Source organism: Neovison vison, chromosome 12 (assembly GCF_020171115.1).
Source record: "Neovison vison isolate M4711 chromosome 12, ASM_NN_V1, whole genome shotgun sequence".
NCBI lineage: Eukaryota > Metazoa > Chordata > Mammalia > Carnivora > Mustelidae > Neogale > Neogale vison.
The window spans coordinates 18,267,672-18,411,850 of NC_058102.1; the positions used below are offsets into that span (position 1 = coordinate 18,267,672).

Consider the following 144,179-nt stretch of genomic DNA (forward strand, 5'->3'; position numbering starts at 1 on the left):
GCTTGTTCGTGGCCATCTTTATCACCATGAACATCATGGTACCCTAGGCTACTCACATTGCTGGCCGTGCAGCTCTTCTTCAGCTGAAACCAAGTATGTACAGGTCTGCTGGGCTGCTGGGGTTGAAATCATGAAGTGATCCTTTACTCAAACCCATTACCTCTTACAGACCCATGTGGTTCTGACATTCAGAGGTCTCCACTGTCCTTGTATATTTGGTGCTCCTATTTGGTGAAGACTGGCATTCTCTCAGATTGTTAAAAAAAGTTTCTTTCTCAAATAAACTTTAACTTGTGAGTCAAAGAGCTAATGCATGTGGATGCCTGGCACATGTAGATGTAGGTGTTTGATAAATGATTGCTTTGCTTTTGTTATTAGTCATTGGAGGTCACAGAGCTAGAAAGGAAGGAAGAGACAAATGAAACATGTCAGGCTCCAGAGCCCATGTTTTACCCGCCTCACATACGACTCAGCCTCTCCTGTGAAAAGAAAAGCCAAGTTCACTCTTTCGATATGAGAGATTGGTATCTCTCAAATTTTGTTCCAGTTTATCTGATAAACACCACAGAGTGTGTTTGTATCACAATTATATTTATTTGGTTATTACTGTATAGTTGAGGTAAAATAATCTCAGTGTTTAATTGAAAGGCTGTTAATAAAAAAGGGCTTGGTGTTCAATGCATTTCTCATTTTGATTTTGAAATATGACATTTTGCTTGTGCTCATTCAAAGGTTAAAAATTTGGACCTAGTTAAAATGTTAGTGAACAGAAAGAGTTCCAGAACATGTGATTTATAAGGCTGGGGTATCAGATGGTGTTTGCTGCCTTGGTAACAAGTCCAGTTGTGGCACCTGTGTTTATGTGTCATCTTACTTAATTATGCTCTACAAACTCAGAGCACCCTAGTTAGTTGTGAGGGCTCATTGACCTGATCACTCAACCCATTATCAGGAGAAATAATACTGGGCTCTGTTATGACCTATATTTATACGAGTAGGAGTAGTGGATGGAATTCAAATGATCAGGTTTTTTTTTAATGATTTTATTTATTCATTTATTTGAGGGGAAGGGAAGAAGGGGGAGGAAGAGAAAAAAACAGACTCCCCACTGAGCATGGAGCCTGACTTGGGGCTTGACCCCACGACCCATGAGATCATGACCAAGAACCGATGCTTAACTAACTGAGCCACCCAGGTGCCCCTCAAACAATCAGTTTTTTCTCTCCCTCCCCTTATCTTTATCACTTTCTAATTGTCCATATTGTAAATTTACTTTCTGTAATTTTATTTTTGGATAATTTCTGTATTTTATAGTACCTGATGATACTATCAAATGGAAAAAAGAATAGAGGGTTCTCTAAAGAATATATTGCTATAGTTTTGTGTAATCATGATCTTTTTTTTTTAATCTTTTATTTTATTTAATTTTTTTTTAAGATTTTATTTGTTTATTTGACAGAGATCACAAGTAGACAGAGAGGCAGGCAGAGAGAGAGAAAGAGGGAAGCAGGCTCCCTGCTGAGCAGAGAGCCCGATGCGGGACTCGATCCCAGGACCCTGAGATCACGACCCGAGCCGAAGGCAGCGGCTTAACCCACTGAGCCACCCAGGCGCCCCCAGTTTTGTGTAATAAAATTGACAGTAAGTCCTCCTTGATCATTCCTTCTTTTAAAATGTTTGCTTATTGAGAAAGATTAATAGGGTTAAACATATATCCCTCTTAGAAGAGTGTTATTGCTATAAAAGAGTGATGATTTTTTACGTACACAGAGAGTTAATTAGTTGCATACGAGCTTGTATCATGGATAAGACTGGTAAATGAATCTGCCAGTGTTCAATCGAATGTTCAATAGAAGGACAAGAGAGGTTGGGAACCACAGCATGGTCTTTTGTTGTACTTCCATCTCGAAAGGAATTAAGATATTAGTGAAAGCTCCTGGGGGTATATTTAGAGGTATTTTGAGGAGAGATTTTAGTGCAAATCCCCCTTATTTAGTAGCTGAGTATCCTTGGGACAGTCAGCCAATCTCTCAGTCAGTACTCTCATCTGAAGAGAGAGCATAATACCTACTCTGCAGGGTTGTTGAGATGTACTCAGTAAGTGCTGATCCCTCTTTTTCCTTAACCGAGTGCTTAACTTCTAAGACAGTGAATAGATGTGAGTTTAGAGAGTCTTCTACTTTTAACCAGATTTGCCAGACAAAGGTTACTCTGATCCCTAAGGTGAGATCCTCTCTGGAAGTAATTGTCAGTGGTGCCAGTCTCCCAGCTGTACTTGCTGGACAATGTTACAGCCCAAATGTTGTTCTTGCAGCTCTTCTCTGGGCATTACCTAGAATGAAGATGGTAAATAGGGGCATACATTCCTCATCCACATGGGACTTGGCTGTGCTGTTGAGAATCACGCAATCAGTCATGGTGCTCTTTCTCTAGAAACCTGGAAAAACTCAGTGTCCTGATAACATTCCAGGCAGCCAATACCAATTGATCTGAGTTGATGTTCAAGTTGGAGGGGATTCACTCTTCTGACCAAACAGCTCTACAGGAAAAAATTTATAGCACACACATTTGAACACAATGATGGACACTCAGCAATAGGCACAAAAATATTTCTGCCTTTTATTTACACAAGTACAGAGAAATTAAATGAGTTACTTGAAATCCCAAGTTGGCTACAGAACCAGGATTAAAACTGGGGGCTCTTGATCTCAAAATTAAGGCTCCTTTTGTCTAAGTTTTCACTCTGTGCTTATGAAAGGGTTGCCTCCCTGCAAATACTACATGCTGGATGACAAGATGGCAGTAGTACTGGGGGAGTCAGATGTCAGCGAGGATGTTGGATTAAATGGTTTTGAGGATGTCTTCTGGGCTCCAGATTCTAATATTCTCCCAACACTGTCACTGAGGAATGCAATTTCCTAAACAGGAAAAGTCTCAGGAAGTAAGTTCCATGTCCGGAGCTCATTTGTAATTACATATGCAAGACGCTAAATAAAATTTTGGTTAATTAGCTTTTCTCTGGTTTCATGAAGCACAGCTAGTACTTCTGACCGTGTCAGTGTGTTTGCTCATTGAAAGGTTGTGAAAATGATGAAATTTGGAAAGTAAGGATTGCTATATAAATACTTTTACTCTTTTAAAATCAAGGAGCTCCTAAATGCATGAGAGAGATCATTTTCTTCTTGGTAGTGGAGAAATCTTATTCCTCTAAATATCATTTTTAGATAGGCTCTGTAAGAAAGTTGGCAATTGAAGATAATTCATGACATCAGAAGTGCACATCTGTCCGTTTCTGACCACAATGAATATTAAGTAGATTTTCAAGTTTTTTATTATGGGTAACACAGTGATGTTCTTATTGAACCTTAAAAGCCATAGTGAGCCTCTCTTGTCTCCCATCTTCCCCTTGCAGCGCTGTAAATCCAACTTCTGCCTGTCCTATTGTTCAGAAAAAAGCAGCCATATTGTGCTGATTGGTATTAAATTAAAGCAGAAAGAGAGAGGCACAAATGTGGAAGCCCATCTTACCAGCAGGGATACCGCTATCTTTTATTTTGCATTTTGGGAGGGTCAGAAAGTCATGACAGGCATCTGACCTCTGATAACCTCTTTGGTGCTTCTGTGCGCAGTTTTTGGGGGAAGAACTTAATTAAATACAATTGAATTTCCCTGCTAACATTGCCACTGAAAAGACTCCTTTTAAATGGCTTGGTGTTTGCTGGTGAGGAACAAACAAAGATGCTTCTTTTGTTCCTCAAAGAAAAGTTAGCATATGTTAGTTAAGGATTTGTGATTTCTTTGACTAGACTGGCGGGTTCCTAAAAATTCAATGAGTCTTCTGAAATGAGACCCACAATAAAAGATAAAGCATACAACTAGCTAAAACTCTAACTCTTCTTATGCTTGATAATTATGGTGGAAGTTAGTGTTTTTAAGACTTCACTATGTTTTTTTGGTACTCAAATAAAAATGAAGACCTTAGATTTATGATGAAGTTGCTAATATTTAGCCACAAAAAATATAACTGGTCTGTCTCTTGGATTCTCCAGCTACCTGAAGAAGAGAAGAACTGCCGGCAGTTGTATATCTAGTACTTTCTGTTAGGAAACCATTAACAAGAGGTGTTGACAGAAAGAATATGCAGTTTTTGGTTATGAACAATTTGTCATGCATATTAATTGCTGACAGGAAGCTCATCTACAAGTTACACTTTAATAAAAAGCAATAACCATATAAATATGTGGGTTAAAAATCCATTTTCCCATTTTGATAATGGGAAAGTCCATTTTGATAATTACTAGATAGTTATTTGTTATTCTTAGGGTTCTGAAATCAGAGGAACTGAAGAATCAATTTTATAATCAAGACCTAGAGAAAGAGTGGGTTATTTTGTTCAAGTTTGAGTCTTAGTGCTCATTTTGAGAGGAATCAGGTTTGTGTCTTAGATGCAAAGAATCTTTTAATCCCACATGATTTTGTTTTCCATGAAGAGAGGATTAGAATGAGAAACTGATGCTTTTGAATTTAAAGTTGACTATTGTGTGCCCTAAGCCTACTTCCTTGATTCACACCCCCTTCCACTATTTGAGCTTTCTCAGGTCTCTCTAATTATTTAGAGGGTGGGGGGAAGTCAACACTTGACCCTGATGACCTGTCTGGCTTCTGTCTCATCTCTTGTTTAATACTCATGGTTGAACTGCTAAAAGTAGTGTGTGCTACACCCACAGCTTTTCTTTCCATGTCACTATCTCTCTGGAGTCTAGTCTCTAGGTTCACCCATGTGGGGTACTATGTACCCCAGCTGAAGCCTCCAGCTTTGGGGCCACCATGTTAGGTTGGAAGCATGTACCCTTAGCAAGGGCTCTAAGCCAAGAGGGTAAGTGGAGGCTGAAATCCAGGTACATTTGCAGCTCCATCAAACCCTGTCATGGGGATGTATCAGTGAAGAGAGGGCAACATTTTGTGTTTTGTAAATTGCCTGAAGGCTCCACATTTCTATTTCCCTATTTCTATAAAGAAATGCACACACCCCATCATGGCAAATGTATTTTTTTTTTTTTTTCTAGTAGCAGTTAAATGACCTAAGTGAGGATTTTCAGAGTTCTCTCTTGGTTTCCATTTTCTCTTCCAATCTCAAGGAAAAGCAAGTATTTGCTTTTAGCATAGTTGATCCCTGAGCACTTTGCAAATGTTTCCACAAAGCCAGCTGCCCTTTATAGATCCCCCTGGGAACCTTTCTTTTGGTTACTAACACTTAAGCACCCACAAACCCTATTTGCGAAGATATTTGTCATATGGGAAGGGTCCATGAATCTTCAGATTTTCAGAGGAAAATGCTTAACTTCCAGTTTGGAAAGCTCTGTCCTTTGGCCAGGACCTTTGGGCTTGTCTGAAGACTAGCTTCTCCAGCCAAGGGAAGACAAAAATATGCAAAAAAACCCAAACAATACCTCTGTAGTGTATCTTGGCTCACTCTGGTAGGCTGGAAAACTCTTGAGAAAATTCATCTTGAAAGGTTTCTTGGATTTTTTAATATTTTTGGAGCAAAGTTTCTGGTTATGAGTATTGTAGCCACATGGAATCTCAAGTTCACTTCATTTGCTTCGTCATAGTTCAGTACTGATTCTTCCCTGGGGCTTTCTTTCATCACACCTCATTCTGCTCTTTCCCCTGGATGCGTTTAATGACTGACCTTTAATGCCAAGTGTTAAATTGAATAAAGGACTATAGTCAAATACTAGGGGGAATCAAATTGCAAAATTGTCAGTGGCAGAGCCTCCGTAACTCCTGAGATGCAGTGCTGTCCAAAAACCTGATTGCGGATTCAGGTTTTACTCTTCACACATCTAAGAGGTAGTTCAAATATGTTGACTGTGTGTGTGTGTGTGTGTGCACACGCACACGGATGTATGTTCATGCCTGTGTGCACAAACAGAAAACTTGAAGTCTCCAGCCCATACCACCTGTTTTCACATCATTGTTGTCACAAAAAGGTTTTCTTTCTTTCTTTCTTTTAATTAGCTGAGCTGTCCTATTTTTCAGTAACTTGCCTCTTCCCTAACATACAGGCTGTAACCGTATTTCTTTTCATTAGACCTGGGCCTCGTTTGTCATTTATACCATACTTTTGCCTTTCTCTTTCATTTTGAAAGAAAGAGAGGTTTTCCTATTATTTTAGAGCAAAGCACCTCTGGTTTATGTGGCGACTCTTGTGGCTTTCTAAATGCACTTGATTTAGCTTTCAATGTGTAATTACTGCCAAACAAGTTAATTGCTTTATAAGTGTCCAAAATTCCCTGGTTTAATTTTGCTTTCATTTACCAACCTTCATTATACATCCACTGTTCAACATAAACACAAATGATTGTTAATGAATGCCTAATGCCATATTCATTAGAAAATCAGGTTAATGACTGGCAATGAATATCCCAGCTCCTTTATTCTTCCAAGACATTTTTTTTTTGCTTGTTGATTACAATAGTTTTTTTTGTTTTTGTTTTTGTTTACAAAGAAATTCTACCTGCAGTATAGGCTTGCTTTAAAGTTCAAGATAAAGCTTTTCTAAGAAATCAGAAAACCCCAACCCCTGATTCTTTCTGCTTACCTATGTCTTTACCCTTCAGAAAGAATCTCCTATAAAATGGAATAGTCAGAATAAACATGATTCCCTTGGACTATTGGCTATCATAAAGCCTTATTGTTTGGACAGCAAAAGTCTCAGGATTTTTGTATACAGGTGTTCAGGTGGTGCACTGAACAACTTGAGGAGGTATTGTTTGCTTTGCACTCTGAATGATGTGGGATGTGTTATCCACAACCTGAATAACTCAGGCAGTAGCACTGAGAAATCTGCGTTGAAATATGTCACAGCAGTGTCACTTGGGAAAGCATTCAGTGCGTGGTGCTAATTGCCCTAGACAAGAATTACTTTCCAGAAGACAATCAGATATGTGAAGATACATAGTTGGAGTGCATGGCAGAAGGTCCATTGAGGAAGAGAACTGAGGTCCACATCATGGAGACGGGCCGATTCTTGTTTAGTAAGTGAGACCCCTTCCCTTTCTCACAGATGTGGAGTTGCTTTCCAAATCAAACTTGACAGCTGGGTTTTGAGGGCCGTTTGTGTGCTGACAACAGAACAGAGGATTATGTATGGGCTTGAGCACAGAACCCAGGTGCTAAAATTTGGTCACTGGCTGGTTGCTACATGCTGGTGTGGACTGAGCAGTATCTAATAGGAATGTTGGTGATGTAGTATTCCTTCCAGTTCTTATGCTCTGTGACTCTTTTTTGGTATCATGAGTCAGTCCACCTGCATTCTTTAAAACTATTGATTGGATGCTTACCATGTGCTTGGCATGGATTTGATGTCAGGGATATTGTATTGAACACACATTTCCTGGTGTTGTGGGAAGAAAACAAGGGTGACTCAATGCCCCAATGCACTTGTCAGGTAGCACCCGTGTGGTATACTTACAGTCAGCACTCTGAAATCTTGTTATGCTGCCCACTCTTCTTTGGATCTTTTTTCTTTATTCTTCCATCTGGAAACTTCTACTTCTCTTGCCACAGTCCTTTTGTTTTGGTATTTTGATCTCAGAGACACCCCTGTCTCTCCCAGTTTTGTCTCTTTTGGAGGTTCTGTTTCCATCAGCTGAGTCTGCATCATCTATAGTCCTTGGCTGCACCTATGTCTGTACTCCATGTGTCTGTCCCTCATAACATTTAGGGTCACTGAACTTTGGCCTTGATTTGTATGGTTCTCTGAGAACTAATTCTGCCTTAGACTCTAACTTCCTCAGGGAAATCATGTAGTAAACTAATTGTTTTCCTGGTGTCTGGACATACGCTTGTAGCCTGGTCATAGATCTGTTAGGATATTGTCTTTATGACAACAGGCTTTGCAGGTCAATGAAAGGCTGAGGCATGATTTTAGCAAATATTAAACAATAAAATTTCAAGGACCTGAAGGTTGTGACTAAATAAACAAATAGAAAGTATCAAATTGAAAAGCAGAAGTATGAAAATAAATCCTGATATTATCTTACTGAGGTTTGATATTTTAGTATCAAAGTTCCAGGATTCCATACCATTGGCACATCCTCAGGGTGACCCCCAAATGGACCTATTGTAGGTATTGTATATTTGTATCAGTCAGGTTTCTGCTATGATAATTCCACACAGCAAACAACTCCAAAATCAGTGGTTTTCAACAAGCAGCATTTGTTTCTTATTTATGTTCTCTGATCTGCTTGTTGGCCATGGCTCTGCTATGCTCAGCAGGGACTGGCTTAAGGCCATGGGTCTAGTCTATTAGATTTGTCTCCTTGTTCTGGGACCAGTGACTACTTGGGGCATGTTTTTGTTTGTTTGTTTGTTTGTTTTCTCCTAGCTAAGATGGAAACATAAGAGACCAAGGCAAATCCTGTGTGTACATTTAAAGCTTCTGCTCCTGTCGTGTGTGAACATGTCACTGGCTAAAGCAAGTCATGGGGCCTAGCTCAACATCAATGGGACAAGGAAACACTTCATTTATTCAGGTGGGGAGGACTTCAAAGCCACATGGCAAAGGATATAAATGTTTAAATCTATTTCATCCTACTATATTACAAGGTTCTCAAAATACTTCATTTCTCTCATTCATAACATTTGTTCCAGTTGAGATTTTGCATTTCTTGGTATGATTCTTTAGCTACTGCCTGTGTTTTCTTCTGGACCTTGAAGGTAGGAATCGTGTCTGTCAGGGCTCACTGTTGTTCCCCCAACACCTAGCAGAGTGTTCTGGATGATATCAGGTACTCAATGAATGAAGGGCCATTGTTCAAGTGAATTAGCTTCTAGTCTCCCTAAAAATTATCACAGGAATGGAAATATATTTTTGTGAGAATTACTGGTGTGATACTAAGGCCTTGTTTCAAACCTTTCAGAAATCCTCTCACTACATTTCCATTGTGAGACCTGCAACCCTATGGGAGAGGAACATATCCCATGCAAATGTGAGTAAGTAGAGTGGTGCTCTGCAGAATGGTGTCCATAGTGGAATTGTTTTGGTTTCAGTTGCTGGGTGCATAAGAAAATTTGTATTTTGCTTTTACCTTATAACTGGGAAAGATTTTCTTTTAAATTTCAAAATAAGGGGAACATTAAAAGACATATCCTATGGAATTTTGGATCTCTGTCTGAGATTTATAGTACATTTTTATCTTTTCTACACAGATTATATAACTGAGAAAATAACTTATTCATTGGATAAGCAATAGTAGAAGTCACCGCACATTAGGTGTGTGTGCAGTGCTTGTGTGTGGCACAATGTACAGAAACTGGGACAATAATGCCATCTAATATAATCAATAACAATAAACAACTGAGTTCATCAAGTGAAAGACTGACATGTTAGTCATGTTCTCCCCCATCCCATATTCTACCCACTGGTTGCTAATGATGTCCTGTTGGTGAGAGCCACAGTGAGTGTTTGTTGCTACAGTATGCAAATGCATGTCTAGAAATGACTGCAATGTGCACATGGAGATGGTCACCATGGCTGGCCTGTCCAGTTGTCATGGAGCTGTGGGAACTTCCCAGGTTCCCTCCTACCAGAGCTCTGTGGACAAAAGTAGGATCTGGAAAGGAAAAAACCTTTCGGCCAACACTTAAATTTACATCCAAAGGGCTCTAATTGCCTTCATTTCCTTACTATTTACCACACCAGAATGGCAAAGCCCTTTGGAGAGGGCCACACAGCTCACTGACACTGAGGAAATCACAAAGTCCCAAGCATGTGTGGAGAGGGCCATGCTAATTATGTCTTCCAGAGTTTCTGCTTTCCAAAATTTGGGAGCAGGATTGCTCCAAATTACTACTTGTGGAGAAGTAGCATATGATAACTGCAAATATTCAAGAGAAGAAATCAAGAGACGTGAAAAATCATATTCTAAGAGTAAAGAAGAAGGCCAACTGTGGGAAGAGGAGAAACATGACCTAGTTGAAAAATGTGACCTGGTTTTCTAACTGTTCTTATATACCACTAAAGCACAGAATGTATCTAAATAAGGTGTCTGAAATATGCTCTTCTACCAGTCATTTTTCCATTTGGGCTTCAAGAATCTTTTAAGAATTAACCAGAGGATTCCATGACTTTCCGCATGGACTGTGTTCAGGAGGAAACAGACCCCAGTGAAGTCCCTATATTTCACCACTAGTATTTTAAGGCTCTAAGAAGGCAAAGCTTCGTGGAAGGGGATCACAGGCCCATTCACTTGACAAGGAGTGACACACGTCATAGGGAGGATTGGAGATTGCTAATTAGCTTATACTATAGAGATAGAACACTTCTCAAGCTTATAGATGGTGCCACCTGGGTGCCTAGCGCTCTCTTCCTCCGACAGCTTAAGTGAGCACCAGGAAGCAAGTGCAGGCCTACATGAGATCAGGAGGTTGACATAGCTGGATCCTCTTTCAAATTGTTTTGTCCCCTTTTTTCTTTCTCTGTTTTATTTTCCTTCCCCTTCTCTTTCTGCATTTGTGTGACTTTGGAGGAATTATAGAAGAGGACTAAGAGATTTTGAGATGTGTATCTTCTAAAGACTTCTGTGTTATTTGTCATTGTTTTATTATACTTACTACTATACACTTTATTGCATATTATATAGTATAAGTTGTATATTATATCTTGTACATCATATAATACATATAACATATCTCATATAGCATTAGATATCATATCTAATATATTGCCATATATTATATATTGAATGATCTCTATTTGTATGTGTATATATTCTAATTCCATACATTATATATTAGATTTACTGCCCACCTATGTTGGTCAGAAGGCTCTTCTGAAAGCAGCAGTAAAGAAAAACTCTTTGCCTTCCAGGAGCCTCTTATATAATGAGGAATGTAAATAATGAATAATTTAAAAACAAAATAAAACAGTAATTGCAGGTAGTGAAAACTGCAATGCTGTGAAGAAGATAAATAGGAGTAATCAGGTCAAAGATGATGTGGATGGCAGGAGTATATGGCCTTAGTTAGGGTACAGTGGTCTGGGGAATCCTCTGTAAAGAGGTGATATTTGAATCTAGTCCAGAGCTGTGAGAAGGAGATACCCAGGTAACATTCTGGTTCACAGAAATTTCTTGGAGGCAAACTATTCCAAGCAGAAAGGACAGACTGAGACAGATTGGGTTTAGAACACTGAAGAGTGGACAGAATGTGACTGCACTGAAGTGGAGACTGAAGGAGTGGATGGAGCAGTGGCAGGGGCCAGAGCACAGAGGGCTTCCTGGCCAATGAAAGGACTTTGTCTTCTACATGCAAGGCAGAACCTGTAATGAGAGTTTATTTTATAGCAGGAGATAAAATGATCTGATTTATTCTTGAATAGGTTCAGTAGGTACTGTATGCAGGATGAATTTTTGGGAAATAAGAGACCTTGAGTCCCATTAAGAAATTCTTGGATTGTATCAGAGAGGGGAGACAGTGGCTAGGACTAGGTCTGCAGCAGCTGAATGAGTTGGAGGAGGTAGTCAGACTTCAGAAATATTTTGGAGATGGAGCTGATAGGCTATCATAATGAATTGAATATGGGGTGTGAAGAAAAATCAAGGAAGAGTTTTGGACTTTTGGCCTAAAAACTGGGATGGATAGTGGTGGAGGTGGTGGGAATATTGAGAATAGGTTTTTGAGGGAGACCATCAGTGGTTGCATTTGAAGAATGCTAAGCTTGAGATGCTTAGTACTTAGTATCTTGGTAGTTAGAACTTAGTCTCATGGTCAGACCTTGCTGTAAGAGGGACAGGGAAATGTCCACTTACTGGGCACATCATAACCTCAAACTGGGGTTCCAACATAGAGGATGAGAGGAGAATGGATGTGGGAGTAGGTGCCTAACAGTATCTGCTATAGAAATAATAAAAATATGACCCAAAATATGGTTTCTAAAAATAATTACTCTGGAATGATTCATGAGCCAAAGAAGAAATAATGATGAAAAGTAGAATACTCAGAATGGAAATGATAATAATTTTAAAAGTGAGAGATGCAGCTAAAGTGGTTCTTAGAGGTAGACTTATACTTTAAAAGTTATCATAGAGAAAAGCGAAGGTTGAACAATAGAGTGAGGCATTCAATTTAAGGAGGAGTTACTCAAACAACAAAATGAATTCAAAGGAAGCAGGAAATAATCAAAGTAAGAGGAAAAGGCACCAAAATAGAAACCAAAAAATACAGTTAGAGATAATTAACAAAATCAAAAACTTGCTATTGGAAGGAGTGGATAAAATAGATAAACCAGGGGCGCCTGGGTGGCTCAGTGGGTTAAAGCCTCTGCCTTCAGCTCGGGTCATGATCCCAGGGTCCTGGGATCGACCCCCACATCAGGCTCTCTGCTCAGCAGGGAGCCTGCTTCCTCCTTTCTCTCTGCCTGCCTCTCTGCCTACTTGTAATCTCTGTCTGTCAAATAAAAAACAAAAAACAAAAACAAAACTATTAAAAAAAATAGATAAACCAACCAAGACGGATCAAGGAAAAAAGGAGAAACAATATTATGGATGAAAAGAGAAACATAAGTACCGATACAAGGGAAACTTATAAAACCTGGAGTCAATACTATAAATAACTTAAGTGAACAATTAAAAACACACTATTGAATCAATATCCAGAAATTTCCATTTTCTCAAATTTTCTCAAAAATAGCAGGCCAAGAGTTTTGAGGCTGAGTTATTAAAATTTCAAATGTCAGGTAATCCTTATATAGAGGAAAAGGAAAGCCTCTTCTAAGTTATTATTTTTTTGAAGTTGGCAAAACTTTTAAAATAAAATGGGATACTATGGATTAATCTCGTTTATGAAGACTATTATATTAAATACTAGCAAAATCAAATTCAGTAATGTATACAATAAAATATATCTAAATCAAGTAGAATTTATTCTAGGGATACAAGAAGAGTTTCTTATAAAAAAATCAATTCATGAGATATATAGCAAGAGACTTATAGAGTAGAATCATATAACCATCCCAGTGGATATGTCAACATTAATTCATGGGAAAAAAACCCTCTTTTACGAAAGTAGGAATAGAAGGGAACTTCCTTAACTTGAAAAAAATCTATAAAAATCTACAGAAAAAATAATTAGACTTAATAGGGAGCCTTCAGAAGCATTTCTATTAAAGTAAGGGAAAATAAGAATGTTTACTATTATTGCTTCTATTAAAAAATGTCCTGGGGACCAAAGCAATGAAATATAAGAAAAAAAATATAAAAAAATTTTTTGGGGGAAAAAATATTGATTATATACCTTCAAAATCTAAAATTATTTCATAATATTAAAACTTATAAATTATTAAAACCAAAATTATAATTTACTTTGGAATAGGTATAACAAAATATTTGTAAAGCATATATGGATAAAAGTATAAAGCATTACTTAAGTGTATGTAAAGGAGGGTCTGAATAAAGGAAGAGATGCTATGTTAATGAGTGAGAAGATTATCATGGAATTTTCCTGAAGTTAGAGTGGGTCATACAAATTGCATGAAAGATAAAAGACTATGAGTAAGTGACAGAGTTATGAAGAATAAAATGTGGAAACTTTCTGACCAGATATCGAAATTTTTATAAAGCCATAATAAGACAGTGAGCTCAAGCAAAGGCTGATGGGGGCACCTGGGTTGTTCAGTGGGTTAAGCATCCAGCTCTTGGTTTTGGCTGAGGTCATGATCTCGAGATCATAGATGGAGCCCTGTGATGGGCTCTGCACTCAGTATGGAGTCTGCTTGACATTCTTTCTCCATTCCTCTCCTTCCTCCTCTGCTCCTTTGCCTGCTTGTGCTCTCTCTCTCTCTCAAATAAATAAAATCTTTAAGAAAAAAAAAGAATAGGCTGATAGAACATAGTAGAATACATACTGCTTTCTGGAAAGGATGGCTTTAAGTGATTCCCATTTTAATCATGGAGTCATATCAATGATTGTACACTAAACACATATTTTAAAGTCATGAGCTATTCAAGGCTTGTATATAAGCTGTCGTGGATTCGAGTGGAGAAAGATGCAGTAGAGGTAGTCATAAAACAAGTTAGTAACCTTGCAATGGATCATTTCCACAGCAAGTGGTAAAACAGACATTTGAAGGAATGAACCAGGAGGTCGCTAGTCATGGGTGAGCTGAGGACTGTGGAAAGTAAGGTAAATGTAGGGCGGGTCATGAGAGTTATGACCTAGAAAAGAGCATCAGTTCCTCAGCAGGTGTGTGTGAGTTAGATTTGCACAGGGAAGGCATTTTTAGATCTTCCATGAATGAGTTATTTGAGAAGTGGTGTGTCTTCATCTCAACATGCCTCGGTAGCAAGCTGATTCTCCATCTCCTCTATGATTTCAGCAGGAAATGAATCCAGCTGTGGCTCAGATGATCTGGGGACACATTTTATGTTTGACTAAAGTGCTTCGGCAGACTTTTAAGTGTGGCCTCTAAGTAATTTTAGAAATGTTTGCCTTTTCCAATATCCACTATGAATATCTGAGAGAAAAGGAGAGGAATGCCCATTCACTTTGACCCCAAACTGAAAAAATACTGGCCCAGAGGATAACTGGAGAGTCAGTGTCCTACAGAAATGACACAAAGGTGGCATATCTGCATCCCTGGGGGAGGTCCTCTTAGAGACTCTGCTGGTGCCCAGGAATGTGCTCTGCCCAGAATCAGAGGGCACAGAGATGGAAAGGGTTGCATTGCAGAGGAGGAACCATAGGCACAGAACTACGAATGAATACCTCATGCTTTCCCTTTTAACAGACCTGGGTTGTTGTCAGCGTAAAATGAGTTAATTAGGGTTAGGTGTTTCATTCATTCAAAAAACTATATTAAGTGCAATATATACCAGGCACAGTTTTAGGCTTCTGGCAGTGAACAGAATAAATGACCTTGACTTCATGGAGATTCCATTCTAGTGTGAGAGTCAGACAATACACTGAGAGGTCAGATACTGGTAAGTACTGTAGAGAAAAGGTAGGATCACAGAATGGGGGCATGTGCCATTGTTGAGTGTACCAAAAAGGATTGTTATTTGCACTCAACAGAAGCTGACTCTGGTTGATTCGTCAGAGAAAGGATTGAGCAAAATAAAATTGGGTGGTTCACAGGATCTGTGGGAGGGCCACGGAACCAGATCTGGGGGTAGGCTTCCCGGAAGAGTGACTCAAAGAACATGGTACAGCTGATGGATACCGGTGGCCACCTCCATCACCTCCACCACTGAAAATGAGATGCCACAGTTTGCACTGCTTTCATTTCTGTAGGACGCTGGAACTTGCAGCAGAAAGAGACAAAACTTCCTGCCCTTCCCTCCCATGTTACTAATTCATGAGTCTGGCTGCTGATGTCAGTGCCTGGACCTTGACGGTGTTCCTTTCTCAGATTTATTTTAAGATTCAACAAGTTAGGGATAATAAACAACTTCAGCAAAGCTTCAGGAGGCAAAATCAACATGCAAAAACCAGTTGTGTTTCTGAATGCTAGCAAAGAAGAGTGGAAAAGGAAATTAAAACAGTTCTATTTACATATTTATTCCATTTATGTATCTAGGAATAAATTTGACCAAAGAAGATTAGGATTTATATGTTGGATATTATAATAAATGCTGAAAGAAATTAAAGACCACCCAATCAGGGGGGCAGGCATCTGCATTCATAGATTAGAAGGTTTGGCATTACTAATATGATAACATCGTCCAAAGTGATCTATCTACAAATTTAATGCAATCTGATCAATATCCCAACTTTTCCTTTTAAGAAACAGAAAAATTCATCCTAAAATCTATGGAATCTCAAGGGACCCCAAATAGCCAAAGCAATGTTGAAAAAATACAAATTTGTAGAGCTCATACTTCTTGATTTCAAAACATATTACAAAGCTATAGTAATCTAAACTGTGTGGTACACTCATAAGGTTAAACAAATAGACCAATGGAATAGAACTGACAGCCCAGAAATAAACCCTCACACATACGGTCAATTGATTTTTGACAAGCATGTTAATACCATTCAACGGGGAAAAGGACAGTCTTTTCAAGAAACTGCACTAGGAGAGCTGGATATTCACATGAAAAAAAAATGCAACTGAACCTTACACAAGATATGCAAATTAACTTAGAGTGGATCAAAGACCTAAATAAGAGTTAAAATGGTTAAAATCCTAGAAGAAAACAGGGAAAAATTCTCATTCATTGCCATTAGTATAGCAATGATTTCTTAAAGATGATACCAAAGCACAGGCAACAAAAGAAAAAATGAGCTGGATTTTAACAGAATTAAACACCTTTGTACATCAAAGGGCACTATTAGGAGAATGAAAAGACAACCCACAGAATGGGAGAACATATTTACAAATTATATCTGATAAGGGGTTAATATGCAGAATAAATAAAGAGCTCTTACAACTCAACAACAAAAAACAAATAATATGATTTAAAAATCGCCAAAGGGCTTGAATAGACATTTCTGTGAAGAACATATATAAATGGCTAATAAACATATGAAAGGATACTCAACACCATTAGTCATCAGGGAAATACAAAACAAAACCACAGTAAGAAACTACTTTACACCCACTAGATGACCATTATTAGAAAAACAGAAACTACCAAATGTTGGTAAGAATATGGAAAAATTGGGGGTGCCTGGGTGGCTCAGTCATTAGGCATCTGCCTTCAGCTCGGGTCATGATCCCAGGACCCCGGGATCAAACCCCGCCGTGGACTCCCTGCTCCATGGTGGGCCTGCTTCTCCCTCTCTCACTCCTCGTGCTTGTTCCTCTCTCGCTGTCTCTCTCTCTCTCTGTCAAATAAATAAATAAAATATTAAAAATAAAAAGAATATGGAAAAATTGGAGCCCCCTGTGCATTGCTGGTAAGAATGTAAAATGGTGTAGCCACTATGGATATATACCCAAATGAATTAAAAAAAGACTCAAACAGATATGAGTATGCCAATGTTCGTAGCAGCTCTCTTTACCATAGCCAAAAGTTAGAAACAACCCAGCGTCCTCAGTAGGTGAAAGAATAAATAGACTGTGGTATATACATTCAATGGACTGAACCATAAAAAGGAATGAAGTTTTGATACATGCTACAATGTGGACAAACCTTGGAAACATTACGCTAAGGGAAAATTATTGTATGATTATACTTATATGCAGTCTGTGGCTCCAGCGTCGGAAACTAATCAGATGGCTTGCTGAATGAATACGCAAACATCGGGTAGAAAGAAGAGGGGAACTCAAGGGAAGTTCTGTATTTTTCATTCATTGAAATAGAAAGGATGGTGATAAACAGGTCCTTGGACCATCAAGTTAAGAAAGTCATGACACATAGAGGAAGTATATTCCAGGTAGAATGAACGGCAAGTGCAAATGTCCTGAGACAATAAGGTAGGATAGGATATTGAGGGAATAGCAAAGTCACGAGTGGAGAGTACTAGATGAAATGAGAGATAAGAGGACTTCCTTGTTGCCTGGACAGTCCAGGTATATACCTGTCATTTCAGGATAATTGTCAGTAAGCTCCCTTTTTATGTTAAAAAAGTACTGAATTGGGGCACCTGGGTGGCTCAGTGGGTTAAAGCCTCTGCCTTCAGCTCGGGTCATGATCTCAGGGTCCTGGGATCGAGCCCCGCATTGGGTTCTCTGCTCTGCGGAGAGCCTGCTTCTCCCTTTCTCTCTGCCTGCCTCCCTGCCTACTTGTGATCTCTGTCTGTCAAATAAATAAAAACAAACAAACAAACAAAAACCACATACTGAATTGGCCAATACCATTGTGTAGATGCCAGATCCTGTTCAGCCTGTCTGTCTGTCTGTATCTATGCGGGTTCCAGTCCTGTTGGGTTCAGGAAGAAACCAATGGGGATTGTACTCGGAATAAGATGAGGAGCCCCTGGAGGGCTGTGAGTGGCAGGATGTGACTTTGGTTTAACAGGACTGTTCAGCGGGCTTCTTGGAGGTTGCAGACACGTTTGCAGGCGTGCATTTCTCTCAGGAGATGGGGCTCCTGCAGGAAGAGTGCCCAGGCAGCTGGCCCGATTCTCAAGGTCTCCTCCCAGGTCTAACACCTGGAGCCTTGGGCACAACTTCAGGGTACCTGAGGGTGTTCAACCCACTTCGAAGCTGCCTTGCTTCCGGAGAGAGGGAGGGCGACTACAGTCTGCTCGGTGTCTTGTAAGCAATCCCACACTGCAGGACCGGTTGCTAGAACTCGAATCACGTTAACTTCCTTCTGTGATGCACACTTTGTGCCTGAGCATCAAGGCCCGACATTAATAACAATTTCAGGAAGACTGTGAGTGGCCGAGGACTCTGAGCGCTTAGACAGCCTCCTTCACTCACGGTAGAGGTGACGTCGTTCAATGAGATTCAGGGCTTTAGAGTGTTGAGAAAGGATGAAAGAAGCCAGAGAAAACCTGAGGGGCAGGACAGGATGGATTTCCAAAACACTGGTTCAGTTCCAGAGTCGAGTTTGGAATTACCATCGAGCCCTTGACTATACTCCAGGTTCCTTAGCAATGTGATGTTGAGGGTGCTGGCACCTGCTTCCAGGTGGCTATTGCTTGAATGGGTGGCAGGTGGAATGCATGGTGAAAGATGGATGTGGTACAAGCAAACCCTGGGGTCCGATGGCCTGAGTTCAATTCTGGCTTTGCTGCTTTCCACCCTGTGAGATGCCCTAACTTCCTCATCTTCCCAGGCCTGTCTTCCCCTGCTTTCGCCTCCTCATCTGTAAGATGGGATAATGATAGCACCTACCTCATAAGGCTGTTGTGGATTTAACGTACATTGCCTAGAGCAGTGCTGGCACCTGTGGAAATTCTGCCACACACGTTAGCTTTTGCTACTATTCCTTCTGATTAAGGCACTGTTTATGTCTCTCTTTCTCATGAGACCACTCCATTTTTGTTTGTTTGTTTGTTTGTTTTTGACTTTTGGAAGTTAACTGGTATTGAATCTTATAGACTAAGACGTTGAAGGTCTTTTGAGGCTGGCCCATTTTGATTGCAGTGATTGAGAATGCTGCCCTCTGTTTTGGGAAGTAGGTGGATTATTTCCTGTGGAGGCCTCTGTACATCCATCAGCCAATGTTACTGGTTTTAAGCAAAGTCAAGCTTAGCTTTTACCTCAGAATTTCACTTTCCTTTCATATATGAGAAAAATCAAACTAAACTTCTGAAATTTCAAGGGAAAACTTTTTTTTTGGTTTATTTAAATCTGACTAGACCGGTAAAATTTAGAATCCTGGTGAACAGAAATGATGAAATTGATTATCCTCAGAAAAAATAAGGCAAGGATTCACTCATGTAGAAGGTGACATCATTACAATTCATTATAATCATTTAAAAACTTTATTGAGGGGCGCCTGGGTGGCTCAGTGGGTTAAGCCTCTGCCTTCAGCTTGGGTCATGATCTCAGAGTCCTGGGATCGAGCCCCACATCCAGCTCTCTGCTCAGCGGGGAGCCTGCTTCCTCCTCTCTTTGCCTGCCTCTCTGCCTACTTGTGATCTCTCTCTCTCTGTGTCAAATAAATAAATAAAATCTTAAAAAACACTTTATTGAGTATTATCTGGATATAGTTATGAATCTGTTTTACCTGAGTAGTTTTCATATTCTGTTAATGGGTTACTTATATAACACAAGAACGAGTATATCTCAAGGAAAGATATATTTGGATTCATTACTCATCATAAGTATAATTATTGTTTAATAATATGATGAAGGGCTGATGATGAGATGCAGGTGTTTAAACATGCGGTGCCCATAGATTTGACGTGGTATTCAGTTCTAGGCATATACATTTTTAAAGACTTCTATTCACCAAGGGGACAATAAAACTCTACACAATGGTAAGTGTGTTTGCTAAAAACATGACGTGACTGGTTAATTTTTAGTCTTTAGATTTTAAAATGGATTTTTTGGTGTGTGTGTGTTGACACTTGTTTCTTAACTTGCTGGTCTATACTTTAAACTAGCGTAAAAAATAAAACAGAGCTATATCGATAAAACCCACCTCTCTGGGCCCTTACAATTATCTCTGGTAGGTGATGGGAGGGTGGAAGACACATGTGCCTTTCGACTTCAGACTATGCAAATAAACTTCAGAGTGGTAGTCTGAAGTTTTGACACGTATTTTCCACCTAGAATTATTGGTACCTTGGGAAGGATGGAGCTCAAACTTCTCACTTTCGAAGTGAGAAAACGGAGGCTGGAGAAGGTCATGATTTACCCAAGGAAAAATTGCTGGTAGACCACACTCTTCGTACACTCAAACTTGAACCTCTTAATTGTTGTTACAGAACTTTCCCTAACATGCTGTGTTGCCTCCTGTCAAATGTGAAACTCTAGCTATTTGAATTCTTGATTAATATATCCAGTCGATAGACACTTTTGAGTATCGACCATGTGCCTGTTCTAGGCTCTAGGATCTCTAACTTCTTAAACTTGGTTTTGATGTCACTATTCTGCTCTTTATTCTTCTATGGGCTAAGGTTTCCTTCATTAAGTTCTGTGAGTGTGTTAATATGTTTGTGGCTTATCTTAAATTTTTAGGCCTTAATTGGGAAGGAGCTAAACTGGGAAAGAAAATTTCCAGTTTTAAATTAGGAAGAAACCAACATTTACTGAACACTGCTATGCACTTTATAGGTGCCTTTATGAAAAGCTTACGAGCTGGCATTGCACCCTAAAAAAAGAAAAGCTAAATTATTTGATGAGGTTTAAATATCTTTTAAGTGAGAGAGCAGGGAATTTGTTCACCCACAGTTAAGATAGTGTCTGGCATCCAAACCACTTAAATTTTGTTGAATGAGTGAATGCATGTGTGATTGCTGGGCTCTAAACTCAGGTCTATATGGCTCTAAAGATCTTTCCACTATATTCATTTACCTTTTTTGTATCCCCTAGGGTTAGAAACATACTGGCTTTAAATACCACCTAGCGTATAAGCAATGTTTTCATAAAAACTTTTGCTTATAATGTCATATAAATTCCCTAAGACTTAGAATGCTCACATAGCTGTCATTATATAAATCTTTGAAGAATAAGAAACTAGATAACTAAAAAATTAATTTTTAAAATTATCATCAGAAGATCGAAGGAGATTATAATGAGCATAATAGAGCTGTGAATACTCTTCGAAATCCTGGAGGCATGAATATGCCCTCTTGATTTGAGGCAGCTCTGTTTGCATTGTAACTTCCAAGCACTTCTGGTGATTTTCCCAATCCATGAAAGGGTCACAGCACCCAGACCTCACTTAATTAAATGATTTACATGGATGTATGATTTTAGTTCAAAATAGCTTACATTTCCCCGGGCTAAGTAACTTTTTGATGTTACCTTATTGTATCTTTCAACGGTTTTTAAAAATATGTTCCCATTTTTTAGGTGGGGAAAGTTGAATTCAAGAATGGCTAAGTAGAGGGGTACCTAAGCAGGTCAGTCTGTTAAGTGTCAGTTTCTTGGTCTGAGCTCAGGTCATGATCTCAGGGTCCCGGGATCCAGCCCCACATTGGGCCCCCCACTTACTGGGAAGTCTGCGTGTCTCCCTTTCCTTCTGCCCCTCCACCTGCTCATGTTTGTGCCTGTGCCCTCTCTCTCTTTCAAAAAAAAAAGTTAAGTAGAAATTAAATCCCATAGCACAAGTCCAACTACTACATTACCTTGGATGTGGTTTATTTTCACACTCCCAGTAATTTGCCACCTTATTCATTTAAAGAATGAATTTAAAGAACATGCATTACTTATTATTATATTATGTGAAGCTGAGCCAGAGAAACACAAGTCAAATGGTGGCATCTACATTTTCTCACGTATAAAGAAATATGAGAACCAAGTTTATTCATTGCAGCATTCGCCAAAACTCAGAAAATATTTATCAACAGGGACTGGTTAAATGCATTCTTAACACTATATAATACTATAGCCTTTAAAAGAATGAGGCAGGATGCTATGTGCTGATGAGAAGACATGCCCTTGATGAATCAATAAGTAGAAGAAGAAAATTGTAGGCAGTTAAGTATCATATTGTGAGAAGGGTGACAAAGACAAGGTGCATATGTACATTCAAAATCCTTGATCTTCTTGTTTTATGGATTCTTCTCCTACCCACTTAAGCCCCCATGTTGTATCACCACTCCCTCATATCAGGGAGATCATATGATAGGGAGGGAGACAAACCATAAGTGGCTCTTAATCTCACGAAACAAACTGTGGGTTGCTGGGGGGAGGGGGGTTGGAAGAAAGGGGGGTAGGGTTATGGACATTGGGGAGGGTATGTGCTTTTGGGTAAATTGGAAGGGGAGATGAACCATGAGAGACTATGGACTCTGAAAAACAATCTGAGGGGTTTGAAGTGGCGGGGGGGTGGGAGGTTGGGGTACCAGGTGGTGGGTATTGTGGAGGGCACGGCTTGCATGGAGCACTGGGTGTGGTGAAAGAATAATGAATACTGTTTTCTGAAAATAAATAAATTGGAAAAAAAAATCCTTGACCTTCCTTTGATGCTGAATATATCAGAAAACAAAACAAACGAAAAAGCCAGACAAATGTTTATCCTGAGGTCTAAGGGATCAATAAATAAAACCCCTCTCTTCTCTGAGTGAATTTTGAACCAGTGAGATGACAGAGAAGGTGGCTGATAGATGTTGAAATACCATATAGGTTAGGAATGTGATTTAGGTGTTTGGGCAAAATGGCAGCCTTGCCTGAACTACCATGGTAGAACTTGGAAAAGGAAGAACTCCCCAAGGGTGTTTGGAAACAACAGACTCTTCCTGATAGGCTTATCTCATGACTAAAAACAGACTGGAATCTGAGGGGTTTGAAGTGGTGGGGGGGTGGGAGGTTGGGGTACCAGGTGGTGGGTATTATAGAGGGCACAGCTTGCATGGAGCACTGGGTGTGGTGAAAAAATAATGAATACTGTTTTTCTGAAAATAAATAAATTGGAAAAAAATAGGAAAAAAAAAAAAAAAACCAGACTGGAATCACCTGCTTTTTGTAGACCCCAAAGACAAAGGAGAGTGCATTGAGTTAAGCATGCTCAGTTCTTTTCTCCAAATTCCCTAATTAAGTAAAAATCTCCAGGAATTGATGAAAAGGCAGGAGTGATTTGCAGGCAGGGTCTTCTCTCCAGGACAAAACTGGAACACATGTTTTTCTAAAAAAAGTGAGAGGTTTTAATGGAGGGAGGACCTACACTCCTCATGTGGGAATTTGTTCCTTAGAATGAAGCCTTCTCATTCTGGTGTTCAGAGTTGCCCCAGCCAGCTCACCCACCCAGAAGTGAAGCCAGTCAGTTCACATGCCTTGACCACCTCTACCAAGCTCATGGTCATGGGAATAAGCCTTGAATTCTCCAATAAGAGAAGCACATCTGCACAAACAGCAAGGAAACTCATCAACTAGGCTTTTATTCATAATATAGGCATACCTTGTAGATATTGTGGATTTGGTCCTAGACCATTGAAATAAAGTGAAAACCACAATAGAGTCAGTCAAATAAATTTGTATTGTTTTTTGTTGCTTATAAAAGTTGTTTATACTATACTGTATTCTATTAAGTGTGCAATAACATCATGTCTTAAAAACCCAACACATATATACATTAATTAAACCATACTTCATTGTTAAAAAATGCTAACCATCATCTGAGCTTTTAGCAAGTTGTATTCATCAATCACAGATCACCATAACAAATATAAGAATAATGAAAAAGTTTTAAATATTGTAAGAATTACCAAAATCTGACACAGATGCACCAAGTAAGCAAATGCTGTTGGGAAAAAGGTGCTGATAGATTTGCTCTATGCAGGGTCGCCAGGAATTTTCAATTTGTAAAAAATGCAATATCTGTGAAGCACAATAAAGAAAATGCTATAAAAAGAGGTATGCCTGTACCAAGGATCGTCAATATTTAAGGGAAACCAATTGCACAAAAATAACCAAGAAGGCCCAACAGGGAAATTGGCATTGGAAAAAACAGATATAATTCAGAAGCCAAAGGATGATATCTAATTAGTGCCTTATGGGGAATTCTGAGAGAATCCATGAAATAAGAAGAGCTGTGTCCTTGAAAAAGAAGCCCTCAACAAACAGAAACTGTTCATGGACTCAAATATATGCTTGTTAAAAGTAAATAGTTTAACAGAATACTGCAAGAAGAAGTTGAGGAACATATTCCAGAATGTAAGGCAAGAATAAAACATAAGAAAAATGCAAGAGGAAAGTTAAGGCATGGGGAATCAGTCAAAAAGTCATCAAAGCAAATGTAGAAGATAGAGAAGCACAGGATAGACTTGGCCTGAAGCACCAGCTCCTCCTCACTGGTGTATCAGTGAAGCTGCAAGCAGGAGTGTGTAGGGCTGCCATACCTAGGCTCTGATCCTCATCTTCTTCCATCAAGTTCTGTGTCACCCTTTCTCCTACTTCTGCTGTTCCCATTTGACCTCTCTCTCTCTCTCTTTAATGTTCAATTAGCCAACATATAGTACATCATTTGTTTTTGATGTAGTGTTCAATAATTCGTTAGTTGCGTTTGGCATCTGTTGAACTGAGAGCTTGGCAATGTACCCAAAGTTGGAGAGCTCATTGTTAGTGCCTGAGACAGCAGTGGAGCTATGCTGACCAGTCTTTTTTTTTTAATTAATTAATTTATTTGACAGACAGAGATCACAGGTAGGCAGAAGCAGGCAGAGAGAGAGAGAGGAAGGGAAGCAGGCTCCCCGCTGAGCAGAGAGCCCGATGTGGGGCTTGATCCCAGGACACTGAGACCATGATCTAAGCTGAAGGCAGAGGCTTAACCCACTGAGCCACCCAGGCGCCCCTATGTTGACCAGTCTTAATGAACCTTTTGCTTCAGGATGATGTCAGAGTAAGCACTGTTGTAATACAAGTAGCCTGAGTATAGACTTCATAGAATAAATTCTGGACATGCCAGGGGAAAATGATTTGAGCTAAAGATTAGAAGTTTGAGATCTAAAACCAAATCAAGTTATGAAGATGAATAAAATTGATAATCTTACATATATTTAAGTTTGGGGTAGAGAGAGCCATTTGGACAGTTATTTGAATTTCTGTGTGACTCATTTTCCTCCTCTGTAAAATGGGGAGAGGAAAGTACTGATTTTATTGGGTTGTGATGAATTCACAGGTCTGAAGTGTTTATAACAATGCCTGGTCTATACAAAGTACTCAAGGGTTTGTTGTTACTGCTATATGATGAATAGCAGATTAATAATAAAAGTTATTCCTAAAAGAATAAAAAATCTAGAGTTAAGGACAATCATGCCATCTTTCCCTTCTAAAAGCAGGTGCTTCTCTATGTTTTTTTGGGAGGATCTCAACACTCTTATTTTAGAAATATCACAACTTCAGTTTCTTTTCATCCTTCTAATTAGATCTGCTATTATATATCAAACTTCTAACCCCTAGTTCAAAATAACTTTTCCCCTCTGAATTCCCAAAATTTATTCTGCATGATATATACTCAAGTTGCTTGTTTGCATTAGTACAGCAGTGCTCACTCTGACACCATTATCTTTGCCAAGAAGTGCTTTTCAATCTTCAGATTTTCGATAATGTTTGGTGGGAAGCATTGCATTTATTTTCAACAGCACAGGATTAAGAAATAATACTTTATGAAAGAAAAAATACCTCATTGTAGAAGCTTAGCATCTGTTTTTGCAATGGCCTCAATAGGTAACTCTGAATCCCCTTTGGTAAATTTCCTATTAGAATTCTGGCTGGTCTACTTCTTATTTGTTAGAAATAACTTTCACCAGAGGAAATTGGGCAGAAAACCTTGCCAGCATATTTAACTTCTTGTCCCTTAAGAAATTATACTTTGATTTTAGAGGTTTGACTTTGCTAGATAATGAAATTATCATGGTGGAACAAGCCATAGAAATAATAAATACAGTAATTCTTCTTTGCCTATTGTGTGTCTTTGCTATTCATAAATTTTTGGGCCTTAGATATTAGATACACTTACGTAAGGCCTCACGAACGGTAATTATCTTTTGGCCAAAGAAAAAGCCCAAACGAATGCTAAGCTGCATTATCGCTTGGCTTCTGACATGAGCTGATAATCAGATTTTCTTGCTTAAATCCATGGTGCTCGAACAATGCTACCCACTGTCTGTGCTTCCCGATATTACCCTTAATTAGAAAGAACAGAAACACAAATCTGAATTATTTCAAAATCTGGTTTCCATGGTCAGTGGTTTGAAGGGCTTAACTTTATTATAAATAAACCTGGCTTTATTGGCTAATGAAATCTGAAATGTGAAGCCTGGGATAGAGGGAGTGTAATACTCTGATGTTTACACATCAAAATATCCAGTGTGGGCAAAGTGTTTTGTAATAAATCTTTGGATAATTGAATTATGATTCCTTTGTCCAAGTACAATCTGAACCTCAACACTAAGGAGAACCTGAAAGGAACTTCAGTTTATGTTTTCTTTAGAAGTAACACCTTTACATTTAGTAATATATGTACCCACATCTGTCAAGGAGGTGTTGACCTTTATATTTATTCTCTTTCACTTTAGTAATTTTTTTTCTTTTTACAAATTTGGTCCATAGTTATAAGTGTGTGATGGTCTGGATGTATTAATTTTAAATATTCACATTGGGCTCTCTTTGCTACATAGAATTGTGCGTGGACTAGCTCCTGAGCAAAACAGATGATAAAATAAGACATCAGCTGTACTTTTGCTTATGCACTTGTTAAAAGAAGGCTAACAGTAGGCAAGGATGCCTGACCCCATTTGAAGGGCTAATTAGTAACTAAGTGGAGATGATAACTTTGTTCTTTTCCTGGAAAACAACTTCAAGAAGCTAATTCCTAGAACTGCTTGTAATGTACATTGCATGTAAGGACCTCAGATGCTATTGACAAATGTATGTATACACATGTATACATCACACAAGTCTATTTATACTTATGTCCTATATTATAAATAGTATATCTTTATATGTATGTTGCTTCTATGCAGATGGTGGGGGCCTAAGTATCGGTGTGTTTGTAAACTGCGGCCCTAATTCCTTTTATTCTTGTTTAATGGTATTTTTTTATAAGGCCCTATCTTTTCTTCTTTGTGAATATTATCTTTTTCCTTTCAACCCTCATTAATATTTTCTCTGTGCTAGGCACTTTGCAACTGCTTTCTCACTTAAACATTCAGGGCAACGGGAATTACTCTTTAATCTGTTTTCCAGATGAGGATATTGAAACTTAGAGAGCTAGAATAATTTTCCTAGGATCACGTATCTAGTAAGGGGTGGAGGTAGGCTTTCAGTGCAGGTATTATCAATTCCAAATCCCACGATCTTGAGTACTGGTTGGACTGTCCCATCAAAATGTATGTTAGCTTCTTTTAGTTTATTTCCTTTGTCTTCTTTGCAGTTCTGTCTCATTGGCTGGGATAGGTGGGCCTCTTTCTCCAGTGTTCAGGGACCTAGTTGAATGTGTCTAGAGTTCAGGTTCCTGTACTTAAGAGTCATCATGGATCTAGGTACTTGTGGAGATATTGGGGTCTTTACTACTTCCAGGGATAGTAATCATAGAGAAGCCTTTAGAGCCTCTGGTGTTCCTGGTAAGAAGTATCAGAAAGATACCATTTAGGGGCCCCTGGGTGGCTCAGTGGGTTAAAGCCTCTGCCTTCAGCTCACGTCATGATCCCAGAGTCCTGGGATCGAGCCCCACATTGGGCTCTCTGCTGAGCGGGGAGCCTGCTTCCCTTCCTCTCTCTCTCTGCCTGCTTCTGCCTACCTGTGATCTCTGTCTGTCAAATAAATAAATAAAATTTAAAAAAAGAAAGAAAGAAAGATACCATTTAGATCGGCTGGAAGGATACTCTGGGACCAAGAAATGGATGACCACAGAGGGTAAAACATCATCTAACCTAGACAATATAGAAGAGTGAGCAGTGAGTGGTGGCTGGTTAAACATGGTAGACTGATGACATCTGTTTCTCTCTTCTCCCTTTCCCCAGACCCTTCAGATTCAACAACAGAACAAAGCCTCCCAAATGGTATGTTGCAAATAGGTCACAGGTAGGCTGAGATATTAATCGATTTAGTCCTCTCAGTAGTGTTGTGAAGGGTAGGATAGCAGGTAAAGTCAGACCGGTTGGCCTTGGCCTTGAATAGTCTTATCCATTTACCCCATTGCTCCCTACAAATGTTATATATTTTTTGTCTCATGTGATTTTGAAAATAATTGGGAAGCACTGCTTTAAAACAAAATGCATTCACCCACAAGGTAAAAAAAAAAAAATGAGAGGAGATAATATTGAGTGAGAAATTTCAACAGTTCTTTTGAAAGCTGTCAAATTGGTTAAAATGTGGTCACTGACCTAACAGAATGGAGTGATTCCCAACACAGGTCTACACAGGGATGCTACAAGGAGAAGTGAATCAATTCATTCTACTCCCAAGAAACCTGGAACTTGAAGGTTTTTCATAACTTCTATAGCAAGAAACAGGCACAGGGCCTAAAATAAAGGGCCAGCGATAGTTTGGTTCCAGAACTCCATTTTTCCTTGGCTCACCCTGTAGAGTCAAGACAAGGATTTATTGTCTAGCAAAATTAAACTAGAGAGGTTCTCAACACAGGGACACTGGACTCAGAGATGATGTGGAATCTCCAAACAGGGGTTTCTTGAAATTTTAGGTGGTAGTCTTGTGGGAACTTCAGACCCTTTTCCCTGTTCTATTCCCAGAATTTTATCAGCCAGATAAATATTTCCTGGGCTGGTATTTGGAACATTCTTCTGTAGAGAAGGCAGAGAAAAGCCCTTCACATTCTGACATTGAGGGATCTGTCATGGGAAAGGCAGGCTCACTGCCTGATGCTACAGTGAAGCCCAGTAGTCAGCAAGCCTTGTTCTAGGGAACCCAGTTTGCAGGCTGCATTTTAGTGCCTTACTATTAAATATCAATGGATAGCCAAGATTGCAAATAATTTTTTTATGATTTTTAATTTTCAGAAGAATCTTTCTGCTGATGCAAATGTTTCTCAAGCTGTTAAGAGTATTTTTATAGACAGTGACAACATTGGGATACATTTACGATAAATTATTTTGAAATGTAAATTTTAGTACATCTAGAGTTGAAGATTTTTGCAGGCAATATTTTAAAAAATATTTAACTCTTCATACACATTTGTTTTGTGTAAATCTGAATTTAATTTTGAACTTAAATTTATACAACAGTATTTCCATGTTTCCTCTGACATTTCTGTCACTCGTGGAGGTCTTACAAGAAACCGAAGGTGGCTTAATGATTTTCATATAATTCAAAACATTTGTTATGCAATTTCAGGAAGATCATCCTAACTTAGTGCAAATAGGGAGGCTGATTTTAGCTCCTTACTCTGTGGCTTACTACATATGTTAACAAAAGCGAAATACCTCTTTCTTTTAGTTGTGTTTGTAGCAAGTATCATATTTTTCATTTTGAGGATAAGGAAAGTACCTAGGATTTTCAGACTCAGCTAATTGGAGAATGATGCCAACTAAGGCAAAGTGGGCATCATCTTTTCCAGTATCAGTACCATCTTTATCAGAATTAATCAGTTTAACCCAGAGTGAAAGAAACCATTCCATGACTGCAGATTGCATTTTAAATCCTCATGTCACTAATACATGTCCCCGGGCACCAGTCAGAGCAGGAAGAGGGTTTAGCTCACCCAACTCAAGCCATTTTATCCAAAAAGCAATTCAAAGCCAACTTGTGCTTGCCACATTGGTAAGGTGCCACGTCGGTGAGGTGACTGTGGCAACCCCAGACTCTGTACTCTCACCGTCAAACCTTGAACCTGGACGTCTCAACAAAAATCTTATGATACTGGTTCTGAATCTCAATCCTTGTAGCCAACAGAATGTAATGCACTGTTGTGCTCAGATGTGGGCATTTGCTTTATCCCTGAAGTCTGGGGGGAGACACACATGTAAACCAAATGCATCATGATTTGGAGTCACATGGATGTCTAAATACTTGGTCCTGGAAGTAGAATCAAAGAATGTAGGGGCTGAAAAGGCACACATACCTTCCCCAGTGGTGGTGGTCATAGAGGCTGTAACCCTTTTTTTGGAGGAGACATCTGCTTTGGGTTAGAGAAAGGACTGAAGCTTTCCACATAGACCATTTTTGTCCCTGCACTCATTTGCCACCTGCACTGGACGGTCACCATGCCTGGCTGCATTTCTTTTCACACTAATGTTCAGTGGGAAGAGATTAAGAGCAAAGATCAAGATCACACAGGGCATGATCCTACTTCACCAAATGGTGGGTAATGCTTCATGTAGAAGAAATGATCGTTTTATTCCATATTTATGTTCAGACCCTGGGGGTGATACTCTAAGTGGCTGCCTTCAATCACAATTTGAATTTCCTGTTGCTGAAATCCCACCCTTATTTCTTGTTGTGGGTCTTCAGGGTCGGTTAAAGAATGATTCTGGATTTCCCCAAGTCAAATTGAAGAACTCTCTGTCAAGGAATAAGTTTCGTGAGGAAATCCAAGCCGTTCTTTCTGGACTGCAGAGGTGATCTATTTTCATTATCCTATGGGGACTGTGTTCAGTCAGAGAAGCTCCAATTTCTGTCCTTCTCTCCTTATGTCCTCTCATTACAATTGCTGCTAGGTATCCTGAAGCCGGTGCTTCCCCTGCAGATTGCCAAGAGAGAAAGAAAATACACCATCATTGGCTACTGTACTTAGAATGGTTCCTGAACCCAAGCAAGAAAACCACGGTGATGTTGGCAAGCAAACAATTGAAACGTACAGGTGCTGGCAGTATGCACAGCCCTAAAATCAACATGACTTAGGAGGAGAGGGGGTTGGAGAACAAAGAAAGGTGCTTTTCATTCAGAGAAATTTATTTCTTTTAAATATTTGCAATCTGCAGCCGATCGCATAGGAGGCCACTTAGCATTATTTCCCCACAAAAGGGAGGGCTGGGTGGTTATGAGCAGATGCTTGAGTGGCCTGTGGCGTGAGGTGCGCCATCCGTCAAGAAGATCAATATTGACTGTTCTTGTATCTTTGTGACGAAAGTTTGCTCTTCTTAAACAAAACAAAACAAAAAAATGGTGGGGGTTGTGCTTTAATATATAGAGCGTGGATTTGACTTCAGGCAGTTAATCAACTGCGAACAGTGAGGACTGCACAGACAGGACGAAGTCCCCCCCTCCCCTGCCCAATGATAACATGTTCAGTGTTTTAAGGAGTAAAATATATCCTTAAAAAAATGTAAGGAGTAAAATATAAAATATAAGGAGTAAAATATATGACACTGACCATCTTTTCTCCATCCATTCTTTTTCACTTCAGTTAAATCATACCTTGATGAAGATACCGTATGAATGTCATGCTGTACCAAATGTGTTTTAAAATACACACTGAAGTGGTTCACTTTGACTCCGCCTATATCAACAAAGCAGCGTGTCTTATGTAGCAGAGAGTGTGCTAGGCCCTGGGGAGACCAAGATGAAGAAGACAGTTGCTTTTTTGTGCCTCAGTTTCCCCAGTTTGTCAAGCTTAGATCACAGCAAGAATTCTGGTCATGACCAGCCTCCTATACCATGGAAAATGATTTGATATTTTATTCTTTAGATCAAAGTGTCATCTACATCTTTGACATGCATTCAAATCAGCTGAGAACTCTGTTAAAATTTAGATTCTGATTGAGTAGGACTAAAGCCAGGCCACAGAATCTCCATTTCTAACCAACTCCCCAATGGTAGTCTATGGATTTACTTTGATTAAGAAACATCTACATATTACTTTTATCACTCACGTGTATGATGCTTATGAACTATGCACATTCCTGGGCCTCCCTCTCAAATTTTTGAGTCAAAAATCTGCATTTTAACATGTTCCCCAGGTGATTTCTATGCACAATAAAGTTTGAGAACCATCAATTAGTCAATGGGAAACCATTGAACAGTTAAGAAGGTGAATGTTATTGTCTATTATTGTATTTACTCTATTGGATTTTAGGAAGAGAAGGTGAAAAGGGAATTCCACTGAGGTGAATCGTGGGAACTGTAGCAGGGGGATGGGTCTGAAGGACATTGAGATGGGGGGGATGGCAGGATTTGGTTATGAGTGGATCTGGGGGTGAAGAAGGTAGGAGGAGGCCAGGGTGACTTTCCAGGTTCTGGTTTGGATGTCTGGATTGCTGGTTGTGCCAATGATATGGGGAAGCAGGATGGTGTGTGGTTAAGAACACAGAGTCGGGAGTGGGGAAGAGTAGATTTGAGACCCATCTTCAGCGCTGACTTATTTACATAGCCTTGGTATGTTAATTTTCTGTCAACAAAACATGGTTGATGGTTTTTATGAGGTAATATTAGCCCCATTTTGCAGAGGTAGAAACTGAGGAGTAAAGGGTAAATTGTCCAGCTCCTATGTGTGGAGAGGAGTGGGGGTGTGTTTTCCACATACAGCCTTCCTTGTTGGATAGTCCCTGCTCTGAACCATTAGCTCCAAGGTTTCTCCAAGGACAGATGGCCTGGGGTAGTTAGCGGCACTCACTTAGCCACTCAAAGTTTTCTCTCACTTCACGTTCTCTCAAGATCTCTTACTGTCACCTCTGAGCCACCTCCTCCCTTTAAAGTGTAGCAAGCCCCTCCCTTTCACTTCTCTTCGCTCATCTGAGATGATTTTCAAAAAGAGTTTACTTAAGATGGAACAAATACTTCTAGAGATAAAGCAAAGGCTGGCAGCAGTGGAGACTTAACAAGTACAGGTGTCTGACCTTGACTCAGTTTATCTCCCACACCCTGTTGCTGGTGCAGCTGGCCTGGGGCACTGGGTTCCTGGCTCTCAATCCACCTTTTAACATATTATGTGTCCTCTTAAGTTTCATCCCAGTAGGTCTGTCCTGCCTCTTTGGTCTGTAGTCATGGCCAAGGAAGAGTTCCTCCTCTGTTCCGTCTTAAGACCCTCCCTCTCCGCTCCAAGTTTCTGGCTTGAGAAACAAGCCTTTTCCACAGGGAATGGCTGGGGCTGGGGGAGTATGGCTGTGGGATGAAAACCTCAGCCTTCAGGAAAGATCCCATTCCTCATGCGAGGGTTGTTTGGTCTTATAGACCCAGAGAACTAACACCACCTTAAACATATATTGATCCAAACAGTAATATCCAATCATATCCAAACAATCAGCATTACGCACAAATGCTAGTGGGCAGTTGGTGCTGATTACATGTTTGCTGAATTGTTTAATTTCAAATTGAATCAGGCCATCCTAATTTATGACCTTGCTCCTATTAATTATCCAATATCTTTGCATCTTTCTTCTCTTCATTTTCCCCTTTTATTTTTTATTTATTATTTCAAGGAGACAAAGCTCAACTTCAAAGCTTCCCCTGCTTCAATCTTCTGTCATCCTTCTCTATGCCCTGTGTCTCCAGTGACTGTACTCAGAATTACCCTCATCAGGACATCACATGGCTATGACATCTCTGCTTTCAAATCTTTGCTTTAAAGTTACCCAGTCCAAGAAGGCATCTCTTATTTATGTATATAAATTGGTACATTATCCTCAACATTTTCCATTCCCCTTATCTTGTCTTATTTTTCTTTTTAGCAGTAAAAAAAAAATTGTCACCTGATATATTATAGATGTATTTATTTTTATGTCACCTTCAGTTAGCATGTGAATTTCATGAGGACAGAGACTTCATCTGTTATATCCCCAGTTTCTGGAACAACATCCAGCATATAGTGTAACTCAGTAAAAATTTGTTGAATGAACAGATAAATAAGTTAATTAGCCCCTTTAATGAAATATATGGGAAGGATGTGCATATATAGGTACCTGGAGTCAATTGCAGTTACTATCAGGATTATCTTATTTAAAAAATAAAGAAGATTTTAAAATAATATTTCATTTATGGAAGTAAGGTGGCATGGATTATTTTCGGAACCATAGACCTAATTTTATTTTGTGTATTTTTCCCTTTACCTTATAGCCCAGCCCTCCTCATGAAAGAGCTGCCTTACCTTGCTCCAGATTCACTGGTCACATGAAGAATTTCTCTGAATCTCTTAAACTTAGAAGTTTATGTTTTCTACATTTTCCAGGTAAATTCAGAAATAATGTCAAGAAAGACCAGAGTTTCTAAAGAAGCTCTAAAATATGTACAGGTAAAAGCATAAAGACTTTATTGAAGAACACTTGAAATATGTTACAAAGTAGCAACAGTAAAGATTTCATTGGCTTGTGAAGTTGGTAAATCCATGGGACAGACTGGCTCAGAATATGGCTGGATCCACTGTTCACTGATATTATCAGGATTTTCTTTTTCTTTTTAAAAAAATGTCCATATTGATATAATTCTCATTTTGAGAATGCTAATGGATAGCAGTAATGGGTCTTATCAGCTACAGGTTTATATGATTCTTAGAACTTGTCAGTTCAAAAATAGAGAAATCCTCTTTTGCTCGGCATCTTTAACAGTCCCCACCTCCTATCCATTGACTCTGCTTGGTCAGATCTGAGTCTCATGTTCATTCCTGGAACAATCAGGGCATGTGGGAGAATAGAGCACAGCAGTCAACTTTTGCTACCCCAGCATTTAACTCTGACAGCTGCATTTAAATTACACAAAATCGTGTGTGTGTGTGTGTGTGTGTGTGTGTGTGTGTGAGGGGTAGGGGGAAGGAGAATGGGAAGCATAGTTTCCCAAAATAAATTGATACAGGACAAGCAAAAAGTATTATTTTGGTTTGACCCAAAATAATACTTTTGTTGTATTATTTTGGGTCAAACCAAAATAATAAGTGGTTGCATTAATTACATTCTATACAGTGCTGTCACAATAAACTATTATGACAATTTTGGACCATTTCACTAACTTGAAAAGATAAATGAATTTATATGTCTTACCTAAGAGAAAAAAAGTTTTTAAGGTGATTGATAAAGCTGATAACTGCTACACTCTCATTTGGACAATGTCTTATTTTAGAATGTATTTATTTATTTACTTATATTTATATAGCAATCAAATTTGTTGCATATATATAGATAGCAGGACTGTTTGAAAGGTTTTGTTGATTTTATATTTCCAAAGTTCTAGAGTAATGTGGTTTTAATGGGATCCTGTCACCCTGTGATCTCCACATAAACTCTTCTTCTTTTTCTTCTTCTTCATCTTTTTTTTTTTTTAACAGAAGTTAGGAAACCATGTGTGTGTTGGTGGTGGTGGAATTCATTCATATGGCTCAAAACCCAAAATTTAAAGAGGTTTATAGTGCAAAGTCTTGTTCCCACCCTTGCTCCAATCTGCCTCATTCCCCCTCCCCCATAGGAAGCTGCTTTTTCTGGTTTCTTGGCAATCCATCCACATTTTCTCTAAGCAAATAAAAGTGTGTCTGTGAGCAAATAGAAGTGTGTGGATTAGTAGCAACATTCTGGACTTTGCTGTCTTACTGAACACGTTAACTTGGGGCTCTATACACAGTGGTACACTGAGAGTTTCCTCTTCCATTTTTCTTGCAACTTCAGAGAACATATTTTATGAATATACTTTAGCTGGTTTTCTTTGATAGACCCTCCTGATTCTCCGTCCCCTGCCAAAAACCTCAATGAAATAATTAGGATTTCTCAGCTTTGATGGCTTGTATTAAACATTACTGAAAATTTTGACCCAGTCCACTTTTGTTAGTTTTACAGAGAAAGAGTAATTTAGGATTCGTTTCAGCCAGCTAATGTAATTCAATGCCAACCCCTTAATTCTTTTTGAAATACAATGGAAGAATGGAAAGTAATTACCACTATCAGTATCACAAAAATGTGTGGCTTCAAGAGTCAGTATTCTAGGATCTGATGGTTGAGAGAATGGGTATAACTTTGAGAAGTGTCATGGTTAAAACAACTACATGGCTTGCTCTGATAGCTCTAAATTCCTTGCCGTGCTGATACTCATCTTAAATTTGGGGACATGAAGTCTTTAAGCATGCTAGAATTGAGGGGGAACTAAGGAATGGGGATATGAAGAGAGCAGAGACTTTTCCAGAGATGAGGGTCTCACCTGGCCATAGGCAGGACAGATGAGCAGCAGTATCTTGGCTGTGGGAGCCATATCTTGACAAGGGCAGAACCCTATAAATAGTAAGGAGAGCAGTTAGGGTTAGACACCTAGGAGCAGAGGAGCGTCGAGCGAGTTTGGTTTGGTTGCTTGGCAATGGAGAATGATTACTTATTTACTTATTTATTTTTAAGCAAGGAAGTCATGTAATTTGATTTTACCTAGATTTGTGTATTTACCAAGATTTGTATATTTCATGTGTTCAGAAAAGGAAAAAAAAAGAGATCAGTTTGACTAGAATATAGTTAATAAACAAGAGAGCTATATAAATTGAGATTGGACACAAACAAGGTCCATATTGTAAAGAGCATTTTAGGTGACAATCAGGAGTTTTGGAATTTATTCTAAATACAGTGTGAGGCCATAGAAGATTTTAAGTGGAGATATATCATCCTCTGGTACATTTTTTAAAATGATCCCAATGTGGTTGTTTGGACAATAATTATAAAGAGGACAAGTGAGGAACCAGGGAGACCAATTAGGGGACCACAGTAAAAGTCCCAAGTGAAAGATGAAGGGGAGGCAGATAGCCATCATGGCAGTGAGGATGAGATAATTGTATCTTTAGACAGATACAATTTATCTGTCTAAATTGTAGACAGATAAAACGAGTAAGACTGTGGATGGTTAGGAAATGGGAATAAGGGACAGGTAGGAATCCAGAACGATTCTCATTTCTTTGGCTTGAACCAACTCGACAATGGTACTGTCACTTACTGGGTTGGAGAATTACTGAGTGAGGACCTGTTTTAGGGAGAAAAGTAAGAAGTAGAATAAGACCTTAATTCTATCATACTCAGTCACAAAGTTTGGGAGATTTTGGAGATTGCTGTCTTAATCAGTCTAGAGCAATCACTTTCACCCTTGAAATGGCTTCTCTATGCTGTCTCTCAACCTACTGCTTCTTGAATAACCCCAGTGATCTCACATGCCTGGGATTTTTCAAGTTTCTCTTCTTATGACATGACTAAGGAAAATTCACAAAATTACAAGAGGACCACAGTAATTCATTTCACCCCCAAATGTCTCTTTGAAATGTGTTTTTTTCAATTCTCCAATGAAGAGGTAGAATTCATTTCTCTACTCTTTGAATCTGTAGTTGATTATGTGACTTGTTTTGGCCAATGGGACCTTAAAAAAATATGGCATGAATAGAAAATTGGAAAGTGTTTGTATATATTTTTTTAAGATTTTATTTATTAATTTGACAGAGATCACAAGTAGGCAGAGAGGCAGGCAGAGACAGAGGGGGAAGCAGGCTCCCTGCTGAGCAGAGAGCCCGATGCAGGACTCGATCCCAGGACCCTGAGATCATGACCTGAGCCGAAGGCAGCGGCTTAACCCACTGAGCCACCCAGGCGCCCGGAAAGTGTTTGTATATTGAGGCTTGCCTCTCTCACTGCAGGAAACTCTTCCATCATTCCATGAATGAGTTCAGACTATCTTACTGGATGATGAGAAACTTGAGGTTGTCACCCCACTTAACATTATGAGTGGAGCTTTAATTTTCCTCTCCTAGGTGTGATCATGAGGTCAGGTCCAGACCCAGGATGATGGCAATGGCCAAAGAAGGATCTTTTGGAGTCCTGATTGGCCTGAGAAACTGGAACCTTCCTTCAGCGACAGGTGGACCACACTGAGGACCACAGGGGAAGGGAGGGAAAGCTGGATGGGAAGATATCAGAGAGGGAGACAAACCATGAGAGACTCTGGACTCCAGGAAACAAATTGAGGGTTACAGAAGTGAGGGTGATGGGGTAACCAGGTGATGGATATTAAGAAGGACATGTGCTGGGATGAGCACTGGTGTTATATGCAACTAATGAATCATTAAACACTAAAAAAAAATAATAAATAAAAAAATAATAAAAAATAATAAAAAAATAAAAGCAACAAACACATTACTTAAATAACAAGAAGGAAGTAAGAGTGCTTGTTTTGCTTTACATGAAACAAATCCAAGTGGTGTGAAGAGAAGAGAAAAAAGAAGCTAAACCCATTTTCTTATCAGCAGAGCAGAAGTGAGCAAAGGCTATAGTTCTGTCTAATGGACCTGAACAGACACAGACATTCAAATGGGTTTATTTATAGATGTTTCCTTTGTGACTTAGAATAAAGCTCTGAACTGGGGGAAATGTTCTTTTCAGAACTGAGAGTTAAGCACTTCCCATGTCCCTAGGTGTGCTTTGGGAAGGTTTCTTGTGATTACTACCCCATCCTACCCTTCTGTTTGTGTTACTATCAGCCTCAACACAATGCATTGTCTGGAAAAGTCTCACCAAGATTGGAGATTTCTGTATTACAGACCACAAGGGTTTCCTGGAGAAGACTCATTTCTCCTCTTCCCAGGTAGAATATGAAGAGAGGAAATGGCCTCAAAATGTCTTAGTTTTTTCAAACATATCTCCTGCCAGTTTGCAGAATCACATCATAGCAGACCCCAGGTGGATGAAACTGACTGGGTCTTGCAGAGACAGCTTCCTCTTTGTTTTCCTGAAACTCTCTTGCTCTTTCTTTGCCATAGCCAAAGGCTCTCATTCTTCTTCTACTAAAACTTGTGAGAAAACTCTTGGATTCTGAAAGGACTCTTTCACTTACCCTGGTGAAGAAATGCTGGCTCACTGGAACCTTAAATGCTCTGTACCTTTCTCACCACTTTCTTGCAAGAGCTCAGAGTGGGATTTGCCATCCCCCCATTCCTTGCTGAAAACACTTTCCATGGGTTACAGAAATCTGCATTTGGGGCAATTTCCAGTTGTTTGGCTTTTGAGGGGAAATAGTGCAAATATAAACCCAAGGCTTTTCTTGGGAAATTTATGAAGCATCTTGTAGAAAGGGAGAGGAAGAAGGACATTTATCAAAGTGCCTGTGCTGCTGGTCCTCATATAAATGCTCTTTATCCTTTGTTCCTACCAGACTCAAGAATACGACTCAAGCACAAAGCAAAGGAGGCACTGGCAAGTGAATGCAATGGTGTTTTCTAACCTGTGTGGATCAAAACCACATAAATTTTGATTCTGTAAAAAGTCTTCCTTAGCATGCTGGATTAATCATGGATTAATAAAACACAATTGCCTCCCCTCACTGGTGCCTCCTAGCTTTTGTACTTGCCTTCCCCCAACCCCCTTCATTTTTAAATTCTATGGAACTCTCAGGGGAAAAAAGCATTTTCTGCGAGTATCCTGGCCATTGGTTCATTGGTTGAACCCGCCTGGGAGGATGGCTCTTTGAATTTTTCAGTGTGCAGACCTCTTCTCTGAGCCTGTATAGCAACCTCTGTGTTTTGGGGAGAACTCAGGGTGTCTTTTGAACCCCACACTTTGCAGAGTTTGTTGTGAGTGAAAATCGCACACTGCAATTATTTACATGTAAACACAAGCAAAGACTACATTAAAGGTGTTTAGTACTTGGTGGAGGATATTAGTTAAGGGCTTGGTATATATATGTTGGTCTCAACTCTATTCAGACTGTTTAGCTTCCATGAACCTAAGCCTCCCTGTCTTCTGGGATAAGATCAGCCAACCTATGTCTAATTCAACAGCAGCTAAACTTGACGAATGTGATTACAGTGCCAGGCATCATTTTACCACTTCATATTCACTTAATCCTTACAGAGACCTTAGGAGACATCATACTATCATTTCTATTTTCTGAAACTGGGACCAGAGATGTCCGCTGTCTGACTCGAGGTTATACCACTGCTAAGGGGTAGAACTGAGATAAGGCAGATCCGGCATTCTCCCAAGTTGTGATCCTAACCATTATACTTCCTTGCCTAAAGCCAGTTCCTTTCAACCTAGGTCAATGATGTCTTCATCCAGTAGATAGATTTCTAGGCTATGTTTGAACATTTCTTCATGAACTTTGCCTTTTTCAAAATGATAACATGACAGACAACTTTCTATTTCAGCCTCCAGCTCACAGTTATCATTCATTAGGGGGAAAACCCTGATGAAACCTCATAGGGAAAAGCAACAGAGAGAAAAATGGATGGAGAATAGGGAGCAGATAGTAATGTGAGAAAAAGCAATGTCTTGGAATGGGTTGGCATGGATTTGGCACCTTGTGCTTATGCTTGAGTGCCATTATGATGTGGTCCAGGAGCTTGGTTTTACTCTTCAGGGTCTATCTCCTGTACAGCCCCCTCTTCCCTCACCTTTCCTCAGAGGGAGAATACTTTCTATTTCTTCAGTCCACTTGGTCTCTTCTTCAAATTTATCAGCAAAGAAGAATTCTGCCCTCATCAATTAGCTCCTTGGCTTTTAATATCAGACCAGGCTAATGGTGAGTAAAGAAGCAGGAAAGTAGCAAGGACAAGAGAAGAAGAAAAATGATAGTGTGAAGGGGAGGCAAGAGGAAAGGACAGGGAACCTGTGGTGCCAGCTGGTGTGACGGGGGGGACGTTGGGGTTTTGGGAGTGGGGAAGCATGGTGGGGGATATTTGTACAGGAGAGAGAATGAGGGGAGAAGAAGGGCAAGGAAGGAACAGAATGAGAGGGGGAGAGGGAGAAAATAAGGAAGAATGGAGGAAAGAGGCTTTCAAGGAATTTGTTGTGCCTTATGCATCTAGACCTTTTTCAGTATCTCTGAACTAGACTGAAATTAAGATGGAAATTGATTTTCAAAAATCTTTAGACACCCGTTAAATTTATTTTATCTAGGCACATCTAGGCAAAAAGGGGCCACATATGGGATCCCCTCCTTAGGGTTTACCCATCTTAAAATCTCCAGGTTGTGGGCACATGCATCATCTTTTTTTTTTTTTTTTTTTGTCTAACTTGAGCTTCACTAGAATATGTGAGCCATGACAGTTGTTTCTCTTTGCACATACACAGTGTAGCTATTTTATATCTTCACTTTTGATTCAAAATAGTATTTTCTGAGTGCCTGCTCTGTGCAAATCAGTACCAAACAAGACGTGGTTCTTGGCATTTAGAACTGGCTTTTAGGAGAAGATGCAGAAAATAAGCCACTAAAATATATAAACAACATAATTACAGATTGTGCAAAAAAAAAAAAACATAGTAGAAGTAAACTTGGAGCAATTCCCTGTAAAAGTGACAGTTAAATCTGGATCTGAAAAATAAGAAGGACCTAGTTACATGAAGAGCTCTGGGAAAAAAAGTACGCTATGAATTTTTAGGGAATATGTCTTGGAAATATATTTTTAATTAGATTTCTTCACATCTCTATTTTTTTAAAAATCAGAATCTTGAGGAAGATCAATAGAATTTACCAATATGAACAAAAGAAAGAAAAGAATATTCTAGTGGACATGTGGGACAATGACCAAATTGCTAACATTTTTATTGTTGGAGGCCCAGAAGGTGAGGAGGAAGAGTGAGAATGAAGAAGTATTTGGAGGAATAAAGGCTGGAAACATCCTAAATTTGGTGAAAAACATAAACCCACACATATAAGAAACTGAGAGAATCCCAAATGGATTTAAAAAAAAAAATCCACATTAAGATGTATCCAAATTAAACTTCTGAAAACTGAACATAAAATGAGTATATTCTCTTACCCTTAAATCCCTGGTATACATTTTTAAAAAGTGAAGATTTAATGTTTTAGGGGCAGGGAAAAAGTGATAATTGGTTGTATCAGCAGGACACAGCAAGAAATATTTGACACAGTTGAAAGGGTTTCACAGAAAGTAAGTTAAAGGGACCATATGCAGAGAGGAGTCTTGCCTATCTCGAAAGGAATGACATATTTATCTTTTCTTCTGAGGGAAGATTTTAATCTCTGTGTACCTTTTCCTCCCACTGTAACAAGCAGATAATAATATGGTCTTATTTTAGGAGCTACCTTTAATATTTTATAAAATACTATCCCATCTGTAGATCTGTGATGAAAAATTTATACAAAAAGTGTATTTTGACTTTTCCTTCATACATAAGGAATTTAGCAAACCATGCTTACTCCCAGTACCTCTTAACTTCCTGGTCTTCAGTTATAGAACGTAGAATACTATTTTTAGTAAATCTTTGATTTAATTAATTATGAATACATTGATTTTAATTCAATTATATATCCTCTTATATCTGAATCATATTATTTACCACAATTCTTTAAAACCAGTCTATAGGGGTGCCTGGGTGGCTCAGTGGGTTAAAGCCTCTGCCTTCGGCTCAGGTCATGATCCCAGGGTCCTGGGATCGAGCCCCGCATCAGGCTCTCTGCTCATCGGGGAGCCTGCTTCCTCCTCTCTCTCTGCCTGTCTCTCTGCCTACTTTTGATCTCTGTCAAATAAATAAATAAAAATCTTAAAAAAATAAAACAAAATAAAACCAGTTTATATGCTTACATTTTTTTTTTCTATATTCACCCTCAGCTTTCTGCTCTTTCATTTTTAATTCTTACTCTTGATTAATTTTTCAGCTTATTAGGGACATTTTCAAGTATAATTATATTATATTTTATTTTTTAAAAGGATTTCATTTATTTGACTGAGAGCGAGAGAGGACATACAAACAGGGGGACTGGGAGAGAGAAGCAAGCTTCACACTGAGCAGGGAACCTGATGCCAGGCTTGATATGAGGACCCTAGGATCATGACCTGAGCTGATGGCAGATGACCTGAGCTACAGGCAAGTGCTTAATGACTGAGCCTCCCAGGCGCCCCTGAAGGAAAATTTTGAAGGAGCATGTTTACTTGGTTTGCTCTTTTTTATTTCAGAAAGGGTGAGCTTCTCGTTTGTCCTGCACATCAGTATTTTTAAATCTAACCAGCAAAAAGGCTGCCAAGGCTAGTGTGAGGGGGCCCTAATCTTGAATTAGTCCCCCCATGCTAGTAAGACAGCCTCACCTTCCAGAAGAAAAGCAGTCTTCCTGTGTGTGGACATCTTCATTAGCAAACTCTTCTCAGAAGCCCCCAGAAGACTTGCCTATAGGTCTCATTATGATTAACTAAGTCATGTGTCTTCCACTTGACCAATTACACTGGATGGAATGAGATTTCCATTAATAGGGATTTTCCCCTGAGCTGGGAAGAGGGCTACTTCTTGGAGGTGTGGATACCTGAATGAAAGGTGACCTCTCTTTGTAGAGAATATGGTTTCTACTGCACCAATAGTGTCTGCTGCGTCTTCCTTACTCATGATTTGTTTTTTTTACGTAATGTTGGTTACTCCATTTAGTCATCCAAAGAAGATCTCAATTTTTCTATCAGACGTTTAATTTATTTGGAATTGTTCCTCATCTTACCCTGCTCTGTCTTCTCTCTGCTTACTGGTTTTTGCCGGTCATCCTGTTGTTTTCATCTCATCCATTCTTTTGCTGGTTTCTGTTCCTGTTCTTTAAGGCTATATCTTCTTTCTGTTAAGGATACCAAGCTCTGTTTGGTTTGTTTGCTTGTTCCTTACGCAAAAATCATTTCATCCTTCTCCATCAGCCACTTTTACTTTCCTTCTAAGCTCCTCAAAAATCTCTTCTACTGTCCAGAGCAAGGGTGCCTCCCTTCCTATTCATTCCCTACCCAGACCATCTAAGCATCTTGGCATCTGGATCTACCATCTTGTATTTCATCATAGAAGTGGATAAAATACATGAGTCTTCTAGCCAGCTCTGAAAGTCTGCTTCTGTGCAGCTGTCCTTACATTCTTCTGAAACCCTTCACATCATCTATCTCTCTCTTACTCAAGATCTTTCAGTGGCTTCTGATCACACATTCCTGTTCTTAAAAGGATGGACTGGTTGGAGGACTCTGCCTCTTGCTGGTCAGGAAAACCAATCTGTGTCTATGCTGCCCAGCTCTGTTTTTGAAAATTCCCAAAGTGATTGATTGCAGGAGGGTTTTTTTTGTAAGCCATTGGGATGATGCATTCTCTCCTTCATTTTGCTGTATATAACTGCATTTCCATTTGATGCAGCATTATATGAATTCATATTTTTTTCATCTTTGAGTGAACAGGAGTCTTTCTGGTCCTTGGTGCTTTCTAGAAGACATGATGTACAAGTATCATTTGCTTCTGTTCATTATCCACTCGGAAGTTGTTAGAATCTTTTTCAGGCCTATTGCTGAACAGTAAGGTGTTGGTACAGACCTATTCCCAGGTTTAGCTTCCATTACAACCCTAAACCCACCTCCACCTAGCAGTGCTTTCCCTTGAGAAGCTGGGACCTCCCACCCACTACCTGATTCTTCTTCTTCTTCTTCTTTTTAAAAGATTTTATTTATTTATTTGACAGACAGAGGTCACAAGTAGGCAGAGAGGCAGGCAGAGAGAGAGAGAGGAGGAAGCAGGCTTTCTGTGGAGCAGACAGCCCGATGTGGGGCTCGATCCCAGGACACTGGGATCCTGACCTGAGCCGAAGGCAGAGGCCTTAACCCACTGAGCCACCCAGGCGCCCGCACTACCTGATTCTCTGATACTCATGGATTATAAGAGGAATGACAACTCTAGGAAACACTGTTACCATGAAGCTCTTCTCCGACCTAACACTTGACATGTAAGGTCTACATCTTTTGGCCACTGTTCTCTATCTCTCATACATCCAAGCACAAAGCTAGGGCAGGGACTGGAAAAATACATAGCCTACCTCTAAAATCACTGGGCACAATACATAGAGGTGACTATGTTTCTATGTTTTATTGTTGTTTTCTTTTTATCTTGGCCACAGACCCTGGGCTGTGTTGGGGAAGTGGACAACTGGATGGAGGCAAAGCATCTCCCTCCTATTTTCCCATCAGCTGGGGCTATTTTGTTAACCTTCTAAAGTATGGATATTGCATTGGAAGTTCTCTTTCTATGTCATTCTTCATAAAAATGCCCCTCAGAATCCATCATGGAGTGTCTTACAGGCTTATAATTAGTAAAATGTGAGGAGGGGCTGCACCTGGGAATGATGGCTGAAAGTTCACACAATTCTTCCAATAATGGATTTTTACCTGGTCGTGTGGGGATCATAGAATTTTTGTCATGTAATCTCATTTACATTTCATAGCATCCATACAAGTGGCAATTCCAAGAGATGGAATAGTCCGTGGCGCTGTGATATCAGCTCTGGGATGGGCTGACAACAGCTTTTCTCATACTTCTAATCACTTGGTACATCACTTCATTTTTTAACACTGAGTTTATCGCCCCTTTCTCTCCCCATTAATGTTAAAGAATAAGACTACACAGATAAGCAAGAATGAATTTTTGATATGTTATTTGAAACTTGTATTCACTCATAAATAACTTGTGAACTAGTCTTTGCTTCTACCTGTGACTTCGTCAAGGTGTTATCAGACCGGATAAAGAAATTCCCAGGACCAATGTCATAGAGATCTGGATACAAGAGACCTATATAGTGAAACCATGTTAGTTGCTAAGGACTTCTGCCCAGGATGGCCCCACCACTGGAAACAGATTCATTTGTGTAGGACTGCCTCCTGAAATCCACTCTTTCTAAGTCACTTCTTTGCTAACTACATCGGGTAGAGGCTCATTTGATTTCAACATTCTCTAGCATGGTGTAGAGATGATTTATGAAAAGAAAGTTCTGTTAAACAGTTGACCTTGAACAACACAGTTTTAAACCACATTGGTCTACTCCTATGCAATTAAAAAAAATGTAGTATAGTACTGTAAATGTATTTTCTCTTCCTTATGGTTTCCTTCATAACATTTTCTTTATGCTAGCTTATTTTATTATAAAAATACAGTATATAATACATATAACATACAAAATATGTGCTAATTGACTGTCTATGGCATTGGCAAGTCTTCCGGTCAAAAGTAGGCTATTACTAGTCAAGTTTTGGGGGAGTCATAAGTTACACACAGATTTTTGACTGGACAAGGATTGGTGCTCTTAGTCCCCATGCTGTTCAGCAGCCAACTGTATACAGTTAAGTGCTAGTGTTTATAATGTTTATCCACTCATGCACCACAGTTATATGCTGTAATGAATTAAGGTAGGTTAACCCATAGTTATACCAGCAATAACATATTATTTATTTAAAGATTTAAACGTTGAAAATTTTTTGATGTTTAAACATCAATTTTATTTATTTTTATTTTTATTTAATTTTTTAACTGAAATTCAATTAGCCAATGCATAATACATATTTAGTTTTTGATAAAATTTCCAGTGATTCATTAGTTGCATATAGCACCCAGAGCTCATCACACCATGTGACCTCCTTATTGCCCATTATTGAGCTACCTTTGACAAAAATTTTGATAGATTTTAATTTAATATTTGATGGAGTATGATTAAGGAAAGTGATTACTATCAAAACTGTGGAGGATTATCCTATGCTTCTTCTGTATTTGAAAACAACAGGATTTATTTTCAATGACTTTGTCACTTAACATTGGAGGAATCTAATTAATAGTGTACAATGCAAGTATTTCTACTATGAAAAATTCATCGCAGAAAGTGTGTCAAAGGAGTGAGAATTCTCAGATCCTCCTAACTTGACAAAACGTATCATTGTTTCAAAGATTTATTTAGACTGCCCCATATGCATAGATTTTATCATAGGGTTTCAATCATGGAAAATGTATGACTGTATATTCTGCTTTAACTTACCATCATATCATTTTTCTATAATGCCTCATAGTTCAGTTCAACAAACATTTTTACAATTTCTTTCAGTGGCTCAACAATTTACCCAGTTGACCTATTATCACTGAATTAGTATTATCATTAACATTATAATATTATCATTTCTCCCTTATGGGACATACAGGTTGCTTTTACCCATTTTTTTTTCCTTTCATGAATAACTTTGAAATTCTTGCCTTGATAGAACTCAAGAACCACGTTAACATCAACTATTATTAGGAGTGTCAGTTAGAATAGCCCCAATGAAGCATCCAAGATTTAGGAAGTTCTGAACAGAGGCAAATATAATTCCATCATTTGCTGATTGATTAGCTTAATCTGCAAATGTGGTGACATTAAAAACACTATTGGGTTCGGCAAGGGGCTGGGATTATAATAATAATAGCGGTAGTAATCATAGGAATGAGAACAATATCAACAATGATGGTAGTGATAAGAATGGCATCTACAGGGGCGCCTGAGTGGCTCAGTGGGTTCAAGCCTCTGCCTTCGGCTCGGGTCATGATCCCAGGGTCCTAGGATTGAGTCCCACATCGGGCTCTCTGCTCTGCAGAGAGCCTGCTTTCTCCTCTCTCTCTCTCTCTGCCTGCCTCTCTGCCTTTGTGATCTCTGTCTGTCAAATACATAAATAATGGCATCTATAATTTATGGGGCACTTTACGCTGAGTGTTCTTCTAAATGCTTTAAGTATATAAACTCATTTGACTTTCACAACAACCTTATGAGTAAGATGCCATTATAATTTTTATTTTATGGAAGAAGGGACATACACAGAGAGGTTAAAAATTCCTTGTTATTGTAGTGCTGATTAAGATTTCTGTGGTGGGTCTCTTGCTCTCAGAAGGAGATATGGGCAACAAAGCAGGGGTCGGCATCTTTATTGTTGACTGAAACCAGATAGGCAAAACCCAGAGCTTTCCTGGTAGAGGGAAGAGACTATGTGGTCTTTGCCACCTACTGGTGCTTTCATTGATCAGCCCACGGAGTTCTCGGATATGGTTCTTCATGGAAGACTTCAGTGTCCATTGGCTACACTCTGGCATCATCATGAACAGTGGCCTCTGTGCCCTGAGAACACAGCTTGGGAAAGTTTGAATTAGATTAATTTTCATCTTTGTAGATGAGGTCAGGAGAGTTTATTTTGATCCAAGACCCAGCTGCCCCATCTTCCCTCTTTATTTGTATCACAAGGATGAAAATGGCTGAAAATAACTTAATTTTATACAAATGCAGGAGGGGCCTCAGATACACGGCCTTGCCCTGTTTTGATCACATCAGCTGACAACTGGTAACATGCCTGAGCCGAGCTACTACTCCTTGTCCAGATTTAAAGATGAAAGAGATAAAAATCTTTCCTTCTGGATATGTACATTCAGGGAGCATGGCTACACTAATTGGTAGTGATTATTATGGTGCCAGTTCAATGAATTTGTACCATTAATGCTAGCGGCCCTGGAGAAAAATGTTGAACTTTCTCCCTATGATTCTATTCAAGCATTACTAAAATTCTGGCTTCTGAAATGTCATAAAAAACCATGTCAGGAAGCATTCCTTAGCTGGCCTAATTGATTCTCTTAAGATTGTTCAACTACATAATGACTTTTATAAATATTCTTTTTGAAATGGATAACTTTGTCCATAGCCTCATTTGAGAAAAATCTTTGATTTCAGCATGTTTCCCTTTTTAAAGCAATGTTTTAATTTTGCTGCACTGAGTTGCTTCCCCCCCTCAGGGTAAAAAGAAGTCAAATTGAATTGATTTTTGTGTTTCAAATGCCTACATAGAAACATATTGAAAGACGATATTAAATACCTCCATTTTTTATGACAAGGCAGTTGGGGAAATCATTTTGTGTGTGCTGGGGTATAGAAGAGTTTTGCTTTCATTCATGAACATTAGAATTTCACTTCATTAAATCACATTGGCCACAAACATTGGTATTTTGGAAGTGGATCACTCCATTTGGATTTGTACTAAAATTTAATAGCCTATTTTCCTTTTATTGTTTTCAATGTTACAACATCTCTACTGGGATTTTAAAACTCTCTGCTCACTGGATATGGAGTATCAGTTGTAAACAGGGGAGTGGGCAAAGTGTTTTCAAACACTGTTCCTGAATCTGTCCCTGGTACTTGTCTGGTTTTTTTCTTTCTGGCGTCTGGAAGGGTGGCAGAGACCTGGTGACAGGACAATGAGGTTTTCCTATCAATGCTGACCCTCAGAAACAGACGTCATCTCTGTAATGTAATTCAGTCCAGCTGTCTCTGCATTCTGGAGCTTCCATCATGGAGTTTTATTCAAGAGTAGGCTTGTTTTTATAGAAAGAGGAAAATGCATATTTAATCTTTGAATTTGCCTTTGTATTTTTTTTAACCTAAAAGAGTTAAGATGTTTTCTAATTTGCAAGCTTTCTGATTAACTCTGCTTAAGCTTCTTCAGGAGTATGTATTATGAGGTAATAATACAATATAACTCAGGCAGATTTGAAGACTAGAGTTTGTGTATATAGAACACCTAGTACAATGCTCAACACAAGGGGTTCTCAATACATATTCATTATTCTCCATCACCTCTCTTTATTTGAACATCATTTGTAATGGGATCCAATAAGACATCATTCCTTGTCTAGATCTCAGAATAAAATAACATATCCCAGACTAAATGGGATGAGAGAGGAAGTCTGATTCTGACACTTGATATCTTTATAACATTTTCAGTCTTAAAAAGTTGGTTCTTCTGTTAAAAGGTTGAGAAGGCCCATGAATCTTTTGAGTATCTGCTGAATGTTGAGGTTCCTCATATGCCTCATGTATCTAACCCCGTACCTGTCCACCTGGGAGATCCATAGAAATGCATACATGCCGGTGAATTGATCAGCTTGATGTAGACATTTTATCCATCAATCTCATCCATTCTCCATCCATCCATCCATTCATCCATCCATCTATCTTTATCTACCTTGCTTTTTCTTCTTTTTCCTTCTCCTCTTCTTCTTTACTTTATCATAATCATCATTACCATTCACCTACTTATACATTTGAAATACTGATTATGCTACATATCTAATAGGTGCATGGTAGGTAGAGGCTATCCTAGAACAGGAGGAAACTGAGGGATGATGGGCCTGTAACACCAAAGTGTATTCCCTCCAGTTTCCCTTAACTTTCTCTCTTTCTCTCTTTCTTTTTAAAATGTAAATGGACTTGGGGCACCTGGGTGGCTCAGTGGGTTAATCCGCTGCCTCAGCTCAGGTCATGATCTCAGAGTCCTGGAATTGAGCCCCACATCGGGCCCTCTGCTCAGCAGGGAGCCTGCTTCCTCCTCTCTCTCTGCCTGCCTCTCTGCCTGCTTGTGATCTCTCTCTGTCAAATAAATAAATAAAAAATAAAATCTTTAAAAAAATGTAAATGGACTTAAGTTAGGTGACCTTTTAATCAGGGCCTAATTGGCATAAAATAAATGGCACATATTTAAGGTACACAAATGTAATGAATTTTGACATACATAGACACCTCTGAAACCTTCAACACGTTCATGACCGTGAACATACCCATCATGCCCCCAAAGCTTACTCCTTTACCTTATAATCCCTTCTTCTGGTCCTTCCATGCCTCCCTTCCCTGGGCCATCCACTCACTGACTGGTCTGCTTTCTGTTACTATAAGGTATTTTGCATTTTCTAGAATTTTATGAAGGTGACATCAGGCAGTATGTCCTCTTTTTGGCAGGGAGAGAGGAGGCCTGTCTTCTGTCCCTGTAATTATTTTGAGATTCACCCACGTTATTGCATATACCCGTATATGCAATACTGGTATTTATCACTGTTCAGTAGTGTTGCATTGTAAGGTGTAGTGCAATTTGTATATTCATTCACCTGTTGAGAGGCATTGGATTGTTTCCAGTTTAGAGCTATGACAAAGTTAGTGCAAACGTTTGTGTATAAGACTTCATTCGGACATATGTTTTCATTTCTCTTGGGTAAATACCTAGGAGGGAAGTGGTTGGATCATCGGGTAGTTGAACTTTTTTCTTCCCTGTTGGTCTGGGCAAAGTCACATCAGCAGTGTTGGGAGTTCCTGTTGCTTCACAATCTCTCCAACAGTACACTGGTTTTGATTTTCATTCAAACAGGTGTGCAATGGCTTTCATGAGCATATTAATGATATTAATTGATAGAATCTTGTCACAGGCTCATTGTTATTCACATATCTTCTTGGGTGAATTGGCTATTCGAATTTTTTGCCAAGGTTTCCCTGTCCTTTGGCACAGCTCAGGGATTCTTTGAAGTTGGTGAACTGGACAGTTTCAGTGATTACCTCAGTTTCTGCCTCCCCTCCAGAGTCCTTGTGCTTTCTGATTTATGTTAATTTTTTTCTAACAGCTTTTTATTAAGTCTTTCCAGCTTTCCAAGACATACTGTTAAAGGCATTTTATAATGTGACAATAGTTTACTTTATTGAAATTCTGATTGAATAATATGAGTGCAGATGATCCTTTGAATATCACTTGAAGTTCTGAAATAAATGTCCTTGCTAGAATAGCACACAGATGAAATATAAATTCAAATGTGTATTTGAATTTACTCAATAAAATATGTATCTCAATATGTCACCGTGCCTTAGAGACCCAAAATGCAAATAATATTTATGTCTTAAATTGTTCTTATTGTGGAAGTTAAGAAAAGTCCTCTAAATGTAATCTGTTTGTAGTTTAAAAAATCAGTAAAATGATGAAACATGGACATATTTATGCTTAATGTGAATGAATATTCCAGATTGCTTTTACAAAAATGTGCTTTTCTATGAATCCTTTTTTCCCCCTTATTATGTCACGTTAGTCACCATATAGTACATCATTAGTTTTTGAATCTTTACCACAAAAGAAAGATGAGCTCGTGCACTGAGGCTGGGTGGCTATGTCTTAAGGGGATTGGATTCAGCTAAAGATTTGATAAAAGTGCTGGAATCAGTCAAAATGTTTCCTGTCATCTTCCTCTTCTCCTGCTCCCGCTCCTGTTGCACTGTTTCCCATTCTAACTCTTTCTGCAAATGTATGCATCACCAGCCTTCGTGAACTGAGACTCAACCAGAGAATCCACCTCTGTTATTAGATGTGCTTCAGGGACCCAAGAACTATAGGCAACAAAGTAAGTCCGTGGCCTGAAAACTGAAAGGGGTAAAGTGTTGGGAAACAAATAGAAACACTTTAGGAAGTTCTTACCTTGAGAAAGGGCTTTATAAAGAAATACAATGTGGAAGGTGAAGATTGTAATGATAAATGCAGCAGAGCAATTCCAGATGACCAGGAAACACTTCTTCAGTCCTTGTTAGAAGAACTTGCTGTGCAGAAGTCAGATGCTACTCTGAACTTTGCCAGGATGACATCAGTTTCAAGTGCATAAGTATAGGAGTAAAACACAGAATCTGAAATTTGGGTTCCAGGAGTTGGTGAGAGAGTTGTTATAGATGTTCAAAAGGAACCTGGAAATGTGGGTCTGTTTCTTGTCCTACTAGAAAGTTTTGGTTGTCCTCTGCAGAGAGGAGATAGGGCCAGCAAGCAGAGAGGGTAAAGTTTCTAAGGATGTACAGAAGATGAGACAGAATTCCATGGTTGTGCTGCTTAATATACTAACCACTAGCCACATCTAGCAATTTAAATGTAACTTAATTAAAATAAAATAAAATGAATATTGAGTTCTTCCGTTGTGCTAGCCACAATTCTTATATTTGTTAGCCAGATCTGGCTAGTGGCTACTGTATTGGACTGCATAGATATAGAACACTTTCATCTTTGTGGAAAGTTTTTGTACAATGCTGCTTTAGGGGAAGCTTACATTTTAGACAGCTGGATGGTTAGACAGAGATGGAAGGAAAACCAGTAGGCAGAAAATGATAAAATCAGAAATGTAAAGGGAAAAGCAGAGAGGACAATGTGTAAAGAGACTGGGGAAGTTATGGATGTAAGGAGCACACAAAATAGCAAAATGCTGCAAACAAATTTAGTGAAATGCTGCTTAGTGGACAAGAAGGAAGAGGACATAGAAGCTGGGTGGGGTCTCTGGGTGCAGTGATGACTGTCTGGAGAGCAGTTTCAGTAGTGGAGGCAGAATTCAAATAGGATTAAGGAATAAAGAGTGAGAAAATGGAGGCATTCAGAGTGGGCCCCTTTCCCAAAAAAATTGGTTGTACAAGAAAAGAGTAAGTTAAGATAGCTAAATATCAGTTTTCAGAGCTAAATCATCTCAGTTGTTTACAGGTACAGAAGAAGAGATGGAAATTTCCAACAGAAACAGGGACAGTCAGCACAATGTGAGGCAAGAAGGGGCAGAGGATGAAAGGAGGAGGCCAGGTAGAGGTTTACCTGTGTCCCGAGGAAGGAAAGAGGATGAAGAGTAGATGCGAGGGGACAGACAGGAAGTCCATGAAGGGGTTCCTGGTAGAAGGCTTCATCTTCTCAATGGTATTAGGGTCAACATGAGGTTCTGGGGTTGAGGAGCACAAAGGAGGTTTGTATGGCCACCATGGCAAGGCCACAGAGATGAAGTCATGAATGCAAAGGAACTCATGCAGTATCTTCCAAATTAAATGTTAGTTTTCTGGGGGGTGTGAGTGGCTCAGTTGGTTAGGCATCTGCCTTCAGCTTGAGTCATGATCCCAGAATCCTGGGATTGAGTTCTGCCTTAGGCTCCCTGCCTAGCAGGGAGTCTGCTTCTCCTTCTCCTTTTGTCCCTGCTCCTATGCTCTCTCTTTCTCTCTCTCTTACCTGCTCACTCTGTCTCTCAAATACTTAAATAAAACCTTAAAAAAATTAAATTTTGGCTTTCTAATGGAGACTTCTAGAGGCAGTATCTTTTTTTTTTTTAAAGATTTTATTTATTTGACAGAGAGAGATTACAAGTAGGCAGAGAGGCAGGCAGAGAGAGAGAGAGGAGGAAGCAGGCTCCCTGCAGAGCAGAGAGCCCGATGCGGGAACCGATCCCAGGACCCTGAGATCATGACCTGAGCCGAAGGCAGCGGCTTAACCCACTGAGCCACCCAGGCGCCCTAGAGGCAGTATCTTAACCCCAGATCATGACTCCCTGTAAAGAAAAAGAATTTAAGGGTAACCTAATAAGCCCAAGTAGACATACATTGGGCAAGGCAAGGAGACTTGATAGCACACGTCAGCTGGACTCATGCGAGTAGGGGCCTGCTCCACCCTCCCTAGAATTAACCCTGACTGTCACCTCCTATTTACCCAACCAGCTCATTTGAAGCTGAGCAGTTTTTTTGCAGGGGACTATTCAGAGAATCATTTTTACAAAGCAGCCATTTAACCATTGATTAGGGAGGTTTAGTAGCACCATTTAACCATTGATTAGGAAGGTTAGGAAAAGGAGAGTATGGGCTTGGACAGGTGGCAGAGTGCCATGGTGCATGTGGCTTGCTCTAGGAGACCAGCTAGAGGGACACAGTCCATGTAAGAAGCCATATCCTGTATTAAAATTCCCTGTCCCTCCAGGTTTCCAGTCTGCTGCTCCTCACGGCACCAGACCCTTGTCCCAGACCTACATCAGGGACTTCTAAGCTGCTGAATATGAGCAAACTTTTCAGCTGTGCACAAAGGGAAAGGTAACACTGTAGCAGACTAATGCGGCAGGCAGTTCCTTCCTCGGTGATGCGGGACTTGACACTTTTTGCTTTGGCTTCTCCTTGGATATCTTTCTGGGCCATAGACCAATCAGAACAACTCTGCTTTCATGTCTCCAACTTAACTGTAACTTTCCATTAAAATATTTTTGATTATGCAACAGAAGTACTTCCTTTAAGAGCAGGTTCCTTGGTGAAGCATCCCCAACCTTCCCTCAAGGGGCTAAACTTTGAACTAGATTTGATGTCCACTGACAGGATGAAAGTAGGATGCCAGAGACTTGAGAATGGTTTGTTGGACCAAGTTATTGCTAATTCTCCTTAGGATAGAAGCAGAAGGGGGCCTGTTTCTAGTGCCCTATATGATCCATGAAGAAAGTCACTTTAAGTTGTTTTATTTTTTCTCCCCCAGTGATGCATTGTTAGGGTTTTATGAGTTGATACGTATGGGGAAAAAAAAGGCTTGCTTCAAAGTAAGAGAGTAGACCCATAAGAAACTCCACTCACGTTCCAAGTTAGCACTTGTTAATGGTTCCTTCAAATCAGAAACCTTGGGATTAAGCAGGTTTGATGTTTTGAGAATAAATTCATTGATTGTGAACTCAAAAATAGCCAAGCTTTGACATCTGCTTGGTGTTCCACACCATCTGAGGGAGTTTGCATGACTTATTTTTTAATCCACGAAATACCACAATGGAAGTATTTTATTCCTTTCCTAGTACATTTTATCAACAGAAAGGAAACAAACTTGGAGGAATCAAGAGAGAGGTACTAATGGCAAAGTGTGGAGGGAAGTATGACATAGATGACTTTCAAACTATGCTGTTGTTCCTATATTTTCTGGCTAAAGGTATATGGAAAACACTTTGTCAGCTGCTCTTTGACCCAAAATAGAGCGTGTTTTCCCTACACTTCAGATTTTAGAGCAGAAATACATAAAAACTAAAATTTTTTAAGTTCCTTAAAATTTTAAAATATTTGTGTAATTATTTATTTATGAGTAAAATTAGAGGCCAGTGGTAGTCAGAGGGACAATGCCATTAAATGGATATAATGTCTAATATCCACTTACAGTGCCCTCTGGCAGAGATTCTCCAGCTGTGATCTAGAAAATACTCATGGTTTCTAGACTGGTCTTGCACCATATTCAAGTTTATTTATAGTATTGAAACTATTCACTCAATAATTGCTTATTGAAAATTTATCCATTATAGTCCCAAGCATCTACCAAGAATATAGCAGTGAGCAAAAAGAAGCAGTTCATGTCTTCAATGAGTTTAATAATCTAGAAGGTGATGCCGGTGTTATTCTAACTGATCACGAATGTAAAGAGAAAATGACAGTCGTCATTCATAGTTTCTGGCCCCAATTCACATTTTGCTTGTGAGATTCCTCTCAACTGTCTCATTAAATCAGCACCCCTCTGGTGATTTATTCCAACAAAGCATTTCTTTTTTACCCGCAAATAAGAGGGAGGATCTTCAGGAACTTCTGACATGGTACGATGGTCTGCAAACTGAAGATATTTGAGAACCACTGACCTATAGCCAGACTCTGAGAATTACATTAGAGAACATGACAATTGCCTGTCTCTTTTTCTCAGGCTTTGTATGTTTGCATGCAGCATTTGCACGAAGGCCAAGGTCAAAAAGCAGTCAGCTTCAAAAAAAAAAAAAAATCTAAAAAACTTATCATGAGTAAATCAGTGTTGCCTCGCCCTAGAAAATACAAAGATGGGTACAAACTTAGGTACTTTTGTCTTGCAGCATGTATACTAAATGCATGTTTATTTTCTGACTGCACGAAGATCTTTTTCTCTTGAGAGAAAATTGTCTATTAAGGCATTTACTCTTGGGATAGTGAACTTGAAATCTTAGCTGGGTTCCTAAATCATGCTGAGAACATCAAGTGCATTTTCTGTTGGAGCAAGGAGGTGAGTGTTTAACAGTTAAAGAGGCCCAAAAGTGCATCATCCTGCTTGAGACAGTAGTAATGGCATTCAACATAAATTTATGACTACCTCTTATGCATCAAGGGCAAAAAAGCATCCTTGTGCTTGACTTTGACATCCCAATCTTTATGTGGACTGAATTCATCGTTTTGAAAAAAAAAAAAAAGAAGAAGAAGAAGAAGAAGATTGAAGTCATTTTATTAAAAGAAAGATATTTGATTGTAAAATCTGGTCATCGCTCATTGGGTTGTAGCCTCTCATGAAAAAAACAAAACAAAACAAAACAAAACAAAAAACCCCCACAAAATTACAGTTTGCTTCTAAATGCTATGGACTCCAGACTGTCACCTATTTGAAAGGAAGCAAAAGCAAATGGGACAGAGCTTGAAGCTGGAAAAGAAAACACACGCACACGCACACACACACACACACACACACAACTTTTGTTAATGTATAGGCATTCAACTCCCACTGTTCATTAACACACATATTGCTAATGCTTGGCAATGAAGCGGACATTTTTCTTGAGTGGGGTCGAAAAACTAATTATTCGCCATATGGTGGTTGGCTCAGCAACAATTGCTGAAGCCGTGGAAGCAAAGGGAAGTTGGCCGAGCGATTTCTTTGGGCAGTTTGCACAGCTCTGACTCTCTTGACATATGCCATTCATGTGGCCTCTGGAGAACAGATGGGCCAGGGCTGGGAACGGAGGGGAAATCATGGCTGGGATCTGGTGGCAGCCCCTGTCTCTTTATCCTTCAGAATGACTTGGAGTCACATGGCATGTGAAAATAACAAGTAGGGGATTGTACTCGGAGAACTTCCCGGCCTTCTTTTTATAAAGCCACAGCGTAATTTTGACTGCCTTTTCGTATTTTGTTTATTAAAGGGATCAGGATTTTAGATGAAAGAGATTCCTTGGTTGTGGGTAGGGTCTGGCCTATGCCAATGACACTTGCTCATTGTCAGCAGGAAAAATGCTGGCAGTTTGATAAGGGATAAGAAAATAGAGGGTTTTTTAAATTAAAATTTAAATTACTCTTTATTTGTTCTCTTCCCATTTGTAAATCTCACACAGGCAAGTTAAGATAAGAGCTGGTTTAGATTCGGGATACTCAGACCTCCTGAAATGAGTTAGTGTGGGCTTTTTTATTTTTTTCCTCTCCTGAGGATCCAATGCAGGAAAGCCGAGAGTAATGGGCACGTTGTGCAGGCACAACTTGGGTGCTTTCTGGATTTTACATTGTCCTAAAGAAACAAAAGAGGAGAAAGAGAAGATATTGCCAATTAGAGATTAACTGGGCATTTATATGCATAAAAACGGCTTAAGCTAAAATTGTTCACTCAGCAACTTAAATTTTAATTAAGAAGCCCTTGCAGTTAGAGTACCAAAGTTATAGTCCTGGGAAGGTATTTGTGCTCCTGTTCTTACTTTTTCAATTATAGCCCTGGTACTCCTACTAAATATGAGACATTGTTCTTGGTCTTAATTCTGGAGATTGACTTCCCAAGCCGACTCCTCACAGAGAGGCATTCTGAATGCCAACTGCAGTCTTCACATTTTGTGAGCTTCTAAAAGCTAAATCACTTGGTGATTTGAAATTGAAGAATTATAGGTCTTTTTTTTTTTCTTTTGATTTTTTACATTTCAAATTTCTATCTTTCAAACTTTGGTGCTAATACAAGATGGTATTGAAAGAGGCAGTGGAGTTTTTTAGCTCATGTGGGAAGTTGATGTTTTGAGTTTTTATAGCCAGAGCACGGTTGCCCTACTAGAGCTGAAAAAGGAAAAATGGGTTTTGTTCTTCTTTATGTTTCTTTCTTGTTTCTGAAATTTATTTTGAACTTTTTTTTAAGGACATATTTATTTGACTTGGGATATTGGGAGAGAGAAAGATGGAGAGAGCGAGAGAAGGGCAGGGGCAGAGGCAGAAGGAAAGAAGGAATCCCAAGCAGACTCCCTGTTGAGCGAGGAGCCCTACCCAGGGCTGGATCTCAGGACCCTGAAATCACAACCTGAGCCAAATCCAAGAGACGGTCCCTTAACCAAATGAGCCACCCAGGTGCACCTGAAATTTATTTTTAACTTTGGCTAAGTTTTAGGCAGAAGGCCGTGACTCTGTTCTCAGATTTGTGTAGTTTTCCTTTGTGGCCCTATGAGGCAAGCATGATCAGCCTTTTATATTTTCATTTCTTGCCATCTGAAATTCCTCTCTTTGTGTATCATGTCTTCAGATCACAAGTTACACAGTTTGGAGTGACTTCCTAAATATTTGTTTGATTCTCAAAACAGAGACACAGACTGGTTAATTCAGGGTCAGCAAAGTTTTTCTGTAAAGGTCAGGGTAGTAAGTAGTTTAGGATTTACAAGGCATTGGTGGGCCATATTTGGTCCCTGGGCCATAGACTGTGGGTTTACACAGTGTTGCTGTGCAAGTGTTGTAGTTTGCTCAAGTATTAACATCTCTCCAGCCAGGTCATTTTTCATTTCAGCTTCTCTTGGTCCTCCTGAAACCATCCTTCAGAGTCCCTTAAAAACTAATGTTCTCTAGCTCTGCCCCCATGGCTCAAAGTGCGGTCTGAGGACCAGCCTTATGGGCATCACCGCTCAGGAGCTTGTTGGGGATGCAGGCTTTTCCCCAGACCTCCTGAAACAGAGTCTGCTTTTTAAAGAGGGAGCACTGGGCAGACAGCAGAGCCCACTCAAAGAAACCCAACAATTCTCCAAGGCCACGCCTCTAATAAGAAACCAAGCCCAGATTTTTCTTAAGCCCGTCTCATTAAATGCCTTATTCTTAATCATTTGGGTATAGTGTCTATGTAGATCTAGAACTCTGGAATTTGAGGATCCACAACCAGAATATTCCCAAACTGGAGGGAATCCTTTCAAGAATGACTTTTCAGCAGCAAGATGGAAACTGAGACCGGGTCCTTCCTAACAAGTCCTGTTAGTGCTTCCCATGCATCTGCTTCCTGTTCTTTCCATCTATTCCTGCATGGAACTCTCCCTCTTTCCAACTTGTGTCTCTATACAGTTCATTCATTCAGAGGATATTTTTCAAGTGCTGTATGAGTTTCCTGGGGTTGCCTAAGAAATAGCTCAAAGCAAGTAGCTTCCCCCACACAAGTTCATTCCCTCACAGCTCTGGAGGCTGGAAGCTTGAAATCGAGGTGTCACACGGCGATGCTCTCAGCAGGCTCTAGGGGAGGGTTCGCAGGCCACTTCTTAGCTTCTGGTGCTTGCCAGCAGCTCTTGGTGTTTCTCCACTTACAGCTATGTGGTTCTAACCTCTGCTTCCATTACCAACTGACCTTCTCTCTGTGTGTCTCTGGGCCTCTTCTCCCTGTCTTAGAAGGACACTAGTCATTGTAAATTAAGAGCCCTCCTTACTCCAGTATGAGCTCATCTTAACTTACGTATTAATTTCACCTCTAAAGAATCTTCAAATAAGGTCACATTTGCAGGTGCCAACAGTTAGGACTTTAGCACTTGCTTTCTGGGGACATAATTTAGTCCCCAACAGGCATTCCTGAGGTTACAGTGGCAGACCAGCTACACAGTCTTGCCTTTAAGGAGCCTTTATGGAATAGAAAGAAAAGCACATAAAATATTTTCAGATAGGGATGAGTGCTGTTTAGAAATCAAACAAGGTACCAATATAAAAACTCAAGTAGCTTTTTTCGCTGGGGAAATTGTTGAAGGCCTCCTTGGTTTCCTCCAGATTTATTGAGCTATGATTGACAAAAATTGTATCTATTTAAGGTGTCTAAGATAGTATTTTGAAATATTGTGAAATGATTACCAAAATCAAGCTAATTAACACATCGATTATTTCACATAGTTACTCTGTGTGTATCTCTGCACCCTTAAAACTTAATCTTGTAGGAAATTTCAAGGATACAATGTAATGTTATTAATTGTAGTCACCATGCTGTACATGAGGTCTCCAGAACTGAAAGTTGATACCCTTGGACCAAGGTTTCCCCATTTCCCACACCACTCAGCCCCTGGTAACCACTTTTCTATTCTCTGTTTCTATGAGTTCAGCTTTTGAGATTCTACATATAAATGAGATCATTGGTATTTGCCTTTCCATGTCTGGCTTATTTCACCCAGCACAATGTTCTCCACAACTCCAGCTTCATCCATGTTGTTGCAAATGATACATTTCCTTTTTTCTTAAGGCAGAATTATATTCTATTATCCATAGATACCACATGTTCATTATCCATTCATCTGCTGATGAACACTCTAGGTTTTTTCCATATCTTAGCTACAGTGAACAATGCTGTGATGTGTGTGGGAATGCAGGTATCTTTCTGAGACATCTTCATCTCATCTTCATTTTCTTTGGAAATATACCAGAAGTGGGAATGCTGGATCACACAGTATCTTATTTTTAAGTTTTTTTTTTTTTTTTTTAAGATTTTGTTTGTTTATTTGAGAGAGAGTGAGAAAGAGAGAGAATACCAGAGGGAAGAGGTCAGAGGGAGAAGGAGACTCTCCACTCAGCAGGGAGCCCGATGTGGGACTCGATTCTGGGACTCTAGGATCATGACCAGAGCTGAAGACTGTCTAACCCATTGAGCCACCCAGGTGCCCCCTTACTTTTAAGTTTTTAGAGAACCTCTATATTGTTTTCCATAGTAAGTGTACCAATTTATATTCCCACCAACAGTGTATAAGGGTTCCCTCATCTTTATATCCTTGCCAACATTTGTTATCATATAACTTTTTGATAATAGACATCCTAACAGGTGTGAGATGATATCTCACTGTGGTTTTAATTTGCGTTTCCCTGGTGATTGATAATACTGAACACCTTTTTGTATACCTATTGGTTATTCATATGTCTTCCTTGGAAAAGTGTTTATTCAGGTCCTGTGCTCATTTTTTAATCAGTTTGGTTTTGTGGTATTGAGTTATATGGACTCCCGTATATACTTTAATTATTAACTCCTTATCAGATACATGGTTTGCAAATATTATCTATCATTCCATAGGTTGCATTTTGATTTAGTTGATTGTTTTCTTTTTTGTGCAGGAAATTTTAGTTTGATGTAGTCCCGTTTGTTTATTTTTGCTCTTGTTTCTTGTGTCTTCTGATCTTTTTAGTTTGCTAGTACTTTGTTGATGGTCTTGCATCTATTTTGGTCAGGGATATTGACCTGTGATTTCATTTTCTTATTGTATCCTTATCTTGTTTTAATATTGGGGTATGTTGGACTTATAAAAAGATTTTTGAAGTATTCCTCCTCTTCGATTTTTTTTGAAAAATTTGAGAAGGATTGGTATTAATTCTTCTTTAAATGTTTGAAAGAGTTCACCAGTAAAGCTATCTGGTCCTGGGCTTTTTGTTGTTGTTGTTGTTGGGAGATTTTTGATAGTTAAGGACTCTTAAATGTGAGCCATCTTACTGTGCTGTCCTTAGTTTCACATTTTGAATCACCTTGCACTTCGTTGCTTAAGGAATTTGCCCAAAACACTGATTTCACTACTCTGACTTATTTCTTCTGTAGTAAATTTTAGGTTTGGTGAATGAACCAGATAAGTCATCACTTACTTTATGACCTTTAACAAAGCAACTTTCGAAGAAAGCTTTAGTACTGTGTTTAGTGAAATGCCATTATTATGAAAATTAAATGAACCAGTTTACACACAGTGTCAAGGCCAGGGCCCGGCACTCAGATCCTTGCTCCACGGTGTGTGATTTTTCATTTCCTTCTTTTACCTCTCCTTTATACCTCTTTTTGCACAAATTGCTTTTATTGTTGCTCTCCTAATTTCTTTATCTCTAGATCTCTCCTAGAATTCCTTCCTCCCAATTTCTATTAATTGAAATCCTCTCCATTTTCCAGAGTCCATCTGGAATGCCGAACATCTTTTCCCATACTTCCCACTGTGGAGTGTGGAGAGGTTAGAACCCTTCCCTATTCTGAGTCTCCATAGGACTTTATGCCTCATAGCCTGTACTGCTATACTGCATCCTAACCTACCACCCCTTGTGGGCAAGAACTATGTCTACATTCACCTCATTTATTTAACTCTACCTTTCTAAGCTAGTGATACATTTGATGTAGCCCTGCTCACTTCCCCAGCATCCTTGTTCTTCGTGGTGAATTCCGATGCTGGACTTCTCTCACTATCCTGCTTTTCCAATCCTACCATATCTCTCCCATCATTCACAATGCAGTTCTCTCTGTATGAGACTGCTTCTATCCCTTTACGTCAGTGAACTGGGCCACACGCTCTTCCTATGTTCCCCTTTAGCTCCTTGAGTTTACCTTATCATCATATTTTCTACATTGTCTGAAAATTGCAGTATTTGGACCAGACATAAATGAGAAATAGCCTTGTAGAGTCCCCTTCCACGTAACAATCCCTCAAATGTTTTATGAAGAAATGAGTGGACTCTTCCTTGCAGTTGGAAGTATTTAGTGCTTTCATCAGGGTTAACCATGAACTATTATATCTTTTATGTTTGTTTTATTAAGAAAGATATACCAGTTAGCAGATATGAGTCTTCTCTATCATTCTAGGTACTTAATGTTTTTAAGATAAATGTATTATTTATTTGGTAATAGACTTGAACTTCATGAACTTCATCAGGGATTTTCTGAGGGTTAGAACTGCAGTTGAAGAACTATTGGATATATTAGACTGGTTCTCTTTCTGTAAGAAATGTACAGTTGATGGCAGTTGTTCTGTAGGCCCAATCTAGGTATTAGATATTCTTGGTGTTCCTTGTAAAGATAGAAAAGAAAGAAAGAAAGAAAGTAAGGAGGGAAGGTAGGAAAGAAAGAAAGAGAGAGAGAAAAAAAGAAAAGAAACAACACTAGGTGGGTATTGAGGATTTTTAGTTTTTGTTTGCAGAACAAGTAACTGACTTGTTTCTTTTTGTGTTATTTGCTTGGCCCATAGATATTTGAATTTGTAACTCCTTGTCTTTAGGTAGGAACAAGATATTTGAACAAGAAGCAATATGTAAGAACAAAAGCAAAGCATTCCATGGTTTACCAGAAACTTTCTAACACATTGAATTTGCTTCTCACATCAAGTTCCTGAGATAGATGGCAATAGTTATCTTTGTATTATGGGTGATATTACTGAGGTTCAGAGAATTTTATTTCAGTTCTCCTGTCATGAATGAGCTAGTATTCATCTCCACGTTTTCTCTGTGTTTATTTGCACCCTTACAGTCATTAAAAGAGATAGTGCATTGTTGTTCAAAACATTTGCTGCCCTGACTTGTGGGTAGTTGATGCTTCTCTGCCTCATTGACATAGGGCTGGCTATGTGATTGTTCAGGCCAGTGAAGGACAACAGAAGTGTGTCACTTCTTGGCTTCCTTTTCCCCTGCTATGATACGAGCAGTAACCCACATAGAGACCGCTCCTTCTACATGAGGCTCAGAATGAAGCTGACATTGAGCAGAGCTGAAGCTAACTTGCTAATAAACATGAATTGTGAATTATTGAGAACAATTCTTTTTTTCTGTTAACCACTGAGACTTGTTCATTATTGTGGCATAACCTGACTTGAAATCAGATGCTAGGTGATTTCCTATCAGCAGTAGGGTCTAGAAGAGTGGTTTAGAGAACAATAATATCTACATGGGCTAGAGCAATCTGGTGTAAACCTAAGGCAATAATGGATGTCTTCCTTAAACATTTTAGCTTCCCTTCCCTTCTAAGATAGATGAGGTCCTATGATTCCACAGCCGTGCCATGCTGTAGTGCAAATGCAATGGACCAGAGATTTCTCTAGCTCTGTCTAACTATCTTGTGCCATTTAACCTTGGGGAACTTAGTGTTTCTGGGCCTCAGTTATCTCGTCTGTAAAATGGGAAAATTAATGTTTGCTGACTCTATATTCCAGAACTACTCCAAGAGGTTCCTATCCCATTGGTGTAGGGTTCCATGACAGTCTTTATCACACTATGTGGTGATTATTTAGTTGTCTTACTGTCTCTAGACTGGAGCATTTAGGGGGTAGAGATTGGGTTTCATTAATTTATTGCTCTATGACCAATGTTTAGCACAATGCCTTGCATGTAGTAGATGGTAACAATGACTTGTTAGATGAACTTTGAAAATTGTAAGTCCTCTTTGAGAGAGAATGATGCATGGAGAAAAGGCCTTTCTAGGAAGTGGTGTGCGTGTCTGGGACAGGCAGCTGATTGCACTTTCACTGAAGCACACCAAGCCATGTGCACGTCCAAAGAATGAGAGTGATGGAGGTTTGGAGGGAGGCAGTCACTAATACTTCACCATCCAATTGACAGTAAACACAAGGAGGCAGAATAGCATCAATGCCTCAATGAATGGCAAAGCTGGGTGGGAGAATGTGGCAGTTTTCCTGGTGTGCTTACAGAATGGGCAATGGAGGCATCAAGTGAACCTGCCCTGAATAAGATCAGGCTTATAAGAAAATAGCCATGTGACAGAAGGCATAGATTCTTTTTCCCACTTTGGGGTACAGTGATCCTGGAGCTGATAATCTGTCTAGTTCTGGCCTGAGGAAGGGAGTAAGGTGAGGGGTAAGAGGGAGGAATGGTGAAACCTTGACATTGAGTTCCTCCTAAGCTTAAATTTAGATGCATGGACACAAAATAGGTGCGGAAGACATAAATAGTCCTTGCAAACAGAGGAGTCAGGTAAGGACACAGATGACTGTAATTCAAAATGACACAGATGGTGAGATAAAGCCCTCAGGGGAGTTAGAGCAGGAAAAGATAAGGAAATGTCATACAACTGGGAAGCAGAAGGTGAGGATTTAGGAATAGCAGTGACAGTGGACAAATGGCCTTCATCCTTTCCCACAGAGTCATGCTTGTCTTGGCCAACCATCCACAATAAACTCAGATCCAAATGGTGCTTCTGTGTTGTGGGCCTGAGCAGCCAACCACATCAGTTTAAAGTTAATAGTCACAGATTATCCAGACTTTGACACCAAGGGATTTATTGAGACTAATGGGTCTAATCCTATTAGAACTCCCTGAGCACTCCTGGGAGCAATTCCTTTACTTCCAATGGAACTACCTCATTTTTGAATTTACAAAATAAGATAAGATAATCTGAAAATCATTATTGGTATTTAACACAGATGCATGCCTGTGAAGTCAAGAGCCACACCCTTTATATATAAGTCCATCTAGAATAAGATTGACTCATTAAATTCTTTTCAGTGGGGTATGAAAAATAACTGAGATTCCTCCCAACCCACCACTATAAATGTAATAAAAATGCTTTGATGCTGGTCCAAACAGGAAGGAAGATATTATAAAATCACATGAGAGTTATTTGTTAATTCTAACGCTTCTATACTTGGAGAAAGGTAAATGAGCAAAGGCAGTCCAACAACATTTTTATTTTAAAGTAAGCTCTATGCTCAGAGTGCCCAAAGCAGGGCTTGAACTCACAACCTTAGGATCAAGACATGAGCGGAGATCAAGAGTCTGATGCTTAACCGATTGAGCTACCCAGGTACCCCAAGAAAGTGCAAACAACATTTTTATCTCCCTTAAAGCTTATGGCACTTCAATTTTCTTAAATTTTTGGAATTGTAAATCTCATCTGTTTCGAAGTTTGATGTCTTGACCTGCCAAGATGAGTCATTTCACTTGGCCATTTCTTTTTATTGCCTCTGTCAAAAAACTGTCCAGAAGGAATGGTGATGTTATCACACAGCCATATTATAGAGTCATAAAAAAGTCTTGAAGGGATATTGGCATGGCAAATGTCTAATGACAGAGGGTTAAGTTAAAAATAAAATATAAAATCATCTATATTACTATAGGTGTCATATATATCTTCATGGATATACATATACTTTATACATTTTATATATACCAGATCAATACATGTATATTATAATAATCCATTTTTAGACAGAGAAAGGAGGAAGACTGGATAAAAATAATATAAAAGTGCTGAGAGTAGTTATGTATTTTTTCCTTGTTTCCATGTCTTTTCTTTATTTGCCAAATTTTGTACAATATGTATGCTTTTATCAGCAAATGAAAAGCCTTTATGTTTTATAAAAAGTAATGGCTCCTCATTTTTTCTCTTTTGGACTATCTTACTAACCATTGAAACAGCAAGGTGACAAACTGAAAGATGTTAGAAATCCTTACACACAAACATACAGCTCTTACACTTGAAAAGCATAGAGATAAGAGCCCTCCATGTGTCCCCATTGTGTTAAGTACCACCTCCTGTGTTGTCATAGCCCTGAATGCCTATCTGCCTTGCTACCCTCATCATGTCATTTTATAATCTCCTCTGCACTTCTTTCTTTCTCCTTCACTAAGTCTGGATATTCCAAAGTGCACTAACCATGCTTTAGTTATCTTTGTATTCCTAGTTTTGGAGGCACAGTCCTTGGAACATACTAGGTGCTCAATAATTGATTTCAATTCAGAAACATCCAAGAAATACAAAGGTGGTCCATCTCACTCTCTCCTTCTGAGGTACTGAATTTACTAGTGTTGGAGCACTCTGTGGAATTGATCCACCCCACCTAGAAAAGTCTGCCCCTTCAGAATTCATTCCATTTTTTCAACCCCATAACTTGCATGAAAACCACTACTCGAGAGGCAATCTTTTCCACCATTGCCTATATATATATTTATATATATAAGAAAACTTGTATTTATAAAGAATTAAGATGTGTTCTGTTCAAGAAATGTTTTCACTCCAACAGTATGAAGTTTCCTCAAAAAAATTGAACACAGAGCTACCTTACAACCCAGCAATTGCACTACTGGGTATTTACTCCAAAGATACAAGTGTAGTGATCTGAAGGGGCATGTGCACCCCAATATTTATAGCAGGAATATCCACAATAGCCAACCAAGGAAAGAGCCTAGAAGTTCATCAACAGATGAATGGATAAAGAAGATGCGAATAATGCACAAACATACACACAATGGAATACTATGCAGCCGTCAAAACCTGTGAAATCTTGCCATTTGCAACAATGTGGATGGAACTAGAGGGTATTAGGCCAAGCAAAATAAGTCAATGAAAGAATGACAATTATCATGTGCTCACACTGATATGAGGAATTTGAGAAATAAGATGGAAGATCATAGGGGAAGGGAGGGAAAAATGAAACAAGACAAAATCGGAGAGGGAGATAAAACAACAGATTCTTAATCTCAGGAAACAAACAGAGGGTTGCTGGAAGGGAGAGAGGTGGGAGGAATGGAGTTGCTGGGGGATGGACATTGGGGAGGGTATGTGCTATGGTGAACACTGTGAATTGTGTAAGACTGGTGAATCATAGACCTGTACCCCTACAACAAATAGTACATTATATGTTAATTAAAAAAAAAGTTTTCACTCAGTTGAATCTAACAGTGGGCAAGGGGTAGAGTTTTGGGAAGCTGGGGAGATGTGTCTTCCTAGTGTGAAGGAAAGACTTGTTGAAATTGTGGAGGCATAGCTGGAGGAGGATGACTGAAATAAAAGTATGTTAGCTTGAGCGATACTATTAATATCAATGCATAGACTGAATTTGGAATATAGGACTTTCTGGTATTTTTATCTGCTCAGCATCCAATGTCTCTTTTTTCTAGTAACATCACCCTCCTCCCCAATTCTCAGTCTCTGTAACTTAGGTGGGGCTGACCCTACTCCTAGTTTCATGAGCATATATGACCAAATGAGTCTCACCAGAGCATCTGATTCTCTTGGGCATTGTAATATTGATTTGAGTGTTGGTATCTGACCCAAAGCAGGCCATAAGATGCTGTCCTTGCAGTTTTGCTGAAACTATTGAGAAAAAGAATTCTTTTATCTTAAAGAGACTGCTAACCTGTTAAGATGTTGGCCTGGAACACAGGTGATCATTTTGTCACCATGAAATGAATCCAGTGCATGGAAAAATAGTGGTGAAACTTGGATCCGAATCTTGATGACATCATTTCTTCATATCTGAATTCAGTCATTCCTGAATCAAGATCCTCCGGGATTTTTCAGTGTAAAATAATAAACTCTTTTTTTTTTTTTTTTGCTTAAGCCCATTTGTGTTGGATTTGGTTACTTTCTATGAATGGAGTCCCATTTAATACAGAGAAGGTCTGTCTGTTCTCACTCCATCTGTGGAACTGAATTCCCAGTTTTGGACCCGTCTTTGGAATTGATCCACCCTCACCCAGAATAGACTCCTTTCATCAACATTCAGTTCTTCCCACAGTGTGACTTGCATCCTCCTGGAGGACCCCTGCTGTTGGACAGCAACCCTTACCACCATTCCCCTCCTATACTGATTGAAAAGATGGTGTCAACGTCTGGTCTTAGTTCTGTCCTCTAGAGTCACAGAAACTAGAGGTCTTTTCTCTTCATATATTTGAGGGTTTCTGTGAATCATGTCTCTTTCTCAATCAAACTGATTTTCTCCAGACTGAATATCATCTCTCCCCATAATATAGGGTTTTTCTTTGAGTGGGATCCACAGTGTTTTCAGAAAGACTACAGAATGTTTTTTAATATAACCATGTCCCATACAATATAATGTTTCTTTGAAATTCAGGCTTACATCTATAGGTTATTTGCTTAATCTGACAACCTTCTCCACACATCGTTTGAGTTAGAGTCACCTAGGAGCTCCCCACTTTAGAGGTCCTGACACTAAAGGTACATAGTTATTCACTGGAGTTTGAGAACCACTTCTTTAACTGTTTCATACACTCCTATATGTCCTACTTTGGGCATACTTTGGTTGGTTAGTGTTCCAACTTTTTTGAAACTTCTGCAGTTAAACAACATTTAGGCTCTGGGATATTTCATAAAATGAATTGATTGTTTTTTTTTTTTAATATGGCAGACATTGGTCTAGGCAATAAACATTAAGAGTTCTGCCTTATGGAATATACATTCTGGTGGGGCAGCCAGACTGTAAACAAGTAAACAAACAAATATGTCATAACATAATTTCAAGCACTGGTGAGTCCTATGAGGAAATATAAATCAGGGTAAGGAGAGACCAATGAGATTAAGAGATGTCTTTTTAAAGAAGGTGACCCAGGAAGGCCTCACAAAGGAAGGGGGATTTGCACAGATCCTGGAGAAGGCAAGAGAAATAATATTCTAAAGTAGAGGTACCAGGAACGGCATGGAGCCTGGGTGGGAACAAGCTTGGAGTGGTCAAGAAGCTGGAGTACAGTTAAAAAGATGGAGGGTTGGAAGGTATGTAGGCAGAGAGGTTAAGAGGGGCCCAGATTGTGGAAGGCCTTGTGACCATGATAAGACATTTTTATTTTTTTGTAAGTGCAATTGGGAAGTGGTCGGAAGGGTTTGAGTGAGGAAATTAACAGGATCTGATTTCACTTCTACGGGGATCCTTTTGGTGGCTCTATTGAGAATGAACACCAGACCCTAGTTGTGAGACCAGTAAAGATGTTTTGGTTCTTGCCTTTGACAACCTGTTCTTGTCTTGGTGATCTTTTCCCAGTGTTCTCAAGAGCACCACATCATGACAGTGAAAGAACATGGGCTCTGTAGCCAAACGGCCTTGGGTTTGAATCCCAGTTCTGTCAATTACGTATCTATGGAGTGCTGCCCCAAATTCTTAACTACGCTGGGCCTTGTTTTCTTAATTTGAATAAGATGAGGGTCATAATTATACCTACCTCATCAAGCTGTTGTGGGGAATTAAATCAGTTTATATAAGTAAAATGTTTTGAACGGTTCCTGGCCCATCACGAGCGTCCAGTAAATGTTAGATTCTATTATTATTGAGCACAACATCCTCTTTCTTGCTTAGGACACTGCTGTCCATTTTCCTCTTCCTTCAGGCTAATGTCTGCTCATCCTTCCTGCTTTGAACTGTCCCAGGAAGCCTTTCTTATCACTTTCCTCACATCCTCTTAGGCAAAACAAGTCACAAGACAAGCCCAGATTAAGGGATGGGGAAACACACTCTATCTTGAGATGGGGCAAAGTCACACTCCAGGGAGAAAGTGTGGAGAATTAAGGCCATTTCTGCGACCTACAACCAGAGAAACCAAGAGAACTATTGGTGAATGTTGCCATAACACACTCTTTCAGTCATCTCAGTACCCAGAGGACCCTGTCTCAAGACAGTTTCGGCATCCTGTTGAGACCTTCTACCTTGGTGTTGCGAGACTCCACTCTCCTGTTGTCCAGAATGCTGGCTCTTCTCTTGGCCACATTCACTGGCTTCTAAATGGAAACATTGCCAACAGCGGTCTGCGTGCACAAGAGTGGGATGGGGGATGGGAGGGAGAACCTATGTTCCAGCAGCCATGAGCTCCTCCGGCTGTGTACTGAGTCCTCAGTGGAGAACACTGGGGTTTGATGCCAGATCTGAACGGCTCGGGACCACAGGCCTTGAGGTCTGTAAACATCAGATGCGTTTAATGCTGCCTTTCTTGCTTTGCCACGGGAGCAGTTGCTCAAAGAGGGAGTCCCTCCCTCTGCCCGTGAATGAGGTCTGCCTGCCAACACCAATTCCAGCTGTGAACATGTAATCAGCTCTTCTATGGACCCAAAAGGGGAGTCCCAGAGGCCTAAATTTAATTTTCATGCATATTTGTCTTCTCCCTCCACTTTATGCAAACACTATTTTGTCGCCAACACAGGCGCCAACTGTTTTGTTTGGATAATTGCTCGAAGTCAACCCCAAACTACAGGGAGCTCCTTTTTTCAGAAAGCACATTTTGGTTAATTTTCGGTGAACCAAATGATATCTTCCTTCAGCTCTTCCTTCAGGGTTTCAGCAATGATTTCTGTAAACATTTTATTCATTCTGAAGCAGTTCGACAACAGCGTCAGGTTTATTCTCCTCCATCCTGGGTCGGTTGGAATGAGCAAAGAAAACAGGAGCTCGGCAGCCCCGCGGATCATCTGCTACTGCTGTTTTTCTTTCAAATAATTCGCTATTCATCTTGCCACAATCAGCTGGTCCTAGAGTGGCTGTAATAACCCAAGTAGGGGTTTGTGGCCATAATGGGGAGGAAGGGAGAGAGAAAAATGAACTCTTGTAAAACAAAGATCTTATTTTTATGGAAATGAATAGAAACTCAGAAGTAAGGATGAGACATATGGAAAAGCATAAAATATGAACAGAACGTTTTAAAATAGAAGGTCCTCAGAAATGCTCCATATGGCCCAGCCGTATTTAAGGTAACAGAAAACAGTTCACGTCGCAGCTGCAAGTGTTCATTCCTGGGGTTCAGGACTCAGTTCACAAAACTGTACTCTCCAATTTGTCTTGAAGAATGCTTTCTTTGTCCAGCTCCTGGGGCTAATTCTCTTAGGGTTTGGGGGGAGAGTTAAATGAGTAAGTTATTAATTAAGACCGACAATTTTAATTAATTGTATTTCATTCTTAATGAAGGGATAAATTACTCATAAATGATCTCTCCTCCTCCCTTACTTAATAATCAATAGTTATGAAAGAGTTATGAAAACTTCATGGAGTTTTAGAGCCTCTTTAGAGCTTAGGAGATCTACATATTAGAGCATAGTAACAACACAGTGCTCATAATGGAAACATTATTCTAAAAACAAAACGACCCTGGACATTCAAAGGACATCTCCTAAAAGCACAGCTCAATAATTAAGGCTAGCCCACAGTTACTATCTAAAGAGCCAACCAACAAAAATCACACATTTTACCAAGGATTTTCTGATTTTTGCCATGGTATTAAAAATGACTTGGGAAAATCAGTGTGAACATCAAATAAGTTTTGTTATTTAGAATTCTCCATAGATAATATGCGTCTCAGTATTCTTTCTGCCCTGCAGAGAATGAAAGGAAGATTTAATTCACCAAATATGAAACTAAGTCATGCTGAATGCTTGCATCATAATACGTCCTATGCCGGCCTTACCGCAGGAAAGCATTCTTTTTTAATATCCTGTGCTAGGGTGTAACTCAAATATTTGGATACTGGCTTTGTTTTTTCATGATTTCCATCTGAAATTTGAATGCAGAAAATGAGATAGAAGGAAATGGGAACATAATAACAAAATGAAGGAATCTTTTTTTTTTTTTTTTTCGGTGTGACCTTTTTATTTTTCTGACAACAGAAGTCTCATTCTTACTTCTCTTTCCTCTTTAAGTTTGTAAATTCTGCCAGAACGTTTACCATGCCATTGTAGTGTCATTCGATTCTCATTTTACTTTGTCTGTACAGTCCTGGTCAACTAATTTCATTTTTCCTGCTTCTAAACTGTTGGTTTTTTTTTTTTTTTTTTTTTGGGCTGAATTGACTGGATGTTTGGCTTTGTGTAGACACAGCCTCACTGTAAGTTGGCCCCCTAATTCAATAATTCACCATGAAGACTGGTTTTCATCCTCAGTGTGTTGAACAGGCATCTAATCAACCATTAATTTCCTTTTTGTTGGATGAACATAGTAACTATTTCTTTCCTTCTGATGAGAAACAGAGGCAGAGAGGATTAGGGGTTGCTCTATTGCAGAATTTAGCCTCAGGAACCCGTACAGTAAGAGTGAAGTGGTAGAGAAAGGCCAGAATTTCTGGGAAAAAAGACATGGAGAAGAACTAATAGGTAGGTGCACAAATACAGCTAGACGTGGCTCTCAGCACTTTAAGTCAAGCCTAGAAGGTTCTTTTCTCAAAGAGTTGGATGACCTTGGACAAGTCTCTTAGATTCTCTAAACCTATTTTTTTATCATCCCAGAGTGAAACCGATTGAGTGGAACTGAGCAATATTTTATCTTTTTATAATGCATAATTGTAATATTTCCAATGACAAATGTAAAATTATGCATATTGTTATTTGGTGTCTTGTCATTTTCATACTTGTCTTTTGAATTTATTAAGAGATACTAATAAATTTTACCATATTTATGATGAAAAGTCTTCACTACTTATCTAAGTAACTTTGTTATAAGCACTCCACTTATTTAAGAGAAATATCAGATAAGCCTAATAGCAGTTTAATGAATTTAGACACTTGTGGTGGAGACCAATTCAAACTTTAAAAAAAGTGCAGTTACAGTTAACATAATACAATACTCTTGACTAATTTGGGGGGACCTGGGTGGTTCAGTCTGTTAAGTGTCTGCCTTTGGCTCAGAGGTCCCTCAAGTCCTGGGGTCCTGGGATTGAACCTTGTGTCCGGCTCCCTGCTCAGCGGGGAGTCTATTTCTCCCTCTCCCTCTGACCCTCCCCTTGCTCCATCTCTCTCTTTCCCTTTCAAATAAATAAACAAAATCTTTAAAAAAAATTGACTAGTTTTATTAAAGCTGACATCATGGATATCAGTCTGAATTATAGTGATCTTATTTATCTAAAGTAAATGCAATTTGGGCTGAAGCCTCAAGGATGATCTGAACCAGGACTTATGAGAGCTTCTAGGACCTTCCATCTCATGCTTCTCATTCTTCCTGCATGTCACCTTTTTCTTCAGAGCAGCATCTTCAATGAGGACAGAAAACATGGTCTCTGATAACTCACAGCTCATATTCCAGAGCATCTCTTTCTGGAAAGGAATAGGCATGTGGTCGCATGGGTTCTAAGAATGAAAATATATTGAAAGAATCTGGTTGTTCAAGCTTGAGTCAGTTGTACAAAACTGTGTAAGGGAGTGTGGTATCATCTTAAATGATTTTCCCATTGTAACTGAAAGGAAGAATATAATAATATAATAATACGGAAACTCCCCTTTAAACCACTTTGAGTCATGGGATCTTTGTCCCAAAGAAATAATGTGTGTGTGTGAGCAGACAGAATAAAACATGATTACTAAAGTTTAATAAAGCATTGACAAAAGAAATTCTTTTTTTAGAATTTGCTTAAAATATTAGAATGGTTACTTTTGTTTGTTAATGAATTTACTTAGAAAACATTGCCTCAGTTCTCTGAGTGCTAGGCCTTGGGCTGGATTCAGAAAAGTATAAAAATGTAGATTCTTTCCTCGATTAATTTACAACTTGTTTTGTTAAAAAATAAAAAGGACATACCTAAGACTTTAAAATTTTTTAAAATTATTTATTTAGTATTTTTGAGAGGGAGAGGTAGGGGAGGAGCAGAGGGAGAGAGAGAATCTTAAGCAGGCTCCATACCTAGTGTGGGGCCTGACCTAGGGCTTGATCTTATAACCCAGAGATCATGATCTGAGCTGAAATCAAAAGTCAAATGCTTAACTAACAGAGCCAACCAGATGCTCTATCACCCAAGACTTTGAATAATAATGAGGTTAGTGTCTAGTGAGAATACAGGAAGAATTAGAACCACTTACCCTGAGTGTTGGGAAAGCACTGTGAACATAGGCAGCAGGGGAAGGCTTCATAAAAAGAGTGGTACTTACCCTGGGCCTTGAAGACTAATAGGAGGCAGACAGGTAGACAGCGTTCCTTTGGAGGATATTCTAAGTGGATTCAATGTACAGCGTTGGAACGAAGACTCAGAGCCAAGGCAAGCAGCTGAGTGTTTCGAAACACTTTCCTGAGATATTATGTACGTAATTATTTTGCCTAGAAAATGCCTTTTTCAAAGATAGTTCAAAATTTGGCTTCCTTTTATCCCTTATTTGGTTATACCTTGTTCTGAAATAATAGAATATGAATTTGTGAGGCTGTATTATGGTTAGTTAATACCTTGTCTATAGTACAAAAAAAGTTAATTGTTCCAATGCTAAATGCCTCCTTAATGTGCATAAGAATTTCTTTCATTTAACAGAAACTTATTATAGGTCAAGAGGTGATAAATTAAGACTTTGATCCTGTTTTATTATTGAAAGTTACTATTTATATACAAAAATTTATGGAGTACCTACAAAGATGAAATTGACATATCCTGTCTCTGTCTTCCTGGAGCTTGGAACAATTTTGAAGGCAGGATAATTTGATAAGCAATTTCAAGTGTTAATTGTTATGATAAAGCAAGTCCAAGGAACGATGAGAACATGCAGCAGAATGAGAGAAGCCATTCAGAAGTTAAGGAAAAGAACAAGAAAAGGAGAGGAATAGAAATTGGTCAGAGGAGCAGGGTCTGTGAAAGAGATGCCACAAAGAAAGAAAATGTCTGAATGTTAGGATATAGTATTGAAAGTATGATGTATCCAAGGAACTAAAAAGAACTCTCTTCTTTCTCTTTCCATTTCCTGTCTCTCCCTCCTGACCCACACCATGACTATGACTGAGGTCAGAGTGACCTAGCTGAGAGATACATGCATATTCACTACTCTTTCTCTGGCTTATTTTCTTTTCAGATTTCTTAAGTTGAAATAAATTCCAACTCTTTTTCAAGATGGTGCTTAACAACCAGAACTCCATAGTTCTAATATCGAACATAGACCTGTTCCGACCAAGATTGTCAAATAGGGAAGCTTGCTCTCTGCTCTTGGGTTTAGTAATAAATGCATGTGACACAATTGGTTCAATTCTGCCATCAAACTTCACTTTGGATAGCCTTTACCCAAGACTCAGTGTTGTCAACAGACCCAGATCTCGAGTTCTTTAGTACCAACTGTATTAGATCTCACTGATAGAAATTTCATGGGCTTGTTTATCTTTACTATTAAGAAGACCATTCAAGATTCTGAGATGTTAAAATAAGTAATTTCTCTTTTCAGTGTGGAAAGCTATTCCTGTCAAGAGGAGATGCCATTTGGTCTAATGATTACATGTTATTAAATTAATAATTTAATTGGATTGCCTGGTTATTCTAACCCCCTATGGCCTTGAGGTATATTCCTTCAAGATGATCTCTTACCATAATGTCTGCTGCTGATTCAGAGTAGTGAAAGGATATTTCTTAAAAGAGGAGCTCATCACTCAAGATCATTTGCCTCGTTGGTGTCAGCCATCAGGCTAATACATTTATTTGGACAACAGTAGGTTCTGACAGAACTTAGAAAGTTCTCTTTCTCGGTTGTGAAATATGATGGATGTGCCATACTGGTGACCTTTACACAAGGCCACATGTTAATATTCAGGACCTCCCTTTTGTTGGCCTCAAACAATGGCTGTCATTAAGAAAGCTTGGTTTGCCAATATGCCCTCTGTTAGAATGCTGGACCACTCCTGATTGGTCACCAGGAAGTATCATGTGCCTTTGATGGAAATGACATGGAAGATGTATGGTCAAAGTGCTGTGCTCAGCACCACTGCTGTGCAGGGGAGAAAACCACTATGACCCAAATAGCCCTGTGCTCAAACAATGTCGCACCAACCAAAGACAACATATTGGGAAGAAAAATGCTTGTAAACCGCGTGTGTTGGAAGATGTATTGGCCAGACGGCCATAGGGCAATCTTTGAACTATAGAAATCTTTAGAAATATTGTTTGGTTCTGAAACAATACTTACAAACCTAATTAATCAAGCATAGATGGTTTATTTTCAGGCTTTCCATAGTGTGTTTCTTTAATGCAAGAAAGGGTCTGTCGGGTTCTTTTTGCTGTTTCACAGAGGCACGTAGAAACTCAGCATGGGCATTCATGTTCATACAAGTTGAAGCTCTAAATTTCAAAATAATATCTACATAGATCTCTGGTGATCCCTTCAACAAAGGCTGAGATTGGGGGTAGCCTGGATTCCTTTTTCAATTGTTCCTGATTCTATGTGTGATTTTTCTTTCCACTCTTCTTCATTTTATTTGTCAGAATCAGAATCACTTATTCACAGAATCATTGAAGAAAGAGCCTTATTTCTGTTGCATAATCTAGCTTGAGGAGAAAACACTTTTTCTTTTCTTTTTTTTCTTTAACAGAATACCTATCATGAAGAGTTACTTTCCTGAACATGTACTACTGAATGGTGTGATTTAAATTGTTTTCCAGTCTTAGTATCATATTTTAAAAGGGTCATTGGGAAACTGCACATCCTCCAGGGGAAGGGTGAGAGATATGAACAACATTTCATGCAAGAAATCTAAGGTGCCATCTGGAGTGATACCATAGGCAGGTAGCACAAGCCTTTGTGTCTCAAGTAAGCCGTGGCTGAAATAAGCTAATCACTCAAATAAAAGAATTGTCCAAGTCCTTAGTTTCATGCAAAACAGTGCTGGGCCACAGTTTCAGCAAGACATGAAATATTATACTGGGTCATGCCAGTTGAATGGTATGAGTACAATCCCCGAGGGTCAACTCCTGGTTATTTATTTAGAAGCAGGTTATCAACTGGGTGGATTATTCAAGCTCCCCACGGTGTCCTCCAGGGCTAATGTCACTATTCACCAGCTGGTTAGACTATGAAGAGCAGGAGAAGGAAAGGGGTTAAAATTCAACACATGCTTATAAACTTGGTAAGCAATTCAGATGAAAGATTTGGTGGGAAGAGAGATACTCAGGCTCATTAATTTCAGGAAGATACGCAGATTAAAAACGCAGTAGCAGTACTCTTTTATGCTTGCCCAAATGGTGAAGATTGGAAAACATAGTCAGGTAATAATAGCAAGTGTTGGCAAGGTTGTGGGACAGTAAGAAGCCTTGTACACAGCTGGCAGGAAAGTAATTTGCTAAAAAAACACTCTGGAAAACAGTGGGCTCTGTACAATAAGGTGAAAGATTTGCGTATTCTGTGGCTTAGCTATTCCACTTCTAGAGAGACTAGTATACATGAAGCAGGAGTTGTGTGCAAAAATGTTCACAGCAGCCTTGTCTGTAATATTAAAAAACTGGACTTCACCCACACACCCATCAATAAGAAAATGGATGACTAGGTAGTGGATATTTATATAATGAAGTTGGGTTGGTCTGTGGATTTTTTTTTTAACTCTGCATCTATGTCTTGCATAATCTTGTAGACATGTTAAGTTGCAAAATATGAAATTGCCTATATTTGACCATTTTTGTCCTACAAAATAGCAATTTCATATGTTGACACAATGTTCTAAAAATAAAGAAAAAACATGTTCAGTGTAGTTAAGAAATATTCAGAGACTCACAGGATTGGAGGCCTGGAGAATAAGGCTGGAGAATAATTAATAGATCATGTTATTTCATCTATAGATGAGGAAACCAGGGTCTGGAAACTTTCATTCAGTGAATCCATGAGAAACTGAGTATGTTGGTTCCCAAATTATGCCCTGTGTTTGAAAGAATCTGTAGCCTATCCAATCCACTTCTATGTCCCTACGCTGGAAAGTTTTTGTGATTCTGTGAACTTAAAACTGAGAAAGGTTGATGTATCATGGGGAACAGGTGGTGTCATGGGAGGACGGCGAGGTATGTTTGAATGCTCTTCTGATGTTCTGATGTTCTGATGTGTAGTGAGAGGCTGACTCTGTGTGTGTCCTTTTACTAGAGTGATATCAGAAGAAGAAACATCCCTCTTGCAAAAGGCAGGGACAGACATGGTCACACTTAGCAGAATACCTGAGCTATGACAGATACCTGCCCCACCAGTGGCTACTTCATTCTCCCACACCCATGGCATACATTAGCAACTTCCCCATGAACAAAGACACAGCCGCGGCACTCTCTAAAAATCCGTTCCACCTCCAATTTGGGCTTCTGGTGTTTGAGATGAAACTTGTTTGCCCTTTTTTATAAGGGACAATGCACTAGAGCTTGGATTGTGGTTGTGATGAACTGAGCAATGTGGACTAATCCCAAAGGAGAGAGAAGGGAAGTCATTACTCTCAGACAAGTCTGCAGAAGGGGAGGATGGAGGTTGATGAGCACAGTGGAGAAGAGTAAGGTTGTAACACTGAAGAGCATCCATCAGAGGGGTGAGAGTTTCATTCAATTGTTTTTTCCAAGAGAAGTTTCTGAGTATGAACTTCCTGCCTAGTGTTTTGAGAAACTGTGGAGAATGATTCAGAGATGGTACTTGCCCTCATAGAGCTTACATTCTAGCCAGGAAGATTGGCATAAACTTGTAAATGATTACTTATATAAAATATTATTGTAATATATTGAATAAAAATAAAGCAGAGTACAGAAGCATGATGGGGTCAGGAGGCCATTTGGAAATGAAATGGAAGAGTAAGCTTCTTTGAGAAGCAGTTACCTTTTAGCTTAAAATAAAAAAAAATTAAAGATTTTACTTATTCCTCTTGGAGTTCTTTTCTTTATGTAGATCTGAATTTGTGACTTCTATTATTTTACTTCTCCTTGAGAAGTTGTTTTAACACTTCTTGTAAATCGGTCTGTAAACAATAAATTTTCTTCACTTAAAAAAAATATATTTTATTTATTTATTTGAGAGAGAAAGAGAGAGAATGAGTGGTGGGAGGGGAGAAGCAGGGAGAAGCAGACTCCTCACTGAGCAGGGAGCTCAACTCTGGGCTTGATTCCAGGACCCTTGGATCATGACCTGAGGTGCAGGCAGATGCTTAATTGACTGAGCTACCCAGGTGCCCCTCTCCATTTTTTTATTATTATTTGAGGAAGTATTTCTTCTTAAGTGTTGAAATATATTTTTGCTGGATATAGAACTCTAGGTTGGTGTTTTTGTTTTTTTTCTTCTGGTACTTTGTAAATATGTCATTCCACTCTCCTCTTGTTTGCAGTTTTGAATAAGAAAACCACTTTAATTCTTATACTTACTCTTCTAAAAGGGGCTCCCTGCCTTTCCCCACCCCTGATTCTTTCAAGATCTTTTCTTTGTGTTTGGATTTCTGCAATTTGAACATGATATGCCTAGTGTAATTTTTTTTTTCTTTTTGGTGTTCATCTTACTTAATGTTCTTTGAGCAGCCTGGATCTATTTTTTGTGTCTGTCATTAATTTTGGAAAGTTCTCAACCATCATTACTTCAAATATTTCTTCTGCCTCATTCTCTTTTCTTCTTCCAAGAAGGATGTGTATGTTGTAGCTTATAAAATTGTCCCACAGCACTTGTATGTTCTGCTCTGTTTTTTAAATTTTTTAATTTCAATTTTAGCCCATTCTTTTCTCTTTGCATTTTAGTTCAGAAGTCCTTACTGACCTATCTTCATGCTCACTGATTCTTTCCTTGACCATGTTCAGTATACTGATGAGCCCATTGAAGACTATTCATTTCTGTTTCAGTATATTGTATTTATAGCATTTCTTTTTTGTTGTATTTTTATTGTCTTTAATTTTTAAATAAAAGCTGTATATATTTATTTTTTTTCCAATTTATTTATTTTCAGAAAAACAGTATTCATTATTTTTTCACCACACCCAGTGCTCCATGCAAGCTGTGCCCTCTACAATACCCACCACCTGGTACCCCAACCTCCCATCCCCCCGTCACTTCAAACCCCTCAGATAAAGCTGTATATATTTAAAGTGTACAATATGATGATTTGATATACACACACATATATAGTGAAATGATTACTACTATAAAGCTAATTAAAATGTCATCTCCTCACATAGTTACCATTTTTTTGTGTGTGTGATGAGAGCGCCAGAAATCTACTCTTTTAGCAGATTTCCAGGATTTGGTACAGTATTATTAACTATAGTTACTATGCTGCACATTAGATCTCTAGATTTTTTTTTATTTTTATTTTTTAAGATTTTTTATTTATTTATTTGAGAGAGAGAGACAGTGAGAGAGAGCATGAGCGAGGAGAAGGTCAGAGAGCGAAGCAGACTCCCCATGGAGCTGGGAGCCTGATGTGGGACTCGATCCCGGGACTCCAGGATCACGCCCTGAGCCGAAGGCAGTCGTCCAACCAACTGAGCCACCCAGGCGTCCCTAGATCTCTAGATTTATTCGTCCTATATAACCACAAGTTTGTGCACTTTGACTAGTCTCCCATTTCCCCCACCTCTCTGCCCCTGGTAACTTGTGTTCTGCTCTCTGCCCTATGTGTTCAACTTTGTTGGATTCCACAGATAAGTGAAATCAAGTAGCATTTCTTTTTGTTTCTTTTAGTTTCCATCTCTCTGCTTACCTTACTTATGTACTCTTTCTTATGTACCTTCTCTATAGAGCCCTTAACATATTAATCATAGTTATTTTAAATTCCCTTTCTGATAATTACAACATCAGTGTCAGATCTGAGTCTGATTCTTAGGCTTTGCTTTGTCTCTTCAACTGTGTTTCTTCTTGCCTTTTGGTATGTCTCATATTATTTTGTTGAAGGCCAAGCTGGATATATGAAAATATAGGAACTGAGATAAAGAGATCCTTGGTGGTAGGGGGTATTGATATGAATCTGGCTAGGTATTGGGTTGTGTTTAATGTTTGTTGTAGCTGTCGGTGTCCGAAGCTTCATATTTCCTGCATGTTCCCTCACTATTCTTCCTCAGAGTGAGTCTTTGTCTTCAGCTCTTTCAGCTATAATATACTAGAGACCTGGTGGTATGATGATAAGGTGTGGGTGGGGAGAAGCATTTTATGATCTTATTATTAAACCTCAGTCTTTTAGGAAGTCTGTGTTTCTGGGCTGTGACATTCACACATATTTCTTGTATTTTACTTCCCTTATGTAAGACAAGATGGCTAAATGGGGCTGTAGTGGGATAAATGCCCTTCCCTGGGCTGAGATAAGTCTCTGGTATGTCATTGCTATGGAGAATGCTCTGGGCATATTTTGCAATGACTATTCTTCCCTTTTATGTATCATAATTGTAAAAGAATCTTTCTCAGGTCCTCAGCTTGAGGTGGTTCTTCTGGGGTGGGGTGCTGTGAGTGGGATTCTTCTAAGGCAAAACCCACTGAACTATAGAGACCCCCTAAAACTGCACCATCAGGAGGTTCTCATTCTCAAGCTACTCTACACTTAGCCTCCAACAATTCATCAAAATTACCATTTAAATGATCCTACCAGTTTATGGCTTCAGAAGCTTCTACTCTAGGTAAACACACCTGTCTCCAGATTGTTGGGTGCCAGTTTGTCCTGTGAACTCAGTTCTCAGAAGGGTCCATCTTAGCTTGTTTAGCTCCATCTTGTTGCAAGGATAGGAATGTCAATATCCAAGCTGTTTCCATGTTGGAGCTGCAACTGGAAGTCCATTTCTTATATTTTCCCCCATTTTTGTTACCATTATCCCCATTTTACAGATGAGACAGATCCAACACAGACTCTCTAGCTCATAACTGCTATATAAAACTACCAGGCACATCCAAATTACATTACCACTCACTTGTCTGACTGCCAACTGCCTTCTGACTGACTTCTATTCTTGTCCCCTTCTGCCCACTTTTCCTTAGAGAGTTTTACAAAGGTATGTGCTACTGTCATCACTCATCTATGTGAAACCTTCAGTAGCTTTCCATTGCACCTTGTGTGGTCCCCCAACCCCTCCTGTCCCTTTGCTTCAGCTCACTTGCGTTCAGCCACTGAGGCTAGCACTCTTGGGAACACAACTCAGTACTTGTCGTGCTGAAATGCTCTTTTCTCTACTCCTGAACAACAAAGTCCTTTTCAGTCTTTGGGTCAGTCTCAGAGTCAATGTTACTTTCATGGGTCTCTACCTATGTTTCTCTGTCTCAGCCCCTTGAATTTTCCCCGACTTCACTCACCACAGTTTGTAACTGCTTAGTTGTGACCTGTTTTTGGCATCTTCCCCAGGAGCTTGCAAGCTCCATGAAGGCAGGGGTCACATTTGACTTAGTCTATTGGCCCCCAGAGCTAAATGCAGGGCAAAACACATTAGTAGGCATTCGAGAAATATTTTTGAATAAATAAAACAAGGCAAACCCCAGATGGATGGAAAAGATATTATTTTCCACTTGAGTCCTTATTGCTGAAAGAGGTCATTCAGGAGCTATGGAGGGAGACTGAAAGGAACATTTTCTTTTCTTTTTTAAAAGATTTTTACTTATTTGACAGAGAGGGAAACAATGAGAGAGGGAAAAGAAGCAGGGGGACTGGGAGAGGGAGAAGCAGGCTTCCTGCAAGGAGCAGGGAGCCTGATGTGGGCTCCATCCCAGGACCCTGGGATCATGACCTGAGCTGAAGGCAGATGCTTAACAATTGAGCCACCCAGGCACCCCAGAAGGAACATTTTCAATAATAACAACAACAATAGTAGCAGTGAAGCCTTGCTGAGTACTTCCTGTGTGCCAGGCACTGCTTTGAGCCCTTGTTTATTAACTTACTCTGCATTTGAACCTCATCCTGTAGGTATTATGATTATTGCCACTTTATGAATGAGAAAACTAAGACAGAGAGCAGTTGAATGACTTGGTCCTAGTAACACAGCCAGGAAGGGGTAAGAGAAATTTGGTCCAAGGAGTCTGGGTGCAGAACTTGTACACTTGGTCTTAAAGCTCTACCACTGCTCAAGGCTTGATGCATCACAGCCTCCTCTGTAAACTCAACCCCATTTGCTTTCAGATGACTCTCACTCCACAGCTAGGAGAAATGGTGTGAAGGGGCAGATTCCATTTAACTCCACGGTGTGGTTTAAGAATCTTTTTAAAGAGTATATTGTTGGAGTTTTCATCATTAATTAAAGACCTATTTAAGGGTTGTATTTTATTTTCTTTGAAGGACATGACATCAATTAGTTTTAGTTCCTATTTGTGCCAACAGTCAAGGACAAAATGAGCTTTGGGAAATTAATCATCTCTGGATTTTATTCCCCTTCTAGGATAGTTGCCTGTGGTCCTCCCATAACATGAACATGCTAGCTAGAAGCCCAAGAAGGCAAAGAGAGGATGGGGAGACACACACATAGAAGTTATATGTTAAGGAAAGTTGCTGGGCATGGATGCAAAGGCCTGTGGCGCCGTGCCTGCTGATATTGTAGAGAGGCTGAAAGTGCAGGAGCTAAACGACTAGAAAATGAATAAAATGAATAAATCAGAATCTGTCATGACTTATCATGAACTATTTTGCTGCTCAAGAGAAAGATAAATTGCTTCTGTGGAAGACATTCAGTGCTGAGGCTTATTTTATTGTACCTTGAAATCTCCTGTCTGCCACAATATTACTTCTAATGAAATTAGCAGCAGATGGAAGACCTGAGTGGCGAGATGACAGGCGGAGTTGCCTACACATGAAAAGAACTTGCAAAACTGGGATAATGGGAAGAATTTTTTAGCAAACAACACACCACAAAACAAGGGCCTCAACTAGTGAGAAAAGTTGGAGGGGTGGCTGGGGAAGCCTTGACAATGTGGGCTTTCATGGGAGTGAATTCCAGTTATGGGGCCATAGGCAGGTGCCCTTTCTTCTTTGGCACATCAGAAGCCCAGCTATGGCCCAAAGCATGGACCCTAAGACAATGTCAGATCTGTGATAGGGGCCACTGCTTGTTAGTTGTTATTGTGTACACTTCTGTCCCACTCTTCATCAAACCCAGTGCCTATAGTTTGCTCTGGCAATGCTGGGATTGATTGCGCAGTAGAAAAACAAAACCCCCTCAGAATAAGATGTATGTCCCCACCCCAGCTTCTTTGATGCTTGGTGAGTGGGGTGGAGAAGGTGCTTACTTGCTGACTTCAGTTTTCTCCTCAGAAAAATGAGGATGCCAAAGGACTATTGTCAGTCTCAAGGGAGATTACTGATGGGAAAAGAAATAAGATGTAAAGGAGTGTACAAGCTGTAAAGTGATACATAATGCCATTTTCCAAAATGAAGACTTGCCCACAGAGGGATAATACTCTGAGGAGAAAGACACCTTTGACTTCATGCTTCAGCATATTCATGATTGCTTAGACTTACTCATAGTTATAACAGTACCTGAAATTTCTAGTGAGTGAATTAGACACATGAAAGTTTCCCTGCTCACTAATTATAATCCCCATGGGGCTTACAAAGCACAGGTCTTGGGGTTCTGGGACCACATATCTGTATTTTTCAAAGCATGCCGGTTACTGACTAATGCACAGACAGGATTGAAAAATACTGCATTAGATTCAAGGGATGGCTAACCTGACAGAGTACTTGACTTGAAATCATGAGCAGTGGATTTTGGCTCAAGTTCTGTTACTATTTTGGTGGGGAAATTTGAAAACTAAAAAAAAAAAAAAAAAAGACTGGAAAACAATGGAGATTGCAAAATGTCCTTCCATTTGCCACAGTCTTTTGTTTGTTTGTTTGTTTAATGTTAAAACAACTGGTTGTTCTATTCAATTCAGGCAACCTGGAAATTATATCAGAGAGGAAACTTGAAATTCACTCTGGTATCCACGAGAGGCTCTGCATTGCTACGCTGAAGTCCATTTTGCTATCAATCAGCTGGTCAATTTAGTCTCAAAATGATCCATTCTGTTGACCTGAGTACCCTTTTGTCACTAGAGTAGTACCTAGTATCTGATAGAAGCTCAGTAAATACTGGTTGAATAATTAAATAAGTATAGTCACCACGTGTCCCAACACCATACAAGGAGGCTTTAATAATTATTTCTCATATATAGTATTACATATATCCAAGTGTATAATATGTTTATTATATTGTAAATACAATGTTACTTATTTGCTCTCCTAATAAGCAAGGAAATCTCTGTTGCAGAAGTAGTGAGATTCAGGTTCCTAGAGGCATTTTTAAAATAAAAGATATTATTTATTTGAAAGAAAGAGAGAGAATATGAATAGAAAGAGGGGCAGTGGAAGAGGGAGAAGCAGACTCCCTGCAGAGCAGGAATCCGGATGCAGGACTCAGTCCCAGGACCCCAGGATCATGACCTGAGCTGAAAGTAGACATTAAACTGACTGAGCCACCCAAGCACCCCATAGATTCCTAGAGGTATCTAAGCAGAGGTGGATAGTGAGGGTGGTGGGGTACAGCCTCAGGTGATCTATAAGATCTCTTTCAACTCCTAACTTTTAGGATGTGAAGGTGTGTAAAGTGTCTTTGAAACTTCCATCCTGTTCTTGACGTTTGACAATAAAACAAGGGCAGATCAAATGCCGCTGGTTCTAGTGCTATAAAATTTCCTGTGGGAGTAAGAGTCCCAGAGTGACTGTTTTGAAAGATTCCAGATATTGCTTTGCATTTAGGAAAGCCTGATGTATTTGTGTACCATTTGAATTCTGGGCTTAAAGATGAAATGAGGCAATCAATTAAATATAAATAAAAGTTCAGTCTTCCTAAAGTGTTGAAGGTGACAAGACTTCTGGAACTCTAAAATTTGCTTATGCACAAAGCTTGCACATGCATCCCCATGGTGCCCAGCTGAATATTTATAAAATCAGATTCTGAGATGAAGATGGTATGAAGGGAAGCAAATGACTTTTACAGGGCTGGCCATAGGCCAAAGATGCAAATTGATGGCCTGTGGTGATTCAGAGAGCAGATGTGTTTTGCGGAGCCCACGCTGTGTTTTTTAAAAAATTGAATGAGTTACCAGCATTGAAAAATTATAAGTTTTTACATATATAAAAAATATATTTCTGTTTCTCCAGAAAAGCCAGAAAAATCTGTCTACACTGGGACAACCTGCCCTCATGGCAGCATAAGGCATGGTCTGAGAAGTGGCTGGCCCCAGTTAACAAGACATATACTCCCAGGGTACCCCTCCTTGGCCTTTTCTCTCATTTCTGCTATCTGCAACCGCCCCTCCCCTGAGGTATTTGCTTTGATTCCTCCTTTTGTAAACAAGGCTGTGGTTTAGGAAGAATGTGTCCTGGTACCCAACATGGCCAGCATCCTCTTTGCCCCATGCCCACAACTTGCTAAGACTTGTGCCCTGGCACCATTTCTGCCACACAGTAGAACTCATGCAATAGACTCCCTTCCCCTTCCCATTCCACACTTCCCACCTCTTGGTTTTTCCTTTTTTCTACTTTCTACTCCCCAAATCCGAACATCTTTTTTTTTAATTTTTTCCTCCCAGTATGAAAAGGGCTGCTGTTAATAACTGCTCTGGGACAATTGGAACTATTGTGGATACCTGTTTCCTAGCACTGCTGTAATAAAGATTCACAAATGGGATGGCTTAAAACCAAATTGTTTTCTCCCAGTTCTGGCAGCCAGAAGTCAGAAATCCAGGTGTCAGCAAGATTGGCGCCTTCTGGAGGTTCTGATGGAGAGTTCCTTTCATGCCCTTTTTTGAGCTGCTGGTTATTGCTGTAATCCTTGGCATAGCTTGGCTTGGAAATCCCACACTGCCATCCCTGCTTCCTTCATCACGTGGTGTTCTTCCTTTCTTCCTGTGCACCCCTGTTTGTTTCTCCTTCTGATAAGGACGCTCATCATATTGGATTATGGCCTCACTCTAACAACCTCAACTTGATTACACCTGCAAAGACCCTATTTCCAAATAAGGTCACATTCCCAGATGCAGAGGGTTGGGACTTCAACATATCTTCTTGGGGGACACAATTCAACCCATTAGCTTCAAACCAGCTTTCTGACCTATGAAATGGACTTAATGATAGCATCTGTTAGTTATAGTTTATGTGAGGACTGATTGACCAACCTGTCTAGTCCTTCATACAGTGCTTCCAACAGAAGCATGTTCAGCCTCTTACCTCACTTACCATGTCTTTACCCTCTCACCTTCTCCCACTTTGGCACCCAGGTTCTTGGCTTGTCATTTCTGTTTTCTCAGTGTAGAAATATGAAACAAATAACCCATATATTGCCTGATTTCATTCTTCTTACCATTAGTTTCGAAGGTAATATAGAAGTACATTCTTTTAAACTAATACGTTTGCCTTTTTTCCGTGTCTCCAGGAAAGATTCGGACTCCAGGAGCATGTAAAAGCCTGCTTTGTGCCCACCCGCACACCATCCCAAGGTCTCCAGTTTTGAGCGCAGCTTCTTTGGAAGAAGAGAGCCATGCAGAAGCCAGTTCCTTCCAGACACCATCCAGTGAATGTGATGAGGCCCTACTGAGCTTCACTGTCAGAGGAGAAATTAAGAGAGCCAGAGCAGCACCTAAAGAGGCCTGGAAGAGTCCAGTTTTGGCAAAGAACATGACAAAAAAGCCTATTAGATCCCACTCAGTCACTCCTTTGAACCTGGAGGCTGCAGGCACGCACATCAGTAGGCATGCGAGACTTCAGAACCGGCCCTCCTACAATTCTAGGGGAGATTCTGCCCCACTGGGTAAGGATTACTTTGTGGTTTTTGCTTTTTTTTTTTTTTTTTAATTAATTAGCTTATTTCAGAGAGACAGACAGAAATAGCACAAGTGGGAGGAGCAGAGAGAGAGAGAGAATCTCAAGTAGACTCCACACTGAGTGCAGAGCCTGATGTGACTTTGAGATCATGACCTGAGCTGAAACCATGAGTCAGATGCTTGGGCGCCTGGGTGGCTCGGTGGGTTGGGCCGCTGCCTTCAGCTCAGGTCATGATCTCAGGGTCCTGGGATCGAGTCCCGCTTCGGGCTCTCTGCTCAGCGGGGAGCCTGCTTCTTCCTGTCTCTCTCTCTGCCTGCCTCTCTGCCTACTTGTGATCTCTCTCTGTCAAATAAATAAATAAAATATTTTTTTTTAAAAAAAAGAGATGCTTAACCAACTACCACCCAGGTGCCCTGACTTTGTGGTTCTTAATTCTTTGTTTCTCTCTTCAGTTGGTCACACTTTGTTTTTAGCTTCATGTAAACAGTAAAATTACTGGCTCAATGGCAGATCCTGTTCTAGAAAGTTCTATAAGAGCTGTATCAGTCTTCTCAAATGGAAGTCTACTTGTTGCCAGGTTACTTTATTGGAGGAGAGAACAAGTGTGATTTGATGACAAGTAATGTGATGATTCAGGTATTGCACCAGAAAATAATGATAATGACAGTTATTGCTCACATATCAGTCCAGCCCTCATTTAATTAGCTCTCACTATGGGCCATACACTGTGCTGAGCATTTCACATTATTTCCTGAAACCCTCCCATAACACCTTTAGGCAGATCATGTCATGATCTCCATTTTACAGGTAAGAAAACTGTGAATTCATAGCACAGGATAACATATACGATGACAGTGTCTCAAAATTGCTCAAAGGAAGAATGAGTAAAAATAAGGAAATGTACCAGAAGGAATGAGCTTTGAAACCAAGGACACCTAGGCTCAAATCTACCTTCTCCCGTTTCTGTTCTGTAGCCATGATCAGTCCTATACACTTTCTTTGAGCTCAATACTTTCATCTGCAAACTAACAACAATTACTGCTTTTAACGGATGTGGTAATTAGAGGATGTAAATGAACTTCATTGAACACAGCAGGGACCAAACAGGAATGGGGTGATGGTGGTGGTGTTTATGGTGCTCTTGTTCAGACTGGAGGTAAGAAAATGTGAGGGAACAGTTGATATTCCAGATGCTCTAGAACTGTCATGTAGAAGGATGAGATTAATTTTACATAACTTTTTTATTGGAAACTTTTTTGGGTAGATTTCACTTTATAGGTTTATGAAGTTTGTTGGAATGGACCAACAGAAGAAAGATACAGATTTTTACTCAATACAAAGGAGAATTTTCTTTGAACTAGAGGATAATGTCCTGTTTGGACTAGAAGTGGCAAAGGAGGGTCCGGTAGACACTCATTCAGAAAGATGCTCATGCAGAGATCACTTCATTCTAGGAAGCTGGGCTTGAGGATGGGATGCTGAGAGTGCTGGATCATCAACTTTTGTTTTGTTTTGTTTTGTTTTACTATGTGTATTGCAATGCGCTAAAATCTGGACATACATCTTCAGTTTTGATCCATATGGCCATCCTCTGAGACAGGAACTGCTATTTTCTCATGCTTTAGATGCAGAATCTGAAGGTCAGGGAGATTCTGTAACTTTAGGGCTGGAGCCAGGATTCAAGCCCTCTATTTTGACTCCAGGTCAGAGTATACCGATATTGATTTCAAACATGACAATAACAGCTCTTGGGTATTGAGCACTTACTATTTACTAGATGCTCTACTTTTAGCATGGTCCTCTCTCAGACACTTAACTAGTTTGCTTTTTCACTTCCTTCAAATCTTTAATGAAATCGTTTCCTTTGTGTACATTATTTTTCTACTTTGGATTTATTACCAGATGACACTCACTCCGTTCTTCATTTGCTTCTTTAGTCATCTACTTTCCCATCCCCAACACCTTTCCCCAAAACAAGAATGTAAGCTCTTGTAAGTGCAAAGATATTGCCTGTTTTATGCTGCTCTAGATTTCCAGTGTCTAGAATACTGGCAGACATATAACAGACAAATTCTAATGAATGAATAAATGAATGAACAAACTTAATCCTATTAGTGACCTTGTGAAGTAGGTAATACAATCCTCATGGTTCAGGTAAGGACAAAGAGGCTTAGGCCAGGTGATGTGCCAGGATGTGAATCTACGATGGTCTGACACCAAAGCCTTGTTGATTCCATTACATCACACTCCTTAAGAGAGTTACAAAATGCATCATTACCGAATTGCATTCAAGGAAGGAATTCCTATTCTTTGTTTATGATGGAAACCTGACCTGTCTTAACCTGTCTAGGTTTTATTCTGTTGCTCCAAATTCCAGAACAACATCCATGTTTTCCTGTGGAATTCCCTTGCACTGATTATTGATAGCAATGAACTGGTCATCTGCCATGGCTGCAAATCCAAATCAGCAAATATCTATCAAGCCTCTAGTTTTCAGAAAGTAGTGTGTCTGCCATTCTAAAAGCTCTCACTTACATGGAGATATTGAAATGCCATTCCACTTTTATTTCCAGGAAATAATTCTTATACTGAAAAATCAAAGTCACTGAAAGTTTTCCAGTGTTTGATTTGGGTATGATGAGTGTGTAGTGAGAGATGCCTACTACATATCAGGCACAGTAGGTAATGAGCTAATTGAATTGCCTAGATATAGACTGGCTGTTTGACACAGGTACCATGCATTTTTAATTTCATGCATATTTTTTTTAAAGGTGAGTGCTCCTGTAGGTTGCTCCAAATATCCTATATATTTACATGCTATTCAAAGCCCTTTAAAACTTGTGCAAAGTGATTTAAAGCACATACATTGTCTTAATTTACTACTGAAGAATTAGACTTTATGTATGTCAATGGGTAGAATTTCTCGGGGAAAATCTATGCAAAAGCAAATTATATATATATGTATATATACATATATATGTACACACACAGGTACTATATATATATATTCTTTAACAGTATTGACTGTATTGTAAAAATCCTCAGCTTTTACATAAAAATTATTTGACTGGGCAATTAAAGAAAAACATCAAATTGATTATTAGTATTAATGTGTATGGGTGTGTTGTATAGGTCTGGACCATATTAACTCCCTGACTGTTTTAATTTACAGCTGGTTGAAACTTCTAATAAAACTTACAAAATATTGCCTCTTGGGTGTTTAAATTATCAGTTGGAAGTCTACCTGGGCTGTGGATCTGTTTGCTTTGCCTGCTCTCTAATTCCACTTAATTTTCCACTCAAACTTTTCCCTGATTTAGAATTTGTGGTCCTATGTTTGTCACCAATTCTGTTTCCCTCCTCTCTTGAGCTGTTCTGAACAGCTTTCCTTGAAATAAAAAGTGTTATGAGGAGTCTGTAAAAATTAATTTTTTTTTTTTTTTTTTTGGACAGGGTGCTTTTAAACAACAGGAAAGGAATAGATATCATTTTATTTGCTGAAGGCAATGCGGGGGAAGCATGCAAAGAGAATGTTCGGGGCCTCTCTCTTTCTCTCAGCACGTTGCAAATGTTGATTTCTCCAACATCAGTTATCAGCAGAGATTTTCTGAAAGTCGCGGCAGGGCGGCAAGGCCGGTGAATTCCGCACACTTCAGGGCCACTCCTCCCTTGTCTGTCTTCCAGGTCCCGCTGCGAGGCCTTCCACCGCCATCGGCCTCTGCAGGAAAAGCCAGACCCCTTCGGCTTCGTCGGGTGTCCGGAGTTCCTCCGAGCTGGAGCTGGAGGACAGGAAGGCAGCCCCAGTAGGAGCTCAGGCGGACCCCCATCGCCAAAGCCGGCCCCGGGGCGCGGCCCTAAGTCCGGCTGGAGGAGGCGCAGTTGCCATGGCACCAGAGATGCTCCCCAAGCATCCTCATCCCCCGGAGAAAAGGGGGCCCAGGGCGGACGCCTCTCTTCACGGCAATCTGGCAGGAGCTCCCCTTCCTCTGCGGGCCGGTGCTCTCACCCATCTCCCCTCAAAGAAGTTAATCAAGGTTCGCTCTTCTCCCTCTGCCCGCCCACCCCAGCGTTTCCATACGGTTTGTTCACAGACCCCTCCTAGGCCGGGGTTGGGGGTGGGGGGGGCGGTGAATGCTCACTTACATTGACTGCTGCGAGGGAATTGTCCGCGGGTGCTGCCCATCTTCAAATCAATGCCTGCCTAGAACAACAGAAAAGGCCTCAGATGTACTGGTTTCCACAGAACCATTGTTAGGCTTTTGTGAAGCAGTTTTGAACCTAATAAATAATGTCAAAAGTCTCTATCGCAGCCAAAAATGTTCCTTTTGAAGCATTTCTAATAGTATTTTTGTTCTGCGGTGTCTCCCAGTGTCACAAAGAATTTGTGCCTCACAATGGGGATGGGGTACATCGCGTGCCACTTTGCAATGTGCCCGCAGGGATTGGACCCCTCTTTGTTTTGCTCTCACAGGTAAACGGTTTCATTTGCCAACTTGAGCTTTGGTTTAAGGATGTTTTCTAAGGGCCTTTTGAGTCTCTAAACAGAGGTTTGGAAAACATAATTGAATGTCTGTAATTTAATAGTTAACATGAAATTTGATTACTCCTGATGTGCCTAGGGGAATTCTTCAGACTGTATTAGAGTTTTTATGTCAGAAACCTGAAGCTGGATCCTCCTTTGAGGCCCTAAACACTTGGAACTCAGTATAATGCAAAAAGAGATACTGAGTTTTCTTATATTGGAATAAAACAACAACAACAACAACAACAAAAACACACCACTGGAGAGCCTTAGGCACCATTCTATCAAATTGGTCATTTTGGGCAATATTTTTTACTTCAGTAAACATAGTTTCAACGGCAGCTTTTTCCATGACTTAATGCAGAGACTAACTTTATCACATGAGTTTATGTTTTTTTAATGTAGTATTCTTTTTTTCAGCATTGAAAGAGAAGCACAAATTAATGAGACCAATACATCCATGTGTAGTTTTACACTCAAGTTCCTTGCATTTTTCCCCCCAGGCTTGAATTCAGAGAGTCTCACAAGTGGAGTTTATAATTCCTACTGCATTTTCCGCTGTTCAGTTCAAATTAATGTATAGAGTATGCCCATATTCAGGACTTATCAAGTCTACAAGTCCAAATTTAAGTCTCAAAGTTTTAATAGGAATTAAATGTTATAGCTAGTAACTGCTTAATATTTAGAAGTCTGTTTAGTCCTTTGAGGATGATTTGATTTGTTAGCATTCTCTAGGGGGTAATGTATTAAAAAAAAAAAAAAAAAGATACCGAAGCTTTAGAGCATTCCTTCTTCCAGACAATGATTTACAATAAATATGTTATTTTTATTAGTTATTTATTAATGTGATTTTATTGTAAGAGAGCAAACAGGTTATCAGTGAGAGTTGCTATAGTTCCTTGAGGGGATAGTGGCATCTGCTCGCTGGAATGCAGATGACAATCCTAAATTCAACTTCATGCCATTTGGTTGGAAAGAAATATGTGGGTTGGGGCACCTGGGTGGCTCAGTGGGTTAAAGCCTCTGCCTTCAGCTCAGGTCATGGTCCCAGAGTCCTGGGATCAAACCCCGCATCAGGCTCTCTGCTCAGCAGGGAGCCTGCTTCCCCCCCTTCTCTCTGCCTGCCTCTCTGCCTCTTGTGATCTCTGTCTGTCAAATAAATAAATAAATAAAATCTTTAAAAAAATTAAAAAATAAAAAGAAATGTGTGGGAAAACTCATGGCTTTATGTAAAATTTTAATTCTGGGATATCTTAATTTGTTATATAATTATGAGTTTAGGACAACTGATATTTTTTCAGATAAAGAAACTATTGCTTTTTTTTTTTTTTTTTTTTTTTTTATTGCTTTGCTTGAAGTGATTCTAAAACAACTAACCAGAAGTCTGTAATGGTCAATTGTAGCAGTAGGAAGCGTTTTAATACAGTAAATATATTCTTTCATCTGTGGAAGTACAAAATAGTGAATTTACTAAAAATACGATAGAGTAGAAACAATTCTATTCATAATTGAGAAAGGGGATACAAGCAAAAGATGTGAAATATGTGATATACCATATTTTATCTTTTTAAAAATTCATTTTTTGGTAAGAGAGAGCAGGGTTGAGGGGTGGACAGGGACAGAGGGATAGAGAATCTTAAGCAGGATCCAGCACAGTGTGGAGCCCAACGTGGGCCTTGAGATCATGACCTGAGCTGAAATCAAGAGTCAGATGCTTAACCCACACAGGCACCCTGATATACCGTATTTTAAAGGAGTTTCCCAAAGTGTGTTCCATGTCTATCTATCTATCATCTATCTATATTAAAAAATAGCACCTGTCAATATCTTGTAATACTAGTGTCCTGTGGAACACTTAGAGAAAACTTTGCTTCAACTCTGTTTTAAATATACCAGAATTCATATAAACAGGTAGGGTTCAAAGTAAGGATTTCTTTTCAAAGGTAGTGAAGAAAGAATCAGAGCTAAAGAAAGCAACCCTTATTAAATACCTCCAGGGCCCCATTATTCTTTGGAGCAATGTAACTAGCTGTTATGGTTATTTTTTTCTCATTTTGGGTGCACATGATTGGGAGAAGGTTAGTCAATCCTGCCATGATCATGTTTTGATAGTGATAGATGAGGAGCATTTCCATTGTGACTGTTAGAATCATGGGCTATGAGCATTCAAGTTTTTCTGAATGACAACTACTTTTGTATTAGAATTTATACACAAGCACACCAATATAAATGTAGTTAATCTTTTCCAATGCAATTATTTCTGAAAACAATGTTGAATTAAATAGCATAATTGAGGATGAATCAATTTTAGGATACAAATTATATGTATTTACTTATAGTACTGTCACTGAGGAATAGAATAAGGTCCTATGGTATAAAATAATTGTTACTAAGATTCTGATTTATAGCTTGCCTGTATTTCTTCAGGGGTGTCTGATTTGACTTACGGTACATTTATTACACATATTGTCAGTGTCTTCTAAAGAAGATAATATACCAGTTTGCAAAAAAATGTTTTTCTGAAAGTCTCATAGGAAAATAGATATTGATCAATTTTTTAAAATTGGTGTGTTAAAGAAGCTAAGTGTTTAACACACTCTAGAAAGTGATATTTACAAATGAGGAATCCTTTTATAATATATAAAATAAATAATTATAATGACAGATAACATTTATTGAGTGTATATTATGTATTAGGGACTGTTCTAAGTATTTAGTAAATACGAATTCATTTAGTGACATGGTGGCTTTTTTTTTAGTACTATTACTAATGTCTATTTCACTGATTGAGGAAGCTTTACTTCAGCAGTTATAAGACACATATGTATGTGTGTATGTATATAGACACAAATACATAAACCTTTAAAACTTTATTATTATATGTCCTACAATTTTATTTCATATATAAAGCTATCTTATTACATACTGTATTATTAAAGCTGACATGTGTACATATATCTATGTGTGTGTATTCCACTTATACAGATAGCATCTATACATCTATAATATATAACATGCTATTGGTCCCTAAGTGAGGGAGCTATAGAAACTCTATTTATATCCCTTTCCTCCTGACAGCAAGGTGCAGAGTGGGAGTTGCTAACTGTGGGTTGACGTCACTTAATATGTTGAAACTCTTTGAAGAGCTAAGTTGGGTCAGAGACTTATCAAATAGTTTTGTCTGACCCATCATCTCTGTGAACAAAGGTTCAGAAAATAAGGGAAGAGTGGATGGGTTTGAGGTCCATTAAAGATGATATCACTTTCTGAAGGCAGCGCTGGAGTTCACTGAAATCAGACTTTGTGGAAGGGATGGGATGTCAGAAAGTGGGGAGCTAAGGAAGGTGTTAGGGTCCATCTAGATACAAAGAACCAAGAATTCATTCTACTAAGTGTGACCTGAACATAGTGTCCCTCCATCATTTGGCTGGAGTTTCATCACTGTGAAATTGCGATGACATGTTTTGTTCACTGCAAAGGTGAATTTGGGAATTAAAGCATTTTGAAAAGAGAACATGCAAATGCAAGTCATTCTTGTGTGACTAATATCAACAATAACTGCCATAAACATTATCCTTGGTTATGCAGGGCTTCTTTAAGGACTTACCAACGGCTGCTCACACTGACATAAGTATTCCTTCTGGTGACCATGCAATCTATCACGTCCCTCTCTGAGAAGCTTTTATATGTTAGTTCTTTACCTTCATCACAGCACTGTGGGGTAAGTCGTGGTATACCATTTACAGGTGAGGAAACCGAAACACAGAAACAAAGCAATTTGTTTCAATGATGTTTGGCTCCAGCACAGATGCTTGCAGACATTCCATATTTAAAAAACAATGTACACTGGGGCGCTTGGGTGGCTCAGTGGGTTAAAGCCTCTGCCTTTGGCTCAGGGTCCTGGGATCCAGGCCCGCATCGGGCTCTCTGCTCAGCAGGGAGCCTGCTTTCATTCATCTCTCTCAGCCTGCCTCTCATTCATCTCTCTCAGCCTGCCTCTCTGCCTACTTCTGATCTCTGTCTGTCAAATAAATAAATAAAATCTTAAAGAAAAATGTACGTAGCTGAGAAATTAACAAATCATTCCATTTAGAATCTCCAATTTGGAGAAGTTCAGTTGAGAGCACAGAATGCCAGTCAGCATTCTCTATCATCACATGCTATCTTTTGGTCCAACTTTCTATAAAGGTCTCAAACTACCCAGATAAGATGTGGAATAAGGCAAAGTTTTTATGAACTAGAGATGAGATGTTAAGGATTTAAAAGTCAAACAGTCAAACAGGGACTCAGGAAAGAGCTGGTTGTTTGGAAAGACTTGACATTAGGAAAGATTCTCCAGTGTCCAGAAGGTGGGTGGCATCCCTCCCCCACAGGCCAAGGTCATTATGAAATGCAAGCCCCTACATCAGGACTTCAGTACAAGCCTGTCCCTATGTCTGGGCTTTTTCTCCTACCACTTCCTCCATACTCATCACCCTGTGTTTTCCTACTTCTACGGGAATCAATCTGATTTTTAAGTCAGTGATATTGGGGTGAGTAATTGTAAAGTGTTTATGGGTACTTACTGTCCTATTTGAGAAGTGTGACTTCACTCAGCTGCATTTATTGGGCAGGCACTGGCCTTGGTGTTGGGGATATTGACTAAAAAGTACAGAATTCTTTTCCTTGACAAGTTCTACCTGGTCTAAGACTCAGTTCTTTCATTCATTCATTCTATCTAATTTATTGAATACTCATGATATTCTTTATAACATAGTGGTGAAAGCCATTTTGGTGAAGTAAAACCCAAGGAGTGAGACATGAAATAATGACACGATGATGTTAAGGTCTATAGTCCTTTAATAGTTGTTCAGAAATCCCAAATCTCAGAAGACTGAAAATTCTTTTATAACTCATTTGGCATCAGCTATGACCCAGACTGGAGAAAGGCAGTTTATAGCTTTGTCTCACTTAGTGTGAACCGTCATGTATTTTGATAAAGATACATTAATATATTTAATTATGGGATGTTACCTTGGACCCTAATGGATAGTGTTACATGAAACATAATTTGTGCACCATTACATAATACATAATTTATGCACTATCATATACAAAAACATTTAAATTCTCAAACTCAACCTGGGGGGTTTTGGAAAAAGGCTTTTGAAGTTCTCTAACAGATAAATACAGTGGGAGCTTATAGAAGGGAGAAGTCAATCCAAGTTGGAGCTGGCACAGGCTCCCTGTGGCAGGATTTGGACTTGATTTTGAAGGATGGAGGAGTTGAAAGAACAAGGTAGTGAATGTGATGGAAAGTAATGATGGCAATGATGGAAATGACTGGAAGTTCCCTGTTGTTAAATAAGGAACATATACACTTTTATGGGACCTGAAGGTTATACATTTTGAGGGGATCTTTTTAAGGAAAATAATGCAAAATTCTGGACATTGTTAGATGGGCTGGGAAAGACCTTTGCAGATGAAAAGCTCAGAAGCTTAAGTTTTATTTATTTTTTTAGTAAACCCATCTTTCAGCAAGGCCAAAAACATAGATCATTTATTTTACAAAGTGAAATATACCTGTAGATTTATGAATAAATACATTTGTTGGTAATTGGAGGAGAAAAGACTTGAGATCTTGCAGGAGAAATGAGTGAATTTGACTGTTTTCATCTTTTTGAATTGTTTGATATTTTGAAGATTGATAACCTTAACAAACTGTCTTTTTTAAAAAAAATCAAGGCATAATAAGTATGACCTTTGAAAAATGGTTCAAAGAGTTTTTAAGAATGAGTCCAATTATGATTGTATTTCAGAATGAATGGCCTTTCTCAATTTTCTCATGTTCGATTCTGTAGCTAGTCAACTTCTAAAGTGATAAGACTTGACAATCATAAATAATTTGATATACTTAAGTGACAAACTCTTTAAAGGAGAGAAGAAGCCATATTTCATTTAAAATTTTCTTTTAATAGGCTAGTCATAGACTGCCTTTAGATTTCAGGGGATACACTTGAATTTAAAAAAATCTTTAGAGATGAATAATTCAAGATTAAAATGGAAATTTCAATTAGACTACCAAGCAATAATCTTTTACAAAATTATGCACATTGATTTCTATTTGTTCATAAAAATAAAACTGATAGTTAATGTTTTGTGAGTACTTATTATGGGCCAAGGACTGTTCTGATTTCTTTGCCACAGTGTATCCCCACCCTCCTTTCTTTTTTGTATCTTTCATTTTGTTTTTGCCCTGAAGCTCTGACTGTCATTCTTGCTTGGCTTCTTTTATTTATTTTTAATAGGTTTATTAAGGTATAATTTGCATATCCTACAAGTCCTCTTTACAGTGTACCCTTTGCTGTTTTTTTTTCCTTTTTAGTATTTTCACAGATCTGTGCAACCATCTTCATAAATAGTTTTGCATTTCTATCAGCTTGTATAGAAACTTTATACCCTTAACTATTATCTTCTCCCCTCCTGGCTCTAAATGATCACTAATCTCCTTTATTCTCCTACTCAGTTCTCTATTCAGGGAATTCAATATGAATAGGATTATATAATATGTGAGGTTTTGTGGCTGGCTGTTTCCATTTTACGTAATTTGTCAAGATTCATCCATGTAGTAGCAAGTGTTGCATTCATTCCTGTTCACGACCAAACAATATTTCATCGTGTGCCTAGACCATACTTTGTTTCTGCGTTCATCAGTTGATGGACATTGGGGTTATGCCCATTTCTTGGTCATCCTGGATGCTGCTGCTATAAACAGTTGTTTGGGAGTTTTTGAGTAGGCATATGTTTTCATTCCTCCTGGAGGCAGTCTCTGCATTAGTCCTCCCGTACTCCCATGGTTTACTGTGGTTATCCCCTTTCCCACAGGTAGAAACAGAGTTGCGAGGTTAGAGCACTTGTCCAAAGTCATGTGACTTGTGCAAGGGGAAGCCAGGCCACAAACGTCTTCTCTTTAGACCAGCTCCTCTCAGAAGGGTTTCTAGGCTCTCCTTTTAAGGACATCTAAGAAATTGTACAAAAGTAATAACTGCCCTTTAAATATACTCACCCTCTGCCATTTACCTGTCATCTGACTAAATGCTACGCTCGTCTCCTAAAGTGCATCCAGAAAATACCATTTTTACAAATGTTATAGCCTGCAGGGAATTAGCACCCCTTGCACATTTTACATCATTTTAAAAACAAATAATTACGTTTTCCCCACTTTGCCCCAAATGACTTATGTTTCTAACAGGCAACGTGGCAAGAGGTTCGAAATGGCAAAGACCATCCCAAAACTGTCTATTAACGCATCCCCCCACCCCCCGCCAATTTTTCTTTGGGATGAAGTCAGTATTGCGTGTTAGTTCCTTCCTTCCCACACCTCCTCTAGGTTAAAGTTGAATTCTTTGAGATCGCGATTTTTTTTGTGTGCGACTTTAACAATATTCTCTTCACATGTCCTTGCATAAGCCCAACAATTGCTTGTTGACCCATTTTAACCTCTTTTGAGCGTCATCTTCAAAGTGTAACTGTCCTTGACAATGAAAGAGACCTTCCTATTGTCTGGTCCTTCCAGGCAATCTTTAGCACGGAGCTAAATGGCTTTCAGATGGAGGAGTTGGCCAGAGGAAGGAGACAAAGTAAGCTGTTGTTCCTGAGTGACTTTGCTTAAGTTTCCCTTTTCTCTCTTAGAATGGTGCCTTTCTATAGAAGATGACAGACGTTTTGACAGGTGCAATATGCTTTGAACTGTTGTGTCCGATAATTCTTTTGTCTTGGTTTTTCCCAGCAGAGTGGTACATCTTAGGATGCTGATATGCATATTGTTTGCTTTTCATTTAGTGTGGTGAAGCCTTCCTTCTCGCTTTCCCTCCTCTTCAGTCTTGAGGCCCTTTGCACGCATGTCACTAACCCAGACGGGAAGGCAGGCACTGGTGCAGGAACATTTCCCCAAACCTCCCCCACTTTTTTTTTTTTTTTTCTCAAAATGGAAATCGCTTCTCACATAGTTTTTGCGTTATTGTTTAAAAAAATAAAGAAAAGAAAAAGAAATTACTTAGAAAAGGACAAAACACAGTGACACATCAGACGCAATGGCTGGCAGAGCTAAAAACCCTAATAATGATAATAATACCTAAATAATACCTTGTGTCAGATCTTATGCTAAGACCTTGACATTACTTGTCTATTGTGGAAAAAGTGGAAATTATCTATGACCTAATAACCCAATGACAACCATTGTTTACATTTTGGAGCATATCCTTTCATACATTTTTCTTTGCATATTATATTTTGCACTTTCTTGGGAAAAATGAACCACACTGAATATGCTGTTCTTTCCACTGATTTTTGTCCCTATCACAGTGAATGTGCATATCTTTGCCAAGTTAACAAATAGTTTATATCATACCATGTTAAATGTCTACATCGAATTTTTTTGTACCATCATAATTTAATTAACCAATTCATTCTGTTAGAGCATTTTTGGTACTTCCAAGTGTCACTATTGCAGATATTTTTTGTGATTAATATGATGAATATATCTTGTATATTCTTAAATGTACTTTTCTGATTATTTTTATAATGTAAATTCCTAAGAGTGGAATGCTGGTGAAAATGCATGCAAGCTTTAGCTTTTGATTATCTTTTGCCCCTGTCTAGAAAGATTCCTATTTCATCTGACATGCTCTCTGACTTCCAGAACTTAAAAAAGAGGTGATGTTACAAAAGAGTTAGCCTAAACAAAAATAGACACCAAGGATCCTGAATTAATCATTATGCCTCTTCACCTTTTATCATGGTGAACTAGAGCTACACAGATTTTTCTGCCTTGGTGTAACAGGGGAAAGTTTTTATTTGACAAAATAGAGGACTTCTCTTATTTTAGGAACTAAAACTGAGAGCTTCCATGTATATAATGAAATAACACTAATTGTCCCATATCTAAACTGATATGGAAACAGAAACTTAACATTGTCCTATTTGTTTCTCTGGATGTCCTTTTGCATATTTTCATTAACTGTGGTCATTGCCTAGTACCTTGTACCAAGTATGACTAAGAAGAACAGGCTGAACCAAGATAGAAAGGAATCATCAATAAATAAAATAAAATAAAATAAAATAAAAATTACCTGGTTCCCTATAATAAGTAATTTTACTTTTTGTTTTAATTCATATTTTTTATTTTTATTTTATTTTTTCATATTTTTTTGTGTTAAGAAAATTTTAGAATTGGTGAAAGAATGAGCCTACAAGGAATTTGGAATTGAAGTATTGCTAACATTAGAAATAGAGAGATGTTGGGGTGCCTGCCTTTGGCTCGGATCATGATGTCATGGTCCTGGGATAGAGCCCCGCATTGGGCTCTCTGCTCGGCAGGGAGCCTGCTTCCTCCTCTCTCTCTCTCTCTTTCTCTCTCTCTCTCTCTCTGCCTGCCGGTGTACCTGTGATCTCTGTCTGTCAAATAAATAAATAAAATCTTAAAAGAAAAAGAAAGAAATAGAGAGATGTTGAGATGTTTATGTATCTACTTTCAAAACCAGTTAAACATACTTACATATAAAGTGCTTCCCTACAAGCAGTGTTGAACAGAAGTCAATGAAGAGCGAGATCTGTTACAAGTCTGACATAATGGCATCTGGTTTAGAAAATGCCTGAAAAATCAAAATACTGTGCTCTGTGGAAAATGGTGAAGTACGGCATCTGTGGTTTGGACTGGAAAAAAAAGAGACAAGATTAAATGTAAATATTTATTGAAAACAATGAGAAAAATTACTTAGAATTTTCAAATAAGGACACATTAAATTAAATTGTGTAGAATGCTACATGTAATTTTTATTTCTAATTTGTTTTTCTGGTAAACTGTAAGACCAATTTACTCTTCTTACTTGGTGACTCCCCAGTCACCACCCACTGGCCCCCACCTCTAGCTTTCTATTTTGTCTTACACTGTGGCTTGCTACAGTCTGAAGTTAACGGTGGATATAAGACATCGGCATAGGTTGTGAATTCTGCGGAGTGGGAAGAGTTACAAAGTCACTTCTGCTTTAGTTGAAGCAGCAGGACACTGGCAGTTTGGCAGGCCATGGGTCATGTGATCCACTGACCTCTATCTGGGCTCCGTGACTCTGCCTAGTAACAATTGATTAATGGCGTATGGTAACTCTGAGAACAGGTCTCATCCGTTCCCCTGAGTTTGAAGACTTCCTCATTATCAGGCCTTTCACTGCTGCCCTTAGGAAATTTTACTCACAAATTAGGTTGAACAAAGTCTTCTCAAAGAAAATTATTTTCGGTGTTTGGTCATCAGGGAGCAGAAGGCCTGATGGTCATTTACTGCATTGACAAAGGGTATGGGAGGCAAGTGGCGATTATAGGGCCCGGACACTGTTTGGGCCTCCTCCCTCTGTGCCCCGGGGCTGGGTTTTCAGAAGAGGCAGTGTAATGAGAAAACTCACTCGAGTGACAAGTTGGCCTCAAACTTTTTTGGAGTGGGGACAGAATATCTGATTTTCGTGCTGGCATAGAGGTTATGTACACATTTGTTTATTAAGCTTTAGTATCCAATAGCCATCTGGATTTGTGACAGGCACTGCTAATTGTCTACCCAATACTCATTCTTTGCTTCTTAGTAACAGAGCCCTGGTTTTGTTTAGGGCAACAATATGCTAGGTTCAAAATACTCTCATCTCCATACTTCCTGGTAGCTAGAGTCATTGTGTTAACCTGTTCTGGTGGACAACTTATAAACAGAATTCTACTGAAAAAGCTGCCGTTTTCCTGATACAAGGAACACACACAGTTGGCATGTCCTTTGTCCCTTACTTTTCTCCTTCCTGCTTCATGACAAATGCAATACCCAGAGAGGGAGGAGCCATCTCCTGACCCTGAGGACAACGGCCACAGGCAGAGGATGGTACCGCTGGGAGCTAGAAGGAAACTGAGCTGAGGGATGAGCCCTGAATTCTCTGGATTTCATCTTATGTAAGAAAGATTAAACTCATTTGGTTAAGCCACTGAGGTCTGGTGTCTATCATATACAATTGAATGTGTTCAAATCCCAGCCTATCATTTTGCACTTGGGTGATGCTCTCTGGACCTCGGTTTCCTTCATCTACCAGGTGGGGTTGGCAATAGCTGTCCCTACCTCAGACGGTCGTCGTGATGGTTCAATGCAGCAGATAATGTGTGTCAAAGTCTTAGCAGAATATCTGACACGTGGAAGGTGCTAATTGTGTATTAGCTATTATTATTATTATTGCTAAGGATTTAGCACGGATGGCCATTAACTCTGATGTGCCACTGTGTTTTGTTTCTCTCAATATTCAAGTTTATCTCATCTTTTCAGAATCCAAAAGATGATCAGGTATTTACATTATTTACATTGAGCTAACATTTACTTCATCATCACATGATTCACTTCTCATCTATTGTATATGTACCCAGTCCATGGACAAACTGCTGAATCACAAAGTCAAATATAAACTATTAGGCATAATTGGATTATGATTTTTTAAGATTCAAAATCAATTAACATAGAGCATTTTATTAGTTTTTTTCAGAGGTAGAATTCAGTAACTCATCAGTTGCAAAAACACCCAGTGCTCATTCCATCACATGCCCTCCTTAATCTCATCATCCAGTTCCCCATCCCCCCACCTTCCTCCCTCCCAGCAACCCTCAGTTTGTTTCCTGGAGTTAAGAGTCTCTTATGGTTTGTCTCCCTCTCTGTTTTCATCTTATTTTATCTTTCCTTCATTTCCCCTATGTTGTTCTGTTTTGTATCTTAAATTCCACATGTGAGTGAAATCATATTTGTCTTTCTCTGATTGACTTATTTTGCTTAGCATAATACCCTCTAGTGCCATCCATGTCATTGCAAGTGGCAACAGTTCATTCTTTTTGATGGCTGAGTAATATTCCATTGTGTGTGTGTGTGTATCACCTCTTCTTTATCCCTTTATCAGTCAATGACATGATTTGCGTGGCCGTTTCTATTTCCAGAGGGACAAAGAAATTGAACTTTTTAAAGGGAAAACAAGCCATGATTTGAACACAGATCACCTACTGAGTAGTAAATTAGAGATTTCCCTTTGTTACCAGGGGCAAGGAATCAAAAGTTCGGCTTGTGACCAAACATACGTGATAGATTTGGAAGTCTTTTGCAAGCAAGTTATGTCTACCAGACTTTTGTGCCATTCAACTAACCAAAGAAACTTTGGAATTCTGTGTTGTCAACATCAGAATACTTTTATTTAGTAACCCTTCTATGCCAGGATGGAGGGATAAAAGTATGTCAGATTGACAGCAATCCATTCTACAGATAATTTGAGTCTGTTTTAGGTATTTTTTTCTCTCTTACCCTTGAAGTGTGTTTTTGTAACAATTTTTTTTTTTTTTAAACATAAGCTTCGGGAGACCTGATTTCTAATTTAAATTCTGTATTACCCTAAATAAATTATTTCACTTCTCTGGGCCCTGGTTTTCTTATTTGGATAATGAGAAGAACTTTCAGAGCTGATGGTCTATGATTCTATGCTTTTTCCAACTTTGCCAAACTCCCTCTACTGTACCTATCACATCTTGGTTTACCTACTTTCAATAGTGTCCTTCCTTTTCACTATCCCATAGAATGCCTTAACTTACTCCAATTCACTTCCATACTCTGTGATCCATTCTTTTTTCTTTTTATATCAGACCTTAGAAAAGAGGGGAAAACAGATCTAGAAGCTGAGAGATGTCTTAATTATAAAAAGAAACTACGTATGTTTTGCCTTTTTATTTGCAAAGTCATAGAAATGGTAATACTGAAGATGATGGGGCCATTTTGGTAGCTCAGTCAGTTAAGGGTTTGACTCTTGGTTTCAGTTCAGGTCATGATCTCAGGGTCTTGGAATTGAGCCCTGAGTTGGACTTCATACTCAGTGGGGAGTCTGCTTTTTCCTCTATCCTTACCCCACTCTCTTTCTCTTGGATAAATAAATAAATCTTTTATTTTATTTATTTATCTGAGAGAGAGAGAGAGAGAGAGAGAGAGAGATTGAGTGTGGGAAGGGTAATGGGAGAGAGAAAGAAGCAGACTCCCCACTGAGCAAGGAGCCCAATATGGGGCTCAGTCCTAGGACCCTGAGATCATGAATTGAGCTGAAGGCAGACACTTAACCAACTGAGCCACCCAGGTGTCCCAAATCAATAAATCTTTAAAAAAAAAACTGATGATGATAGCTAAAGTGGATTGATTACTTAGTATGTGCTAGTCCATGCTAAAGCATTTTATACATACCTCTGGCCACTGAAGTATCAAAGAAATCTGTTGGGCTTCTCAGGAAAGACCTACTCATCATTGTTAACGGAGAGGCTCATGAGAAGTCCCAGTTCAGAGCAGCAGCAGCCATTTCTACACTAGGAAGGCAGGTCAAGAGAGTTCTAGAGATGCTGAATAATATCCATGTGATTGCTAACACAGTGAATGGACAACCTACCTCCAGACTTCTTGTCAACAGAGCAAATAGTTACATGATTTAAGTCAGGTTTTTTGCCCCTTGTAAGCAAAAGCATTCCAACTGATATAAATGATTACGTGCCAGACAGTGCTAAGCCTTCTATACCTTATTTAATCTCACAGCAATTCCAAGAAGAAAGTACTCTCACTTCCTTCAATTTTGCAGGCGAGGAAACAGATTGAGAGAGCTCGTGCATCAGACCCAAATCACAGACTATTAGTGGCTTTGTGGTGTTCCCATTAGGCCCTGAGCCACCTGTGGTGAGAGAGCATCAGTCACTCCTCCTTGTACTTCTAGGTGGAAGGTAGATCTCCAGCGAGCCAGTGGATTACTGAACGAATGCTCTATTTTTCATGTTGAGTTCACTCTACCTTTTTTTTTTTTTTAATATTTGTCTTGGGCCGATATAAGGTCATGGTCAAGAGATGATACTTGTGAACAAACCCTTCTGTTTCCAAGCAGGCACAGTGGAATAAAAAAATAAGAATTACAAATAATTGCTTATATCTATTGTAGGATTGAAATTTTGCAAATGTGAGAAGCCCTTGCCATGTCACTTAATGTTCTTGGGGGACAGCTTTGGTTAGGAACACTCAGGTGTCAAGACTCAGGAGAATTTCATAAATTCTGCCACAAGTCTTTGATGATACTCTGCGGCTCAAAAGCTCTCCTCATCCCCAAATTTACCTAAATGGTATCTTAGATGAAGCTGGCACAAAGTTTTCAGGCTAACTTTTTCTCCCTCCCTCCTAATTAGAATGGACTTTTAACAAAATATGTATTGCATTTGAAAATACTTGCAAGTTACTTTTTCTCTCTCCATCTTGGTTTTCTGGAACTGAAAGAAGACAAACTATTTACAAGCTTGTTCATGCATTCTGTCATTCACAAAACATTTATTGAGCAACTACTACATGTCAAGGAAGGTGATAGGCTACATGTCAAGGAAGGTGATAGGCACCTGAAACAGACTGGTATGGAAAGAAAACATTACCTTTCTCCTTAAATGTGAATAGAACCAAGTAATAGCACATAGAATCAAGAAGTAGCACAGATGGCCCACAAGAATGTCTGGGTGATATGTGATATTCAGCACCTGACCAGATGGCTTTCAAATTCAAATCTAGGAAAACGAAAAGTAAAATGAAAATGGTTTGACCTAAATTTTTCTTCTTTCCTAGTAAATATAAAAGACAGCAATTATGGTTATGAGCTTTATTAGTGTAATTAAAAGTGGTGGCTTGCTCTTGAAAAAGGATCTTGCATAGAAATATATTTGGTTTTTCAACAAATGTGACCTTAAGTATATTACATAAATGAGTTGATAAGGTGTTGATACACTTTAAGACTCGTGGTGAAAGGTAACACTGAATTCAAGTCTAATCTTGGGCAAGTGATGATGTTGTTCATCAAAGTCGGAGGGAGTCACCGAAGTGGGAGCTGGCTCTGGTGGTCGGGAGGAAAGCCATTTCCTTATTTGCTAATACCAAATCAGAAGAAGAATGGAACCAACTTCCTAAAAGACCATTTTCCCCATGTGTGCATGCGGGTACACTTTGGAAGGATCCATGGCACAGCTAAAGAAGGGCCTTGCCAGTGAACAGTACTGACCCAGTGCAAGACTTCTAGAATTCTGATGAATTCTGATGAATTCTGATGAATCCCCCTTTGTTGGTCGCAGTTGATGGGATGCTTGGTTAAGCTGTGCGGGCCTCTCCAGGCTCTACTAGTTAGAGCCAAGCTCTCAACTGAGGGATGTGACTAGACTTTACAGCTTTGTTTGAGTAAGAAGTACAAGGAAATCAGAGTCATGTCCTGATGCTCTCTCTCTAATATTAGATGGTATTTTCAAAGAAAAAAATGTCTAAACTGGAAAACCATTTTATCTTACCCATCCCACTGGTATTGCCCTAGAGAATTCCAGCTCCCAATGTATAATTTTCTGCCTTTGGAGACAAAGGCTAGTGGTATTGACACTGCAATTTAATACATTTTTTTCTATAGCAACCCTTCAGCCAATGTTTTTGTAATTTACCCTTAGTTTTACAAATCCTTAGAACTATATTCTGAAGATGAGAACAGAGCACTTTAACATACAAATTAATAGATTTTCATAAAACTAAGTGGTCCTATAAGATATTTTTGCTCTCCCTAAAAAAATTGTTATTTATATTTTAAAATTTTCATTTTGAATGATTTGTTAAATTTTCTTACCATCTCTTCCCAAGGGGAAAAAAAAATCTTGCTGGAATTTTGATTGCACCTTAAGCAATTTTGTACATTAAGCAATTTTGAGAAAGAAATTTACTTTAAAAAATGTTGTCAACCTATCCATGAAAATGATTTATTTTCCAATTTATTCAGGTCTTTGTTGTATCCCTTAATAGAGTTAAAAATTGTCCTGTTCAGGGTAAGATGTGTTTATTTATCAGTGGTACTCAAGTGTGGTCCAGAAGCCCCTAGGGATCTCTGATACCCTCTCAAGGAGCCTGCAAGATCAAAATAATTTTCAGAATTATAATAAGAAGTTATTTATTTTTTAGTCTCATTTTCCAGAAGCTAAATGACATGTGATATAATAGACTGAACACAGAAGCAGATTTGACAATTAGCCAAATGTTAGAGATTTCCAAAAATTCCAATGCCATTCTTACTAAATTTTTGGAAACACAGCTATTTTTCATTTAGTAATATTACTCATGTTATATGTAATAAGTTTATTATAATTCTTAATATTTAAATTAAATTTATCATTGTTAGTGTTAGGGTCTGCAGTAACTTCCCAGTGTGTAAATGGGTCCTAAAATTTAAAAATTGGAAAACATCTGTCTCAGGTTACTGTTTGTTGCTGTTGCAAGTGGTATTTTATTTCCTATTACATTTGCTAGTTGGTTATTGCTATTAGCATTTTAAAAAATAAACTTTATGTTTTAGAATAGTTATGGATTTCCAGAAAAGTTAAGAAGATAGTTCAGAACACCCAGTTTTTCCTATCGTTGGCATCTTACATTAGTCTGGAGTATTTCATACAAGTAATACACTGATATTAATATATCATTATTGGGGCGCCTGGGTGGCTCAGTGGGTTAAGCCACTGCCTTCGGCTCAGGTCATGATCTCGGGGTCCTGGGATCAAGTCCCGCATCGGGCTCTCTGCCCAGCGGGGAGCCTGCTTCCCTCTCTCTCTCTGCCTGCCTCTCCATCTACTTGTGATTTCTCTCTGTCAAATAAATAAATAAAATCTTTAAAAATATATATATATCATTATTAGCTAAAGTCTGCACTTTATCCAGATCCCCTTAGTTTTTACCCAGAGCCATTTTTCTCTTCCAGAATTCTCTCCAGGATACCAACTACATTTAGTGGTGATGCCTCCTTAGAGTTCCTCTTGGTCGTGACAATTTATTAGACTCTCTTTATTTTTGATGACTTTGACAAACTGACCTTCCCTCAATTAGGATTTGACTGATGTTTGCCTTATGATTAGGCTGGGGTTGTGGGTTTTGTGAAGAAGGTAATAGAAGTCCCAACATGACTTAGTCTTGATGTTAACCTTGATCACTCAGCTGAGGTGGTAGTTGTTGGGTTCCTCCCCTGTAAAGTCATTCTTTTTATTCCCTTTTTATGGTCCTCTTTGGAAGGAAGTCACTATGGGCAGCCCAAACATAAGAGATATGGAATTAGGGTCCATTTCTTTGAGAGATGAGTATTGTTTTCAAGTTTTTGCTGATTTAAGTTATTGATGCTTTGGCTGATTTTTGTATTCAGGAACCTCCTTGAACTTTATTGTTCTAATAGATTTTTTGCATTTCTTGGGTTTTTATTGTAAATTGTTATGAAAATTTTGTCTTTTCTCTTTCATTCCTTATATCTAATTTAGAAGATGTTTCATGTTGAAACACTCCTTTAGGACTGTATTGGTCAGCTTTAATTAAGTTATGACATGATAAGAAACATTCCATATCTCGAGATTTACAAAATCAAGATTGATTTCTTATTTATTTATTTATTTGACAGACAGAGATCACAAGTAGGCAGAGAGGCAGGCAGAGAGAGAGGGGGAAGCAGGCTCCTTGCTGAGCAGAGAGTCGGACGAGGGGCTCGATCCCAGGATCCTGGGATCATGACCTGAGCCAAAGGCAGAGGCTTTAACCCACTGAGCCACCCAGGCATCCCAAGTTTGATTTCTTGATCATATTTACTCATTGGTAGCAAGTTGGTTGCAGTTGGCTGCAACTCTGTCTCCCTTCTTTAGTGACTCAAGTGGAAGAAGCAGCTCCTATCAGAAAAAGCCTTCTAGGGGCTCCTGGGTGACTCAGTTAAGGATCTGCCTTTGGCTCAGGTCATGATCTCAAGGTCCATGGATCAAGCCCCACATCAAGCTCCCTGCTCAGCAGGGAGTCTGCTTCTCCTTCTGCCTCTGCCCTGTTCATGCTCTTTCTATCTCAAACAGGTAAATAAAATCTTTAAAAAAAAAGAAAGAGAGAGAGAGAGAGAGAGAAAGAGAAAGGAAGAGACTTCTAATGGAAAAAGGAAAGGAGCAATGGCTGAAGTAACTCTTCAAGCTTCTTGTTGGATGTGGCCTGGCCAAACTTGGTGACAATGGAGTAGGAAGTCCACTCTGCTAAGGGAAGGATCCCAGGATACAGCTCACTAAAAATGAGCCTGGTAGAGAAGACAGGGACTAATTACAAAGGGTATTATGACCTTCCACAAATGCTACGAGTAATAACAATGAAAAGAGAAGTCATACTTTTCTTTTTCTAACATTAAAGGAAAAGAGTGAAAAAAAATTTTTTTAATTACGTGTAATTCTTGCTTTATGTCTTTGGTAGGTAAGTAGCTTCTTTCCAGGTTACAGAAGTACTTTCCTATTTGTTGTTTTAATTTTTTAAAAAATTGATGTTGATATTGATAGTCATTAAAGTTTTTCCAGTATCTGTTGAGGTGAACATGTAATTTCCCCTTTGGTTCATTAACATAAATTAAATTGCATTTTAAAAATATCTATTTTGGGTGCCTGGGTGGCTCAGTGGGTTAAGTCTCTCTCTGTCTTTGGCTTAGGTCATGATCCCAGGATCCTGGGATTGAGCCCTGCATTGGGCTCTCTGCTCAGCAAAGAGCCTGCTTCCCCCTTTCTCTGTCTCTGCCTGCCTCTCTGCCTACTTGTGATCTCTGTCTGTCAAATAAATAAAATTTAAAAATCTTAAAAAAAATCTATTTTGCTTCTGGGAAAAAAACGTGCTACTTGACTATGATATGTTTTTAAATATTGGATTGGGCTTATCTAGCCAATATATTATTTGGGATTTTTGTGTCTATTCTATGAACTGAGTTTGTAAGTTGTGTTTTTTTCTTATATATCCTTACTGTGTTTTGGTATAACTCATAGCCTCATAAAATGAATTGGGCTGCTTTTCTTATTTTCCTGTGCTCTAGAAGAATTTAAGATCAAGATTACTGGTTCTTTTAAAGTTTAAGAGGGAAATGAGAGGTATAAACTTCCAGTTATAAATAAGTCACAAGGAAGAAAAGTACAGCACAGGCAATATAATCAATAATATTGTAATAATGTTGTCTGGTGACAGATGGTGACTACACTTACCATAAAAAGCATTTTGTAATGTATATTATAGTCAAATTATATGTTGTACACCTAAAACTAATATAATATTGTGTGTCAACTATACTTCAATAAAAAAATAAAGTTTGGCATAAAGTTATCTGAGCTAGGGCTTTATTTTGGAAGGAAGAGAAAAGACCTTCTGCATATAATTTCATTGTTTTTAATAGATGGTGCATTCAAGGTTCCTGTTTCTTCTTGTGTCAATATTGGCTTTTTTACATTTTTCCCAAAAACTGATGTGTTTAATATAGGTTTAAAAATTATTGATGTATGGTTACTCACAATATTCATTTATGGCATGAAAGGTAACTATTATATCCTTTTTTCCTAATTCTATCAATTTTTTTTCTTTGTTAATTAATTGTTTTCAATTTCCACAAAAAATTGTTTTCAATAAAATTATTATCCCTAATGCTTATAGATGAATTATCCCCAGAAATAAGGTTTTTCTTTTCAATGGGTCAGCCATAGGAAAATGGAGATATAGGATATGCCAATAAAAATACAGAGTTGGGGGGGTGCCTGGGTGGCTCAGTGGGTTAAAGCCTCTGCCTTCGGCTTGGGTCGTGGTCCCAGGGTCCTGGGATTGAGCCCCACATTGGGCTTTCTGCTCTGCAGGGAGCCTGCTTTCCCCCCTCTCTCTCTGCCTTCCTTTCTGCCTACTTGTGATCTCTGTCTGTCAAATAAATAAATAAAATCTTTAAAATAATACAGACTTGGTGTTTAAGGATTAAAATTCAACTGAATTTAGGTAAGGCATTTACTTTAAGACTTTTAAATAAACCATAGATGACGAAAAAGAATGATTTTTTTTCCTCCAAAACTTATCTCTATAGTCGCAAAAGAAAACTCTAAAATGTTCTAAATGTGGAGAGCACTAAGTAGTTAAGATATCAGGAAGAAAGAGAGTTCAATTCTGGCATATCAGTCAGGACTCTGGAAACTAAAGGAAACTAATTCCAAATTGAGTGGAGTATTTGGTTAGATTGAAAGAATAACAGCTGGAAACTTCTGCTTATTAAATTTGGAAAAAAAAACTATTTCTGGGTCTTTTTCTCAGGCAGCAAATGCTAAAATTTGAGAAGAATCCATTTATTCAGTACATATGAAAATATGGTTTCCCACAGTGTGTACGTGCAGGCACACACACACACACACACACACGCTCACAAACCCCAGGAAAAATAAGTACCTATTTCTATGCTTAGATGAATCAATGTATGATAAATCAGGTTCCCAGATCAGCCACAATGAAAAAGGAGAATGAACAAGGGATTACCCATAAGCAGCGTTACAGCTCTGTAGGCTGCAGAATGGAGAGACCTAACTTGAGACTTCCAGGGGAAAGAGAAAAAAATTAAGCCTTTCATATATACTGCATATCACACATACTTAATAACCACAGAAACCCAGAGAAACAGGTTTTATGGTTCTCATATTAAAGATGAGACTTGGTTTATTTACTTTTTTTCATTTTTTGATAGAGAGAGAATTAACACCTTTTTTATGTGATAGATACATAGAGCATGAAATTTATTATTTTTACCATTTGTAAAGTGTATAATTCAGTGTCATTTAGTACATTCCCAATGGCTTGGTTGTTTTAAAGATGTACCTAAGGTCGGCCGTCTCATATGTGGAGACATAGGAATATCTGACTCCAGACAGCCAAGGAGACGTTTGGAGCACAGACATTGCAGCTGAACTGAGCTTGAATTCTGCTTTGCCATCTGACAGCTGTGTAGCTTTGGATATACTACTTAACCTCTCTGTGTCTCAAATTCCCGATCTGTAAAACAGAATTATTAACAGTACCTACATCCTTGGGTTCTTGCGAGGCTTAAATGAATGCATAGTAAAGCATGGGGAATGATATCTGTCCCTGACTGGGTCCTTGTTAATACCCTCTTGTGAACCCAGAAAGGAGAGAAAATGTGGAAGCAGGGTTGGGCATAGGAACGCTCTTGGGAGGACTTTTCTGGACCCTGGACAGCACACTGAATACTTACAATTCTGTTTTCCCTTCTTGGACTTGAACTTCCTAGTTAAAAGAGCCAGTATCTGGAGACATTCCGTAAGTGTGCTATTTTGAAACTGCAAATATGTCAGTGCTGCCTCAGACCTATTCAGTAATCTGGCAAGAGGCTGGGGCTTCTCCTCTTCCCCTTCCTGTCCCTCCCTTCTGCCTTTCCCTCCTCTCCCTTCTGCTCTTTTTCCTTTCCCTGTTTCTTATTTCTTAGGTTGCTTGTCCTATTCCCATACCACCTCCTTATTACTCCTTTGACTTTTAGACATTGCATCCTGCATTTTAATAAACTTGACAGATTTTCAGTCATGGAATTAGGAATTAAATGGCCCCTACCTTTCATTTCCTTAATGAGAAAATGTGCCAGGAGAGTTCAGTGAGGTACTCAAGGTGACGGAGGAGGCGGAGCTAAAATGACAGGGAGCCAGGGAGTGTCCTCTTGCAGTAAGAGTGGCCTGCTTGCCTTTACAGCAGTGGGGGAAGGGCACTATTTAATGATGTGTTCATTTTTTAAAATAATTATTACAAACAATCATTATGACCACCAACATTTTATGTATCATTTTAATTAGAAATTAATTATGTACATGCAACACATTCTTTCGTTATTACCTTTTTTTTTTTAACCTTAGTGACCCTAAGTAGAAAAAGAAGGCCATGCTCTTTTCCTTATCAAGCTGAACCCTGGCCAAAGCCTTCACCTCATGGGTCGCTGGTGGATCCAGGCTGGAAACGTGAATTTGAGTGTCCAGATGGTCTGATACTGAGTCACACCAGCACAGAAAGAGTGACTAATATCCTGACAGTGAAACATCAGCAGGTGTTGAGATTTAAGGAGGAAAACAACCTATCTTAAAAATATTCTTCTATTAGTGTCTAACAGGGAACACACTTGCTTAAAAGGTAATATAAAAATAAGCTGGAACAAATGAGCAAACTAGACTTCATGTGCGAAGATAATGAACTTGCGATTTATTGGAAGCAGAGAGCCTGACCAAGTACTGAGCAGAAAGAATGCTTGGATGACAGTCAAAAGACAGAGAAAAGCAGGTCACACACTTGTCAGGAGGCCTGAGAGGTCCTGCCATGGCCTCTAGCCAGCTGTATGGCCCACCTACCCGAGCCTGTTTACTCCTGGGTGAGAGGAAGTTTTCAGATGGACCAGTCTCTAAATTCTCTCTAAAGAGACTTTCAATGATTCAAAGTCTACAGCTCTATCTCGTTTTGATCTTACATTACTTTCTATAAAGCTTACATTCTGCAGGAAAAAGAAACCACTGCCATCGCTGTGGCAGGTGTCGGAGGTCATAGGTTAGAAAACAAGGGTGCTCTTTATTGGAAAAGTAGGAAATGAAATCCAGTTTTCAAACCAGTTTCCCATGAGGGGTATTTTGACTTAATGACTGGGTGCCTAGGCCTTGGAGAAGATCCTGGTGCCATCACTGCTGAGCTGTGTGTCCTTGATCAAGGTGTGAAATTGCCATCATCCTTGGCCCATCATCCCGTGGCGAGTGTGCAGTGATTTCATACAGTGCTTGGCACACAGTAGGCACTCAATGTTTTTGTCATTCTCTTACCAACTCAGCAGATTGCCTGACTGTCTCTTTAAGGTCAACACTGTTGAGCCAATGCTAAAGAACTAGAAATAACATAGTCACGGTCATCGTGATGGCTTAGGACAGTGTGTTCCTCCGCCCACCCGAGGTTCTTCCATGACGCCATCTAACGTCATGCTTCATTTAGTCATGCTCATTTACACCACCTCTCTAATCTCACCTCTTGGGTCTTTCATCACTGCGTTCTGTGTATTAATAAACTTGACAGATGTACACTCATGAAATTAGAGAATCCGTACTTTTCATTTCATAGATGAGAAAATATGTCGGGAGAGTTCAGGGATGTGCCCAGCATTACAGAGCCGGGGATGGAGCCAAACTTCTGCTGTGAGGGGGCCGTTAGTCATAGCCATGTGGCCACGTTAGGGTTTGTGTTTGTTTTTGAAATAATGATCAAAGGCTCTCAACATAATGATTGACTCCTCCAATGGCTGGTGTCCCTGTTCTTACTCATTCCAGTTTTAACAATCCAGGCTTCCCGTCACCCACCCCAAGTTTGCATTTACCCCACAGTCTTGAAGCGCTAGTCAATAGTTCTGAGCATTCTCTGTACACTGCCTTGTTTATCTTCCCATAAAAATTAAAGGCCTCATTGTCTCCATTTTACAGATGAGTAAACTAAGGCAAAAAGAGTGTCTTGCTGAGTCACACGAGTGGCATGGAGGCAGACTCAGGATCACAGCAAATGGAGTTTTGCTCCTCTGCGATGCACCTTCCTGCTCTCCCTCTGAATCAAAGCCACTTTCTAGAGCCACCTGTTTGACACAGTCACAGACAGGCATGCAGAGTGGATTTAATCTCACCTCTCTCTGAAAATCGCATCTGAACATTGTGTCTTCCCAAGGACAACTATTTCGAAGTGACTTGTCTAGTTGTTGTGGTTAAGCTCTTGTACTCAATCTGGTATCAAGTGATCTCCAACTTAGACTGTAAACAGGACACCTTCAAGCCCCTGTCCCCATCTACAGAGGAGGCCACAGTGGCTTGCAAAAACTGCACAGCTCTTTGTGACACACAGCAAGGTGCCCTTTGGCTATTTTCGAGCTGAGAGGAAAAAAAAAAAAAAAAAAGTTCCAGAATTACTGCTTTGTCCCTATCAGAGAAAAGAACACAATTCACATTTCCGGGTTCTTGCTTTTGTCCTTTATTTCATCATTCTTTCCTACCCTGCTCTAGGAAACTGTCAAAATTATCTCACTTAGCTATTGCTGTAATTAAAGAATAGCAAGAGGTTTCAGTTTTTCACTCCTTTTATGTATCAATCTGACGTGATTGCGATTTTTTTTTCATTTTTCAGATTTAAATGTAAAATTGAAAACAGGAAATGAATAATCAAAATCCAATTTGAGGTTTCTTTAGTTTTTCACAGTTCTGTAGAATTTTTTTTCTTTTCTCCTTCCTTCCCTTCTCCCTTCCTTCCTTCCCTCTGTCCTCTCTCTCAGTGTCTCTCCCCTCCCTCCACCCAGCCCTGCCTAATCTAGTAGAAATGCTTTCCATTCCTTGTGTCTGGTGTACTCTTACGGATATTCTGAAACCCATCGTAAGTGTGACTTTTTCACTTTCCTTCTCTTCATCCCTGAGTAAGAGCTGCTTTTCTGTATCTTCATAGTACCCTAAATCATGTTTCTATCAGAGTGCCTGCCATGTTGTATGATAAATATTTGCTGCCAAATATTTATTGATCACATGGTTCCTCTACTCAAATCCTTTAGGGACTTCTCATTAATTTCAGCATCAGTTCCCAAAATCCTCACACTGAAATCCAGAATCCTTTGCTGTTAAACCCTGAGAACCTCTCATCTCATATCTGACCTTCCACACTTTCATCCTGAGATCCAGACATAAAGCTGAGATGCCAAAAAGGGTTATGCTATTCATATTTATATATCTGGCCCATTCTTTCCTTTGTGCGTAGAGGACCTCCCTTCCTCCACCTTTGGCCAGGAGACATCTGAACGTCACCACTCTTAGGAGCCCTTCCTGAGCCCACCTGGCTCCCAAGGTACAACTTCCATGCTCTCCCAGAGCACTCCTTGTACTATTACAAGCATTCTGCATTGAATTTTTCTCTCCCCCACCAGACTAAGTCTTCAGGGGAGAGTCTGGGTCTTCTGTCTTTCTCCAACACCCAGATGAATGCCAGGCACTTTTTGGGTGCTCCATCAATCCTTGTTGAATTTAATAAATTAAGAACATCCATGGCCAGTGGTGATTCCAATAGTCATTGCATGAATAATAAAAGCTGATGTATAAACTTGGCATAGGATAACCTGTGGGCAGACAGATGTTAAATAACAGACTGATTCATAAAACCATGACTACGATTGCTACCATTGCTATTCTTTTCTTCTGAGTTTTGGAGAAGGAAACACAAGATGAGTATGGCCCTATTCAATGCGGTTGGCTTGGGCAGCCAGACCAGAGTGCTTCCCCAGAGTTCAGCCCAGGTGTTTCCTCTCAAATGAAGCTCCAGCCACACTTCACCTTTGCTTTACCTTGTCATCTGTCTACTCTGGACATTTATTTGCTTTCACTGACCAGTTCTTACTCAACTCTGATTTTTTATTTGACTTTGGCAGGTGTATAACATCATATTTTGAGGTAATGCATAATTGTTTTAGAACAGTACTTCATTTTGCAGGTTACAAAACTAACAGTGATCCTTGAAATACCACAAAGATAATGAAGACAAAAAGTAAACACCTCTGAAGTTGTAGTCAGAAGTCATTTCCCTCCTAGTTTCTGGTTACTTTCCCTCTTAATTCCTGGCAGGCTGCAATCATAGGGCTCTGGTCGCAGGCACCAAATGGTAATTTATCATCTTTCTTGGCAGGCTTCCTGCTTCATCCTGCACCTGCCTTCTTGAAAGAAAACAAGACATCAGATACTTATTCAAATAATGGAATAGCTGATCAACTAGGTCTCCACACAATAGTGAGTTATCCATGATAAAAGAACAACTTTTTCATGCATTTTATGTGACATATGCATCCTTTCTTTTAAGATTTATGAACCCATGACTATTAGTATTGTTAATATAATCAAACCTTTTACAACCTCACTCCGAAGCTTAAACTTATTATCAGTTGGTTGCTGGAGGGGAGTCAATCAATTTCATAAATGCTTAAACACCTGCACTCTCTTTGGATTCGGGGGAGAAAAATCAATACGAAGTCTTCATTTTTCTCCAAGTATAATGCAACCAAATCTTGCTTACAAGTTTAGGAGGACTTGTAATTCAGACAGCCACACTTAACAGACATGGTGACCTTGATCCTGAGTGTGGTGGTGGTGGTGGTGTGTGTGTTTTAATCACTCTTCCCCTTTTTTATTCCTGAATCCTAATGAAAGAGCAGGCCACGAAGAGGGAAAAAAAAAATGAAACAGGCTTTGTTAATACCATTTAGAATTAAGTTCCCATTCGCAACAAACATTTATTACATCCCTATTAAGGAGGCATGGTGCCAGGCCCCGCATATAGGAGGGTGCCTGAGATGGGGTTTTGCCCTCAGGAAGTTCCCCTAGGTGAATGAACAAAGACCTGTAAACAACTTATTCTAATGGTTATATAAAATCAGAATCACGTAATTGCTGAAGGTAGGGGAAAAGAAAAGAGGACAAAAGCAAAGGAAAGGTAATGGAAAAGAAAAAAAAAAGAAAGGACAGCTTCTTAGATGTTAATTGCTGGTACTAATTGCAGGCTAGGACCTCCACTTCTGGAGGACATTTAATGTTTTCAATATATGGTGAAAACGCGGAGGCAAGTATAAGCATTTTAAAAATACTATTAATTCCTTTTTGGTCATAGCTTTTTATTTCTTTGATATTTTGGAAAGATGTTTTTCAAAATGTAGAAGGACTGTGTCACAAGGAGGAAATGCTTACTCATCACAGGGAATTAACCGATGTTCACTTTTTGTCCCTTCCACTTAAATCTTATTTAAATAAAAGAAATAGAATGTTGCTCACAAACTTGAAGTCACCTTGGTTCCTTTTCCCAACCCAGAACTTCCCCTTCCTCCCTCTATCTGCTGGCAGCTCCTTGCTGAATTTGCTGTTCATGTGTTTATAAGTATACGCCACTGACTTACTCCTTGCTTTGTCATCTATAAAAAGAAGCCATTGAGGCTAGCTGTCCTTCCCATCCAAAGGGGCTTGCTTGAGCATCAAATCCAATCCTGATGTGAAAGTGCTTTGTAAACTGAAAATTATGACTAAAAGGTTATTTATTATTTTTAATGGTGTTACTCCAATTTATGAATAATGGTGACAAGGCTTATGTGCATATAACTTTCATAAACTCTCTCACACACAGAGACAAACGCACACACACACACACACACACACACACACTGCAGCTACATTTTTTTCCCCTCTCAGTCCTAGGCTCTGAGATCTACCACGTTAATATGTGTTACTGGAATGGTGCCAGGCCCACTGTAGGTGCTCAATGAATGCTTGTGGACTGGATGGTGTCTCTCTTTCCATTAGATGCTCAGCAATATGAGGCCAATGTCTATTTTCATTGCTGCTGGCTCCTCACTACCTGCAACAGTGTTGCTGAATTGACTGGAACCAGAGGAAGTTTCCAGAGTGATGGCATGCTATCTGAGACAGGAAGGATATCGAAGATTTCCACAGGTGAGCGAATGATGGATGGCCACTGCCACTGGGAATAGTATGAGGAAAAGCTGGTAACACTGAGAACAGGCACCCTGTGCTCCTTCTACTCTGCTCTTTGTATGCTTCTCCTTGGATTTGGAGTAGAAGGCATTCCTAATTAGCATATACCTTTTTAATAGTCATATTTTCTTTGTAGTTAAGTTGCAAAGCAAAATGGCTGCCAGGGGTTAGGATAATTACTGTCTGGCCTTTCTTGGAATTTTCCCCAGATACCCTAGAAGGTTATTTTTCCACTTTTTACACCTGGTGTACTGTTTGATAGTGTGACACCTGGTGACTGGAATTTTCTAGCTCCCCACCTGCTCACAAAATATGTTATTTCTTTAATCTAAAAATACTCTACTTATTTTTTTTAAAGATGTAGAACAGAAAAGAATGAAATTAAAAAGTTTGAACAGTCAAATTAAGCAAGAAACTTTCGAGACTAACCTGGGTTTCATCTGACTAATGTTTTTTACACCCCAAATCTATAAAGAAATGGAAGACATAGCCCCCACTTTTGTGCCAAGCTGACATTCGCTTGATTGCTTTTTATTATTTAAAAATTTTCTTTAGAATTTAAAGACCATAGAGGAACACAAACACAGCTACTTTAATAATAGCTGTGAAAAAGAACTTTGCAAAAGGGGCTGCTCAGATGAGCTAATCTAATAGAAATCTCCCATCCCGGACTTCTCTGGTAACACAGAGAACGTGCACGTTCTCCTCGGTAATAGCAGTCACCTGGATTGGCCAGGGCTAGGCCATCTGCCTTGTAACATAAAGGATGCAGACATAAATACATCCCATCCTGCGGATTTTGTTTTATGAGATCTCTTCTTTCTATTTTGGACATCTGGTTTTCAGAGCTTTGGTATCATTTCCAAATAAACATATACTTTTGTATTGAATTATGGTGATTTGATCTTAAAAAAGATCTCTTCAATAATACACTTGTCTGGTGCCTTTAGGAGCTTTTTGTGGGAGGTAATCGAAGGAAGACACAGTGCCTGTCCTCTAAGAGTGCAAATCCACCACAGATGATGTTGGCTAATTTGTCTGGACAAACATCATGTCCTCCACTTATAAGGCTGACAGGTGACACCACAAGAGGAGTCTTCCCACTAAATGTCAGTGAGAGGATATCTGTTTAAGATGATCAAAAGTAGCCTTGGTCAACAGATCTTCCAAGACAAGATGTTCAGGCATGGAGGTAGACAGAGTTGTGGCAGTGGCATGTGTTCTGTGAAAGTCAAACCAACACACCAACACACAAACCTGTCCAAGAAATTTCAAAGGGTGTTAGTGGGCAGTGTGTATGGACTGTATTTTCTCCAATAGATGCTAACTCTTGTCTTCTGCCTTTCCCATTGGCCATGTCTTCTACCCAAAGTGTATCTCAGTTTCTACATACCCTACTGTCATTATGTTCAATGCCTTGACTTGTCATCTGTAAAATGACATCAGTAAAACCAGTCCCCTATCTGACCCCATGGGGCTTTTTTAAGCATCAAAAAGATACTGGATGTAAAACCCCAGTCTCTTTGTTAATTTTAAATTACTATTAAAACAGTATTTACCATTTTAGTTTCAAAATATGGGAAGTACTTGTCTGCCACTTTGGTAAAATGCAAACAGGTCAGGGACATAATCAGTCTTGTTTGTTGTGGCATCCCTGATACCTGGCATAGCCCCTGACCCCATGGAAGTCCCTGGATAAGTATTTGCTGAAGGAAAGCAAGTTTTGCAAAGACTGAGCAGTGATGTTGCTTAGGTCCATTTGCCTAGGTAGCCAGGTCAATAAAAGAGAGGAGGAGAAACCATCAGAGATGAAAATAATCATTTCATCAAATGAAAGCAGCATATGATCAGAGTGTGCTATGGCTCTAGCTTTAGACTTTAATTTTGGAGGTATAAATAAATAATCACTTATTAGTCCATCTGTTTTCTATTCTTCTTTGGGACAGGCCCTACAAATTCCAGTCTTTAAGTAAACTACTTGAAGAAAAAGATAGAATAACCTGCAAAGTTGTGGATTGTTGGATGGGATATGTGAGATTTCAGGAATTTATAGGCTAAACTAGTTCAAATTATGTAGAGTGGCACTGACACCGATTATTCAGTGAGCTAATAAGAATGTGTAGAGGGTCTACTGTGTGCTAGGACTGTGCTGGGGACGGCGGGTGCCAGGGTCCATAGGGACCTCGCTTTGTCTCATTGGGGCTTGTGCCGATTAGATGGTGGTGGTTCATTTCCTTTCTTATTCCTCTGCGACATGGCAGTCAATGGGGTAGTCCACTCTGAATTAAACCCCTTCCTCTTCTAACCATCTCAGCAGTATCTGTGACAATGCTTTATTTCATTTTAGATCGGGTACAGTGACAAAATTCATTCTACTGCCGCACCACAGCCCCGCCTCTATGACCTAAAACCAGGCGAAGCTTCAAGTGCACGTTTACTCCAGGAATGGGTTCTAGAAATATCGTCACTCTCTCAGGTTTGAAGCTAACAATGCAGAGCATTAAGTAAATATATTCCAAGGCAAGGTACGTGCTGATGACATGAACTCCACCAGAACTCAGTTTTTGGGGGGAAGTTGTAGGGGGTGGGGCAGACCGTGTTTCACAAGCCGCCGTGAGAAGCATAGAGGACAGGGAACCCATCCCCCAAGCCTGGTGTAGAGGATGAAAAATAGCCCTTATTTCTAATTCCTAATAAGGAATGGCTCCAGGGGACAGTCAGGTTTCAGTTCAAGAGCAAAAATGAGGAGGATGTTCAGAGAAGAGGTTGCCAGTATGGGGCATTTGGCAGCTGACCAGTCTTTTCCAGGCTGCAGGGGAAGGGTCTGGAGTCACGAAGGAGATTGAATCAGATTAGGGGATGTATAAGGGTGAGAGTCAGACGACATGGGAGGTCCTGGGGTCATCAATAAGTATGCAAGGGCACGTCAGTGTTAGCCTTATGGTCTCAGATGCAAGCCCGGGTGAGAAGGCTGAGTGTGTGGAGCAGGAGGAACACCGAGCCTCGCGGGGAACACGTGACCAGGCTGTCAAAGGTCAATATCTTCTTGGAGCATTTATGGCTCTGCTTGTGTCTCCCTGTCCCCCAGTTCTGTCCAGATAGAAAAGATGACATCATGGCAGGCCAGCAGTGAACAGACCATTAAAAAGTTTAAGTTTACTTAAATAAATTTTTTTCTTGTGGGTGGCTGTTCAGCTTGGCCACCTGCTTAGTGTACCTTGAATAGAAGGTATTCTTAAGATAATATTCCTTTTCACTCCCCTTTTATACATGCATATGTGTTTGTTTTATAAAATTGGATAGGCAGAAAAAATATAAGGAGAAAAGTAAAACCATGGGTAATTCTATTACTAAAAAACAGACCAGGGGCACCTGGGTGGCTCAGTGGGTTAAAGCCTCTGCCTTTGGCTCAGGTCATGATCCCAGGGTCCTGGGATCAAGCCCCTCATTGGGCTCTCTGCTCAGCAGGGAGCCTGCTTCTCCTCCTTCTCTCTCTGCCTGCCTCTCTGTCTGCTTGTGATCTCTGTCTGTCAAATAAATAAATAAAAATCTTTTAAACAAACAAACAAAACAAAAGAGACCAAACCCATCAGTATGGTTATAATCACACTTATAAGTTTGGTCTACTTTCCTTTTTTTAGACTTTTACAAAAAAGATTTTATTTATTTATTTGACAGAGAGAGAGAGAGAGATAGAGAGAGATAGATCACAAGTAGGCAGAGCAGCAGGCAGAGAGAGAGGAGGAAGATAAGCAGAGAGCCCGATGCTGGGCTTGATCCCAGGATCCTGAGACCACAACCTGAACCAAAGGTAGGGGCTTAACCCACTGAGCCACCCAGGCACCCTGGTCTACTTTTTTCAGACTAGAATGTACTACCTCACACACCCAATTTCATTTTACTGAACTTAAATTAGACTGTAGCCAATTTAACCTTTTTAAAACTTGACACAGTAAGGAACCAATAAATAGTTGTTAAATAAGGGGAAAACTGAAAATTACAGAATTTAGTACAGAGTTATACCTTCTTAAAAAGTACTTAAATTTATTTCCATTCAAAGACTAATTTACTTTATATACATATAAACAGAAAAGCTTTGCAGAATTTTTGCATGAAGAATCATATATGAGGATGCCCGGGTAGCTCAGTTGGTTAAACATCTGCCTTTGGCTCAGGTCATGATCCCAGGGTCCTGGGCTTGAGTCCTGCATGACGAGTAGCCCGCTTCTTCCTCTGCCTGCCACTCCTCTTGCTGTGTGCTCTCTCTCTCTCTCTGATAAATACATTTTGAAAAATCCTAATAAAGGAATCTTATATAAATTTTGATGGGGAAATAATTTACAAATAAATAGGAATTATGACAATTACTCTTAGAGTAATATGGTCTCATAATCAGAGACAGAGTTCATGGACCCTGGTAAGATACATCAAATAAAGTGGTAATGAAATGCTAAGGAGGTAAATGATATAATTAAGAAATTTTTTTTCCAATTTATTTATTTTCAGAAAAACAGTATTCATTATTTTTCACCACACCCAGTGCTCCATGCAAGCCGTGCCCTCTATAATACCCACCACCTGGTACCCCAACCTCCCACCCCTCCTTTGTAGCAAGTATTATGTTTATCCTAAGTGTGACACTCCTAAATTTCCTGAAGGAAAATATCAGAAGAAATAATATACTATATTTAGGAAAACTATCCTCAAGTTTGTTAAGGTGAGAATTCAGCAGACTACTAACATGGACATGAAAACTAGCTGAATTTGGCCCTATTGCTGAGACTTAAGATATGCCTTCAAATCCACCACTATATTAAGGTGGAAAAACTCACCTCAGCTTCTTGGAAATGATTTCTGAAAAAGCCATGCAAAAACAGATACACCTTTGCATGGCATCCTAATTGCGATAGTCATATTTTGGCAAAGCTCTGAAGATCACTTTGCCCACATTTATTGAGGACCACATGATATTCAGTAAATTAATCTCCTTGCTATTTTTGTTTGGGCTCTTGTGGTTGTTTATTATTATTATTATTATTAATTTTTAATTTGCTGGGTCACCTTGTACTCTTTGCCACTGGTTAGCATATCCTAATTTTCCCAGGGAACAGTTGAATAGATAATCGTTTACTTCAGACAACCTTAATGCCCATGACTTAGAAGGTTCACTCAGAAGCCAAAAGAGCAGAACTAATACACAAAGCTTGGTGTATCTGGTTGCCTGGGTGAGTCGACTTGCCTTGCATATGTGAAGATATTAAATTCCTATCCAGTTAATTAAAAGAGCTTCTTCATGTGTCAATGCAAGACCTACTCCATAAATGGGGCATTAGGGGTTTACTCATGTTTCAGGACACAGCACACTCTCCAAGTTTCTCACACTTTTAAAATTTGTTTGTTTTGTTTTATTTTTTATTTTTGTTTGTTTGTTTTGGAAGTGCCTGCTGGTCACCTGTGCATGTCTTGGCAGCAGACTTGAAATTTTTATTAAAAAACAAAGTTGATATAGTTCTACAAAGATTTTTTGGGAGAGATAACTGGTTGGTTTTAATTTATTCTGATTATATAAGTTTTCCTTTCCTCTGATGTTAAGGTGAAAACGTACCAGTTCAATTTCGGACAGAGCAATGGCAATATTTTATGGAGAGACTGCAGAGTAGTAAGTAAGAGACCAGGTGCTGCTGTTCAACAGACACAGGTATAAGTCCCATTCCATTACTTAATATGCAGTTGACTTTGACCTTGGGAAAGTTACCTAATTCCTCCTAACCTCAATGTGCCAACCATAAATTGAGGATGATAATTGTACTTCCCTCACAAGGTTGCATTCAGGATTAACTCCTATAGTTCATATGAAGTGTTCAGTACAGTGTCTGAATCATGATAAAGACTCCAACAGCTACTACTGTTACTACTTTTGGCTGTGAGATAGAAGAATACCTGAGAATTTTTAAAGCACGTTTGTGAATACTATTGCGTTTTATCATCAAATGGGAAAAGGGTAAAGTCATTCACAATGAATCTTTGATAAAAGGCTACATTGCAATTAAATTTGCTGACCTTCTATGCCAAAGTCTTCTACTCTACCTTTGTGGATAGTCTAAAAAAAACCCCAAATCGTGTATAAAAACTGAACATCTCAAAATATAAAGTTATTTTATATCTAACAAGATAAGAAAACAAATGGAAGGAGAACCCATTTTGTTATTGTCTGATTCCAGTTCAGGGTCTTTATATTAATAGTGAAATCTGAGACCTGACAAAATACTGGATTATGGACTCTAAAACAGAATCAACTAAAACAATTAGGAGTCAGGGTTACAATTTTCATTTATGTCTTTCAGTTTCTGGATCCTTTAACCTATTTAGCTGGCTGATAGGTTTACTTTAATCATTACAATTTTTTAATTAATCTTGGTGTCTGGTAGGGTGAGGACACCATCTTGTCTCTTTTTCTTGTTTTTATTTAGATTCCAGTATGGTTAACTTTCAGTAGAATATTACTTTCAGGTGTTCAAGATAGTGATTTGACACTTCAACACAACTTGTTGATGACTTCAGATTGAATGCTTTATCATGAAACATCCATTTGCTCCCGGCTTTTGGTATGTGACATATTTCTTGCCATTCTGATCACATTTTGATCTGCACTATAATATCTACATTGTCAGAGCATCTGTACCAAATCCTCTCCCTCAAGCTCTTATTTAGTCTTAGATCTCCACTCATTTAGGTTGCTTGAAACTTACTCTGTACTAAATTCCCCAGGAAGGGCCTTTTGGAAGAGTATTCCATTAGTTCTCACATGTTGGTAACAGCTGCTCTGTGTCTGGTGTTCTTTAAAGTCATTTTCAATGAGTATGAAAACTGTTGCTCATATTTCTGTCCCTTAAATATCTATCTTAGTGATGCTATTGATTTTCTTTTGGAATAAAATATTACTGTTAAAAGTCTGGTGTAAATGCAATAGATATCCTTTATAAGTCACATGGTCTTTTTCACTAGATGCTCAAAGGATTGTTTCCCTTCTTCTTTAAAGTTTATTGATTTTGCTAGGATTTTTCTTTGCTATTGGTCATTTTAAGTCAATAATGTCAGATAGTCAGTATGATGTTTCAATATGGGGTTTCAAACTTTTAAAAAAAATTTCAGAGGAGGGTTTTTTATAAAAATTAAAAATGTTTCTACTTTTTATATTCTTTTGCTCTGGTTTTATTCTTCAGGGACTCCTAATATCTGTATGTTAGATCTTCTTTGTCCATCTTTGTATTTGTCACTTTCTCACGAACCCTTTTTAGTATCTTTATTTCTTCTGATTTTAAAAAAAAAAAAACCTTTTCATTTTCTATTTCCTTTAATTCATTCATTTGCTGTGTGTTTTTTCCACGAGTATTCCTTCTATTTTATTCTTAATTTCTTAAACCATATTTTCTTTTATTTTTAATTCTTTCCTGAGTTCTGTTAGTTTAGGTCTCAGCTTGAAAAATTCTGATTCATGTTATTTTTTTCATATCCTATATAATTTTCTTAATGTCTTTTAACTTATTTTGAAACGGTATATTCCATGTTGATTTGTTTGTGGACATACTCTTCTGGCTTTCATCATAAGCAAATGTTATGCTCCTTATTGCCTCATTTCTTATGACTTTATATGGGATTTGACCTTGATACTTCTTTTTTGCTCGTTTTTACATGAAACTAATTTTCCTGACTTTTCAGACTGAGGCAGGATTCAGGAAAGCTTTTCTAATGTCACAAAGCTCCCTCTTCTGTTATTTTTATGTAACGTTAAAAAATATAGCTTCTTGCTCCCTAAGATTTTCTGACTGTCTTCCTTCCACTTGGATCTGAATTCTCTCTTTTTTAATCTTAATTTCCCTTAAATTGCTCAATTTTATTCTACTTCTAGTGGTTTCTCCACAGCATGGTTTCTTTATTGAAAGGAAGCCCATTTCAGGATTGAGAGTTCATAAGGGTTAAGCTGCTCCAACCCTTTCAATCACTTGGTTTTAGAGAGAGAAAAATTCATTCTTGGTTTCATCTGGTGGTTTCAAATTGGCCCACTGTGCTTCCTAGTAAATAACTATCAGTTTTTTGGGGGTTCTGGTTAACATTAGACACAACCCTATTTGCTTCCCTGTACTTTGTCCTGCAGAGATGCTAATACCATATGTGTCTTGTGGTTGTTGGTGGTTTGTCTCCAATTGCTTGTATTACAGGATACATTGTTGCCTAATTCTATTGTAATTTTGTACATGGATCTTTGGTTTTGCCATTTAATTGCTGTGACTGCTTTGATGTGTGTGTGTGGGGGATTCAAGCAAGATCAAAAACTACACTGCCACTGTCACTACCATTTCCCAAATCTTTAGATTGGGCTTTAAAAGCAAAAACCACAAATACAGTAACACATTCAATTATTTTTTTAAATACCATTCAATTATTTTTTAATAAAAGGTGTACCTGTGACCTAGTTATGAAGAAAATTTTAATATAAAGGGATAGAAAAAGATACACCATGCATTTATAAATAAAAATATAACTGGAATAACAATATTAATTTAAATTAAATAGACCTTAAGATAAAAAGAATTATTAGTAAAAAAAAAAGCATCATTACATAGAAAACAATTTACCAGGAATATATAAATCATGAAAGTAATCCCTAAGAAAATAATTTTCCCTAAGAAAATAATCCTTAAAACTGTATAGAGCAAAAACTGAAAGAAACTGGCAAATCTATGATTTACAGAGACAATTTTAGCACATCAGTCCCATGCTTATTATGATGATCTAAAGAATATACAGAGAGAATCCTTCACTAAACAATTGTAGGATATGTTTTTTAAAGATATATGGAAATTTATAAAATACAAAACTATAGAAGTTCACAAATGAAAAATAAATATCAGGATTAATATTTCACAGGCCACATTCTTCAACCACAAAACAAAAATAATTGGACAGGGAGATTATCCCTCTTTCCAAATCCATGTTTGGAAATTTTAAAAACACCCATAATATGCTATGAAACAAAGATGGAATATAATGAAAGTTTAAAATATTTACAACTTGAGAACGAAAATACTTACTGCAAAACTTAAGGCATACAACTAAAGCTGTAGTCTTAAATGTATATGCCCAAAAGAAAAATAAATAATTAATGAGTTAAGTGTTCCACTCAAGAAGTTAAAACAAACAAACAAACAAACAAACAAAACCACAGAATAAACTCAAGGAGAAAAAGAGCACAGTATTTTGAGAAAAACACTAATAAAACAGAAAAAAAGAGATTTTAAAAAGATAAAAGATGGTTCCTTGAGAATTATCAATTAGCCAAAATTCTAACAGGATTCATTCTTGTAGAGTTCACAAAACTGTGTTGAATCTTTTAATGATTTTTTAAATTTTGAATCTAGTTCATTTGCAACAATGTAGAAAAATTCATGGCACTTCTTTGAGACCGTTTGGTACTTTACTTCCCTCAAGGCTGCATGTCTTGCATGTAAAAAAATACAAGGAAATCCTTACATGAATTTACCTCTTCTGCTATCAGGAAAACAAATATCACATGCATAACACATGGCGATTTTTAAAAGGAGAGTGTAACTGAACATGACAAAGGAAAATACAGTTGCTGGTAAACAATAAATTACTTGTAAATGGATTCTTGGTTCTACAGTTGCATTCACAAGTTAATTCCTTTAACTAGCAAGATCACCTACTGTATTTAAGCTATTTTTTTCCTTTTAACAACTTTCAAGGAATACAACTTACCTAAAAAATGAGTAACTCCTATATAAACTGTACACCCACCAGGGAATTCAAGTATTGAAATCCCAGCCATTCAGCTTTTCTCTTTAAAGCCATGACGTAGGTACTTCCATGGTCCTGAGCTTGAGTACCTCCTTCACTGTTGAGGTCTACGCATCTCACTCTCTTCACCCTGGTCTTGATTCTGGACATATCTTCTAAAGCTGATCTTAAAGTGTGGTGGATCCAGCCACGGAATAGAGAGAGCAATTGTAATTGCATTGAACACAGTCTCAGAGGTGGTACCTTTCAATCATTTTTCATATATGAGTCTGACGAATGTTAGGTCTGTGGTGTAGGGACAGGGAGCGTGGAGGGGGAGAACAGTCAGCCTGCAGCAGGTGACAGGGTCGATGTCAAGCTGCCAGGCTTGAATGGATACTTGCTAACACAAATACAGTTTATTTAATCTTCACAATATTGTAAAAGAGATGCTATTATGATCCCCACTTCCAAGTTGCTCAAGGTCACAAGGCTACTAAGTGGCAATGCCAAGGTGGGCACGTAGGCAGTCTGGCCAATTCCACTGGCCAAAAGATGAATCTTTTCAATGCCCCTCTAATTGAAGATGCAGGTCCCACATCCAAACCAGCTACCTGGAGAGTAAAACTTGGCTACGCTGCCATCCTTAATTAGAAACCCAAGCTCCCCCATATACCTGCATTGCCTAGAACTCCTCCTCATGTTTCTCACCCTCCATCCCCATCACATTTCCCAGTGGGAAGTTGTGCATCGCTTATTTATCCCTGTATGCCCCGCTCTATCAGGTCAGCCTTGGGAAATCATTATCCTCTCTTCTCAGTGATAGGGAAAGTCAACTAATTCTAGTGCACTTTGCCATGCTCTGTATCACCAGGGGCATGGTGATACAGTCTGTAAGTTATTTTATACTCTTTTCATGCTGTATGTATTCATTTGTGGAATCAGTATGATAATGTTAACCTACCTCATAGGTGGATCATGAGAATTAAATGAGATAAGGCTTGATAGTTCTCAGGACAGTGCCTGGTATGTAGTAAGCACCCAACACAGATAACTTCTGTTGCTCATTATGGGTATTTTACTTCCTCAAGCATCTAAGTTTATACAACCAGGGATGGTGGACATGCAAGACACTTGCTGAGCTGTGTTCACAAGCCGAAGAGGGTTCCCTTGGGTCTCCCAAGGGATTTCTCAGCAATAAATACAGCCAGAGGCAGCTCCCTTTGGGAACATAATACTTCATTTATTCCTATAGGCTGAGGTTTCTCTGTGTCTCCTCTCTAGGCATTCATTTGTCTGGAAAAGGCAGTGGGCTCATGACCTATTTCTTTCTAAGAATCTCCAGGACCTTTACATTTCTTATATTCTGGAAATATTTCTAAGACACGTAGACACCTTCCTTCCTGTTCCCTGACATTTGGGAAGCTCACACCCTTCTTTAGCTTCGGAACAGGAAAGAGAAGATCAGATGTTGTTGTCAGCCCCTTACACTACTTCAGAAGAAGCTCCCCTGTGGAATGCGCAGGGACATCTTTGCTCTTGGCTCTTCTTTGACACTAGGAGCAGGTTTGCTAACTCTTCCTTGGCTCAGATTTGTTCTCCCCATTGTAGGAGATCACAAGTGGTTTAGCCCAACGAGGGGATGTGGAATCAAGTATGTCTGGGGTGGAGTATACGCCTATGACCTCAGACCCATTGTAGAAGCTCAAGTCAGACAAACTTGTGTCCAGCTCTATGAGCTTAAGCTCCTCCTCCTTTTATCCCCAATTTCCCTATCTGTATGTAAATAATGTGGTAGGTATGAATTATTTGTTCCTTGGGATACAAATAAAATGAGCTCAAGCATAAAAATGTCAGGACCCTCTCTTTGCTTTCTGAGAGTCCCTTAGAGTGCTTATCTCTCATGGTCACATCACCGAGATTTTGCTGGACCACCTTCTGCAATATAAACTCCACTCCATCATGTTCCTTTTCTCCCATTTTCTTGACCATTTTCATTTTCCTTGGGTTCCTGCTAACATCCACACCTACAGGATTCCAACTTCTATTCCAAGCTGTTTATCAAGATCTCTCCCCCCAAACATAGAGTTTTTGTCCTAAAAAACGTTTTAATGGCCACCATTAAGAAACTGTATATTTTGGGGAGTGCCTGGGTGACTCAGTTCATTACGCTTCTGCCTTTGGCTCAGGTCATGATCCTGGCATCTTGCAATTAAGCCCCACATATGGTCTCCTGCTCAGTGGGGAAGCTGCTTCTCCCTCTCGTTCTGCCCTTCCCCCCTCCTTGTGCTCACTCTCTTGTGCCCTCAGTCTCTCTCTTTCTCAAACAAATAATATATTTGAAAAAAGAAAATGTATTTTTTATTTCATCATATATGAAAATTTGATTTCGTTACACTGTGAAGATCAGAGAGACTGATAAAGGTCTGGTATTGTGCAATGTACACAGTAGGGAGCAATGCACACATATTAGTGGCAATTGTGAAGATAAACTGATATATGGAAAAACATTGAAAAGACTCTGACATATTGTAAATGTAAAGTGTTCTCATTATCAGTGCTCATACTCAAGTCCTGATAGATGTTATACTGTGCAGGCCATGTTCAAAATTCGTTGAGATAATGATAGTACTTGGTCAAGTTCCTATTTCTTTGTTTGAGAAGCCTTCTTTAAAGTAGGAGATACATAAAGCAAACTAAAGAAAATTCCTTGGGCACAGGCTCAGCACAAGGACTACATGTATAAGAACAGGGTAAAAGGGACACCTGGGTGGCTCAATTGGTTAAGTGTCAGCTTTTGGTCCAGGTCATGATCCCAGCATCAGGCTCCTTGCTCAGTGGACAGCTTGGTTCTTCCTCTGCCTGCTGTTTCTCCTACTTGTATGCACACTCTCTCTGACAAATAAATAAAATCTAAAAAAAAAATCAGGGAAGAAAATGCAGGTTTCATACAAGACATCATTATGAAAATGTTAGAGGAAAAAAAATGTAGACATTAAATCACAAAGTCCCTTCTTTGAATGGCAGTTGATGACATAGAAGAATATTTGACTGGACTTCCAAAGCCAGGATTCCAGGACCAAATGAAAAGGCATGAGCACCTAAACAGATTCTTAGTAAGAACTCACAATCATTGACAGTGCAAGGTTTCTGAAGATGATCAAGGATAAAATTAGCACAATAAAAGAACTTGGTATACTGAATAATGTCTTCAAGAAATATCAGTACCAGAACTCCAGGGCAGTTGAACACCAAAAGAAAAAAATTATAAAGTAATCCAGAAGTTTCATGGACACTCTGAAAACCTCTTTTAAAGATGGCAAGGCAATAAATATGTTTATAACTGCCAGCTGACTCATTCATCAAACGGACTCAATACTTCAGATCTTCCCAACTGTGGCCTCCTAGTTGAACATGTTAAGAGATGCACTTCTCAGTTGAGTACTGACCTGCCTTACTTGTAAATTTTCAGGTTTGACTGTCTAATCAAATCCAGGATATTATGGGATTATTGCCATCTTACATCTTATTTTTGTAAAATGTAGCTTAATCATAATCTCACACTGAGGATTTTACATCACTTTTGCTAGTATAATTTTTTAAGAATTATAAGTCAAAAGAATTTATGCCCTGATGTGTCACTATATAGCATTCCTTAAATGAATTGTAAATATTAGTGTTTATGCCTTAAGTTTTAACTTGAATGCAATATACTGCCAAATAATGTGCTTGATAGGATTTGGTAGCAAATATTCAATAAATACTTTATACCTGTTGAAATAAATACTTTACATCTGTTAAAAAATAGAGAACACTCTATGAATTATGGATTAAGGAATGTGTTGCAGGCATGGACTTTATACAACATGGAAGGAGCTGGGGATTAAAGGGGAAATGGAGGACCAGAGAAGAGGTACCCATCACTCATCATGAGACATAGGTACCAATGGACTATTTGGAACTTGAAGAAAACTGGAAGCTCAGTACTCTCAGCTCCCGGAGTAAGGGTGTGAAAGGGGCTGGTGTAGAAATCTTTTGCCTCCATGGACACTGTTCTGTGAGTTTGAGACCAAGTTCCTAAGCAAACAGGCTTAGGTTTGCTTTTGGTCTGCAAATCAAGCAGTGGGAACAAACTGGAATGTGCTGATACCCACGCAACTGAATTTTGCCACCTCTAGCCACAATTACCTTTAAGAGTATCGTGGCTACAGCCTCACTTCTGCCTTCTAAACCTCCCAGAAGTTTCTTTTTGACCAACTCTTCTCCAGTACTATATAGAAAGGAGAGTCAAAGAAGTGGAATTCCAGCTTCTCCAAGCTGATGCAACATAAAATCACCATAGTTCATAGTGGAGATGGGGCTTTACCTGATGTGAAATGCTTACCAATAATACTATTTCAATCCAGTGGAAGAAATGGTAGGAAGACATCTTTCATGTACTCATTAATTTATTCATTTTGTATTAAAAAATAATCTGCCATATTCTCAATGCTCTTTTTTTATGGCCAGGAAATAGAGAAAACTATTATCCATGATATTATATAGTTTAATGTCCTATTTCTAGTAAAGTGAGTTAAGGGGTTGAAGCAACAGGTCTTGGAGGTAGAAAGTGAGAAGGGAAGAATGAATTGTGAAGATGACTCCAGGGGTTAGGAGAAGCATGTGAAAGAGTATATCAAATTCAAGGAGTCAAGTTCATTGAAACTAGAGAGAGAAATAAAAATTAGTAAGATTTAATGAACTGTGAGAGAAGAGAAGGGCAAGAGTTGAGGCTTCCAATCTGAGAGATAATGTGATTGGTGGTTACATTAAATGTGACACCAGATACAGAACATGAATTTGGGGAGAAGATGTGAATTCATATTTGCAGTTATGAAGACATTGGAGAATGCCGAGTGGAGGCATCCAACAAGCATTTTCACTGTGTGGATCTAGAGAGCACCCGTCCCTCCTGTTCTTCTCTTGTCACAGCATTAATTACATTTGCAAGTACTCAGTGCCTACCTTCCATGTTAGAAGGAGTACTCTTTGAGGTCAGGAGCCACATCCTGCTTTTGCTTTGCTGTTACCATAACATATCAAGTAGTGAATGGCATATTGCAGGTGTTTAATATTAGTTGAGTGCAATTTAAGAGCCCCAGAAAAGGGTAACCTTTGGGAGCACCAAAGAGGGGATCTGAATTTGAGATATGGATTTGAACAGTGCTTGAAGCCATGAGGGTGTATGGATTTATGCAAGGATATATACACAATGATTAAAAAAAAAAATCCCCAGGGCATGTCTTGAAAGTGCACTCATACTCAAGGAAATGGCAAAGAAGAAGTATCTGGTAAAGGATTCTGAGATGAAATGATTAGAAAAAGTGACATTTGTGAAAAAACAACAACAACAACAACAACAAAAACCCATCATTTTAAAATAAATCTTGCTATTGAAGTCTGCTATAAATCAGCCTCTACAGGGATGGTGGCTTTCCCTTTCACCTAACATCCTCTTGAAGACCAGTTTGATTTGCTTTTATTCTCTTCCTTTTCTTCTCTGAAGAACCCTTGAACTCTATTTCATGAACACTGTGTATTCATTGTTCACCTCTTCTTTCCCTGGATTATCAGCATATTGCATTCCTGTGTCCATAATAATTGTTTTCTTCTGGGGCGGGCAAAGTGCAAAACTATACCAACTGGGTTGTATCTCCGAACATTTTCTGGTGTATTGGGGGGAAGTCTTGCCTTTCCTCCTGAAAGCGAGGGTGAGAGGTATGAGGTTTGGGACCGCTTAAGCCATCTTGCAACAATGAGAGGGGAAGGGAGCCAGCATGGAAGATGGAAGATATAACAGACAGGAAAACCAGGGCCTGGTGACATCACTGGAACTGCCAGTCACACCATGTTTAAGGCAAGCCCTATCTCTATTGTAGGAGCTGATAAACTTCTTTGCATTTTTATCTCAGTGTCTTAACTGACATTTTAGAAATAAAATGTATTAGAGTCCTTTATAAAATTAAACACACACACACACAGAAATATTTAATTTTTGTAAAAATGGGAAAAAAATTTATTTACCTCAAACCAGATCATGACTTTAACTGTGCAGAGACTGATGTTCTGTAGGGAACATTGTCATAAATTGAAAAAACCCTTGTGGGTGTAATGTGGCTCTCTTTCTAAATAGCAACCAGCCCTGCTGAGTCAATGTTGACCTATGTAACTCTTTCCTGGAAGGCAAGAAAATCTAAGGGTTGACTGGTTTGTTCACTCACTCTGGCTTTTGTTTCCTAACAAATGGGTAATATTAGTCTTTCAGTATGATAACATAAAGCTGACTGATTTGCATCACTTAGTATTGTCCACCCTGTGTATTTGAGTTTGTTCTCTTATTTAATAGGAACTGTACTGAAACTAGGTAGTCTCTGTTTATTCAGTGGCCTCTTGTGAGTGCCCGCCTTCTCTCCTGGATTGAGTTGGACCAGGAAAAAGAGAAATGTGGGATAATGTGAGGAGGTTTTCTTAGCTACTGCAGACATTCCCTATCCTTTCACCACTCCAAAGATGATAAGGCTTTTGGTGTCTTTAGAACTCTACTCACTCCAGCCTGCAAGAGAGTTGATTTTTGTCTCTTGCTTCACTTACAGTGACATTCTGTCCCAGTTACGTAGTTTTAGTCAACTGCCCTCTTTTGCCATGTCTTTGAAGCATGGTAGCCTAGTATTGGCATCCCCATTTATTCTCTGGTATTTATACATGTGAACATTGGGAAGCATTCTCCAGGCCCTGCTATTTCATCATCTGGAAAGTGGGAAGGGTTATAAGTAACTTGCAGGTTTGTTGTGAGAAGTGAAGTGAAGAAACAAAGTGAAGAATGTCCCTCTTAGTCTCTGGGACTGTTCCCAAGCTTGGACCACCCTCCTCAGACTCATCCTTTCAGAAAGCCCTCACTCTGACCTGGGTCCTCACCCCAGTCTGTGCACACCTCTGTGCAGCACAGGTTGGGTTGGGTTGTGTTTCTTGGTCTTCAGATCATTCTTATTAAACCGCAGACTCTTTTGGTGGTTCCATTCTGTCTTCAATATTTGTATTCCCAGGGAATGAACCATGAGTAGAACACTAGCAGGGGTTCTATAAATGTATGTAAAATGTTAAAAGAAAGAGAAAAGGAATTAATTATTTTTAAAAGTCGACAAGTATCAAACATTGTTAAGGAACTTTCACATACATAATTACATAATTCAATTCTTTCAATCAACCAGTTTTTCAGATGGAGAAGAGACAAAGGAATCATGTGATTTGTGTAAGGGCCCACAGCTAGAGGGCACCAGACCAGAATCTCATTTCATTTCTATTTGTCTCCAAAGAGATTGCCTCAAGACAATAGAAAAACCAAGTCCTTATGATTTTCTTAATCTTTGGAATTATCAAGGTTACTCTTACATCTTTGTATGTTTCTCAAAGGAATGAGAAAATCTTTTTATATTATATGTAATATGTATTATTCATATATATATTACATAAGCATATATATGTGTACCTATATGTATATATAAATATCTTTTTTTTTTTAAAGTTTGGAAGAAAGACAACTTAATTTTCAAATTAAAACTGCTTTGTTGAGGTGCCTGGGTGGCTCAGTTGGTTGAGAGAGTGCCTTCAGCTCAGGTCATGATGCCAGAGTCTCAGGATTGAGTCCCGCATCGGGCTCCCAGTTCCGTGGGGAGTCTGCTTCTCCCTCTGATCTTCTCCCCTCTCGTGCTCTTTCTCACTCTCTCTCTCAAATAAATAAATAAAATCTTAAAAAAAAAAACCTGCTTTGTTCACAAGGAATCCTTAAATGAATAATTGTCTTGCCTTTACTTGAATTATCATTTAGCTGTGAAGACTGTGCCAGATAGTTTAAATCAAACTATTAGTAGTTTATAACACCCAATACTCATCACATAACATGTCCTTCTTAATGCCCATCACCCAATTACCCCATGCCCCCATCCACCTCCCCTCCAGCAACACATCTGATAAATTATTGAACACTGCATCTGAAACTAATGATGTACTATAAGTTGGCTAATTGAATTTAAATTAAAAAAATAAATCAAACTATTTCAAGTGTTTTATTGTTGACTTACTGTAATGTCAGGTCATGATGTTGACTTGTGAATGTTCAACATCATCATGTTGATATCCATAGATGTAAATGAGTAAGGGTAGTGTATGCTAAAAATTCATTATATATAGCAGCAATGGCCACGGTCGCCAAACTATGGAAAGAACCATGATGCCCTTCAACGGATGAATGGATAAGGAAGATGTGGTCCATATACACTATGGAGTATTATGCCTCCATCAGAAAGGATGAATACCCAACTTTTGTAGCAACATGGATGGGACTGGAAGAGATTATGCTGAGTGAAATAAATCAAGCAGAGAGAGTCAATTATCATATGGTTTCACTTATTTGTGGAGCATAACAAATAGCATGGAGGACAAGGGGTGTTAGAGAGGAGAAGGGAGTTGGGGTAAATTGGAAGGGGAGGTGAACCACGAGAGACTATGGACTGAAAAACAATCTGAGGGGTTTGAAGTGGCGGGGGGGGTGGGAGGTTGGGGTACCAGGTGGTGGGTATTATAGAGGGCACGGATTGCATGGAGCACTGGGTGTGGTGAAAAAATAATGAATACTGTTTTTCTGAAAATAAATAAATTGAAAAAAAATTCATTATATAATGACGAAACATTTGATAGGAAAAACCAATTAATTGTTTTTAAAAAGACAATGAAGTTGCTTTCTTTTCATAAATGCTTCTTATAAATGTTGAATTTACATCTCCAAGGAGTTTTAGGTCTTGAGCATAGAATAAAATGCTAAGGAAAGGTAGTACACCACAGTGATTAAGAAGACGGATGAAGTCAGGAAGACTTGGGTTGAGGGGCTCTCTCACTGAGAGTGACTTGTAGCATGACCTTAGGGTAGATTGCTTCTCTCAGACATCAGTGTTCTCATCTGTAAGATGGGAATAACAATAGTGTATACCAGTTAGGAGTTTGGAATGATAATCTATACAATAGGACGGAGCAGAGCCTGGCACACAATGAATACTTAAGAACTATTAGCTATTTTTTCCTTTTATAACTGGTCTTAAGTAGCTCATTATGGCTAAATGATATTTTAATACAAATTTTACATTTCCAATCTGTATAGCTAAATCCAACCACTAGAGATTACTACAGAGTAGTCGAGAAGCTTACCCGTCTGGACTAGGGCAATCAGGCAGAGTCCCAGAGAGAAAATTGTTGGGTTAGGTTATTCTTAAAGTGTAGAGAACTCATGAGAAAAGAGGAAAGAATTGGGGTGTGTGTAGGGAATGCAAACTGGCCTGGAGGTAGTCATGGGAACTGGAGGGTGAGAACGTTACTACTGCTTTCTCATTTCAACCTCACAGCATTTCAACACTTAATCCCAAATGGAATAATGAATAGCTACTTTTTGGAATTGTGTAAGAAATACTGACTTCACAAATGATATGCCTATAACATAACATTTCTTTTGAGGGGCACTTGGGTGGCTTAGTCGTGTCCAACTCTTGGTTTTGGCTCAGATCATGATTTCAGGGTTGGGAGATCAAGCCCTGTAGATGCTCCCTGCATAGGAAGCAGTCAAGATTCTCTCCTTCTGCCCCACCCCCCACCCCACACATGCCTCTCAAACAAACAAACAAGCAAACAAATAAATCTTTTTAAAATATTTCTTGACATAAATTGAATAACATTTTAGACAGGAACAAAATTATTTTATGCTGTCAGGGAAAAAATGAAATCTTTGTTTTTGCTCTATTGAAATTTGAAACTGCTCTATTGAAATTGCTCTATTGAAAGCAAAACTGCAGAAACCTCAAGGCACTTACTTAGCTATGTTAGCTTGTGTTTTATGTGTTACATGTGCATTTCTAGTACATTTTCTCAGTATCAGTTGATTAAATGTTAACTCAAAATATTAACATGATGAGGTTACTGATAACAGGGTTTTTTTTGGTTTGTTTTTTTGTTATTGAGAAAATGGTGCTTGTTCCTGTGAGAAAGAGACCTTCATTTGACCAAGTTAAGAATTTCCAGGCTTGAAATTTCTTATCAAATATTTATTTTTGCCATTGGTAAAGACCATAAAAATTTTGTGTCTTGCAAGGCATAGTATTATCAAGATAAATATTAAAGGAACTGAAATAAATTATTGCAAGTAGAGAAAACAAAATATGATAATTTTACTTAATGTAGTTTTTATAAAATTAACTATGCATATTAAAATCAAGCCTTCCTACTGATGAATAAATACCATAGACTCAGAAATTTCAGACCCAGAGGATTTTTGTGTTTCCTTATACCTGTAAGGATGAGCCTGGAGGCCCACACTGAGTAGGGGAGAAGGTTTTGTAAAACATAGTTCAAATGGTCGTTTTAAGCTCTGCATTTTTATTCTTCTCTGCTTTCTCCTTCCTAGATTCAAAGCCTCCATCTGTTGGGCCCAAAAGTGGGTTGTTTACTCTGACCATATGAATGGATAATCCCTTTCTCTCAAGGTCTAAGTCTTTAAAAAGATATTAAATCTTTGCACGGTTGACTACTTTTATGACTTCATTTCCAATATTTGGAATGTTTAGGTTCCAAGGGTTATATCCACACTGTAGGCAAACAATGACATCTTTTTAAAAAAAATCAGTTTAATTAAGTTTGATCACATATGGTACAGAGTCATATGGCATAAGATCATTTGAATATATTCTGGTATTCTTCCAAATCCTTTAAATCCTGCCTTCTTAAAATAGAAGTAATCGCTAAAGAGGTAAATTAATGTATGGCAAATGTTTATCCAATGAAACTTCCTTTAGTAAAAGTCACTTCAGTTTCCAATTGTGTTCTCTCAAAAGAAACTGACAATTCAATTTCATTTGGTATGGGGATAGTTGATATCCTCAGTCACATGGTATCTTTCTGCCACAGTGTTCTTTTTTTTTTAAATTTTTTTTTAAAGATTTTATTTATTATTCATTGGACAGACAGAGATCACAAGTAGGCAGAGAGGCAGGCAGAGAGAGGAGGAAGCAGGCTCCCTGCTGAGCAGAGAGCCTGATGTGGGGCTCGATCCCAGGACCCTGGGATCATGACCTGAGCCGAAGGCAGAGGCCTTAACCCACCGAGCCACCCAGGCGCCCCGACTGCCACAGTATTCTTAAATGAATTTTCTTAGAGTTACATAGAATGCTTCCATGTTTTGACTTTTAAAATATTAATTCATTTTGGATTTACTTTGACGGAATCTGTAACCTGGAATTAAGTTGATAGTTTTAGGATGACTTATAATAATTGGTTAGCAATCGAATTACTGCTGATCACTTCTGTTCTGTCAAAAATATGACCAGATTAAGTAAACGTTATCCATTCTTTTGGCTGCTTTATGGCTAATTCACATTTGTCTTTCCTGGATGTTCTTTTGGCCCATCCAACTGCTTCAGGGTCCAACTGAAAGGCCCCTTCTTCCCTTTAGAATCTAAATTGCTCTTGCTGGGAACATCTCGTTTTCTGTTGTCTTAAGGCACTTGGTCTGGCCAGGTACTGGCACTTAGTTGCCAACATACTGCTTGATCCAACAGTTATTTAAGTATTATATGTCTGTTCTAAATTATTACTAATTGAGGACAAAGGAATATTGTATACATTTGGTTTTTTAATCTCTCCGTAGTGACTTCCATGCATCAAGGCTTAATATATATTTATGGAACAAATTAAGAATTTTTGCTCAGCTTTTGGCTCTTACAATTGCAATCTTTGCAGTAGCTTCCAACTTTAGGAGAAATAATAATCAATATCAATTATAAAGTGCTTCGAGTACTCACGACATTTAAACAGACACTTTATACATGTTATCTTATTAATCTCTTAAATAACTGTCTACATTAAGGGATTATTTCACTCTTTTCACATGAAAAATGTGAAGCTCAGAAAGGTTAATTAACATGCCTGTAATTGCTTAGCCAGTGTTTAACAGAAGTGGAATTCAATGACACGTCTTTTTGACCCCATAGCCATGCTCCTCTGTGAAGCAATTATGTCCCTCAAGAATTACCAGCACCATACAGGTAAAAACACTGGAGCTCAGGGAGCTTAATAATTTTGTTTAAGTTTCTATAGCAAATAACCACTTGTAATTTCTTCACTAGGTGGGTTTTCTAATGTCTGTTTCCAATGAATTTTTCTTATCTCAAGGTAATAGCGTTAGATGCTTTTTATACGGTTGGGGTGTTCAAGTTTTGAAAAATACATTCTTTATATCAATCCTCTGGGATTACTTAAATTCTATTCATTTCAGACAGTTATTAATTACATTTTCTCTGATACTTGGTGGATATAGGATAATACAAATAATAGTCTTTCTTTTTCTCTTTGCTTCTGTTTACTGCATACTGTTAAATATGTTCTTTGAAGAGATGAAATAAGACTTGCTTTTGAAATCAGCTCAGATAAAGACATTTTACAAAAAGATGTTTATGTATTTGGGAATTATCATTGGTTTTTTAGCAGGAATATTAGTTTGAAGATAGTGTATCTTTTTTTTTTTTGAAGATAGTGTATCTTGACACACTGGATACATCCCTAAATTAAATGGAGAATATTAATGGCATCAGTAGGGGTTGAGAGTGAAGTGGGAAAAGAAAGTGAAAAGTACATTGTGTCTAAGTAAAAAAATAAGCTATATATGTGGCCTTGGAGTCAAGACAAGGAAGGACATTTTGGTGTAGTTATTTTTTTACAATAAGTATGGTATGTCTACAGTACCATTTTTGGTTAGAATTCTACCTTGATATTAACTCAAGTATTTTTCACCTCTATTTTCTTCTTCATGAATGTTGGGCATTGCTTAGGGGAGGAGATAAACTTGAAATTGATAGGTAATTGTCAGAACAGGTCTTCAGGAGCTAAGAATGAACACATGGGAAGACTCCTGCAGTACAGGGAGTGACACCATCACTACCCTTGTCTAAACATCCATGCATGAGCCAAGTTACACATGGACCAAGCCATGCGAAGCAGATGACCTCAGAGGGAAAGCCATTCAGCTGGTGGAGGGACTTGGAGGAGATGGTCTCCATCATCTCAGAGGGCATTAGCTCTTCCCTGGAAGAATCTTTCCAGGGAAGTTCAGGTGGCTGAATGTTTTATTTGGTCACCTCATAAATGTGATCTACTGGAAATGAGAGACATGAAGGCATTCAGAGGTCAGATTCTTTCTTCCTCTTGTGTGCCTTATAACCCCAAGTTCTCAACTAAGTTGCACATTTGAATTCATTCTGAGAGCTTTATCAGATACTGGTGCCGGGGCCACACCTCCCAGAGATTCTGATTTATTTAGAATGAGTGTAGCCTCTGGAACAAGATTTTTAGAAACTTCTCAGGTAATTCTAATGTGCAACTAATATTGAAAACCACTGTCCTCAAGTACATCTTTCCTGCTGATGTAACACATTCATTTTATGTTCTTTCTCTTCTGACATTGCCATAAATAACAATCATTTTTCTAACAAAACATAAGCAACTTTACTTTGTTCTCTACAGCTGGGAAAAAGGGACAAACCTAAGCATTTTCATAGAATTAAATCTAGTAACTAAAAATAATTGTCAGTACATTGTTAAGCTTATTGTGGGTATAGTTTTGCTAACAAAAAGAAACATTTTCTACTTGTAAGGGCATGATAAATCATTAAATGTATAATTATAATATTAATATGCCTTTCAGGCAGATTTTTAAAATGCATATGGTACGACACTGAATAAAACAAAGCATTATTTCTTGAATATTTAATTGAAATTATTTTAATGATTATAAAAAGGTTATTGTGAACATTTTTGCAGAGATTGCAACATGTACAGCATGGGGACATTTGCCAACTACTTGCCTTTTTCAAAATTTTGTTTTCCCATTATGATTTCAAATACATTATATAGTAGGGTTTTCCTTACCATTCAGATACTCAGTGATTTCCCACAGAAATCCAGCCAGTTAATTATGATTAAATGACAGTAAATGACAAGTAGTAAAATAGGAGTATTATAATATAATAATACTGAGGATCATAATTACCATAATAGGTAAGTGTCACTAAAATTGGATTTAGGTAAAATCTATATTAATAAACTTCCTTTCAATGTATCAGGAAAATTTAATATTCAATATAATTTTATTTTGAATCTTTTTGGAGAATGAATCATCACAAACATAGTTTATGTA

At 38.9% G+C, this 144,179-nt stretch overlaps 1 protein-coding gene across 1 annotated transcript; it reads left to right on the forward strand.

Moving 5' to 3' along the window:
* The first annotated feature begins 8,489 nt into the window (after window positions 1-8,489).
* Window positions 8,490-92,312, forward strand: C12H12orf42 (chromosome 12 C12orf42 homolog). Its single transcript, XM_044227360.1, has 7 exons — window positions 8,490-8,540; window positions 8,928-8,996; window positions 28,033-28,071; window positions 30,479-30,585; window positions 37,656-37,762; window positions 87,776-88,150; window positions 91,849-92,312. The coding sequence occupies exons 1-7, from the start codon at window positions 8,490-8,492 to the stop codon at window positions 92,310-92,312; spliced, it is 1,212 nt and encodes a 403-aa protein (XP_044083295.1).
* The last annotated feature ends 51,867 nt before the right edge of the window (window positions 92,313-144,179 follow it).

Excerpts from the sequence above, each read along its gene's own strand:
- C12H12orf42 (XM_044227360.1), top strand. The coding sequence starts at position 8,490 with ATGGGGCCTAGCTCAACATCAATGGGACAAGGAAACACTTCATTTATT. Across the intron at positions 28,072-30,478 it reads AGAACAAAGCCTCCCAAATG|GGTCGGTTAAAGAATGATTC; the intron begins GTATGTTGCAAA and ends GTGGGTCTTCAG. Across the intron at positions 88,151-91,848 it reads GGGAGATTCTGCCCCACTGG|GTCCCGCTGCGAGGCCTTCC; the intron begins GTAAGGATTACT and ends TCTGTCTTCCAG.